At 53.1% G+C, this 108,881-nt stretch overlaps 5 protein-coding genes and 2 long non-coding RNA genes across 14 annotated transcripts; 3 read left to right on the forward strand and 4 right to left on the reverse strand.

Annotated features, from left to right (window-relative positions):
• Nucleotides 1–1,091: 1,091 nt before the first annotated feature.
• Nucleotides 1,092–42,250, reverse strand: FRMPD3 (FERM and PDZ domain containing 3). Of its 5 annotated transcripts, XM_084534598.1 has the most exons (18): nucleotides 41,960–42,250; nucleotides 27,241–27,343; nucleotides 26,487–26,636; nucleotides 24,642–24,769; nucleotides 22,368–22,522; nucleotides 22,040–22,142; nucleotides 21,873–21,918; nucleotides 21,630–21,734; nucleotides 20,864–20,971; nucleotides 20,420–20,551; nucleotides 20,202–20,321; nucleotides 19,987–20,123; nucleotides 19,318–19,441; nucleotides 19,130–19,219; nucleotides 17,892–18,071; nucleotides 10,883–11,027; nucleotides 6,472–7,290; nucleotides 1,092–6,002 (listed from the first exon to the last, which is right to left on the reverse strand). In XM_084534598.1, exons 4-18 carry the CDS (start codon nucleotides 24,710–24,712, stop codon nucleotides 3,145–3,147), a joined length of 5,193 nt encoding a protein of 1,730 aa, XP_084390724.1. In that variant the 5' UTR covers nucleotides 24,713–24,769; nucleotides 26,487–26,636; nucleotides 27,241–27,343; nucleotides 41,960–42,250; the 3' UTR covers nucleotides 1,092–3,144. The 5 variants fall into 5 exon arrangements, with proteins under 5 accessions (XP_084390724.1, XP_084390726.1, XP_084390725.1 ...); XM_084534600.1 differs by lacking the exon at nucleotides 24,642–24,769; XM_084534599.1 differs by lacking the exons at nucleotides 26,487–26,636; nucleotides 27,241–27,343; nucleotides 41,960–42,250 and having other exon boundaries at nucleotides 24,642–26,452.
• Nucleotides 42,251–46,099: 3,849 nt separating this feature from the next.
• LOC311443942 lies at nucleotides 46,100–48,726 on the reverse strand. Its single transcript, XR_014697576.1, has 2 exons — nucleotides 48,649–48,726; nucleotides 46,100–46,473 (listed from the first exon to the last, which is right to left on the reverse strand). It is a non-coding gene; the product is annotated as an uncharacterized lncRNA (long non-coding RNA).
• A 3,285-nt stretch (nucleotides 48,727–52,011) lies between these two features.
• LOC311443925 lies at nucleotides 52,012–64,191 on the reverse strand. The gene is made up of 2 exons (XR_014697565.1): nucleotides 62,533–64,191; nucleotides 52,012–52,907 (listed from the first exon to the last, which is right to left on the reverse strand). It is a non-coding gene; the product is annotated as an uncharacterized lncRNA (long non-coding RNA).
• A 3,288-nt stretch (nucleotides 64,192–67,479) lies between these two features.
• On the reverse strand, nucleotides 67,480–77,227 carry DNAAF6 (dynein axonemal assembly factor 6). 2 transcript variants are annotated; one of them, XM_084534091.1, is made up of 7 exons: nucleotides 77,092–77,227; nucleotides 76,781–76,887; nucleotides 75,021–75,084; nucleotides 73,453–73,558; nucleotides 71,456–71,552; nucleotides 70,600–70,685; nucleotides 67,480–68,259 (listed from the first exon to the last, which is right to left on the reverse strand). In XM_084534091.1, the coding sequence occupies exons 2-7, from the start codon at nucleotides 76,877–76,879 to the stop codon at nucleotides 68,130–68,132; spliced, it is 582 nt and encodes a 193-aa protein (XP_084390217.1). In that variant the 5' UTR covers nucleotides 76,880–76,887; nucleotides 77,092–77,227; the 3' UTR covers nucleotides 67,480–68,129. The 2 variants fall into 2 exon arrangements, with proteins under 2 accessions (XP_084390217.1, XP_084390218.1); XM_084534092.1 differs by having other exon boundaries at nucleotides 77,098–77,217.
• A 192-nt stretch (nucleotides 77,228–77,419) lies between these two features.
• NUP62CL (nucleoporin 62 C-terminal like) lies at nucleotides 77,420–88,400 on the forward strand. The gene is made up of 12 exons (XM_084534603.1): nucleotides 77,420–77,796; nucleotides 78,472–78,881; nucleotides 79,949–80,059; nucleotides 80,498–80,626; nucleotides 81,668–81,763; nucleotides 82,862–82,964; nucleotides 83,104–83,248; nucleotides 83,577–83,626; nucleotides 83,756–83,890; nucleotides 84,592–84,703; nucleotides 85,460–85,526; nucleotides 88,182–88,400. Exons 1-12 carry the CDS (start codon nucleotides 77,519–77,521, stop codon nucleotides 88,271–88,273), a joined length of 1,728 nt encoding a protein of 575 aa, XP_084390729.1. The 5' UTR covers nucleotides 77,420–77,518; the 3' UTR covers nucleotides 88,274–88,400.
• A 919-nt stretch (nucleotides 88,401–89,319) lies between these two features.
• Nucleotides 89,320–94,473, forward strand: RBM41 (RNA binding motif protein 41). Its single transcript, XM_084534196.1, has 7 exons — nucleotides 89,320–89,365; nucleotides 89,474–89,590; nucleotides 89,688–89,880; nucleotides 91,280–91,484; nucleotides 92,580–92,953; nucleotides 93,399–93,546; nucleotides 93,874–94,473. The coding sequence occupies exons 1-7, from the start codon at nucleotides 89,358–89,360 to the stop codon at nucleotides 94,029–94,031; spliced, it is 1,203 nt and encodes a 400-aa protein (XP_084390322.1). The 5' UTR covers nucleotides 89,320–89,357; the 3' UTR covers nucleotides 94,032–94,473.
• A 211-nt stretch (nucleotides 94,474–94,684) lies between these two features.
• Nucleotides 94,685–108,070, forward strand: MORC4 (MORC family CW-type zinc finger 4). 3 transcript variants are annotated; one of them, XM_084534604.1, is made up of 16 exons: nucleotides 94,685–94,799; nucleotides 95,166–95,298; nucleotides 96,275–96,492; nucleotides 96,640–96,787; nucleotides 97,258–97,411; nucleotides 97,579–97,707; nucleotides 99,167–99,286; nucleotides 99,862–99,953; nucleotides 100,720–100,818; nucleotides 101,180–101,308; nucleotides 102,880–102,954; nucleotides 103,174–103,237; nucleotides 104,678–104,859; nucleotides 106,252–106,948; nucleotides 107,154–107,437; nucleotides 107,863–108,070. In XM_084534604.1, exons 1-16 carry the CDS (start codon nucleotides 94,718–94,720, stop codon nucleotides 108,014–108,016), a joined length of 2,760 nt encoding a protein of 919 aa, XP_084390730.1. In that variant the 5' UTR covers nucleotides 94,685–94,717; the 3' UTR covers nucleotides 108,017–108,070. The 3 variants fall into 3 exon arrangements, with proteins under 3 accessions (XP_084390730.1, XP_084390731.1, XP_084390732.1); XM_084534605.1 differs by having other exon boundaries at nucleotides 102,883–102,954; XM_084534606.1 differs by lacking the exon at nucleotides 102,880–102,954.
• Nucleotides 108,071–108,881: the final 811 nt, after the last annotated feature.

The following is a 108,881-nucleotide window of genomic DNA, read 5'->3' on the forward strand; positions in this document are numbered from 1 at the left end:
GTGAAGAGCTAATTCCCTTCCACTGGGAGGCCGATTGCCCACTAGATGGTACTAAGCGAACTCAGCATCAGCTCCAAAATTGTTGATTAAAGTGCCTGCTGTCAATAACGTTTTCGGGCTCTGCGTGTTGTTAAAAAACCTCTTGGCTTTCCCAGTTTTTTGAGCCATGCCCAGCTTTATAAATAGGTGTTTTGTCCCAGGCAGCGTCAAGCATCATTGGTTATTTCAGCATGGGAAATGGTGTGATGCAGATTAAAATAACCAGCCTGGAGGCACAGAGAAAGTGCGTGAGCCGAGACTGCTGCTATCTTTGCTTTAGACAACACATTCAACCCCCGTACAGAAAATGGCCCAGTTCCTAATGTTTTGTATGTTGGATCTTTATCAGACTTGGCTTTTATAGCTCCTGGAGGCTTTGGAGTATACAGAGGGCACACATCAACGCCTTCCTCCCTGATAAACAGAGAGCGTTTCATTGTGCCAGGCGAACCACATCCCCAGAGGAAACGGGGTATTGGAAACATCACCTGTAGCTAGGAAACTGTTTGCACAGCTCGGACTTCCCCCTGCCACCTCTTCCCAGGCAGAGCAGTAGATGCCAGACAGAGGTTGAATCTGGGCTGAAAACACGTCCTTTAGGGGCACGAGGGTGTCCTGGGGGCAGTGGCAGCACCCTGCTTCCTCCAGCACGACCGCAGCGCCCAGAGCCGGTGATGAGGGGTCGGTGCTGCTGGATGCATGCCCCTCCTGGAGGGGAATTAATCAAATTAATGGCATGAAACAGTGCCTAGTGAAACAGCTCGATTCAAACCTGCTGCTTCGTGGCTTCCTTCAGAGGCTGGTACTTCACTGCTGTGCGGTCCAGTGACGTTGCGGAGCCCTTAACCCTTCCTGTGTGCAGACGCGTGTATTTCTATAGCAACAAAAATAAGGGGTTTGCTTGTGAGCAGTGCTCACACGGCTAGGAACAGCCACATCTCCAAGTTCTTAAAAAAAAAAAAGACACAAAGTGCTAGTTTGGATATTAAGATTAATATATTTAATCTTTCTTGTTTGTAAAACAAGACATAAATTTGTGTATATATATAATTTATATATTTTTATATATACTATATACAGACAATAAAAAAATTTTCCTCTGTATTAGACTGAGAGATTTATGGAGAAATGATCTAGGCATAACAGGGAGCTTGAGGAAACTCAGAGTTTCATAACAGATAATTCACGGGGAACAGAAAAACACAGCTCCCAGTCGGCCTTCAGCATTACAACAGGCTTTGCCCACCATGGGCTGAAATCCAAATTGGCTCTTCCACCGAATATTTGCTACATGGTTCTTGAAAGCAGGGGGCAGGAGGGTGCTCTGTCCACACAGCAGGATCCTCTCTGCCTTGCTGACAGCAACAGCCAAAGTCCGGGACAGCCGCGGGCCGGGGGACGTTATTGCACTCAGTAGAGGATGCGCGTGTTAAAAGCACGTTGTGCGTTTCCATAACTCTTATGGAAGAACAAGAGATTTCAAATGTGCGTACTTATAAAAAAAAATAATAAAATAATTATAGAGATGGGAAGTGATTGATCGCACGGAGATCCCTGATCAGCCCCACGCGCTCAGGCAGCGATGGGGCAAAGCTTGCGGGGTCTGCCAACCCCCCTCCCTCCCGCCGTGATCTCCCCTTCCAGCTGGAGATGGTGCAGGGGGGAGGCGCGGGGAGCCCCGCAGCCCTGGCCCCCCCGTGTGCGTGAAGTGCAGGGGGTGGCACTGTCAGGGCAACGCAACCTTGCGGAACCTTGCATTTTCTCTTCGGAGGGAGGCGAGGGCGCTGAAGCACCGGTTAAGGCGGTCTGATTGATGATGTCTAGGAGCGAGACTGGGAGGAGGAACAGGAACCTTGGGGCGTGGAGGGAAACAATTAGGAATCGTTTTACCATTCACCTGGAAGAAAAAAAAAACAAACAAACCCAAACCAACCAACCAAACCAAACCAAACAACAAAAAAAAAATAAAACAAACCAAAAACTAACCCAACTCCAAATAAATAACCACCACGTACGAAATAACGCTTCTCATGGCAGTCAGTCAGTCCAGTGGAGACAGAAAAAGGATCCCGGCCCCCTGGCAAGGAGGGCAGCTCCTTTGGCAGACGGCAGTAGCACTGCCTGGCTCAGGAGGAAGCCTCGGTTCAGACCAACCTGAGCTGGGGCTCCTCTCTTACGGGCACTGTGAACGGAAGCAGGAGAGGGTTTGGGCTGAGCCTCTGAGGCGTGGACCTGACCTCTGGAGAATGGCGTGGAAGAGGCCTCCTCTGAGCTGCCAGCCCAGCTTCTGGCTTGCAGTGGTCACAGGTCAATCCGGGTCTCTGCGGGCTTTCTAATGTGGCCGTGGCCACCCAGCAGGGGACGGTGAACGGCTCCCTGCTCCCACGCGCTGAGCTGTGGCCTTCTGCGCAGGCAGTGCCTGTGCTCAGGACAGGGGCATCGCTGCGTGAGCTGTGAGAGGAGAGCCCGTGAGGGGGACCGAGCCCTGTCCCAGGATCGTTGCATCCTCCCCGTGCTAGGGCTTCCCAAGCCCTAGCACAGCAGCAGGGTGTTGCATCCCAGAGATGCCTTCTGCTGCTCACAACATTGCATTTGGGGGCCAGGAAGACCCCGGAGGCAGAAGATCTGTTTACGTGGCAAGACACTGGTTTGGCTCCAGCTGGACCCCTGCCCGAGTGAAGCCGGGAGATCTCCCCTCAGTTCCTGCTGGCCAGCATGCCCCGTGGCAAAGGGAGACGGTGTCGGGGCTTTGCACGAGGGAGGCCCAGAACCACACGGAACCAGACTAGCGTGGGGACGGGGTGACCGTGCCTCCGTCCCAGCCAAGCCAGTCACTGCCAAGCCAGCATGGGAGAGCAAGCAGAGCAGCTGCTTGAGACCCCCGGCAAGCTGGCTGCGCAGCTTGCATCAGGGCACGACTTCACCTTTCACCACACCACCACCACAACCATCCCTTCTGCAGAGAAATAAAGCGATGTCCTTTCTGCTGCAAACCCCATCGGGCGGGGGCTTTCCCTGCAGATACACGTCCTGGCCGGACTCAGGCGACGCGAGAACCACCGACACGGCCCGGCACACGCTGGCTTGCTGGCTTTGGGAGCTGGTTTACTTATTGATCAGCGTCTTCAGGGAGCGCGTGAGCGTGCTCATGACGGTGGCCACCGTGGCCGACTGGCGGGCGAGCTGCTCCACTGTCTGCTGGTGGCTCAGCGTTCTGGCCGTGGACTCCTCGGCAGCCCGCAGGAGGAACGTGTAGTTTCTCACCACCTCCTCCACCTTGGCCAGCAGCTCTTGCCGCTGGGACTCGGAGCGCACGACATACACCAGCCTCACAAACGTCTCGATGAGGCTGCTTAGCACCTGGAAGCTGCTCGTGATGGCGGAGAGCATGTGGGTAGGGCTCTTGTCAACGGCTGCCACCCGGCGGCACGACGCCCGGAACTCCTTGAACTTGAGGGCGAGCTCTTGCTTGTACTCGGCCAGCTGGGAGATGTAGGGCTTGCAGTCCCGGACATCGGGGCTCACCATGCACTGCCGCAGGATAGTCAGGAGCTCGTTGGTGTCCAGCTGCACCTGCAGAAAGCCATTGGGCAAGCTGTAGGCATGGCCTCGGAGGGTGTTGATCTTTGCCAGGCTCCCCTCAAAAGTGGAGGTCCTTAAATCTATTTCCTGGGTTTGGCTGTCATTGGGACTGCTGCAGGCTGTAGCATCGAGGACCTGAAGGGTCCTGCTCATGACCGGGACCATCTGATTGTCCAGCTTCATTCCCGGCAGTATCTGCATGGGGATGGAGTAGGACAGCTCATCTTTCTCGCTCCCGTCGTCTGCGACATCGCATTTCCTGTAGTAGAAGCAGTACCGGATGGAGCAGCACTTCTCGTCCTCCATGTCTTCATCCCGCAGCTCTGCGGGACTGGGATACAGCTCCTCCTGGACAGAGAACACCGCCGAGCCTTTCTGGTTCTTTTTCTCCTGTGCTATTTGGACGTAGGACGGATCGGCCGCTCCTGAGGCTTCCTGGATTTTGCTCTTCAAAACGGGACAAAGGATGCTGGGCTCAGGTTCTTTCTGAGGGCCTTTCTGCTTGGCCGGATAGATGTTTTGGTAGATGTCAGAGGACAGGGACGTCCTATCAGTCTTATCCAATTCACTAACGCTGTAGCGGCGCAAGAGCTTCTTATAGTGTGGAGCACCCATGCATTCCCCTCGGGAAGCACAGGTTGTCAAACACGACATGCTGTTCTCTGGATCTGACCGGTAGTCCCTGGACTCTAAACTCGTCGATCGTATCCGCTTGCCTTTGGAAGGGCTGCTCATGCTTGTCAGCCTAATGGCTTCTGCCTGCTTCTGGTCATCGGCAACTTTATCCCTCCCTTGCCTCTCCAGTTCTGGCATCACTATGGGTGGCCTCACCCCCCTACAGATCCGCTTGCAGTCACAGCTGCGCCTCTGCTCCCTGGACATCCCGGGGACTTTTTGGACAGGACTGCTCCTGAGCTGGCAGCTGCAGCGTCCAGGAGCGGGAGGGTGTAGGTACTCCTGTGGTGGGAGGTCCCCTTTGCTCTTTGGCTTGAGCAGCTCTTCCAGGAACTCCAGCTCGTACTGCTTCACTTTCTGCAGCTGGGCTTGCCGCTCGTCCGTCTCCTTCTTCAGCCGGGTAGGAAACGTTGCAGAGAACAGGTTCCTGAACCTGAAGGGAGCTTTGGGAGCTTTGGGTTTAGCTGGGACATCAATATCAGGTTGGGTCACCTCCAGGACCTTTTCTACTTTTTTGGAAGGCACGGTGCTGATCTGCAGGCTCTCGGACCTGGGCACTAGCTGGATCGGCCCCTTGGAATCCTCGCTGGCGCTCCTGAAAGTGCTAAGAGGTGACGGAGAGTGCAGATTGCTACTCTCGACTTTTAAGCTTTTGGCTGAACTTTCCTGTTGCGTTTTCTCTGCTTGGTTTGAAGGAGCCGCGTGTTTCTGAAAAATGAGGTTCATGGTTTCCCCACCTGCCTTCTGACCTGTTTCTCCACACGCTGCTTTTCCTGGGGCATCTCGACTCACTTTTTGCTGGTAGCTTTTAGAGGCAAAAGTCTTACCGGGCATCACCTCCTCACCTGCTGAGGTGAGGTGGAAAGCTTCAGCCTTACTGCTGTGAGCTTCTGTAGGACTTGAGGAAACCTCACTATGCTGCTGCTGAGAGAGTTGCTGCTGCTGCTGCTGGCAGTTGCATAATGGCTCTGAAGTTTGTTGACTTCCTTTAAGTTTCAAGGGCTTGTTGCTGGCTGATGCACAGCTGCTGGTCCCATTCACGTTCTTGTCTTCTTTTGAGGCTGCTGCTGCCTGGAGAGCCGAGCCTTGTGCATTTGCCACTTGCTGCAGAGCAGCTGAAATGATGGCTGTGGTCACGCCGCTCTTTTGATCTGGGAGGAGCTTGGGGCTCGGCTTGACCTCTCTGGGCATCTTCTCTTGTAGATCCTGCGCCTGCTCCCTGCTCGGGGCTGCTGTGGCATGCAGAGATACCTCAAAGGCAGCTTTCATGTGGCCTGCGCCTTTGCATTCAGAGCCTGGCGCTGGAGCCCCCCTGTTCTGCTCACTCAGCTGGGGGGTCAGCAGCGGCTGAACAGCCGAGCCGTAGCTCCGCTCAGCGTTCTGCTGCTCCTGTTTGCTCTTGCAGTTGGTAAGGTTGGGGCTTTGGTGAGAGAAAGCTGGCTTCAACGCAGAGTTTGGCTCCTGGCGGTTGAGGGCGTATGGCGTGGTGAGAACAGCCTGGGCAGCGCAGCTCTGGATTCGGAAAGGCAAGTCCTTTCTGGCCAGGAGGTTTTCTTTGTTGATGTGCTGAGCGAGGAAGTAGGCTGCGTTCTGATGCTGCTTCATAGCGGAGACCATCTCCGAGACGTCAGTCAGCTCTGAGGAGTTGGTCTCGTGGCCAGAATCCAAGGATGACTCAGGTGTGATGGCGGCCAGGACAATGAGACCTACGGAGAAACACAAAGAAAACCCCACAATCATGCTCGTGCCACACCACTATGGGGAGGAGAGAGGAACCCAGTGCAACAGAAAGGACCTAGGAAGGCAGGACACAGCATCACACTGGAGAAAATTCAGTGACTCTTCTCCCAGCTAAGAGTTAACACATTTAAGAGATCGGTTGTCAGCACCGAGCTGGCTTGCTAGCTCAATTCAGCTCTTGGCCCAGGAAGAGGTCCTGGGAAGTGTTCCAGTGTCAGCGAGAGCAGGGCTGCAGGGAGTTCTCTGGAGCAAGAAGGGAAAAATGGCAAGAGCTGCTCCGCCACAGCGAGCAGGGCGACCGAGGCCAGGGAGAGGGGCCTCAGGGCTGTCCTGCAGCAGGCTGCAGCCAAGGACGGGAGGAGGAGAATAAAGGGGAGGATGCACATAGGGGAAGAAAGGCTGCGGGGAAAAAGAAAGGCACGGCCGCTCCCCTACCTGCTGTCTGCTGTGGCGGGGGATGCGGACAATCCTCTGAAGCAGCCAGGGCTTCCAGCGCCTGCAGGGTGGACACCAGGGCATCGTCCAGCTCTTGGGCATGGTCCCGCACCGTCCGCGTCTGCACGCTGTCTATCAGCGTGACGGGGATCTCGTCGTAGAGGATGCCGCAGAGGTGCCGGCCCTGCTCCTGGCCCTGGGCGGCCGCCGCCCGGCGCTTGGGGTCGTCCTCGTCCGAGCTGTTGTCGCGGAAGCCGGGCGGGGGGGCGGCGATGGCGGGGAGCAGGGCCGTCGTCTCGTCCTCTTCCTCATCGCTGCCGGGAGGGGGAAGAGACATCAGGTCCACCATGTTGTCGCGGGCCCCGCCGGGCTTGCCCGCCTTGCGCAGGGCCAGCCGGCTCTTGATTTTGGCCTGGCAGGACTCGCAGTAGAAGTGGGCGGCGTCGCCCCGCGGGTGGGTGTCGATGGTGTGCGCCCGCGCCCGGCTGGCGTGCCGCTCTCGGTCGAGGCCGTCCGGGTCACGCTCGTTGGCAGCCCCGTCGTAGCCTTGGCCGGAGCTCTTGGAGGTGGGGTCGGATTTGGTCCTGGGGCGAGTTTCCTCGAAAAAGATCAGGTTTTCGTTGATGTCCGTCCTGCTCTCCCTCTCCTTTCTCTGCTCTCGCATGTGCAGGTAGCAAAAGCTGACGAGCTCCGAGTCCGAGGCCCTGGCCGCTCGAGCCCGGCCCTCGGCGGGGCTGGCGGCGGGGCCACCCACGAACCCGCTCTCCTTCTTCCCCGTGTGCCCCGCGGGCCGGTGGAGGTTGTGTGCGTTGATGTAATCTAAACCGAAAGCACAACACAGCGTCACGAGCAGCGCCGGGGAGAGGGGAGAAGAGGATGGGAAAGCCGCTGCCCGCCCTGCAGGAACGTCCACGTGCTCTCTGCCCTCAGCCCTGCACAAACACGGCGCTGATGGAGGCTTTGCATGCCCAGCACCTGCCTTGGCTTCCTCGCTGAGGAAAGGCTCATGGCCTGAGGGGCACCACACCAAGCCTCCTGGGGTTGCCCCCCAGCCTCCTGCCGCGAGCTCCTTGCTCTGCAGCTCGAGGAGAGCCCGCGCGGGTCGAAGGAGCAAACGTGCCTTTTCTCCAGAATCAATAAAGAACGGATTCCCACTCACAAAGAGCTGTTGGAAGCGGTTTAGTGAGGCCTTTACGTGATGCTGGGGCAATGTGATGGCTGCGGCCAGAAGAGCCTGCGGGGTGGCTCCCTGCGGTGTGGGAGCAGCCGAGCTGCAGCCAGCAGCAGCCCCACAGCGCGCTGACTGAGCACACTGCCTCCCTTGTCTCCAAAATGATAACGTGTTACAGAGCTCAATCATATAAATTTTATACAGTTAAATATTATGACATTTATAAGCATTGACTCTGACTTTTTATTTTTTCCCCATCTTCTTTTTTTTTTTTGGCTAGGAATTAGATCATTAACAGCCTGCACCTGCAGCACAACCAGTCGCTGCCCTTTTATCAACAGCCTTTAGACACCAGCAAGATCATGTTGTTCCTCCCTCTCCCTCTCCCTACCCACCTCGGTTTTAGACTAGACGCAGCAAATTCCTTTAACCTTTCCTGACAGGTCTGTTTCCTAACTGCATCAGCTTGCTTTCTGCTCCCAGCTGGACTCCATCCAGGCTGGCTACCTAAGCAAACATCTTGTTTCGGTGCTGCACAGCAGCAACAGAGAGCGGGAGCGAGATCCCTTGCTGGGAGGCAGGAGAAGGGCTGCCCAGCACAGCCAGTCCCCAAACCTGGGCATGCAGGTGCTGCCTCGCAAGCGACTGGTGAGACTCAGAGGGTAACGGGAGCAGCACGGCTGCACGCATGTACGAGGACCTTCAGCCTCAGCCTGCCATTTAACGGCAGTGACATGGCAAGAAGGAATGACTGTCACCATTTGTGCATAACATTGGCCATACCAAGCCGTTTTACTCAGCCTTTTCTTCAGCGAGTCCAGAGAAGGCTGCTAAGCACGGTGCACTAATGCTCTGCTCCTTGTTAAGCATTTCCCTGGGATAGCCTCCTCTTGGCACTCCCTGAGCAAGGCAAGCAGCTGAAATATCGCTTGAGCTTCTGGCCAGTGGTCCGGCCCTCCAGAGGGGTGTCTGTCTGCATTACAGGCTGAATTGTGCAGCTGTGCCGAGAACGGGTGCCAGGGGGATGCAGGCTCCATCTTACAAAGTGTAAATTAAATCAAATAAATCCTAATTAAATTCATTAGCTCAACAAATTGGACAATTTGTCTCCCAAAACACACGTTTGTATTATACTGTTCATCACCTGCAATGCTAAAAACCTAATCTAAACAATCTCTCTCTCGTTTATGGACGTACTGGTGCTCAGGAACACCAGCTGGGTGACCGAGTGCTGGGAAGACACCTTCGGCAACGGGCTGCACGGGCCAGAGTAGAGGAGAAAGGATCATCCGTGTAGACCTGCAGCTGGCCAGAGCTCATGTACGCCAGCCTCCGCCAACGCTGGCATTTGTTGGCTGCCCATGTCGAATCAGGGCCTGCTTCTGAATGCGGCCAAAACCATAAAATGGGTAATCCAGCTGCTTTCTCTGGAAGAGAAAGTCCTGGCAAAGAGCTGAGACAGCGACCTGGGCGCTGCTCTGCTAATGGTGCTTGCAGGGTGCGGGGGAAGAAGGGGCAAGGAAGGCCGATCGTCCGTGCAGCTGTGGCAGGGGTCTGGCATGCGGCTCCGCAGGGAAACGCCGAGAGAGGGATTTGAGGGACTTAACTGACAGCATCTGGACGGAGCGTGCATTTCTAAACAGGACTGCAGCTCGGCAGCAGGGTTTAATGGGCCTCCAGGCAGATGGATGTACTCCGCTTCTAGACAGAAAGCGCAGGCCAGGGCTTGATGGCATGTTTAAGATTCTGGCACGGCCTGCCTGCAGCCTGGGAAGTCAAAGGCTGGGGGAACTTGATTCATCCCAGTGGGGCTTTCTTATCGTTCCTGCAGAGATGTGCTAACGACCAGCAGCCCCAGCTCCTGGTGATCTGCTCAGCTCCTGACAGCTCAGCCTGCAGCCATGGCACGACCACAACTATGGGCAGGCTTTGTTTTCTCAACACTAATTAAATTCACCCCTCCTGGACAATGCCTGAGCAGCTGGGCTGAGTGTACTGGGTCTGCTTCACTCTGCTGGCCAGAGGGGTTTTTACTGTGCCCCTGAGGACAGCCCAGGCCACCCAGAGAGGGGCCAGCTCTTCAGTATGGAGAGCACGGATCCAGTGCTCCATCACCGTGCTACCGCACTGTCACTCCCCTTCACGCTCATTACAGCCCCCACGCAGAGTGACACTGGTTTTGTGGGACTGTCAAGAAAAGGGCAAGAGCTACGACACGCTGTGGTTCAGGCCATGCCTTGTAGTGTGAGGGGAGGGAGGGCACTGATGACACCACTTGGTTTGGAGGCGCCCTTCACTCACACCAAACGGGGCTGGGTTTGTGCAGGACACGCAGAGCAGAGAGCACAGTGGCAGCTGTCCGTGAGATGCGCGGGTGAAGACGCACAGGGAACCATGCTCATATACTCACAGCAACATCACCTGCCAGGTCTTTCCCTGGGCGTGCTGAGGGTGCTGGAGGTGCCTTCCTGATTCCTCCCGAGCGCGTCCTCCCGCTGGTGCCAGCTCCATGTCCGGGTGCCCTCCTCACATCTCAGAGACACCGGGTCCTTTCCCCAGGGGCCCTGCTAGCTCTTGGCACCTCCTGACTACACCCATCTCCAGGGGACAGTTTTAGCACCCCACCAGCTAAACTGAAGGCCCCTCACAGCTCGTGGCTAAGCAGGGAGAGCATCTCCGGCCTCCGCACACTGTGCAGCAGGAAGCACCTCCAGCCACTGAGCCTGTACTTGCTATTTCCCTGTACCAAACGTACTCAATATGCACACCCTGCACGGAGTAATGGCACATAACTCAGGCTTGGCTCCTCTCTGAAATCCCTCTCGATGATAACTGATCATTTTGAAGGTGACTGACAGCCAAAATCTGTCCTTGAGGAACAGAGCATCAGTGCCTGGTGGGACACAACCTGTCCTTAGCTGCTGTGCCTGGAGCCTGGAAAGCCCACACACCCAAATTGCCCCCTGATGTAGGACATTAGCACAGTAGCCACACTTTCAGAGCTGGCAGAAACGGCCAATGTACAGGCAGGGACTGTGTCTGCAAGCTCATGCCGGTTTAAGTGAGAGCTTCTGCAAAGCCAGGCCTCGTTCTGCTGCTCAGAGGGGCTGCTGGTGCCGCAGGGGGACAGGACAGAGGGGAGATCCCACAGGAACCACCTCCTTCCTACCACAGCAGGGCCCTAGGCGGAGGGAGGTGGCTGGGAGGGGGCTCGCAGGGAAAGCAGAGGCTGAACCGTACCTGCCTTGATAATCTGAGGCAGTGGGGGCTGGCTCTGGGGCCTGGAGAATATCATCTTCTTGGAGTCCACCAGGAGACGGCAGTAGCCTGCGATCAGGCAGGCGAAGTTGGTGGCTTCAGGCCACTCCATCAGCAACACCAGCGGCTGGAAGGCAAGAGAGGCACAGCGCGTGAGGGCGAGGCAGCTCGCCTGGTGCCGACCAGTGCTCTGAAGGGCTCGCACTGGGGGGAACTGGTGAGCTGGCTGGAGGTTTAGCTCCCACACAGGAAGAAAGAGCCACGTGCACGTCCTTGCTGCAGATTACCCGACAGATCTCCGGGCCTCGCTGCAGCTGTGACTCCCCGCCTGCCGACTCCTCTAAGGAAGATGAAAGAGGGGAAAGCCACCATGCGCTCCCTGCAGGGTCCAGATAATTTGTGAGCATCCCGGTGTTCTACGCCTACCTACAAGGTCCAGGATTAAACATCAGGCCCTGGGGAGCTCGGGGAGTCTGTGTAGCCTCCAGCTGCCAGAGCCCCTGTGTCACTGCAGGCACCACATTGCCCTCCCATACACCGAGGCATCTGCTTACAGCGAGCTGCAGAAGGGGCGAAAACCCATTACGGGCCCCCTCAGCCACTGCTCTGAGCCCGTGGATCTTATTTAAACCTAACCCTTTGGAAAATTCAATTTGTGCCTAGGAGCAGATGGCATCTTCTGTTTTAGGAGAGCATTTATTCGCACGCTAAAAAAGGTCTTTGCTTTAAAGAGAGGAAAAAAACCAGCCACGAAGTGAGCACCGCATACAACCTCACCGCACAGGCCAGCGACAGGCACGGGGACTGCCCCATGCCTTGTTCCTCCTAGAGAGCTGTCAGCTTCACACCTCGGGCTCCTCGTGGAAAGGACGAGCCCAGCAGCACAAACTCCGGCTCCTGCATCCCTGTGGGTGTTCTCCAGGAGTGCCCAGCCCCGGGGGAAGAGGCAGCCACCTCCAGACAGAGCACTCGTCCCTTTCCCAGTGCCCCCGTGCCTGCTGCTCCTGCCATGGCCCCTCCAGGGCTCACAACTCATTTACCACATCCAGGGCCAACCGAGCCCATTTTAAAACCACTTCAGCCCACGCAGTGTGAGAAGCATTAAAGCCATTTTCATTTGCTTGTTTTCTAACCGCGGGAGATTCCCGGCACCCGCTGGTTGGCTCTGGGCTCTGCTCAATGCTTGTTTTCCTAAGTCACTGAGCAAACTCTGCCCCATCCTGGCACCGGCAGACCCGGCCTTGCAGCATGTCACGCTCTGTCTGACCCAACACAATAAATCTGGGTGTGAGGCCACCAGCCCTGAACTACCCCAGCCCCTGCCGGGGGCTGCTTCCTCCTTGGGCAACCACAAAAAAGTTCCCTCCCCGGATGTGGCATGGCACAAGGACAAGAAATAACCTGAGACACAAACAAGCGCTGCTGAGAGGTTTTCTGCATCACGGAGAACAGACTCGAGGTGACACGGAGCAGAGGGAAAGCATCGGGAAGGAGAGGAGGGACGGAGGAGGCTCTCCACGCAGCTCGCAGGAGGCAGGCATCCAGCGGTGGGGAGGGGGGTGCCAGCTCCTAGCCCAGCCTCAAGCTTGACAGAAGTGATGAAAGGTAACCATGTGTTCCAGCTCTGCCATATGAAGCATCCTTAAAACAAGGGCTAAGCCTTCTTCTTTTTTTTTTTTTTTTTTTTTTTTCAAGCCATCTGTTGAATAAAGAGACATTTGCACATTTTTCCCCCTCTGTTATGCAGCAGTGAGGGTTTGAGTGCGAGCAACAAGAAAGGAAGCAAACACCAAGGTGAGAGCGGCAATGCCTGGTGATTATCCACTGCTGCGTAATTAAAATGATCCTTGAGCTGCAGGATGCTCCTGCTCACCCAGGAATGGGCTGTCAGGGAGACCAGACCATGGCAGAACAGCCCCGACCGGCACTTCTTGCCCACAAATAAAACACAAAGCGTGCCAAAACACTGCGAGGTCCCTGCCAGGTCTCCGAGCAAGCCCAGCCTCCAGGCTGGCCCCAGCAATCAGCGCCTTGCATGCCGGAGTTAATTGTAGCACGCTGCTCTGGAAGGGATAAATCTCAGCGCTGATTAACACTGCAGCTTAGCGAGGGGTCCCTGATAAGATTACTCTCGCTCCATGCCAAGCGAGTGGTGTGAGAGCTCCTCGGGAATTGTCAGGCATTAAAATACTGCTGTTAGGGAAGCCGCTCATCGGCTGGGCAGTGCCAGCATGAAGCCTTCCACCCTCGCCTCTCCGCTGCCTTTGGGACTTCTGCCCCAGCGACAAAGCGCACTGGAAGTGGCCAGCAGGGCTGGGAACCACTTGTGGGGTGGAGAGGCAGAGAGGTGAGGCAATGGCAGAAGCCTTGTTTCCTTTGGAAATCAGGCTACAGCGAGGAGGTGTGATGAGCGGCAGCTAACAGAGACGTTATTTTAAGGCTCCAGCAATCGTGGTCACCCTGTTCCAAGCAGGCAAGGAAAATGAGATCTTGCAGAGACAGCCAGGCACAAGCGAGCTAAGCAAACATTTACACTCCGAACAGTTGCCTGAAAAATTTCCAGCTAACGTTGCTAAGGCTTTTACATCGTAAATTGGGGGCAGCTTTGCAGGGAGCTGCTCTAGGAAATAACCCTGCGGGACTGTACTCTGGGCTTTGGGCTTTACTTGGATACCAATGTCCTGTGGCAAACGGGATTGACCTTTCCCTTGAAAACCTGCGAGGGAGAGGGGACGCTGGTGGGCAGCTCCATGGGGCTGGGGCTCACACAACGTCCCTGCTCCCACGGCGATGTTTTAACTCCCTGGCTGAGCTCCAGGAGGTCCGACAGCAAGGCAGCAGGCTGAACACGCGTGGCTTTTCACAGGTTTTCTAATTGCAAAATGCAGTGCCTCTGTCCCATCTCAGGGGCTGGGAACACTGCAGGGAAGAGGGAAGGGAGCTGAGGACAGGTGGAAACCAGCGCCTGGTGCAGGGAGGGCTGAAATGGAGCAGAAATCGAGAGGCAAGGTGAGCGCTGCTGGGATGCTGAATGAAGCCAGGGGAACCAGGCTTCAGCAGTCCCACTGCTGACAAAGCAACGTGCCTTGCCAGGAATTATGTGCTAAAAAGAGAAAAAAACCCACAGGTATTCGTGCACGACAACAAAGTTTTGGAACATTTCGCCTACACACCGGCAGCCCTCCTCCTGCTCCTTCCCGCAGCAGGTCTGTGCTGCGGCAGCCCCTGGGGTCTGCTCCCGCGGGGGCTGGAGATTTGTGGCAGGGCAGTGGTGCTGAGGATGAAAGCTAGCCTTACACAGAAACTCACCGGGATAACTTTAAAAAAAACACCACCAGACGCACAGTGGGATGTACAGGTAAGGGCTCTTCTCAGACCTACAACAGGCCAACGTGAAAAGAAGCAAATATTAAAGAAAAAGCTCTTTCTGCCTCCAAATCCGCAACACCAGCCTGAAATTGTTCATGTTTTGATCTTCCACTCATACCGCTTTTCTGGATTTTCTACTCCTAATGAGCAAAGGGCATTTTTTTCACTTGAAGCTTCCTGCTTAGCAACCAATCTCTCCGGAAAGTAAAATAAAATACATTTATACTGGATAGGAGAGACGAGTTTTGCATTAGCTCATTACGGATATAATGCTTTTTCTCTTATGCACTGCCTTTAAATCAAACCTCGCTGTCCTTCTGGAGGGTATTCTGCTGTTCAGACAAAGGTGAAGGTTTCGTAGAAGAACATCTGGATGAAATTTTATGGCCGGGGTTATGTGAGAGGATGTTAGCAGTCCTGATATTTAAATTAATTTATGACCTGATCTATGCATGCTCTAACCCCTAAGTTTATGTGTAGTTCCTTTTAATCTCCTCTCTTTATCATGCACTTTGGGTCTTACACTGCTTCCCTTCATGCCGCGCAGGAGGAAGTTGGGACATGAATTTCCATAATTTATGTTCCCTGGCTTACCTGAGGTGTTCTGCCAAGTTTATATTTAATAATACGGGCACCGGGGCCTAACAAGACAGCAGTCAATTTTTCACGTGCACCCGACCTTCCCTTCCCTTCCCTCCCTCTAAGCATTATTAACTCGGCTCTATCGACACCGGGCTTGTTGTGATTAGGGCCATTATTTCTCCTTTGCTGATCAATACAGCTCCTGCCTTGGTTTGCAGCACCTCTGCAGGTTTCGCAGGGGTGCTCTCATTTGTTGGGATTTCAGCCTTCTGCGGGATGATGTCCCTGCTCCCTGCATGCTCCAGAAAACCAGGGGGCTGCTTTTGGCACCCTCTGCACCTCCCGTTTGCTGAATCCAGCCCTCGGGGTGCGCGAGCTCGCAGCTCCGTTGTGCTGTGCTCATCCCCGCGGCACCGGCTGCCTGAGGTCTGTGTGGCTGTTCTTTTTTCCTTCTCAATAAACGAATCAAATTTGGCTGTGCCGGCTGGGTAAGTCGTCCCCTCCGCATGCTGCCTGCATCTCGTGCTGCTGGCCGGCTCCCAGCTCCTCACTGGGTGCCTGGGGCTGGCGCTGCTGCGTGCCCTGCATCAATCCCGCCCCGTGCAGGAGACAAAGAAAATCTCGCTCTCACGGTGTTTCAGAAAGGCTCAGCGCAAGGAAAACTAACACGATTAATTCGGCTCCAGGAAACAGCTTCTGGCATCAATCTAGAGCCGTGGAAGAGATCTGACGGCTCCAGTCACTGCTTGCACCGTGCTGGCCTCGCCTGCCCAGCGTGGTGCCACTCCCCGGGGCTTTCACCCCATCCACGCACACCAGCAAACGCCCGTCCACCACCTGCCCTGGCACCCACCCTGCATCCCCCTGCACCCCCTATTTCTGGGGAGAGAGGGGGCCGGGCGAGGTGAGCAGGCTGCAGCTGGCCACGCGCGGTGCTTTTATCTCTGGCACCGCCTGGAAGCGTGCCCGGGGCCCCCGGGATGCTGCAATCGATAGCCAGATTCCAGGCGCGGCAGCAGCCGGGGACCTTTCTGAATTAATTTCCCCTTTGTTTTCCCGTGCCCAGCCTCTATCTGGGCTAAACTGCCGGCTGGCGGCAGGTCCTGCTGGGACACACGGAGCCAATTACCCTCGTGCCCGTGATTAAACGGCGTGGGCTGGCAGCCAGCCCCGGACAGCTGCTCCCTGCAGGCACCCGATGCTTCCCGCTGCGGGCGCTCCTCTGGGAGGATCGGCTGCCCCCAAGCTCCTTTTCCAGCCCTTTTTTGGGGGTTTCAGACGCTTCTTGCCAATATTAATTCTGTCGTAATGAAAAGCGTAGCGGCGTGTAGCTGTGTAGAGGAAAAAGGAAGGATGCTTCATCTGAAAAGGGTTTTCAGCGAGAGCGCAACCTCTGCATCTGCGGGAACCGCCAGAGCCACGTGGGCAGGGACGCAGCTGGGTATGGGGGCGGCTCTGATGTCCCCAGCTGCCACCGTGTCCCAACGCAGGACCTGGGAGGAGCGCAGGAAGCCTCCGAGCTCCAGAACCAAGGCTCAAGTCAGAACAAAAACCCTTCCCGGACCAAGCAGCAGAGACCTCGAGGCTTTTGGTCCCTGCTCCAGCTTTCTGTCAGCACCTGGTCCCCCCCAACCCCTCTGCCACTGTCGCAGTGGCAGCGAGAGAGGAAAGCAGAGGCTGTGCCTGGGGTTTGTACCAGAACAGGCTGTCTGAAACACCAGCTGAAACCCAGGATGGAAAAGCTCCAAAACAAAGCTATTACTGCCCGGTGAATAATTTATAAGACAACCACCACTTCTTTTCCTCCCGAACTAAACACGAGTGGTTTGTGATCTGCTCAGGCTCGCTTGTTACCTGGAAATCTTCCCCAGCTCACTGCAGGCGAGGGTGTTTGTGTGGCTGAGGGCTGCTCCTCGTCCCCATCCCCATCCCCTTTTTAACCCTTAGCATCAGCAATAAACCTGGCACGCAGAAATCCAGCCGATCCCATACCCATTACTCAACATCTGCCATTTCCACAGCAACCCAGCAAGCAGCCGCAGCAGGCACGGCACAGGTTTGGGCTGCCTCGCCTCTGCCCCAGCCTTCGGAGGTGCCCCCAGGATGGCACCCCCGGTACAACCCCATCCCGGGGACCCTCACAGCCTCTCCCTGCCCCAACGGGCTTGGGCATTTGACCAGAGGTCCCCAGAGGGGTAGGACATGGCTCACAGCACAGCCCCCTGTCGGGCAGCAGATCCCGGAGGGATTTATTTGGCACCCCGTGTTTGAGCCAGCGACTTGTTCCACACAGCGCAGTGACTGCAGGAAGCAGATCAGCGCTTCGAGGTAATGGTCTTGTTGCCAGCTTTTCTTAGCCAGCCTCATCCATCCCTGTCCTGTGTAGGATTAGCATACGGCTCGTTTTGGAGCAGACATCCTGCCTTCAAAGCCCAGCCCTTCGGAGAGCAGTTAAATGCAGACAGCCAGCAGCAGCCTGTGCCCTGCCGGGGTGCTGCTGAGCCTCACCCACGGGATGCTCTCCCCTCTCCAGAGGCACAGGGGGATTTTGGAGGCTGGAGGCAGCCGTCTGCAGTTTCTCAGGGAGATAAAGCCACTGTGTGTGCGTGCCCACGGGAAGCTGCACGGGAGGACTGCCTTTTCTCAAGCAACCAGGAGGTGGATGGAGGGGACGTGGAAAAAGGCTGCTCCTCCAGCAGGCAGGGACCTCCCGGCCCCGTGCTAAGGTCTGCCAGGAGAGGAGGCAGCAGGAGAATCCTACACAAATCCCCCAGCACTACACCTGCGGGGCTGCAGCTGAAACAGGGACCACAAGTCAAGGCTGCAGAGAGGCTGAGACACCCCACGGGAGATGTGGAAACGCAGAGGCAGCCCGAGAAGGAGCTCAGCTTCACCGAAGGTCCCAGCATTTCCAGTCCCAACAACCCCGCGTGTCTTGGCGAGCTCCACCTTGTGCTAAAGACAAAACCTCACCGGTGCCCTGCAGTGCCTGCGCCCACCCCAGCCACCCCTGTCCCGGTGCCGTCCCCTGGGTGCCTACCTTGGCATCCAGGATGCTCGTCTCCACGCGGGCCACCCCCTGGTTCTCCCTGAAGAGCTGGATCTTGCTGACCTTGCTGAACTCGGACAGCACGGTGGTCAGGTTGGTCTTGAGGTCGATGACGTGGCTGATGCCGTGCCGGGGGCCCACCAGCAGCGTGGTGGCCGGCTGCTTCTCGTCCTGGCCGCACGGAGAAAGGGAGACAGACAGACAGACGGACAGACGTCAATAAACGCATCCACAGACAAGGGAGCGATGTCAGGAGCTCGGCTGGGAGCTGGGGGCAGAGGTGGCTGGCGGGGAGCAGCGGGTGAAGCTGGTGCCAGGCCCCCTCCCCGAGCCTCTGTGCAGAGCCGGCAGCAGCGTGCACGGCGTGCCGAGGCTGCTTAAGTCTCCAGCCCCGAGCTGACCGTCCCCATGAAATATTCAGGCCTGCTGGTGTCACTACAGCAAAGTGAGAGCGTTGTTACAAATCTGCCTGATCTGACACCGCCGTGGAGGGAGGGAAGCAGAGGAGGGAGCGAGGGAGCGAATGCGTTTTAGATGAGAAGACTGAAGCCTTGGCTAGAAATAGAGATCTTCCTTGTCCTGGTCTGCCCAGCGCGGATGCTCCAAGCCAGACCTGGGGGTGAAGAGGAGCTGGGCAGGCCAGCACAGAAGAGAATAAGGGAATATTTTTTGCTGCTCAAGTCCATGGCTCGTATGGTTGAATACCTGGTTCAGCTCCTAGCCTGGCTTGCTCAGCTGGCTCACAGGCACAGCTGTGGTCTCAGAGATGAAACCACTCGTGGAGATGGCAAGGCCAGCTGGGCTACTCTCTGTGTGCCCTTGCCAAGGGTCACCCTCCTCGGAGAGGGACGGCAGGATGCGGCCAGCCTCCCTGGCGCTGGAGGAGGAGAGCAGAGCGCTGTGAAGAGTGTCCCGGCTGGATGGTGTGGATGGGGAGCCCGGGGGATGTGAGCACGTGCCTGGCGCTACCGCAGCTTCACCGAGCAGATCACCTCATCGCCCAAAAGGCTGCGAGAAAGGAGCAGAGCCCTGGCCCTGCAGACCCAGCCCGCTGTCGGCAGAGGCTCTGGGGGGGGCTTTCCAGACAGGGCCCAGGAGCACAGAACAGATCGGGGAGGCGCACACAGAGCAGACACCCCTGCAGGAGCCACGGACACCTCTCCCCAGCTCTCACCCCGGCCACATGCTCAGGACCAGAGCCAAAAACCTCCCCTTCCAAGCTCCCTTACCAGTCCCACGGTGCTGAAGAGGACCCCGGCGAAGGTGGGCAGCTCGTTCAGGATCCTCAGGTACTGCAGCTTGGCCTGGGCAGCGGAGACCTGAGCAAAGACACGGCCGGGGCCATCACCACCAGCGGGACACCCGCGGTGTCACCCCACCGGCACCGAGGTGGGGCTGGGCGGGCTGCTGGGCTCACCTTGGTGCCACCGGGCTGGTTCTGGTGGGCTTTGAGCTGCTGCGAGAGGGATTTGCGCAGGCTCTTCTCCTTGACCAGCTGCAGCAGCGAGGGGGGCAGGAAGGGCTCCAGACCCCACTCCTTCCTGCGGGAGGGAGCAGCCTCAGATGGGGCACCCCAAGGGCTGGGCACCACCACCAGGGAGCCCTACCTGGGGTCTGGGGGGATAAGTGTGGGGACAGGAGGGCAGAGAGGGCCAGCCTGCTGCCGGAGAGCATCCTCTAGCCGTGAGAGGGAGCCAGAGCTGCAGCTCGGTGTCACCACCGCAGGGACAGCCCTGGCGTGGGTCCCGTGGGGATGGGGTGCGCGGCGGTGAGGCGGCCTCGCCACCACGCACGGGTTTTGCTGGGCAAATCCCCAAAGCTTTTTTTTTTTGAGGTTCCCCCCCAACACGCCAGCTCCCTCCCTGCACACCCTGGAGAGGCCACCCTGCTCTTCTCATGGATTTAAGGCCCTGGAGGAGCCGCAGCAGGGCTGGTGTCACAGCCACGGCAGCTTCTCCTCGCCTGGGACGCCAGGAGGGAAATCAGCCCGGCTTCCCAGGGGACGCTCCTGGGCTCCCAGCACACGTCCCCAGCCCCAGGGAGGCTGCCACAGGTGGGCCTGGCGGTGCCGGGGAGGGGGACTCACTCCACGTTCTTGAGGGACACCTTCTGGCTGGGCCGCGTGGCTGCCACGGTGATGTAGATGTGGAGGGCAGCCAGCCCCAGCAGCATCTCGGGCTTGGGGTCCACGCCGAAGCGCTCCCTGATCACGTCGTTGCGGCTCTGCGGGGAGCAGAGAGGTGTCCTCAGGGGTCCGCGGGCACCCGGCTCCCTCCTCCTGGGGGGCTGCCCCGTCCCTACCTGGATGTAGAGGTACTCGAAGGCCGCGGGGTCGCGGCGCAGCAGCTCCACGGGGTCTTTGGGGAAGAAGCTGACGCGGAAGAGGCACCTCATGCCGTGGTAGTGCATCCGCTGCACGACCTGGGGCCGGAGCAGATGGGGTTGGTGAGCCCACGGCACGAGCCCCGCACCCCGCTCCTGGATTTCGGGGCAGGAGCTGACCCCACGCGGGGGCTTACGTGGGCCAGCGGCTGCTTGTCCTGGAGCAGCAGGAAGCGGTGGCTCTGCTCCGGGCTCGAGTACTCCAGGACCAGGGCGAAGTGCTCAATGTGCCGCAGGGACAGGCGGTCCTGCAACGTCACCATCACGTCCTGCAAACGCCACAGACGGCCTTGGGTGCGGGGCAGCAGCTCCCTGCTTTCCAGGGCTTGTGAGGGGGGGCAGCACCCGACCGAGAGCTGCCTCCTCCCAGCACCCGGGGCCAAGCTGGTGCAGGATGCGGCCCCGCAGATGGCAGCCAGGAGGTGCTGGGTGCAGCACGCAGCGCCCGGGGATGCCAAAGGGCCTCGCTGTTACGTGGTGGCAGTTCACAAGTGCTCGTGCAAGGAAGCGAGAGGCAGGGAAAAAATGGAGAAGGGAGCACCGCTGTGGTGCCGGGGAGGGGAGGAGCAGGGGGGGCCCACCTTCACAGTGGTTCGGCCATCGAACGTGAAGGATTTGATCTGCCCGTTCTCCAGGAAAACCTTCAGCACGTTGGGGATGAGGAGGAGAGCTTCCTTCTTCAGCATGTCCTGCAAGGGAAGCGGGAGGGGGGGAGGCAGAGAGAAGGGCTGTGTGATGGAGTGGTGACAGCATCCCTCGCTTCCCGGTGGCTGTGTGCTCGGAGGCACATTTCCCTTGAAATCCCAGCCTCTCCGCGGAGCATTCAGAAGCTCAGAGCCTGAGTGATTCAGGGCTGCCTGATGGAGTCACCTGCCCAGCTGCCAGCAGTGGGAACGAGCATCCCACTTGGTCAGGCGCATCCCAGAGGGGTGCCTGGAGCCTGCCCAGCTGAGGGGAGCTGCTGGGGGTCTCAGAGCCGACCCCCTCTTTCTGGCCCCCAGCCCAAATTTAGCCCACTTCAGGCTTGGGCAGGCAGTGGGGTGACAGCTGATTTTATTTAGCGAGCAGCGCTTCGATCAGATAATTACCTAATTGATTTTGCTTAAAAATAGAACTTGCTAGAAGTGCTTTGAGCGTCTTTTTTTTTTTTTTTTTTTTTTTTTTTTTTTTTTGGACCAAAGCTGCTTAATAAAACCCTCCTGCAATTAACAAATGATGCCACTGAGCTGGAACATCACTGCAGCACAGCAGCTTCCCGCAGCAACGCCCCGGCCAGCCCAGCCCACCCCTCTCATGGGGGCTCCTTCGAAGCCCTTTAGCCACGGGGACGCAGCAGGCGGCACTCACTGGGTCTGTCTCGCCGACCGTCACCTGCTCGGAAAAGCGGACCTTCGCCGGGTTGGACCTCAGCTTCGCCTTCTTGGCTGCGCTGATGAAAGCGGATTTGGGGGACTGGGAAGAGAGTGCTGAGTAAATCACCTGGGAACCCCGAAACCCCACCTCGGGCTCCCGAAGGGCTGCCAACCCCCGTCCCAGCTCCCTCAGTTGGTTCCCCTGGGGCTGGCCGTGGTGCCCGCTGCCCGCTCTCACCTGGTGGGTGTGCAGGACCGTGAGGATGATGAAGTCTTTGGCCTTCCTACGACAGAAAGGAGAAGGGAAGGAGGACAGGTTTGCTCAACACACGGCCCCGTGAGCGCTCAGCCGGCACGGTCCCGCACCCCTCCTGGTGCGGACGATGGACAGGCTGCTGCCCTCACCTGACGAGCTCGATGAACCTCTCTCTGGGGGCTTCGCTCACATCCTCATCGTTGATGGCCAAAATCTGGTCTCCTGGCAGGAGTTTGTCCTCAGAGGGGCCACCTGCCAGGACACAGGGTCAGCACTGGGCTGGCCAGGGGTGGTGGTGACATTCCCAGCCAGGAATGAGCGTCCCAACCACCCCCAAAGCATTCACCCCTGTACACGACCACGGAGGGGACCCCATGAGCCCACCGGAGGGGACAGGAGCCCAGGGAAGGGCCGACAAGGGGGAAGGTGTTCCCGGAGCCACGAGGCAATGCCCCGGGACCCCATCATGCGCCTTACCTGCTGCCACCGAGCGCACCACCACGGGCCTCTCGCTGCCGGCCACGAAGCCGAATCCGTAGCGGGGGTGGCGCAGGACCGTCACCTGTCGGAGCGTGTCCGCAGCCAGCTGCCCACATTCCATATCATCGCCGCGCTCCTCCGGCATCACATGGCTGCGCCGCGCAGCGAGGGGGGCGCGATGTAACGCAGCACCCCGCTGCAAAGGCAGCTCCCCCCCCCCCGGCCCCAAATCCCCCCCAGAACCCGGCGGACAGCCCGCTGATGGCAGCTTGGCGGGGGGCACCCCAAGGGGAAATCGTCCTGACCCAGCGTTTCACCACCCCCATCCCTGTCCCCGCGATTCAATCTGTCCCTACGTGCCCCACGCGGACCCTTGGCACGTTTGGCCCAGCTGGAATCAAACCTAGCCTAAAAAATCAGGATTAGGACAAACCGAGCTCAATGTGATGAGTCCCCAGCACCACCCCAGGGGCCTCCTGCAGCCGGGGAGAGCCAGCCCGGCACGAGGTGATGCTGAACCTGCCCGGGGCATCCCACAGCGATGCCAGCAGGGCCGGGCTGCCCGCCGGTTAGCAGGGAGCAGCCGCTGCTTCTGTGCCGCTCGTTGCTTGCTCCTGTCCAGGCTATTTAGCCTGCTTAACAAAGATCCTTCCCAGCCTTTTTGGCAACACATCGATTGTTCTGTCTCTTATCAGTTTAGGGTTTGACGCATCGCCCATCTAGTCCGAGCTGTCTGCATTCCCCATGCCCCCCTCCCGCTGGCGCAGGGAGGTGAGGAACAACTGCGGGATGAGAGGGGCTGAATCCCCTGGCAGCTCGACTCCAGCCCATGCTCCAGGGGCCACCTGTCCCGAGAGGCTTTAAGGGAGCTGGGTCTGGCTTCAGCCCGGGGAAGGAACCTTTTGGGGGGTGGAAGAGAGTGGGCAATTCCTGGGGGACACACAGCACACCCGCGGGCACGGGGGGCTCCATCTCCCACAGGACACAGCCGCAGGGAGTGCCCTCGGTGCCGGCTCCCCTGCTGCTTGCTCTGCGCTGCCTCATTATCTGCCCTGCTGCTCCCGTGAGCATTTAAAAAAAAAAAAAAAAAAAAAAACCTGCACAATTCAAACAATTTTCTTAAATGGACATTATCCAAGGACATTGTCTGCTGCTGAAAAGGCGACTGAACGTAACGCCGCATCTCCGGCACGCCTGGCACGGCCAGGGAGAACGCCTGCTGCTTGCAGAGAGGGAGCTGGCTGCAAGAGGCAGCACAGCCACCGAGCCAACCTCCCCCCCTGCCACAGCAGCCTTTATTCCCCCAGGCTGCCCCCAGCAGCCGCAGCCCCCAGCCTCTCACAGCTGACGAGCCCCAGCAGCCTGCAAGCATGAGGATGATGGCACAGCTGCAGGCTGGAAGCACCTGGATGCTCAACACCACTGCTCTGGGGAAACTGAGGCAGGGGTTGCAAAGTCACCAACAAGCCCTGGAGCCCCAGCTGTCCCACTGAAGCTGTCAGGCCCCCAGATCTGTCCCGCAGCACGCTCCCTGTCTGCAAAATGGGAGCTCTGCAGAGCCCATAGGAGCCACAAGCAGCCCCACCGAGCCTGTGGCTCCTGGAGGACCGGCAGCTGAATGACCGTCTGCAAAAGGTTGGCAGGGAAACCTTTGCATCTCAAAGGGAGAAAAGCAGAAAAGCACACCTCGTTTCAGCCATAACCAGGTCTGCCGTCCAGCGTTAAAGGGAAGAGGGGAATAAAACGCTGCATGCTGACAATAAAACTCCTTTACCAGGCTCTTAAGCTGCTCCTCTCCTGATAAGACTTTGATGCTGCAGAAGCATTACCAGGAAATTAAATAAAAGAGGAGCAGTGTCCTCGTAAGCATGACTTATCCACTCCTGGCGAAGCATAATGTGCTCGCCAGCAGGTACGACATGCCTCTGGGGCTGAGGCTCTGAGCATCCTTCCCACGGCAGCTCTCCCGCACCAGCCCTGGGGCTCGGCACTCGCTCACCTTGCTCCAAACCTGGTCAGCCCCCAGCCCTCGAGCAGCAGCAGCAGCTCTCCCCCTAAACGCTCCGTAACTTGGCTGTTCTTGCCCGTGTCCCTGCTGCCACCCCAGGAAGCCGTGGCAGAGCCCTCATTTTCCCCACCCGGGTGCAGGCAGAGCAAGGCTCACTCCACAAGGCAACGTGTGCATTTTTAATTTCCTACTGCAATAAATCTCCGCTCCCCCTAAGGACCAGCTTTCTGCCTCTGCTTTTAGTGCTGACCGACCATCTTTACCGGCAGGAAAGCCGCCAGAACAAACCAGTGCCAGGCCCGAACTGGGAGCAAGGGGCTGCATCTGCACCCATGCTGCCTTCAAACAGCACGGCACCACGGCTCAAGAAGGGTTTAGTTTGAGACAGCTCCTACTCAACAAAAAGGGGAAAAAAATATAAACAAAACCCTTAAAACAGGCTGGGGCATGCAGATAGATGTTCAAGTATTCTCAGGGAAGGTTACACCGAACAAACACCGAGGTGTTGGGCAGGCTGCAGGCCCGGAGCTGGAGGAGCAGTGCCCGAGGGCTGGGTGGGTGCAGCGCCTGCAGACGGAGCTCCAGGCCTGGGTGCCAGCTCTCCTCCCGCTTCCTCTGCTGCCGCAAACAGCCGGGAACAAACAGAGCCTTTGGATCCCCGTCCCTCCTGCTGCGGAGCTCTGCCCGGCTCCTCCATCTGCCGGGCTGCAGTTGGCGAGCGGCTCGCAAGGCGTGTGGGATCCTGCGCACGTGTGGCAGAGGCAGGGAACGCCGGGGAGCAGGCCAGGAGCTGCTGTTTGGGCAGCATATGGCAGCTCCGGCCCCGTGTGCTGCTCTCCAGCCCCGAGGGAGCCTGGTGGGCTCCTGGGACCAGCAGCAGGGCGTGCAGGAGCAGCGGGGTGCCCCATAGCTCCGCCAGCCTGGCACGGCTGTGCCTGGTGAGGATGGAAGATGCAGCTTGCGTGGTCCCAATGACACAGCCCGTGTTTGCAAGGGCAAATAGATGCTGTGCTTCCAGAGCTGCTCAGCCACACGCTGCGCCTTTGGAGGCCCGGCAGCAGCTGTCCTGGCCGTGGCAGCAGCAGTTAATGGCTGGCTCTGGCGGAGCGTGGGATGCCAGCTTGGCCGAGGCTGAAGGGACAGCATACAAGGCAGGACAACCCAGCCCGTCACGTCTGACATCCTGCACGGACACAGCCTGGGGAACTGCGTGTGGCCCTGCCTAGGTGCCAGATGGTGGCCAGCTGAGGGCCGAAATGCTCGGGGTTTTCAGACAGGAGCAGGCAGACTTTGAGCTGCGGGAGGAGCCGGTGAGGTGGCCAAAGGCAGCTGTAAATAAGGAGGCAGCAGGCACAGCTCTGCTGCTCGGGGCAGGTTTGGCAGGTGGGAACCCCAGGACCAGGGGTGGTGGAGGGGGATGGAGAGGGGTTCGCCCCTCCTAGGAGCGAGGTTTTGCCTGCCTGTGTGAAAGGGAGAGAAGCTGCTCCCAGAGGAATGCTGGTAATTAACAGAAAACACAGCGTGAGCACGACTGGCAGAGATGGCTGCGCCCAGCCTCCGGAGAGGCACAGGTCAACAGAAAAAAACAGCTTCTGTGCGGGAAGAGGCTGCACCAAAACAAGCCCCGTGGAGTCCTTTGAGACGCGTACGGAAGCATCGCTGAAAATCTGGAGTGCAGCCCCCACGGCACCCTGCAAAGGCAAACGCTCCCAGGCGGCATTTCCCTCACGTAAGGCGAGGGCTGGGAAAGGAGATCAGGGAGAGGAAAGAGGAGGCAGCCTGCAAAACCAGGCTGGCACAGGGGAAGGGCGCCAGGACCGTCAGAGAACGGGAAGGCATCGGCACAACAGGGTATGAAACGTGCAGAAGGAAGGACCCCGCCACCCGGCAGCCAATTCATGCCAGGAGCGTGCTGCCACGGGCTGCTGGGGAGGCTGGAAATTCAAGTGGGTGTGCGAGCAATTTCCAGCTACCAACGCCAGAGGCTCAACATCTGCCTCTGGAGCTGCGGGGCTCTCTCTTGCCAAAACCTGGGGGAATTTCCACCGGGATGAGCCTGACAGGGACGATCCCCACCCCCCGAGCTTGCCCGCGAGGCGCGCACCCACCTGCGCGTATCCGGCCACTGCGGGGGGCTCCCCGGGGTGTCTGTGAGCGTGGCAGGCGTGCGGCCCCACGGGCACGTGTCCCGGCACCCTCACTGCGTGGCTGGGCTCCAGGGCAGGCGCTGGCCAGAGGCACCGCGGGGCATCCAATCCCTGCAGGGGCGAAGGAGGCACGTTTTGGGTGACAAAGATCCCCCCGCGACAGCCCCGTGCACGGGGACAAGGCAGCACCCCCTGCAACCCGTCTGAATGCCTCCCGTAGGCAGCGGGCTGCCTCAGCCGTGTGGGTTTCCACGCTGCTGCAGACATCTTTTTTTTTTGTAGAAATGCAAATGGGTTTTACCTGGGGGCTCCCAGCTTTTTCTCTCCCAATTTTCCCTGCGATTTTTGGCCATTTAAGGAATTTTGTTCTCCCCAGCTGCAGACGTACAGAAGCGCCTTGCCGAGAAGAGGATCAAAGCAAAATCCTTCAGAAACACCGGCAGAAGGCAGGCGAGCTGCTGCCACGAGGCTGCCAACAAAACTCTGCTGAGCAGACCTGGGGCAGGGATGACCCCAGCTGGGGGAGAGACACCGTGATGGCCCCGGGGATGGAGGCAGCGCTCCTCTTCTCCCTGCCAGGCTCTGCCCTCGCTGTCCCCATTGCTGTCACAGTTTCCAGACTCCCACCTGCAGGCTGGGTGTCCCACACATCACCTCGCTGCTTTTCCCTCTCCCTGTCCCCCCACACCCCTGTCCAGACGTCTCATCCACTTACAAGCTGGTGGCCGTGCACAGCACTCGGTGTCTGCTCCGGGGGCTGCAGCGGGTGGCAGGGGGCTCCGAGGCGGCCCCTCTCTTAGCAGCTCAGGCAGCAGCGTCTGCAGAGAAGGGAAATGGCCCCAGTGTCACAAGCAGCACCGCCAGCACCCGTCTCCAAGCGGTGGAGGCCAGCAGCTCTCCATCGGACCCGCGGGCTGCCTGCTGCAAGCCACAGCCATGAGCAACTCTGTGTGTGCCTGAAACACTTGATGGAGCAACGTGGGGCAAGTTTTGCAGGGTAATTTTCTTTCCCTTCCACAAATGGAAGGGAGAAGCTGGTTTCCAGCCCCTTCTCTGCTGTTGCCCAGCGCGGTGACCACGAGCACAGTGCTTGTTCCTCTCCGCCACCATCAGTGGCAGGACCCCCCCTCGCCCGGCCGGGGCTGCTAAAGGCACTCCAGGCTCGGAGGCATCTTCATCCCCGCGAGGACTGCAGGAAGACAGCAAACAGGCAACACCGGGCCGAAACGAGATGAACACATAAGAGGATTAATCAGAGATAAGGAGCAACGATGCAAAATTTGCAGCACTTTTCTCCCTTACTCCCTTGATGCTCCGTGTGTGTGACGTGTGCTTTGGGTACAATATATTCCACCCGTGCCCGGCCGCTCAGTGCCACTCGGTTAACGCTGCTCTTTGAGCCTCTCAGCTCCTCTGCCTCCCAGCACCACTGGTTTTAACCTTGTGCTCATTTCCAGGTCCCTCGCTCCCCCCACGCCTGCTGGACGTGAAGAGAGACCTGCGGAGGAGCTGGCCTGGAGAAGGATTTGCAAGAGGAGGAATTTATTACTGCGTATGAAGTCCGGAGGGGAGTTAAATAAAGGGAGGAGAGTTATAGATCGCTTATATCCCATTATCGAGAGGGCGCAATCTGTCTGCACCCGCTCCCAAATGGCAGCCGGGAAGATTCAGGGAGGCTGTCAGCCTGTCTCTCCTGGCACAGCGGAAAGCAGCTTGAAAAAATCCAATCAAACGCTTTCCTTTGGGCCCTCCCGAATCCCAGGACTTTCACTCGGGATTTACGGAGAGCAATTTGCTCGGTTGATGGCTTGCCAGGGGTTTTGGGGACCGCTATTTCCATGCGGCGTGGCGCAGAGCGGGGAGGGAGGGCTGCAGGACCGCAGAGCGAGCGGTGTCCCCAGCCGAGATCGCAGTGTGATGGCCCCAGAGGGATAACGAGGCAGCGTGTCCTGGCTTGGTGTCAGCATGGGCTGGACCCCGGAGCTCACCCAGCATGGGCCAGCCACCCAGGACTGAACACAGAAGCCCCTGAGCTATGGCCACCTCTCCACATGCCTCACCACCATGCCTGGAAAGGAGAAATCTGCTTCCCACAGAGCCAACCCCTGCTTCCCTGTGTGGGAACAAATGGGGACCACTGCCCACGTGTCCCATCTGGGAGCAGGGCTGCAGGGATGGCTTTTCCTTGAGCAGCTCCGAGCTCCTGCCACAGCCACGGAGGTGACCGTCCCCAGCCTTGACCAACGCTGGCTTTGGGAGGTGACAAACAGCATCGTAAGGTCCCCTGTCCCATCCTGCCCCTCCGGGAGCCCTTCTGGTGCTCTGAGGCTCGGTACAGCCCTTGAGCTGATAGCAGATAAAGGCAACATCACTGAAAAGGAAAAAAATAAAATAAAAAAGGGATGAGAAGGAGCTTTGAGTGCGATGTTTTCCGCCTGGGGCTGCCGGCGTTTCTAGCAGAGAGGCTTAATGTATACTGGGTTATAATCTCTTTACAACCTGCACCGGAGCTGTCCTCGGAGCAGGCGTGCGAGCAGCCCAGGTAGCCAGCTCTATATTTAGCGGCCCGCCCACCCACGCACACTCTGTTTTCCACACGTGTGTACAAATGTGGCACCGAACCGCCAGCCTCGGGAGACGGCGTCTCTCTGTTTGTCGACAGGAGACGCGCACGGCGCCCCAGCTGCACGCCTCCTCGCCCACCACTCACCCGAAGGCGCTCGCCTGGGGGGAAACAGTGCAGGCACGGGGACGCGGAGCTGCTCCTGCGGTGGCACACGTGCTCGGGGTCCCCGAGGGATGCGTACACACGTGGTCTCCCAGAGGGATGCAGGCAGCCGGGGTCCCCGAGGGATGTGCACGCACACAGCCTGCACATGGGACACGTGTCTGTGCTGCCCGTGGGATGCAGGCGCCGTCCCCCGAGGGACACGCACGCCCACGGCTGCGTAACACCCTCTCCCGGCAAAGTCTGCTCCCCACCAGGCAGCACGGCTGCTCCGACGCCAGCCGGGGAGACCCGGAGGCAGGAGCAGGGGATGGGAAACGCAGCCCTGCTTCCACAACCGGGCAGCCTGCTGACCGCCCAGGAGCACGCGTCCCCGACCGAGTGACCAGAAAGAGCCAAAACTTGGCCCCGGGGGTGTCTCGGCTCTGCCTGTGCCATTCTGTGGCTCCTTCTCTGCCCGGAGCTTGGGAGCAGGTGGAGCTGTGGCTCCTGCTGAAGGCACCGCAATGCCCAGGGCATTCTCGTGCGCCCAGCCCCGCAGCGGCAGAGCGCTGCCTCCTCCTGCACGGGAACCTGACGGCTTTCCGAGTTCCTGCAGACACCGGAGTAATTAGCCTGATCAGCCCATGCAAATCAGTTCCTATTTGAAACAGCCTTATTTAACCTGACACGGGTGGTATTTGCCTCATGAAGTTTTCACACAGATCAGTCTCCCCGGTTTCAGGTGTGAAAGGGGACGGGGGACGGGCTCCCTGCACGCACCCCGACCGCCTCGGCTGCGCCGGCGGGCGAGGGCAATTCCTCATCGGCGCTCCTCCCGCGCGAGGTGACGTCGCTTCCAGAAACAAAGGGGCTCGGGCTCTGAAAAACCATCTCCTGTGGCGATGGATTATGTAATTAGATCATTCCAGTCATTTAGAGGAGTGTTTGGATAACTGAATTTACACAATTTAGCCCTTGGTATCGCCCAGTTCAAAAGGAGAGCCCTCCCAGGCAGCCTGTTCTGAATATGCAAATCAACCGTGCACGAGCATATTCATTTTGTAAAGTGCAAGCCGTGAAAGCAATGCCAGTTCTCATCCGTTTCTGGCTGACATTTTATTTAATAGGCGATTAATTTGCCCCAGCATCCCCAGCAGCAGCAACAACTGCCTCCCTGACCTCCCGCGGCGCGGTGCAAGCACCGTCCCCCAGAGCCTCGGTGGGATGGAGCCCAAATCCCCGTCCTGCAGCCAACAAGCTCCCTGGGACGCTCCTGATGGAGGTGTTCTTCCAGGGACAGCATCAGGGGTGCCTGAACCCTCCTTGAACGGGCAGGACAGAGGCACCCTGAGCACCCTGGGGAGCCTGGGTGGAAGGAGAGGGTGCCCGAAGCACCAGCCGCCCTGGGAGAGCCCAGCCCGCACCGCTCTCCTCTCCAACCGCGCCGCTCGCCTCAGTTTTTTTTCCCTCTCCTTCTCTCCAATTTATCTTTTTGACACGTTCAATGATGCTCCTGCAGACTGCAAACAATAGAGACAGAGTTTCAGCCAAGGCAATTTCTAAGCTGAATCAAAGCTAAAATCACCTAGGCACAGAGCAGCCGAGGACATGCAGCTCAGCGAGGGGGGGAGCGGCGAGGTGCCCAGGTGCCCCCGGCCCCCCAACACCGTATCCAGCACAGGGGGATCGGTGCCCTGAGACCCCCTCTCACCCCACGATGCTCTCCCGACACCGGTGGCATTATTTCTCCCCCTGGGTGCAGACCCCCACCCCGCAGCCAGGCAGGGTGCCGCGGTGCTGCGGCCCCTGGCAGCTGCAGCCCTAAGTCCCTGCCGCCAGCTCCGTGCTCCGCATACCAAGCGCCAGCTTTCGCTTCCCCGACCTCACAGCCCGGAGGAGCAACCCAAATCTTCCAGGCGGAGATTTTTTTATTTATTTATTTCATTTTTTTTTTTCCCCTTCAGACGCTACGCAGAGGAGCTGGGATGGATGGACAGCCAGGTGGGGAGAGGCAGATGATGAGCTGATTTCTGCCAAGCGCGCCTCATCTCTGGACTCGTAACAACAGGCAGGATCCTCAGCATGACTCAGCCTGTGCACACGTGCTGCTTCCCCTCCCCACGTCCCCGCGCTCGGCCACCAGCCCACAAGGAGCAGACAACGCCTGCCGCCCCGGTGCCCACCCCCAGAGCCCACCCCAGGGCAGGGAGAGCCGAGAGACGCCTGTGCCAAAAAGCAGAGAGCAAAGCAGGGGGGTTGGAGCTGTGCGTGCTGACACCTCGCTCGCCTCGTAACCCGCGTGGAAGCAGCTGTCAGAGCCCGTCTCGTTCCAGCTCCCTGCCCCGGTAATGCCGCTTACCGCCCGTGCTGCCGGTCTGTGTCTCTCCAGTGGGCTCTGAGCAGCCGGAGCCTCGCTGCAGGAGCAAAGCAGCGCCCGGCTGGGCAGAGCAGGAGGAGATGTGGAACCGAAAGCATCAGTGGTCCCTCGCGCCCCCCCATCCGGGGAGCTGCACAGGACACCGCTCACATCCCAGCTCAGGCTCTGTCCTGTCCCCCAGCCGGTTCCATCCCTCTCCAGAACACCGACCCGGGGCTGAGCACCTCCCTGGGAGCACACCCACGGATCCAGAGCCCTTCCTGCCCCTGGGAGCGAGTTCCCCACGCCGCCTGCTTACGATCAACACCGTGGCATGGGAGCTGAGGACTGACAGCCCTGAAGATGGCATGGCAGCTCTGGCTGTCCCGGGAGGACCCGTCAAGCTGTCACACAGCATTAGCTGCAACACGTCCCCGCACTGCGCGCTGCAGCCTGCTCCGCGGGGCTGCCCTGTCCCAGCCACGTCCCCTGGGATGGCTCCGGTCCAATGGCTCTGCTGCCGTTTGTGCCCTGAGCCCCGCAGAGTGAGGTACACGGCTCTGCTCACAGCATCACCATCGGGGTTTCACCCTGAAGCAAGCCCGTGGCAGTGCCTTGGAGGAGCGGTGGCACAGCCTGGCAGCTCCCCAGGCACCGTGCCCGTTCGCAGCACCCGTGTTAGCACCCTGGGAGCATCCAAAGACATCTGCAAGCAGAGCCACTGCCCGTGGCCCTCTCAGCTGTCACCTTGGCACTTTGGGGGAATGACAATTCGCTGCAAAATCCTATCAGATGACTTCGTGTGCCCTGTGTCATACACGGGAGCCAGAAACTAAGTGTGGCCTCGGGAGCTCGCCGCCCCGCTGCCTGCCTGCTCACATCAGCTCTCTGAGGCAGGGATGGGATCTGGGCAGCTGTGGGAGCAGGGTTAAGCATCGCTGGCTGCGTGGGCACCAGCTGGGCAGGGGACAGCACGGGGACAGCTACAACCCTGCGAGGCCAGGCACATCTCTCCCCACTGCTCCCAGTTTGGCCGAGAGCACCAAAATCACCCCCCAGAGCTCCAGACCCACGGGAGGAGCCATGGGCGCAGCAGGATGTGTGCAGAGCCTCTCCTGATTCTTTGCTGCCCAGACTAAAACCCTCCTGCTAGCCTATAAAAAAAGGGAATCAAAACAACAACAAAAATCGAGTTTCTTTCACGACTCCCTGCCAGCCCGCGGGGACACACTGTGTGTGGCACTGACAGGAGGTGCCACAAATTCCGGGGACGGACAGGAGGTGCTCCCAGGCCCTCCTCCTGACTTTCTGGGTGACTCCAGCAGCAGAAGCTGATGCACGAGCAGGGTGACAAGGTCAGGCAGCCAGCCTGCCAAAGGCGACCATGAAAAACGCCTGGGAGATCAGAGCCCCGTCTGGAGCAGATCCCTCAGTCACAAACAGGGCTGCTCCGAGCCAGCCCTCCCTCACACGCCACCCGGGCTCCGGCTGGATGCTGGCGTAACGCCCGCAAATCGCAAGCCCCGGCACCGCTTTGTTGGTTTTGTAAAAATCCACACGCAGCAACTCACGCTCGCCAGCATCCCTGCTGACACCTCATTTGCAAGAATATTGCTGGGGGCAGGTAAACACAGCCGAGTTATTAGAATCAGCCTTATCAGAGAGTATCAAACCGGGACCTCATCCTGCGTGAGCAGGTAGGAAGGGAAGGCACTGCCATAAAGACATCATCCCCTAAAGAGCAGAGACAAGGCAAACACCGGCATCCTCCTCTGACAAGCCTGGCCCTGGAGCTGACACCAAAGCACCCAGCTTCTGCCCTGCGACTGCGAGGTCTTCTTGCCTCCCTCCGTGTCCCCAGCCCAGGCACAGCCAGGCCCCTCTGTGCTTCTTGGGAACGTTGGTCTCATCAGTTTGCTTACACCGGGAGCAGACCCAACAGCTCCCTGCACAGCACGTGATTTCCATCACACACCAAAACAAAACCCCAAACCAAGCACCAAACCCCTTATCCTCAAAGTGCCTGAGCACCCGTGCAAGCAGAGCACTTCTGCAGGGAGCAGGAGCAGAGCGGCAGGGGAGGAGCTGCAGGGGTCATTAGCAGTGCGTCCTGCTAACGGGAAGGGAATTAAGTGCTTCCCCAAGAGCTCAGCATCGGGATTGGGATTTAGCAGCATCATCCTTTAGGGATTGCAAAAAAACAATGTAAACTCCAGGGGGATTAAAGCTGAAGAGGATATCGGGTAGGGAGGAGAGGCCAGCACCACAGGAGGGACACGATTACAAAATTACCTGCCGGGATTTAGGAAGATAAATGACGTGAGATTTCATACGGATAAATCGAGACTTAATACAGCCGGGGAGACGGCCGGTGCCGAGACAGGTGCAGCCTTGGTAGCACAGAGCGAGGCTGGAGACGAGAGCCCGTAGCGAACAGACGCTGAGTTTGCACAGCAAAGGCATTTTGTGAGCGATGCCAGCGCAGGGCAGGAGCACAAACTGCTGCTGCTGGGAGGGGACAGGGGGGCGGCAGGGCTCCAGGACCCTCAGCCCCTGCTCAGCAGCCAGGTCGTGCTCTTTTCCCTTGTGGTCACAAAGCATGGGGACAGTTTAACCTCTGCACCACGGCCAGGCTAGCCTCTGCCCTGCTGCCTGTCCCCTTCACACAGGCATCGCAGGATCTGCTGGCAGCACGCAGGGGAGCAAGAAGCAGAAATAAATCAGGGCCAGAACAAGCTGCACACCCCCATGCCTCATGGGCAGCAAACCCAGCAGGCAGCTCAGGAGGGCTGCCTGCCCCTGAGCTAGCTCCATGGCCATGGCCAGGCACCCCCAGGTACCTCCAGGTACCGCAGGACCCACGGGGATGCTGCTGTTCTGGAAACCCGGCCGTGTGGGAGCTGCCTCGGGGCTGAGTCACGCTGCCGGTGGCTTGCAGGCACACCGGGTGGCTACCACCGTGCTGGGGCAACCTGCTGGAGAGCCTGGGTGCCACAGAGCCTGGGGAAACTGAGGCACGGGTGAGGGAGGGACGCGGTTATGGAGCTCACAGGCAGTGCAGAAGCCCGTGCCCCGTGCCTGCCCAGGGTGGAAATGTTGAACAGAGGGCTAAAGGCTGCCTCGAGGCACCTCGCCCCATGGGAGGCGTCACCCTCGCCTTCTAACATGGTCCCAAAGATAGAACAAGCCCCCCCAAACCCAAAGGATGATTAGCACCTCTTCAGAAAGGGAGCAATTACCACAAAACCACAGATTATGCAAATACCTTGGTTACCACAAGGATGCTCGCTGAATGCTGAGCAGGGAAAAAAAAAATAAAAAAGTGCCACAGCGAACGAAAATTTGTTTAGCCAAGAGCGGTGTGACGTCTCTTCAGAGCGCTGAGATGGGAGACGGGCAGGCGGGCTGTACGAGGACATCCCAATGCACCTGAGAGGACAACAGGGCGAGGAGACGGTGCCTGGCTTGTCGTTCTCCTCCCAAAGCACTTCGGGGAGGTGAGCATCGCTCCTGCTTGAAGGCTGAGGAAACAGAGGCACGGACACAGAGCCAGCCGCTGCTTCCTACCCCCACCGAGCTGAGAAGCCGTAAGCAGCGGGAAGGCTCCTCACACCACCCCCAGGCTGCTGCCGCACGCGCCGGTGAAGGCAGATTTACGATGGAGGCCTGGCCTCACCTCCTGCAGGAGCAGCGAACGCCTCGGCACGCAGCACTGGCAGCCCCTTCCCACCAGAGATCACGAACACTCGGTGGATTTTGCCCAGCCTGCGCTCCCACCCACCCCTAGAAGGTGCTCCGGCTTCCAAGCCAAAGCTCTGCTGCGGAAAACGTGAGGGTGAAAGCCTGCCTGAGAAGCAGGGCTGTGCCCGCTTGGACCGTGACGGCAGCTGCCTCCACAAATCCGTCCCTGGCTTTGAAGTACCCTAAGAGTATTTCCAGGAAAAAAAATGCTTCTCTGCACCTCCCCGACAGGCTGGTGCTGGGGAGAGGCGGCTCTCAGCCCTGGCTGCACAGCACAGGGTGCTGAGGTGAGGCCCAACAGCCCTGCCCAGGGAGCCTGGTTTTCCCCCCCCGGCACTCCTGCAAGGCCAGCGCTTCCTTACGGCAACACTTGTAATGGATTTTCTCCAGACCAGCAAAGAACAACCTCTTCCTCACCCCTCCCGCCCTGTCCTGAGCTCACACGGACTCAGGGGAGGCAGAAAGCTAAACTCACGGACAAGGTGAAAAAAGCACGATGCCTCCAGCTAGGCATAAACACAGCAAAGAACATGGGCACTTACAGCCCCCCCGCAGCACCAGCAACCCCATCTGCTCCTGATACAGCTCCTGTTCCCTTTAGCCGTCCCGGAGGGCCTTTCTCCACCACCTCCAGCTCTTTTCTCTCTGCCTTTCCCCGAATCAGGCACGCTGTGCCCTGCTGCTGGGGTGCTGGAGGCACCCGGTCGCCCCGCAGCCCTAACTTGGGCTCGTACCACCGTGGCTACAGCCAGCCCAGCCCTGACCACCACACAGCTCAGGCCTTCCCGGCACCACCACGGCCCTCTGGAGGCACTGGGGGATTTCTTGCTGGTCCCTGGGCCGAGGGAGGCTTGTCCTTACAGCACGCATGACAGCAGGCGGATATCAGCTCCACCACACCAGCTGCCCTTCCCGCATCCTTCTTAGCACCGTTTCCATTTAATAATTCCACTTAATATTAACGTGCCTTTACCAAGAGCCCTTTTAGACTGGCAGCCGCCGAGTTGCTTGGAAACTGCTCGCTGCAGCGACGGCAGCCCTCTGGCAGAGGGCTGGGAGCCAGCACACCCCAGGAACCTGGCTGAGCGACCGCACGCCTCTCCTGCTGGGCGCAGCTGTGGGACGGCTCCGTCGCACCCCGAGCAGCTCCTGCACAGCACTCGAGCAAAATCTTATTGGCCTTGATGGATATTTCACCAAATCTGGAAGCCGAATTCATTAGGAGAGAGGGTTTTGCTGCACACGCAAGTCTCAGGGCAGCCTTAATGGTGAAGTCATTTACCGACACCTCCGTAATACCCTATGAATAATTAGGTATCTCTTCCAATTTACAGCTTACCATAAAACGCTGCCACAGTTTTGAAGATAGTACTTTTTTAAAAATACTGTAGCAATGACAAAAACCATAGTTTATCGCAGGAATGGCAATGGAAGTGTATATATATCCGTTGGCCAGGATTCTCTGGTGTACTTCCCTTGCTAATGGCTGCACAAGCATATATCCATCCCAGATTTATACCGTAGGATTTTCTATGCTTTGCTTTCGAATTTACATAATATGCGAAACTTTCTATATAAAATGGAGAAAGCAGGGAGCCGTTCCCACCAACCCACCCGCACGGATCGGGAGCTCCCCCGTCTTGCACCGCTCCCACTTCCCAGCGGTGCCGGCGCTCCGGGGATCCCACAGCTGCGTGTGGGACCCAGCCCTTGGGTTCAGCGCCGCCAGCGTGGCCCGAGACAGGCACACAGGATGAAGGAAGGGCTCCTCATCCCATCCCCTGTGTCCCTGCCCGTTGTGTTGCAGGATCTCAGCCTCCCAGATGAGCTCAGCCTCCAGGGCCGGGGTGAAGCTCTGCCCGCAGCCTGCTAGGGCAGCACCGATGGAGAACTGGGCTCCTCTCGGCTGCTTCTGGCAAAGCAAAGCAAAGATAACGCTTCCCAGATGCTGGGATGCAAAAGGTGTCAGAGGAGCACGCGGAGAGCTCAGGGCAGGAGGGCCAGAGGGCAGAGACGTGAGCAGAACAAGCTCTGCCAACACTGCGATGCACATCAAACACCAGCCTGCCTCACACCTTCCCCCACCGCCCCTGTGAAACGCTGCCTTTTTTTTTTTTTAATATTGTGGAATTAGAAGTCTGATTGATATGAATATGTAACAACACCGCTTTATTAATAGCAGCTGCATTATCAGTGAGCTCCCTGCTATTGGCAGGAGATCTGGGACAATCTGTGGTTTGAAAACTAAAGAGAAACGCAACCCGCAAAGGCAGCAGCAGCGAGATAATTTCATTCCTTTTCACGGTGAGCTGGCCAGGACATCACGAGCGCAGTGCTCGCCGAGACATTGCAATAGCTCTGCCTGCCCAGCTGCGGGAGCAGGCGCTGGAGCTGCTCCACAGCGCGCGCCTCGAGCCCCCCGCAGCAGGGGCTGCGGCCCCAGCCCGGGCAGGAGAAGCCCCTGGGGGCCGGGAGCCCCCCAGCCAGCCGCAACCCCTGCAAATTGAGGTCTCTCCGGACGGAGCACCGCGCAAATCTCCCTGACACGGGTAATAAACTCCCTTCGCAGTTTGCTTCCCTGCCTCCCCCCCTCCATCAGCCTGGAGGCTTAAATGAAAACAAGATTACAAAGGAGATTGGATTGGACATATTTCTGGTGTGCTATTTTAGCTGTAAATTATGCCAGCTTCATAAAACCCCAACTGTTCTTCCCCAAGATCCCTGCGTAGATTGGCTTGCCGAGATCAGGCGGACTGGGCGCTCGCTGCGGGCAGACATTGTCTGGAAAAACGCTGAAGGGGTCCAAGCGTTACCGAGATGCCATGGTGCTACGTGTGTGTATGGCAATACACACATGCACAAAGGCACGGCAGCACCCAAGAACTTCCCATGGCTGCTGATTAACTGAACAGTGACAAGCACACGCAGGTTTTCCCAGACCCAAGCCATTGGTGATCCGGCCTCTACAGATCCCCCGTGGCAGCTCAGCTGATGCTCGTCCCAGCCTCTGCTGCCACTGCGAGGCTGGGCGTGAGGTTTGGGGCCAGGAGCCCCGTGCACGGTGGCGCACACGTGTCGAGGGTAGCCAGGCTCGCTGCGGGCAGGGCTCGGCAGCAGGCTCTGCAGCACCAAGGCAAAACGGCCACAGCATGAAGTTTGCTACAGCAAAACTGGCGAGAGCTTTTGCAATTCGTCTCACGAGCAGCACTGCACCTTGGCTGTGCTCCACGACCCTGGAGGACAGCGGCGCTGCCCGAGCACACGGTGCTGCTTTGGGGCGAGCCTAGAGGCGCTGCCCGGAGCTAAAAGGACAACAGCTTGTGCCACGAGACGGCCCCTGGCCCTGCCCCTGCCAGCACCAGCCTCCCCCGGGTGCTGCAGCCACACCGCCAGGAGCAGGAGATGCCAAGGTCCCAGACCCACCCCGGCTGCTGAACCAGAGAAGCGGGGCTCTCAGGTGGGGCCGTAGGGGCGCACGCAGGGCCAGGAGCACCCAAAACACCCCCACATGGTGGGACTGCCCACGGCCAGTCCTTCCCAACACCAAGCCCTGCTGGGGACAACCCAGCTCTGCACCCCCTGCTCCTGCCCCTTCTCCTGTGGCACAGCGACAGCACCCGGTGCAGGCAGCCAGGCAATGGGACCCGGAGGCAGTGCCACCGCTCTGCGGCTGGAAGCGCTCTGCCACCTCCCAGGGACAAGAGGCACAGGGAAGCCCAGGGAGATGCCACTGCTGAAGCCCCCACAGCTCGGTTCCCGTTACCTGGAGGCTCAGGAGCACCGGCACGGCACGCTTTGCCTTTCCCAGCAGCAGACGGGCAGCGAGCTGTCTCCCCGCGATACTCCCACGGCTCCACCTGCTCGGAGCCCAGCCAGGTCCCACGGCGCTTCCTGCACGTGTCGGCTCACAGCCCCAGCCGAGGGCCCTGGGAGCAGCCCAAATTGACCCCTCTCTGGGGGTCAGGTGCACCCCACCTCGCTTATCCCCCTCTGGGCGATGCTCCAGCACAGGCTTAGCTTTGCACATCTGTCCCAGTGTCCCCACACAGAGACCCCTGCAGGGTCAGGAACCTTTCAGGACCCCTTCATAGGGAGGGAGACAGCACTGGAAGAGCAGGAAAAAGGCTCAAGACTGGGCAAGACAGTGGATGGATGCGGAAGGGTTTGTATCCAAAGACCCTGGGGCCCCACTCTGCTATCTGGCAGGGAGCTGCGTCTCCATCGGGCGGGCACACGTGTGACCCCAGCTGTGAGGAGCAGCCTCGCGCAGCCCGCTCCGTGCCTTTCCCCACCAGGACCTGGCACGGGGCTTGTCTGCACGTGTACATATCTATCAATACAAAACCAGGCTTCCCGAGCAATCAATAATGCTATTTAAGAGATAAATCTCGCTATTGACTGGCTGCTGAGGCCAGCTCCTGATTAATTTAAAAGAGACAGAGAACAGCGAGCAGCTCAGAAATGTTCCCAGCCTCGCTGGGCACTGATCCTGCAGCTCTCCTGCCCTCCTGCTGCTGCAGGCTCCGAGCCACCACCCGCACGAGCTCCTCCTGGGGTGTCCCAGCACCCCTCTTCATTCCCAGTCCCCCACCCCGTCCCCACAGCCAGCTGCTGAGCCCCAGGGCTCCGCGCCCTGCTCCACGCAGGCTGGAGGCTCTGCGAGGCAGCAACCTACTTTGTTCTGACAAAAACGCTTGTTCACCACAGAAACGCGGCGCCCGTGGGTTGGAGCTGCCCTGGCGAACAACACTTAACTCACAGGTCCGAATCCGGAGCGCTCTGCTGCCGATTGCCGCGGGCGCAGGGAAGGACCAGCGTTGGCGGCGCGCTGCGAGCACGAGGCAGGACTGAGGGCTCGAGGCTTTGTCCCTCGGTGCCAGCGAGCAGCTGCTGAGCACGCAGCAAAAGCGTCCTCCAGGTACCACGGGGCCGGGATGTGAGGCAGGAGCAGAGCCGTGAGCGGGTCCCACAGCCCAGCTCGCCCCTCCCCGGCACGCAGGTGGGCTGGCAGCGTGGCAGGGGATGGAGCAACACGCTGAAAACGTGTGTGCAGACCGTGCCCTGCCTCTAGGCTGCCTGCTGCTCTGGGATTTCTCCCATGCTAGGCTGGACCTGATGCTTTGAGGCTTCAGTTCGAGCACGCCGCTGTTCACTGCAGGGATAAAGCCTCCCTCCTGCCATACCAAAGGCCGTGTTTTGCACCTGCTCCACAGCCCCTTCCTTCACAAACCACCTCAATTCCCCCTCGCAGGCAGTCGCCTGCTCGTCTCGAAGTGGCAGCCCGCGGGCAGAGCTCCTGGCGAGGCAGAGCCGGCTGCTGGCAGCCAGCAGCACCTGCCCACAGCAGCGGGGGGACCGGGAGGCTTGGCCCCGGTGCCAATACCCCAGGGAGAGGCAGACCCACACCGAGCAGCGCCTGGACCTGCAAATGACACCCTGGAGGGCACGAGGCAGTGGTGCTGCCTGGGCAGGGGGTGGCCTGGGGCACCAGACCCTGCCAGTACGGTGACGGGGGCATTCCCACTCCCTTCTTTAGGGATAAAAACGTAAAGCACAGGGTTTTGGTGGCTGCTCAGGCGCAGTGTGGAACTCCTTGCCGCAGGATGGCAGCTAGCACTCGGTGTCCCTTGGGCCCGATCCAGCACCGCTCTTGGCCTCAGAGCAGACTCGTGCCCAGCGAGGCTCTCACACATGACAAGCCACATCTCAGCCCCTCTGGTGAGAAGCAGCTTCTCTCTCCTCCACCCTTCTCTTGCAGACCTGGGGAAACTGAAGCACGGGGAGGTGAAAGGCAGCACAGGGCTCGCTGCTTGTCATGCGAGAGGAGAAAGATGCAAAGATTTTCCCATTGCTCTTGCCCTGCAGCCCCCTTTGGAGGAAGCCACGTCTCTCCGCCAGTCCTGCTGCCGACAAAGAGGAAAACTCATCCCATCCCAATTGCTCTGGAGCTGGGAAACGAGGAAAAAAACACAAACAAGCCCCGAGCCAGGAGCCAAGCGCTTCCCCTCCCTTCTTTCAGCTCGGTGGGGTGCAACTCATTACAACCACGTCCACAACACCAGAATAACACAGAGGGCACCGGCACCCAGGGGCGCACCAAGGTGACCCAGCAGCAGTGGCACAGCTCCTGCCGTGCACCCCACTCCATCCTGCCTTGCCTGGGGTGGGCAAAGCCATCTCAGCAGGGCTGGGCGAGAGCGGTGCTCAGCAGCACAGCCCCATCCAGCCCCCACAGCCCCAATTCCTCATCCCACAGCATCGGCCGGGCGGGTGCCACCTGCAGAGCCACCACCCGGGGCCACCGTAGCTGCAGCGGGGGGGACAAACCCTGGCTGCTCCTCCGGGTGCCGCGGGACACCACGGTGTTCCCGTGCCCGGTCTCCCACCCGGGGGGGGGCAGAGCCTTGCTCCAGCAGCTCGGCGGCTTTCGGGCACCCAGCGCGGGGGCTGCGCACCCTGCAGGAGCGGGCGGCCTCCCCGCCGTGCGCCCGGAGCGGTGCAGAGGAGCGGGGCGCAGCTCGCCCCCGACGGCTGCTCCCGACGGCAGCGCCCCGGGAAGGGGGAGCCCCGGGCACGGCCCCGGCGCTCCCCGACCACCAACCGCGCTTCCACCCCCTCGGGGCTCACCTGGGCTCCGGCCGCTCTCCCTCCGTTACCAGCGGGGCCTGAGGCGGGCGGCGCGGCGGGCGGGCAGGGCCGGGTCCCCGCTGGCCGCCGCCGCCGCCGCCGCCCCCCCCATGGCTCCTGGCCGCCGCCCGGTGCCCGGTTGCCGCAGCGCCCAGCCCGCCGGCTCAGCAGCGGCCGAGCAGCCCCGGCTCAGCGAGCAGCCGGGACCGGCCGCCCCCGGCCCGCCATAGCCGCCGGGGCTCCCCGCTCCCTCCGGCCGGCGGCGGCGGTCCCGGTCCCGGTCCCGGTGCCGGAGCCGGTCCCGGTGCCAGGTGCGGCGGCGGCACCGGGCGCTGTGCGCGGCTCTGCGGGGCGAGCGGCGGCGGCGCGGAGCGGGGCGGAGCCGGGGGCGGGGGCGCGGAGCCCCGCCGGGACCGCTCCCCCCCCGCCGGGGCCGCTGCCCCGACGGCTGAGCACGGGGAGGGGGTGGCCCGGGGAGCCCCGGGGCTGTCGGGCTGCGTCCCCCCCTCCTCGCCGGCGGAGATCCCCGAGGGCAGCCTCTCCCCGTGCCCCACGGTGCCGGGCACGCCGCGTCCCCCTTCCCTGCCCTCTGTCCTCCCCCGCGGGCAGCACAGCCCCTGGGGACCCCTCTGCAGCCCCTCAGCCTTCTCCTCGGTCACTATTTTTTATTCTGGGTGCCTTCCCAGGCGATGCACGGCACGCTGATGCCGTCACCTTGCTGCTCCCCAGCCTCCTCTCGGAGCGCTCTGGGTTTCCTGCGCTCCCATCCATAGGTAACTCCATGGTAACCTCCCTCTGCTCTGCCAAAGAAAACCAAACTAACAAAAGCTCTTAAGGAAACTGTGTTATCTAAGCACGAGAGGAGGTTTGTGTGTGTTTCTTATTAAAAGACTGGGAAACGAGGGCTGGGTTACCATGGATTTGGGGAACTCGAGTACACTATTAGCTGGTTAACAGCCACAAGAAATAATGCTAACAGATCTGCAAACCACAAATCCTCCCTTGAAAAGCCGACTTACTCCCATTCGAGCATTTCCCAGTCTCCTACTTGTAGTCTTTGTCAGGGCCTCATGTGATTTACTTGCTCTGTTCAGAAGTTGAACCTGCCTGTGGCTCCTTGGCTCTCACCTCTCACAAAAGCTGCGAGCACTCTTGCTGCCTGCCATTTGTGTGCTACACGTGCTCACAGAAGCAGCAAGTCACCCACCCTGTCAGTAGCCCACCGGCTCCTTGCTGTGCTTCAGAGCCCTCGGATAAATCCTGCCCGCTCCTGGCAACTCGGTGCTCTCCATTTTTATCAACACTTCCCAAAGGTCTCTTTGGACGTTTCATCTCTTTGGATGTACCTGCTGTAGGACAGGGGGCAGTCTGAATTTTCCTACGTGCTTCATGGCAAGCTCTGATGTAAACAGATTCATTTTGTTTTTATGCAATGCCGTGGTTTTTTTTTCCAGCCACAGAATCACAAGAAGCCAGCAGAGCACTGGCTAGCTTTCCTCTAGCAATGTTGGAATAGCTTTCTTTACAAGCTTCTCTGCTTTCCATATGTACCACCTTAAAGCTTGTCTGTCCCAGGGGGCTGCATTTACCTCACTGAAATCCATGTCTTCTCCTCCCTGCCTTGCTTGAACACAACTCGCACCTTGGGAAGGCTCTGCTCTGCCTTTACCCAGCTATTTTAAACCTGTTGCAATTTTTGGCTCTAAAGAGATACAACTGCGAAAAGAACTTGAAAAATATTTTCAGAATGAAGATCGAAAAGATACAGCAAAGCCTAAACCTTTTCCTTGATTGAACATCAGGATCTACTCCATAAGAACACATGCAGCTCCCTGCGCGTGCAGGCAGCCCTCTCACAGCACCAGCTCCCCGCTGCAGAGCATTAGGACGCATGCTTCCACACCCCTTTCACCTGTTTTTCATTCTTCCAGCTCTGGATGCTGCTATAAAGCCTGCTAAAAGCACTAGCTGAGTGCCCTGGAGATCAGCGCTGAGAGTTTTACTCTTTCGGCTGCTGCTTAGGCTCAGTTGCCTTGTTTTTGCACGGCTTATTTTCTGGGAGGCTGCTCTGCAGGCACCCCTCCTGCAGAAGAGGTGGAAAACTTCCTCTGGTGCCTCTGGTCGGTTGCTCCGGGGCAATGTTCTCTGCCCCCCTCATACGTTTTGAGGCACGTGGCCGGATGCTGCTAATTCACAGCCCCTCTCCTGATGTGACGCTGAGAACAACGCACACGCCGCCAGCCTGCAAGTTCTTCCCCCAGGCCTCCCCATGTCTGTGGCTCGCTGGCAGTGCTGGCACGACACCCACGTGGCTGCCACGTTAGCTCCTGATGCTCACCGTTCTTCCTTCCAGCCTCCTGCCCCGTGCTGGATTAGCCGCTGGTTAATTAGCTGCTTTATCTCCCTCCTGCTGGGGACTCTCCCTGCCCCGCAGCAGGAGGGACACGCTCCTTTCCCACTTTGTGAGCAGCAGGTGGGAATGCAGGGAGATGCAGGACAGCCCAGGGCTGGCTTTCTGGCAGCAGCTGGCTCCAGGTTGCCCAGCAGGACGTGCCTGGTGGCCACTGGCACCAGCTCCCCACGTGCCAGCAGGCACGGTACCCTGAAGATGATGCCAGCACGTGGCAGGGATGCGTCAGGGATCCGACATGCACAAACACCGCCCAGACAGCTGGTGCTGCAAGAGCACAGGCCCTAAATGGCCCTGGTACAGCCTCACTGCCCCGGGAGCAGATGAGGACAGGAGGTGGGGAGAACAGCAAGCATCACCCTTGTGCAAGGGGGACGGAGCTGCGCTCACCTGGGCTTTCTCTCTCCAAGAGAAGCAGAGCAGCCCCCTCCTACTCCGTCCCTCCAGATGGATCCAAGCCAGAGCGAGTAGGAGAAATCACGACTACCTGATGGCTGCTTGGCAGTTGTCATGAAACAAGCCTGGCGCTCGTCAAGCCAAATCCTCGTCGCCTGGGTAGAGCCGCGCTGTCACGACATGGCAGGGCTCGGTGCACATCCCAGCCCCAGACACGCTGCCCTGGGGCCACCTCGCGCTGCAGGACAGAAGCGTGGCCGCAGGGCAGCACCTGCGAGCTGCACCCACCCGCTCTGCTCCCTGTCCCAGGAGATGCAGGTGACACTTGTGGTGGCTCCCTAGATCCGTGCCAAAACTGCGTGGCAGCCACTGGTGGTGATGCTCTGCCTGCTGCAGAGCCTCAGACCCCACACAAGTGAGCGGGGTGCTTCTCCCTGAGCTGGGCTCGCTCTGCAGAGACCCAGCCGAGCCCCCTGGGATGGATTTGGGGGGCAGCGCTCGGCCCCACAGCACGGGGAGGGCTCAGCAGGAAGGCAGAGCGCTGTTGGGGTGAGGGCTTGCAGCCCCTCCCGCCGGGCGTCGTGGGAAGGCTGTTGTGGAATAAACATCCCATTAAGGCAGGGAAAAAATAAAATTAGCTTGCCGAGCCCAGTGGGGTGGGAAGCAAACAGCTCCATCAGCGCCTGGGAGCGAGCAGTTTATGTAAGCAACAGGCTCACCAGCCGCGGGGAGGGCAGAGCGCAGGGGAGACCAGCACCTCTTCCTGAGGGCTGTCCCCTGCCAGCAGGGCACCCCAGTGCCTGCAGTGATTTTGGGGGACCTTTAGGGATGCTCCTCCATGGGGGATGCCAAGGGGAGCTGCAGGTGCAGCCGGGTGGCACAGCAGCACCAATTTCAAGGCTTCTGCCTGTGCCTCCTCCCTGTGATCTGCCTGGGGACACCCCAGGCAGTGAGGGTGGGAGGCTTTCAAGTCCCCCGCCTTTGGGGACCTGGGACATGTACAGGGACGAGCTGCAGGGACTCATGGGGCAGGGTGGCTGCTGCAGGGTCAGGGGGTGCCTGGTAGCAGCTTCTGCCCCGCTCAGAGGAGTGGGGTCCTGGGGAGGAACATCCACCAGCAGCCACGGCACAGGGCCACCAGCCTCCCTGCCTGCCTAAAGCCCCTCTGCTGTAACGCCTCCCTCAGCCCAGCCTGTTCCTCCTCGGGTCCCCAAAGGCCTCAATTAACCACGTAATTAGGAATGCATTGCAATTACAGCAAAACAAGCCTTCAAGCTGCAAAAAGAGCGTTCCTCACACGGCAAGATCAGCACAAGTTTGCACGCCCGCAGGAGCTCGCCGGAGGCAAAGCCCCACGTTAGCAGCAGAAGTTGGGTGATCTTGCCCATACAGAGTTATCCTCCTTTCACCCAGGGCTGTAGCTCATCCAGGGGAGAGCTGCTGCCTCATTGCACATTGCACCTGGCCTCACGTTGTTCCTCATGGGGAGCCTGCTGCAGGGCTCTGAGGACAGGGCAGTGGGTGCTCCTGGCCATAACAGCAGCATGGGTGATTCTGGCAGGGTGTATGCAGGAGATGTAAGCCTGGTGCTCTTCTCTGGGAGCTGTTCTGGGCCAGGCAGCCTGGGACAGCTCTGGATCCACACCTTGCACTCTGCCCAGTGCAGGGATGCTCCGTACCAGGGATGCTGCAGTCACTCAGGTCTGGGCTAAAGGAAGAGCAGAAACCCAGCAGTTTGGCAGGTACCAAGGACTCACAGAGTCTGATGGACTCACCTCTCAGTCCTGAGATAAACCTCCCTTAAAGGTACTGGTCTCAAGGGAAGACCCTTTGGGAGGGAACACTCATCTGGGGTCATTAAACTTACAGAACAGTTTTTTTTTTTTCTCCCTTCCATGCAGCTGCCAACTTCCAGACTTCCAAGGAACCCGTCGGATGTTATCCTTGGGGGTCTCACATTCAAGCCCAGCCCCTGCAGGGACACAGCACCTGGGGACCGGCACCTCCACGGTGCTCCCATGGGTGCTGTCCCAGCAGGAGGATCAGTGAGGGATGGTGGCCACGAGCAGCAGCAGGGACACGGCAGAGCTCTGCGGCTCCCTGCCTGGCTGGATTGGTCCATCTGCACAGAGCAGTCATCCCGCTCGGCCCCTCTCAGAGCCAGCAGCATAACGCCTTTGCTAATTGGACCTGTTGCCATGGCTTTTTCCCCCCGCCCCTTTTTTTTTTCTTTTACTTCCAGGCTGCAGTAGGAGCATGCTGGGGTTATCAGAGCCCTGCCAGGTGCCAGGATGGCAGGACCTCGGAGCAGCTTGAAGAGCAATTTCCTTGAGCCATCCCTTTCCCCGTGCTGCTCACGTGTGGCTGTAGCAGAGGGTCTGGTGGCCACAGTCCCAGGGCAGGAGCCCGAGCAGGGCTCACGGCAGGCCAGGCTCTCCCTTGGCCAGGAGGGTAAGTGGCATTTGATACCACCAAAAGGAGCTGGCTGCTCCCAGCTGGGGCACTGAACAGAGACTCAGTGCCCTCAGGCATCCCAGACAGGAGGTGTGTGGCCGTGCAAGGGCAGCTTGAAACACTGAGATGTGGCTGCACCAGTCAACAAGTGCAGGAGCAGCCCCTGAGCATCCCCATCACACACCTCCCCAGGGAGCAGAGCCCACCATGGCCCCATCCCTGCTCTTCCCAGCCTTGCCCCCTCCTCGCTTCTCCTTTTTTTCCGCCCCCCCTTTCTCCCCGCTGTTCAACTAGTGGCGGAGCAGAAGCAGCTGGATCTGGAAGAGCGAATACACAAGGATTTGGCCAGGGAAAGGAGATGGAGGCATTTGCTAGAGAGCAGCTGACAGCTTGCGGAGAGCAGGCAGAGCTGGCTCCGGCGGAGCTGTGGTAATTAGAGTCTGTTTGCACTCACTCTCTCCATTTAGCACCAGAGGTTTCCATACTCGAAAGCAACCCTGCTACCACTACTGCCAGCCTGCGGGTCCCCGCAGCTCCCCAGCTTGCAGCTCTGCCACCTCCCTGCTGCCCCCAGGGCACCCGTGGGGCCGGGCTGCATCCCCCCAGCACCCACCATGGTCCAACCATGAGCAGGGCAGCATGGGGCTGGACAAATGCTGCCCAAATGCTCGCTCAGCAGCAGTTTCTCTCTGTGAGGCTGGCTGGGAGCATCACCTGCTCCTGCGCCCTGTGGCTGGGGGAGCTGGCAGTGCCATTGCACCTCCTGCTCTGCATCCCCAGCTCCCCGTACAAACCCCGCTGCCTGTGGATATTTTTAGCTCCTGGGAACTCTGATCTTTTCCTTAATGGCACACGTGTGCCCTGAAACATGCACAGGCAGCTCTGCCAGCTGTGGTGCCACGCAGGGAGCTGCTGGGCAATGCCTCCTTCAGGGCACGGGGTCCTGGCACAGTGAGCACCCCCAGGCAGGGACCCCACGGGCCACAGAGGCATCATTTTGCCCCCCCCTTTACATGGGCTACAGCCCTGCTGGGTCTCTGCTGCTGGCTGTCCCCAGCGCACTCCTGCTGCAGGGGGCATCTCCCCTGGGATGGAGGGGTCAGACCGCTCCTGTGCCCCCCCCAGCCTGGGGACATCCTAGAGGGGCTCTGATGTGGGGTAACAGCAACACCCCAGGGCGCAGCAGGGTGAGGTGCCTCCACCAGTATACCCTGGGGGTGCAAAGCCTTCGTAACATCCATTAACGGGTGCTGCAGGAGCAGAGGGCAGGAGGCAGCATCACGCTATGGCCCCCAGCATCCCACCTACATCTCCACCTGCCATCCCTCAGCAAGCAGGAGCCCCCACCCTGCAGCTCCTCCTTCCCCAGCACGATACCTCAGGGATTCGGGAGGATTTGGGAACCTCACACCCAGTGGTTTTAACGTACCTGAGCACAGGGCACCTCCCTGGGGGCCTCTGGCTGCTCAGCAGCACCAGGGAGGAGAAGGGAAGAAGGGAAAAAAGCAGCCTTTTTATTTGAAGCACCTAAATTAGGAGGTGGGAGTCTAATTTTAGGCACCTGGCGTTGCCTTTCAGAGTGATGAATTAAGCTCTGCGAGGGCTTGGGTGTGTGTTGCTCTTGTCTTAATGCTATGGGAGGGAGAGCTTGCGTTTGGGGCTGGCTCCAGCATCCCTCGTGCCCCAGGACAAGCACCCCATGGGGATCAGCCCCGGCTGTTATCAGGGCCACCAGAACCGCTCACGTGTGCTGTGCAGAACCACCAGCCCCGAATATGAAGTTTACAGCCTGTCGTGTGGCTGAGCACTGAGGGCTGTGCCACCCTGTGCCTGCAGCGTGTCACCTCTGTCCAGCAAAACCTGGGCTGGTGACACCCCCAGAGCTCCTCACAGGGCTTGGAAGGGGCCGGGGGCTCTGCTGTGACCCCCAGGAGCAGCTCTGCTGCCCGTCATGGTAAAGAGGACCCTGGTATTGCCCGTGGCCACCCCGGGCAGGACAAGGAGCTTGAAATCATCTCGTGGTTCAGCTGAAAGATAAATCGAGAGCAAAGCACCGGGCTGGCAGATTGCTGCTGGGCAATTGCCCCTCGGAGGACACCTCTGCAGCTCTGCCGGCTCGCCGGTCTCGTTTGAGATCTTTCAGGCATCGTAATAAAGTGAAACCTTATTTACCGCCCTCAGCCTGCCTTGCTAAAGTGGCCGTGGGCACACAGCAGACCTCTTTCCTTCGGTACTAACAAGAACGTCTCAACGCAGCACAAATCAACCCCAAATAAACGCAGGCACCGGGGGAAGCCAGGGCAGGGATGGGGCTGGGCAGGGGGCACAGCAGGGGCTGGGGCTCAGGATGGAGAAGGGCTGGGGGGGCTGCAGGTGTCAGATGCTGCTGGGGGCGATGGCACACGTAGCTGTGCTTTAAAAGGCCCCAGGAACACGGGGTGAAGGGCAGTCGTTGGCAGTGGATGGGTCTGGATGCTGCAAAGCCCCGGCTGGATGCTGTGCACCCAGGCGCTGGGCTCTGGCCGGGGGCAGAGCTCCATAAAGATGAAATACGTCCTGCGGAGGGCCGTGGTATTGACTAGAAGGCACTGAAGCAGAGCAAGAACCACAAACTTCAATTTTCCTCCCCCAGGCTCTGCCCTGGGCTCGCGGGAACAGAGCTGGGGCAGGAGCTGGGGGCTGCCAGAGCTCTGCCAGGGGGGGCACGGGGCGCCCTGAGGTGTTGGGGGGGCACCCACCCTGCTGGAGCTGCCAAGGCTCCGGGGCAGGAGTGCTGCCTCCTGCTACAGCGCCTCGAGCCCTTGGACGTGTCTTTGCCCTCGGGGTGGGTGTTGATGTTTCTGTGTGGGGTTTCTGGCTCGGTGCCCGCCTGCCAGGCTCTGCTGGGTGCTCTGCTCCCAGTGAGGGCCCCGTGTGAGCGGCCGGGGTGATGTCGCCCTGCAGAACCACATGGCACTGCTGTCTTGAGAAGAAAAATGAGCAAAAAACGTTCAGGATCCGAAGAACGCTCCCAGACTACGCTGGAAACGCTTCCATGATAGTTGGAGATTTGATGCAAACCAGGCCCTACAGGCTTCTGTAGCACCGAGGAGATTCGCTCTGAAAGCCAGAGCTGATTCACAGCAGCAGGGATGGCCATTTGGTTAGGAAAGCTTAAAAACCTCCGGAACTTCCAGCTCCTGTTGCATCTAACGAGGTTACGAGCTCTGCAGCAACCCGCCTGTCCGGGAGAAACCGTGTATTTATGACGCTGCCTCTCTAGTACTGCTGTCCAAACAACCACAAATCCACGGCCAGGGGAAGCGCGGTGGCAAAATGAAATACGATTTCGCCAGGCCCCGGCTTTGCAGTCGGCTTGGAGGGGAGGAGCAGCAGGCACTGTCCAGCTCCCGACGCGGGCAGCGCAGCCACCAAATTCCCCCAGAGCGAGCCGAGCGCCTGTCTGCGGCCCTCCTCGCTTTAATCTATGTTGCAATGAATTAAACATGTTTTAATATCAAAAATGAAAGATCAAGGATCAGCAGTAATAAATCCTCCACACTCATTTTCCGTATTAAGCCGGTGTGTACCCAGGCAAGCACAATAATTAGAGTCAGGCTGTGATTTATTTGGGGGAAGGAACCGACGGCATTCGGATATTGAATTCTCATTCCTGGCGCGTGCTCGCACTCCAGTTCCCTGCCTGTGCTGTAAATCCCTCCACAGCGGGGACGCCACAGGAGTGGAAGTGCTGGTGGCAGCTGGACGTGTGGGACACGGCTGGGGACAGGGGTGGCCTTTGCCTGCCCCAGGAGGATGGCTTCCACATTGCATAGCTGGAGCCCAAGAGAGGCTCTGGATGGAGCCCACAGCTCGGGGCTGGGGTCATTCATGCCCTGGTGCTTTCATAAGGAGCACCTCCATCCCTGCTCTTGGCACAGGGGCTGTCCCCTGGGCTGAGGACACCGTCTGGGCCACGCCAGCCCTGTCCCCAGGCTGAGCATCGCCCCCAGCCCCAGGACCAGAGCGGTTTCCTCAGGCTCCAGCTCCGCCAGCAGAGCCAGTGGCAGGCATCTGCATGTCAGCAGGCACTGCGGAGCCGAAGCCATGGTTACACACCTCTTTCTATTCTAAGCAGTCATTTTTGGAGTTGTTTATAACTTTTCCCTGTCTTTTCACCTTTTTGGTGTTTTTTGTTTTTTTTTTTCCTCTTCACGGGTGTGAATTTTTGCTGGCGGCTGGAGCCAATCTGCAAGCTGGAGGAGCTGGCTCTGGCTGGGGTGGTGCAGCTGCAGCTCGTTCTCCCAAACCTCTCCAGCACAGCAGCATCGGGGCCGTGTAACAGCTGATCCTCGGGCAGCAGGTGCGCTCTCGGGCAGGCTGCTGGAAATCAGCTCGTTCCCCAGCATGGATGAGGCAGTGGGCTTGAAAATGTATGGAGAGGAAGGGACCTTCAGCTACGCCTTCAAACATCTGGGGGCTTCGAGCCAGAGATGCTGTGGCTCGGGGGCTGCCCCATCCCTCAGCAGCTAGAACAGCACTTGAGGAAATTTGTAGATGCCTTTGAATTTTCCCCAGGAGGCACAAACCCTGAAGGTTGTGCAGGCTTTTTCCTCTTTAAATGAGGCAAAAAGGGGGAAATGGGCGGCTATCCAAAGGCTGTGAAAGCACAAGGGCAGTCACTTTCCCAAATGGATCAGGGCTCCTACCACAACAATCCCACCTGTGTGAAATGCTGTGGGTCTTCCCCGTCTCACCACGTGTGTCTCGTGATGTTTGTTCCTTCCTTCAGAATTCAGCCCCTGAAACCAGAGACCAGCATGAAAAACTGTATTTTTAACATGTTCTTTACGGATTAAATTTCAAGATCTCATAAATACCCGGGGAGGCTCGGGGATGGACACCTAGAAGCGGAGGATAGGAATCCAAGAGCTGGTATTTAAAAATGAACAAGCTGTGGTTTTCACGTCGGTCCCGTGGTATTTAGCAGTTCCTGGAGCAGGGCCGCCTGCTGCCGCAGCGGGCAGCGCCTGGCACCGTGGGCGCGCTGGCACCGCTGCCAAAACCCTGCTCAGGCACAGGGAGAAACCTCCTGGGGCTGTCCAAGGAAAGAGTCTTGCTCAGGGGTTAAAAATTCTCAGTAATTCCCGTGACTCTAGGAGCTGGGGTTTATTCTGCGGCTCGACAACACAAGATGCCTCCAGTGCTGGCAAAGGTGTGCATAACTCTTAAATGTCCTGCCACGAAGCCACAGCCTCCTTCGGTTCGTCCTGGTAGAGCCAGGGCACTGCTAGGAGCCCGAAACAGCAGGAGAGCAGTGTGGAGAAGGAAGAGGAGCGCATTATTTTTAGCTGCGACGCATTTGTGCTTTCCTCTTTTACGGAGCCGGGCTGAAAGGAGTGAGAACAGACTGTGGCATTGAATTCCTGATCTGACACTTCAGAATGATTGCCATCAGAATAGCAGCTCGCTGCAGACCTTACACAACCCACGGGTGGGGGTCTCTCAGGCAGGGAGGAGGAGAAGTCCTGGCCAGGAGCTGGCCGGGGCTGCCCCGTTCAGAGCAGCCGCGGTGCTGTGCTGGGAGCAGCTCCGAGCCTGGTGCTCTCCGTGCTGACAGGGATGGAAATGCCTTTTGATGTTCCCTTTGAATCACTCCTCTCTCTTCCTTCTCGTCCCCAGGGTATTTCGTTGGGCTTCTTAATAAAGCTGGAGGGGGGTGAAGGGGGAAAACTTCTTTGAGCATGTTGTAAATGAGCAGAATCTTATCATCTGCCTGCTTCCTTTTTAGATGTACACCCTAATCTTATTTACGGGCTGAATACCGAGAGCTAATCAGTAGGTGATCGATAGCTGAGAGGCACCATTTCAGATCAATCTGCTCACAGGCATGTGCGCATGAAGGCTGCTTTTTGGCTGGAAAGGTGCTGGGGGAGAGCCCAGCACAGCCCCTCCATGCGCAGGGAGCCAGCTGGGGGTGGGACGCAGCCAAAGCACACCCAAAGGGTCCCCTTCCCTCAAAGCCACCCCACCAGGTCACCTCCTCTCCTCCGGCCAGACCAGGAGCAGCGCTCCCCAAGCACCATGTGCTGCTGTGGAGCCAGGAGCAGGCACTGGATTCCCCCTTGCAGCTTGGGCACATTCTCGGGAAGGTGCCAGCCCTTGCCTGCTGCTAATTAGCACGGCCACTGTCTCCTGGGACTGCCAGTCTGATTGTTTCTTGCTGCTCTTTCCTTCTCGTTCAGCTTTGCCTTTAATTTACCTGAGAATGCTGGCAGCCCCCAGGGCACTTTTAATTAAAAAAACAAAAAACTAATTTTTAAGAAGGGAGGGGTGGGGAGAGGACTTGTCATCTATCTGCTAACCCTTTGTTTTGCCAGGCCTGGCAAAACCAGGTGGCAAAATTCCACCAAAATTCATGGACAGGCTGCTCTGGGCTGCCTCTGCCCGCTCCCTTCTCCCTGTCCCTCCGTCCCCTCTGTCCCCATCCCTCCCGCCCGCTGCCTTCTCCTTACTCAGCAGCAGCATCCCCCCAGCCCATCCATCATCCCGGATTAGCCATTAGTAAAGCCACCCATTTGCGGGGCTGCAGCTCAAATGAATTGTGTTAGTATTCCAGCCACCGCAATGAATGGCCTGACATCGAAACCATTTTGGATCACGGGGAGAAAGCAATCAATTATTCCCTTCCCCTGCCAGCTGCCAGCGCCCAGCCACCGGGGCCGGAGCACACGCTGCTCCCTTCACGCCATTTGGAAACCCCCAGCCTGGAGAAGGGAGCATTTCATCTCCCTCCACGCCTGGCAAGCACCGAGGGGTGTTGTGATAACGCCTGCCCTCCTCCACAGCCCGTGGCTTTGCTGTGGATGGGGTAACAGCGTGGAGGCAGAGGGTTCCTGGCAGGAGGGAGCGGGGCCGCTTCCCTGCCTGCTCCCTGCTCTCTGCAGGGCTGCCGGGAGCACAGCTCTTGCTGGCAAAGCCCGTGTTTGCCGAGGACGACTTGTTGCTGTGCTCGCTGCTCCCGAGGCTGCGTGTAAATAGAAACAACAGGCTGGGCCCGCCAGGGCTGCTCCCGCTCCCTTCAGCTGCTGCTAAATGCAGGGAATAATGATTTCGCTGCAAACAAGCCTGCTTCCTGGCTGGTGTTTCCAGAAGTTTCCTGCTCCCTGGGTGTCCTGAGATGACGTTGCCCCCTTGCTGGGCTCCCGGGGAGGAGGGAATGGGGCTCTTTTCACACGTGTGGAGGGAAGGTGACCCCCAGCCAGCTCCTTCTGCCGCTGCCTCTGCCTCAGGACTTCCACTTCCCTCCAAGGGCGCCTTAGGCACCCTGATTAACATTGCAACGGAGCTGCACAAGTGCTGGGGTTTTATGGATGCTCCCCCCCTGGGATTTATGCTGCAGCCATGCTCCGTGTCACGACAGGGCCAGGAACACCAGCCCTGGCTCCTTTGCCTTACCTGGATGAGCAGCACCCCTCTTCCAAAGCCAGCATTTGGGGAGCAGCCCATACGGTCCCCTCCAGCCCTGGGTACGAGCTGCCTCTGCCATGCCCACTTCACGCACATGGAGACATTTTCTCTCTCTAACAAAGACATTTTCACTCTAACAAAGACATTTTCTCTCTGCAAGGATGCACAAAGCGAAGGAAGCCTCCCAACAGCACACCACAAGACAAAGCCAGCAGCCACGGCGTCCTCCTCAGTGTCCATCCCAAAGCAGCGCGCAGTGGCACTGCTGGAGAGCAGCTTTCAAACCCTTGTGTGGATGACATGATCGCACGGCTTTTCTCTGTGCAGGCGCGGAGAAGCAGACCGAATGCAAGGCGCCGGCTAAATATTAGCTCTGATTTAAAAGAGAAGTGACAGCGAGTGCTTTCATTGTTTGGGAGCAAGGACTTCCAAACTGACCGCCGAAAGAGGCACAACCAGCCCCAGCAGAGGCAGTAATTAAAGGTAGCTGCAGCGCGAAGCAGTTACAGCACTAATAAAGCAATGAATGGAGATTACGCTCCCCCTGCCGCGGCTCTAACACCAGTGCTCTTCGGTGGCTGGGCGTCCGAGGGAGCAGCCGGCTGCAGTCACATGAAAAGCGCTAATTGGAGAGGAAGATTTGTTCCCATCTCGCTCAGCACACAGCACATGCAGCCTGCAGGAGGGGCAGCAGCGAGGCACGAGGGAGAGAGTGCTGAGGCCAGAAATGCTGTGCCGGCAGCCTGACCCCCAGCTGGGAGCGGTGTTTGTGCCCCAAAGGGTGAGGAAGGCTCACGTCAGAGTCAGCAGAGGGGCACAGCAGCCTTCGAAGCACCCCCATACCCTGTGGGGTCACTGGGGACCGTCCCCATGCCCTCAGCTGATGGGGCAGCCGTGCTGGCTAGGCACTGGTGAGCACGGGGGGATGCTGTGCACTTCTGCCACATGCCGGAGGGCCTCCTGCAGCCTGGGGTGAGCGAAGGTGTCCACCTATGGTTTGAGCCTCCTCCTGCTGATCCTGCAGCCCACCCGTGGGTCGGGAGGCCGCGAGCTCATAAAACAGGAGAGCGAAGAGGAGCGGCAAGGGACGGCCCTCCTGCCAGCCCTGCGGTGCCCTCTCCTTGACAATTCGTCGGCTGCCACAAAGGGATGGCTCCTTAGTGTGGGGTGAGACAGTGAGACAGCTCGGGGCTTGTGTGGTACATGTGCCAGATCCCTGCCAGGCCTGTTCTGCAGGAGGCAGCGGTTTTAGCCCCGCTCTGGAGGGATTCAGCCCCTGGACAATTCGGAACTGCCTCCTCTCCCGTCCCCTCCCAGTGCTTGTGGAGGCTCTGCCCTGACATCAGCAGAAGGAAGCGCCTGTCCGCGAGAGGGGAAGATTGATCAGGCTGCGGACGCTGCCAAACGCATTGAGTCAACACATGGAGAGATGAGGAAAGCAATTTTATCCCACTTGCTTTGGTAACGGTGACGTTACGTGTTACTTGATACAAAAGAAGAGCCAATATTTCCAAACTGAAGGGCAATTATTTTAACCGGTGTCTGTAGAGGATCTGGAAGTGCTTCTGAACAGGATCATCGGGCTCAGGAGCACACTTATCGAGGGCCCACACGTTTCTTGATGGTTTTACCCCAGTCCAGACTTCCATTTAAAGAAAACCTCAGGCAAGGTTTTCAAACGCAGCGCTGTCCTAACTCCTGCCTGAAATCTGTATCCACCAGCTGGACTGGAGCTCGGAGCCAGCTCCGAGAGCTTTTGCAGACGCTGTGTTTCCAGCGAGAGGGAAGGAACAGTCCTGTTCTCCTCGCCGAGTGTGAGCTCTGGAGCCCCATCGTAATAATGTAAATGTCAATTGCTGAACCTCCAGCCGGCCTCTGTGGGTGTCTCTGGCACAGCAGCGCCTTGCCAAGATTGTGAAATATTAAATGAGGAGTCAGAGCCTAAAGAACAAAATTACGCATCTGAAGGCCACTTTCCAATACCCTTAGGGTTTGGCTCCGAACGCCCGTGACGTAAATGGGCATGGATTTATGGCAAACCCACCCTGGCACAGGCAGGGGACGGGAGGTGGCTCCTCCTTGGTACACGTGTGCCCCTGCCTTGTGCTCCTGGCGGTGAGAGCACATCCACAAACCCCACCAGCACGGGGCTGGCTGTGTGCAGCTTGCAGGATCCAGGACCCCGGTGACATTTGGAGCCCCCCTTATCCCTCCAGTTTCAAGCAGGAGGTAGGGCTCCCAGGGCTACCCAGAGCCTGAGGCAGAGGATGATGCTGGATGAAGGCTCCCCCGTGCCAAGCTATTGCTTTCCCCATGGATCCATTCCATTTTGCCACGGGAACAGGCAGCAAGCTGCAGCACAGGGATGCTGTAGGTGCATCTGAAAAGCCCCAGCTGACGCCTTGGTGCACCCACTGGCACTGAAGCGGCTTTGAAAGCTTGAGCTTCACAGACCGGATCTGCCTGAAATGAAATAAGGAGGCACTGCCAGAATGGCAGAGACATCCTGGAGAGCGGGCAGGAAAACAGAGAGGGTGCGGAGAGGAGAGATGCCGAGATACTGCGGGCTGCAGAAATCCAATTCCCTGTTAAATTGGAAAGAGGCAGTGCTTTGGAGATAATGCTGATAGGGTAACATCTCAAACAGAGATGAGGCTGCGGGTTGGAGATGCAGAAAGGCACTCATGTGTATACACAAGGGCATGTAGATGGAGATGATGGAGAAAGCCTGTAAGAGTAATGTTGGAGAATATGGAAATTAACACAAAAATCAGCCTGGGAAATTCAAACAACCAGCACGACGCAATGGACCGGGTGCGCCTGGAGCAGCGAGCTACCCAGTGCTCTGCAGATACACCAGGGGGGTGCAAAGCCTGAGACATGGGGAGCAGCCATCAGGATCACTCATCTCTGGAGGCTTTTTAGGAGCTGTTTTTGCAATTCTGCGCAGTTATTCTGCAGGATGTGCACCCCCATCCCCCAGTGACGTCCACCCTTTAGGGGACAGCACCTTTAGCACAGCGCAGATGCTAAACACGTTTACTGAGTGCAGTGCAGGCATCAAGCACCAAGCCCAGGGCTGTCTGTGCTAGTCCTGGGCTGCTGCAGAGCACAAGTGTTAGCGGGACTTGGGCTGTAAGAGGGTGAAGAGGTCCTGCTGGGATGGATGGGGTTATCTCCACTGCTGTCAGAGCTCTAAACGGATGCTGCTGTTCTTACAAGGAGCCAAGGAGGCTTTCGTGGTTGAATGGACGGGTAAGGAGATTTTTAAGTACCCTTCTTAGTCATGACGTGACCCACGAGTCAAGGGCTCCTGATGATCTTTTTCTTGAGAAAAAGCAAAAACAGCAACATGACTGCAGGGTATTGGGATGTGAGATCAGCGCTGCCCGGGGCAGAGGCAGCGGTTGCCCTTGCCTCAAGGAGGCAGGAAAGCAGCTTCCAGTGCACTGCGTGCCTATGCCTTGGGCCCACCAAAGGGGTTAAGGGCTGACAGGTCCTTGTTAATCCCAGCTCTTCCCACCCTGCTTCTCCTGGAGCAGCTCAGGAAAAAATGTGGCCCATGAGCAGCCCTTCGAAACTGCATTGCTGGACGTATGAACTTCACTACGTGCTCGTGTTGTGCTGCTAGCCCTGCTGGCTTCTGCCACATAGCTCTTCTCAGGAAGAATTGCTTCACTCAAAAATCCCTGACAAGTATTTTTGACACCAGCTCTCCAGCAAAATTATTTCTGCGTAAACAGCCACTGTTCTCTGCTTGCAAATATTTCTGTGCCTGGAAACTCATTGAGTCAAGAGGGTCCCTGCAGCCTCAACACCTGTCCCTGAACTTGAGAGCATCATTTCTGAGCGGCGCCAGACTTTCCCCAGCCTAATTAGGGCTGTCTGAAGCCGAGCAGAAGCCGCCCGTCCCCGAATGGCCAGATGCTGCATTGTGCCGCTAGCCCGGAGAGAAAGCGAGCAACTTCGGCTGCACTGACAGAATTCCTAATGGAATAATTAAACTCAAATAATTCAATTAACATTGCAATTGAATAACTGTGTTTGGAGCATTGCTCTAATTGAGCGATATTTGTATTGTCCCGGCCGTGAGGATAGGCACGGTAGCCTTTTAGCAGGCAAAGGGAGACAGATGGTGCTAATGAAGGGCAGGAGATAAATGCGAGGCCACTGAATTAAGTGCTCTTTCTTATTTGGCCAGAGAAGAAAGTCAAGCCATTGTGATCCTGTTGCCTTTAGAAGCCTGACTTGGTAACAGAAATAGAAGGGGCTCTGCAGGATTGCCGGAGTCTGCTCTACCATTAATTACTTTTTATTGAAAGCTCGCAGCCTGCCTGGCGTTGCGTCGAGGCGGCAGCCCTGGTCTCTGCCCAGCGAGTCGTTATCTTAATCCAGCGCTGCTTCAGAGCTCAGACGGCAGCAGCGAATGGGCAGCTAAGGCTTCTGGAGGAATTTCTGCCTCCCTTAGCAACCTGAAGGAGCCTGCAGCAAGTGTCAGGCCAGAATTCGGGAGCCCAGATCTCAGGAACGTAAAACAGGGACAAAAATAAAACACCATGCTTTAGGATGCCACATTTGTAGTACTAGGTGTAGCTGCACCTTGGGAGGCTGCAGGCACAGCAGAATCGCCCTGCCAGCACAGCTCTGGGGAAGAACATCCAAGGTAGCTGCCTCAAGCTTGGTCCAAGCCATCCCACTAACCTCCCTTCCCCCAAAACAAGGGGTACTGCTGAGAGCATAAAAGCCAGAATTTCCCATTGTTGCCCCAGCTGCTGGCTGTGTGTCCATCCCTCGAGGCTCAGGCAGGTGGTTAGCCATGGGAGAGCAGGGAGTAACCAAACAAAAACTACAGCTTACATTGTGTTCGCAGACAATTTAGAGATATAGGTGCCCAACTTCATCACACAGCCTGTGGTGCTGGGAATGGGAGGGCTGACATGTTTTTTTGTAGCAGTGCCTTCAGGTCTGCTAAGTCACTGTGAGCATCACGCACATCACCTCCAGCTACCCTGACCTGGGTCCACAGCTCTGTTCTTGTGCCACGGATCTGCCCATCTCCTCTCCCCAAGCAATTTCTATCTTGTTTCCCCACTCCCAGAGCTCTCTAAGCAATTTAATTTGTTTTGGCAGAATTTCTTAAAAAAAGGCAGCTGATACGATTATGCTGTTTGCAGCTCCTTTCCCCTCCCACTCTCGGTAACTTCTGAGCTTGGTGGTTAATTACTATGAGACCTCTACGCCTCTATCAGCATTAGCTGGATTTATGTTTTTACACCCTGCATGTCAAGAAGCAACTAGATGGAAAAGAAACCCACTTGTGCTCCTACATCAGGGGAAGGCAGGGCACGGGTTCTGGCTCTATAATGGATCAAGATCAGCAGGGACTACAGCCGCAGCCTGCTTCTGCAGGAGAGCTCTGGCCACCAAGGTCTGCATTAGGTTCTCCTGCATCTAAGTATCTGTATCGAAGGGCTGGAGATCTAAAACCAAACTGGTATGAGGCAGAAAGAGAAAGCAGAAGGTGGTCTGCTCCTTTGGATAGTGAAGGTCTTGCTGCAGAGTAAGTCACGGAGCCGAGTTCAGGCTCCTCTTCCTTCAAGAGCCACAGCAGTGTAAGCGTGAGAGAGGACAAACACGTCCTTGTGACTGGAAAGCCACATGACGGTGACGAGTCTGCTTCTGACTCACAGCAGAAGCAGCGCTGTAATACGCCACCGCTGGCCTGCTCCGACCACCCCAGTGCCCAGGCAGAACCTCAGCGTTTGCTCCCTCCAGGATCCCATTTTCCCACCAGGAGAGCACCTCCAAAGCACACACTGGCTGGTGGAAAATCAGGCGCTGCTGGCTTCAGGATTGCGGTCTTAAATTCCCTTGTTTTTTCTTGAAGAAACTCCAGACAAGTTGATTTTGCCTCAGACTGAATGATGGATTGCAAGTAGAGAGAAGCAACAGAAAGTTTCTCTGGGCAAGGAAAGGACTCGGAGTCTTTACCTCCTCTCTTTGATCCAAGCTGAATTTTACAGTTGTGCTGCTGGTCCGGAAGGGGTGAAAAGAATCAATTTATTTGCAAAGCCCAATTTACTGTTGGGCAGCTATTCAGTGGCTGATATGAAACAAGCCCATTTGCACTTGGAAAGGCTTCCGCAGCCCAGAAGGCACACCGACCATCAGCTGTCAGCCCTGCTGCCAGCAGCTGACTGCAGGACAAGGAACAAGCTGCTTTCCCGGAGCCCCCCTGCCAGCGGGCTGCTGCCCGGTCTCCTGGGCCAGGTGCTGAGAGAGGAGGCAAAGGGCTGGCTTCAGCTGCTGGCTTTGGGGGGGGCTGAACAGCCCCAAGCCTCACCAACTCGAGCAGCAACACTTTGTCCACTCAAGCATCCTTTTTTTTCCTTCTTCTCTATTTTAACAGGCATGTAACTAGCAAGTAGGTTCTCTCTTTTGAGAGCTTTCCTCCATTTTTGCCACAATGCTGGACACTGGCTGTTACACAGAGCACATCTTTGGAAGAAGGAAAACTATAATAAACTCATACATAAGTGGTATTTAAGCTGGTCCACAATGCTTCAAGGGAGAACAATGCCAACAGAAAGAAATCTAGCTTGGTAAATGCTGCCCAGGAACATCCCCGACCATCCTTCCGCTGCACTGCACAGCCTTCATTAACTTACAAATGAATTCCTCCTGCGTCTCATGGCTTTCTTCAGCTGTTATTATTCCAGCCTCCAAGGACATAAACAGTTCTCTTGATTTAAGGAACTAGCCTGAGATGCTGCTTGACTATGGTCTGGGGAGGGGCAACAGCATCGGAGAAGATGTTTTATTCAAGAAAACAAAAAAAAAAACTACTTCCAAATAGAAGCAGAGGTCTTATTTAAACCCACGGAGCATAAGCTGGGGAATTCACAGTTCCAGAGAACAGCAGAGACAGGGTGTTCTCATTCAGGACCCACAGCACAGCAAACAGTTGATCAACTTCATCTCTCTCTTATCTGAGTGCTGCTCCAGACAACCTTCTGGATGATGAAACCCTGGCTCTTCATCCAGGAGACATCCTGGCCTGGAGACAGCACCTTGCTGCAGGATAAGAGCAACCCTAGTCTCATCATTTATCTTAGATTATTATTATTTATTTATTTTTAATTAAGTACAACTAAAACATGCTCTAAATGGGGAAAAGAACAGAGGCAAGAAGGCACACACACGTGGTCCTTGCAGCAGAGGTGGCACTCAGCGTTGCAGCGTGGCGGCTGGCACCACACACTTCACGCACTAACTCTGCCTACCCTGAAACAGCCGCAGCAAGGACGGCACAAAGTCAGGCTGCATCTGCGAGGGTTTGTGGTCTGCAGCCACGTTTCCCCCTCCTCCCGCACCGCTTCTCCTTTCTTCTCATGCTGATGAAAGTAATTGCTGTGTGCCACCTTGGGCTGACCCTGGAGCGAGGCAGGGTTCCCGGCTCAATAGATCTGTGCAACCTTAGCTCTCAGCTCCTCTTGGAGACCTCATAGCTATTCCAAGCACACTTCCCTTTCCACAGCTTCTCTTGGCCCAGTATTTCTAGGGCTGGTGACACTCTAACAGAGGTACTTAATCTGTCCTGAGCTCTGTCTGCTCCGACCTTTCCCTTCAGCCTAGTGATTTTAAGGAACCTCAGTAGTTTCCCTTTCCTCCCTACCATGCTTTTGCCCAGCATCCAGGCCAGGTGGTGAGGTACTAAAGGCAAATCACAACGAGGGTGGTGCTTGGTGGCACACTCAGTGTTTTCTTGGGACCACCAGAAGCCACACAGCCTGCTAAATCACACTGACACTCAAACCTTCTCGCAATGCCCATGACCCAGAACAAAACCAGAAACATTTCTCACCTTGTCAGAGCTTCCCACATCGGCCATCACCCAATTACTTCTTGAATCACCCGGGCACAATGCAGACAGCCCCAAAACCAAGACAAATCACGTATCTTCCAGCCACCTTACTGCTCCTTGCACAGCAGTCATACCCCCTTTGTTTTTTCCCCCCATGAACACAGCATGGGCTCTCCCTGCTCACTCTGCACTCATTTAACCCCCCAGCTGGGGCCTTCAGACTCCCAGGTACCTGAAATCAGCTCAGGTGAGACCAGGCAGAGCTGACTGTTCCAGGTGAAGACAACCCCTGCCTCCCCTTTATGTATTTGCCTGCTTGTCTCAACACCTGGGGCTCTGCCTGAGGGATAAAGCTGCAGGAACCTGAGTCCTTGGGGAAGAAAGTTGCTGTTCAGGAGAACCCATCACCTGCACTCCCAGCCTGAGAAAAAGGCGTCATCTCCTTAAAATTTAACAAAATCCGCTGTTATCCATCCCCATTCCTACCCCACCCCTTTTTATGCAGCTTTCCAATGGGTAAAGAACTTTCCAGAAGAATTTTCTTCTCTGCCTTGCAGCTGCAGGAGACAGGCGGCCCAATGCAAGTGAGCTGCCTTAGCAACCTTTGCTGGGTTGTGATACCACCAAGTTAAAATAACTTGGATTAAAAAAAAATACTGATCAACATCAGAAGCGAGCTGACAGGCTGCTGGGATCCACAAAGGAGGCTAATAATTAAAGAGAGATGGTCTCTGAGGATTGTAGGTGGACAGCATCAGCGAGCGTACTGGTAAATTCCTATGATCTTCTCTTCAGAAACGAGTGCATGAAGACAGGAAAGAGATGAAAAGGAGACCTTGAGTTGAGAAAGGCCAAAGTGGTCAAAGATTTCATTGGATTGAGAGAAATATTCCAAAACCAAAGGCGTTCCTGTGTTGTCTGTGTCACTGTTGCCGTGGGCTGGATCTCAAAAACTTCTTTAAGTACCCTGCTGGGACACACAGAGACGTATCAGGAAGCACAAAGAAACTTTCAGGCCTTGGGAAAGGCTGAAATGCTGAACGATTCTGGCTGTTTCTGGATGGGCTCGCTGTTTGCACCAGGGCGGTGTGGGGCTGGCTGTGCTGGAGGAACAGACCCACACTAGGTTTGTCTGTTAGACGGGCCCCTTCCCACTTTGCCCAGGCTCCTTGCACAGCTCTGCCTTGACCTGCAGCCTCAGACCTTCAATATAACTTCCCGATACACTTTGGGTTCTGCCCCTAGTGCCCTTCCATGCACGTGGAGCAGACACAGAGCAAAGCTTCAGCCCTGCATTAGGCTGGGCGAGGAGAGGTGGGTCAGGCACTTCGCCAACATCTGGCACGTCCAGCCAGGGTCTGATGTGCCGAGTGCCACCCATGAGGAGATGGGTGAGACATGTCTGAATGTGGGACAAACTGGGGGAAGTGAGAGGAAGCACTCAGGGGAGATCAGTCCCCTGAAATGAGACTGGAACAAATAACTGGGAGGGAAAGGGGAAAATGGGGCTGCTTGGCATCACGATCTGAATGCAAAATCTGCCTGAAGGAGAAGATAGAATGAGTGAAGAGGGACAAACAGAGAAGTTGTCCCCTGTTCGTACAGATTACAGGACAGAAACAAGCCACCCACAGCAGGTTCCAGGCACCTTTCCTGGGACCAAGAAGCAGCAGGCCCAAAAGCACCCTCTGATGTGAGACGGTGCATGGTCAATGGTTGTATGGGCACCCAGCGAGCCCACTGCCCACACTTGAGCCACTGCCTTGGTGCTGCTGCGTGCTCCTGCCATCAGACTGCCTTGCTGTATACCCAGCAGCTCAAGCTGCCAAATATCTGCAGTAGGTACTGCTAAAAGCAGTCCCCTGCTGCCTGAGCGAGACAATCTGGGATGTCCTGGGGACAGTACTTCACTGAGGGATTCCTTTGTGTATTCGCATCCCTCCTGCGAGGGGTGCTGGGAAGCTCGTTCTGCCCCCAGGAGCCCCGGCACACACACAGCACTGGGGGCCAAGGCTAGATGGGAAAGACAGAAGTGATACCGATCTTGTTGCCTTACTTTCTCCATATGCTGTAGGGGAGTGAGAGATCTGTCTGTATACCGAGTTAGTTATTAGATCCAGCTTGGCTGTTTCAGATAACCTTTATCTGGTGGGAAGCAGATACTGATAAAAGTGTTTCACACAATGGAAGACGTACGTAGAAAATCTGGATACAAACTTAATGCTGAACAGCAAAAATATGAAGGAGTTCTCCTTTTGAAACAAATACAAGGCCTATAGCGTGCTGCTACCTGGAGAATGATAGGAATGAGAACAGTCCAGAAGCGAGTCTGCACGTTTCAGGGAAAAATCTAAATTTAAGTTGTTGTTCTGTCTCAGGCATTTATATGGAACAACTCTTCCAGTTTTTCTGTGTAGCATGAAGAAAGTAGCTTTGCCTCAGAAGCTCAACATGTAGGCAAAAGGGAATGTGAGGAGAAGAGAAACAGAGCAAGCCGGGCATTGTGCTTTAGCACAACACCGTGGTTCAGGTGGAAGGCAGGAACAAGTCAAAGTGGGAGCAGTGACTCTGCCACCACAACTGGAGGACGCAATGCGTGACCGAGGCAATCCAACAACCTGCAGTTTATCGGAATGCTACTGTAAACAGCCTCTATCTCATTTCCACAGCTACAGTACCCTCTAGTTAACTGCAATGCATTTAATCAAGATGTTTCTTAGGGAACCAAATAAAGCTTGATGATGCTTAATGGCTGGGGCTTAATGGCTGGGTTGTTTAACTGGGCTCATAATTTTGATTAATTAAGATGCCTGCAGGTGTTGGAGTGGTACTTAGGCAATAGCTTTGATGTTCAGAGGCAAAGGGGGTTTTGTATCCCCTTCAAAAGCATTTCTACCAGAGCTAGTTCAGCAAAGCAAAATTGCCTTCTAGCACTTGCAAAAAAGTTAACTCTCTTGTAGCCAGCTTCACCTCCCAATTTTCTGGGAAAGTTAGCTTGCATGTCCCCTTGACCACCTTCCTCTTGGGATGATCTGCAGAATTTTATTTTTTTTCCGAGGGTAGCCTCCACCTCCTTGATGAAAAGAAAGTAAGAACACAAGAGGATCTCCAGGTGGTGATGGAAGTTGACTTGATCAGAACAGCAACCTGCACATCTCTGGGCAGATGTTTCTACTGTCTTGAAAGCACAATAGTTTGTCCTTTTGAACACTGGAAAATATGAAGCCTGGCTTCTCATGAGCTTTTCCCCTGTGTTTGGATACCCTAACACTAGTTTTAGCCTTCCCCTCTAGCATGCCTTGCCCTGTAATATTGTCCTTATCTAGCTATGTCACCAACTCACCCCCTTCCTCCCATGGACTGGTGAGGATGATCTATTGTAGCCTGGAATATGGATGTAGAGTGACTCGCCAGCAGACAAAAAAAAAATACAAACCACAAAATACCCAAGAACTTCCCTTTAGGCAGAACTAAATTGTATTTCCCTCCCTTGTATTTGTATTCAGCAGCCAACTTTCTTATAAAACATATGTACCTTTGAGAATTTTGTCTCCTGAATGCAGATGAAATGTACCCAGGTTAAAAAAAGATATGGGGGAAAAACAGGACGTGAATACCAGTGTGGCACATTCTCATTTCCTATTAGAAGGACTGGAAAGAGGCACAATGAACCAATCTCACCTTTATAGTCAGTATCAAGCACTAACATTAAATTATGCAGAACTTATGATTGAAAACTTAGGTAATTACTACATCCAGCCATAAGGGGAATATTGCCTTGTGGATGGAGGACTGGAACGGGGCTCAGAAGAGCAGAGCTGTACTCTCTGCTTTGCCATGGACTTACTGAATGACCTTTGGCAAATGTTATGTTCACCTGTGTATAAATACGGCGTCAACCTTCCATTTTGTAATGTACATAAAAAATGCAACAGCATAACAGCATATTGTCTAGGGACCTCAAGGCAACCTTTTTTTCCAAGAAACAGCTTTACTGTAACTTCTTGGCAACCACACGCAGTACAAACTGAGTCAGGAGGAATGATCTCAGCCTCTTCGTACATCTGCATTGTTCCCCTCCACCATGGCTTCATGGAGCATGAATAAGAGACATTCAAATGCAATTTATGGAAACTTTAGCAAATACAAACTGGAGTAGCCCCTTAGCAGCATATCCAACTGCTTGTAATGAATCATAGCAACTGAGGTACCCATTTTCCATGCAATCCAGTGCATTAACACTAAAGCAGAGGTTGAGCAGTATTATTCTGACCCAAGGAATGGGTCCACTTTAAGGGAAGTGGTTGAAGCATGCAAACATCAGCTAAGTTTATCCTAGAGTTGTAAGGAAGTATATTACAAACAAATGCTGAAAATTCTAATTGACCAGGAACATGGCTGAAAAAATCACCATCAGTATCTTTCATCCATCATGGAAAATTCATCCTCTCAGTTGTCTCAGTTCTCAGTCACAAATTTCCTGTCACAAATATAGCTGCATAGATACTATCCACAACCTAGCTAGTCTTTTTATTATTATTATTATTATTATTATTATTATTATTATTATTATTATTATTATTATTTTATGCCAGGCAAATGCAGGACCCAAGCTATTTTGTTTTTAAAGCGATTACAAGATTTTAGTTAAGCATACTTAAAATCCATCAAAGTGTAAGTCCTCACCTCTTTGATCATTGAGCATCTTTGCTTGCTGCATGACTAACAATGTTAAGTGAATGTATTTGCCCAGAAGCTGGTAACATCATGGTTACCCGTCTCTGTTGCTCTAGATTAGACCTGAAGGGCAAAAGAAAAGCTCCTGTGCACTTCTGCCCTTTAAGAAAGTGGTACTTTGTTATGCAAAGTTCCTCTCATTCCATGTTTAGGAAGTCTCTCAGGACACAATGCAGAGAAGGCAGAGTGAAAGGTAACTGGAACAGTTCATTAGAGCACATTCTTTTATTAATAGAAATCAGAAGAACAGCTGGAGGGGCAGCAGGCGAATAGATGACATCGAACCATACATTGTCAAAAATTGTTCAAAAGAGCCAAGTTGTTCAGCAATACAGTTGTAGTTGGTTACCTTGTTCTGCCAGGGTAAAGAAGCCTCGGAGGTGTGGATGTGGATCCCTGAAGAGCTTTGATTTTCTCACCAAATATCTAAGAGGGGGTTCTGAACTGGTCCCACTGCCAGTACTGGAGGCCAAACAAATTTCACTTGCAAGTCTTCTAACAGTAACTAAGAACCAGAGTCATTGGCCAGAGCATCCTTGTGCTACCAGCCATAACAAAAAAAATACTTTCCCTGGCTTACAGAATTTGTAATCTCCTATCTTCTAATTCACAGAGCCTGTAACAGACCGAAGGAAGCAGGGTACTAACCAGATCAGTGCAAGAGCCAGACAGCCCCAGCTTACAGAACCTATGGGTGCTATAAATAAGTCTTTTTTCCTTCTGACCTACTGAATTTATCCAAGGATGTTCCCCTTGGACTGTTCACGGGGAACAATCTCCTATTTCAGGACCACTTAGATTTTGAGAAGACTTCAAATGTAGAGATTACTGTTTGAAAACTTTCTCCACTTCTCTATCCGTCAGGCAAAATTGATGAAATCAAACTCTCTTGTCATCCTCAAGGTGACTTCCAAGATCTCCTCCTCAGACAAGAAACGAGCTTTACCATTCTTGCTGTCTACGGGGCAAGGGAGATGCAGCAGCAGCTTCCTGTAAAAGAGGACACTGAGTTTTAATGTTCCAAACTATGTGAGCAATTAAGATGACATTGAAAGTTCCTCTTGCAATTCACCAATCAGTATACCAAGGAAAGTCCATTCAGTATATCCTTCTCATGATAGATTGTGGAGTACCTGCAATACTTGATGCACAGCTATACAGGCCCTGGAATATTTCCAACACTTCCTTTCTTTTCTCTGTGGCTACGACAACAGCTTCCAATGATGGATTGTGAGCTCTCTCCACTGTTCTTGCTTATACATGATGCTGCATTTTAAATACAGACAAAGAGCTGCATTGATTATGCTCTCCTGGTGGTAAAAATCTGAATAATGCCTAAAGCCTGAAAGCGTCTTTAGGAGCTTGTCTTATAAGAAATAACTAGCACAGCTGGAGATTCTGGACAGTCCGGTTCCACAAAAGATATATCCACACTGCAAAACACATTTACAAGAGTGAACTTACAGTTGTAAACCTGCCGAAATTCTTTTTTGTAACCTACATTGAAGATTAATTCGGTGATCCCCTACCTTTGGCTCAGGCCCGTACTACACAAAGCTTAGATATTTGACTCAGGAGCTATTTGACATTCCCTCGCTATGGCAGACATTCCTGGAACGTCAGACAATACTTCTGGTTTATCTCCCCGTGAGGATGTCTAGGTCTGGACTCCTTCAACTCTAATAATAATTCAAGCTTACTTGCTCACGCAGAATCTGGACTCTTTCCTCTTTATCACAGGCTTATCAATTAATGGTATGAATGACTGGCCAGTCTTGGACCTCCACTGATTTGACAGTGCAAAGAGAACCAAGGAGACTTCAGAATAAAGACATTTGCCCAGCCAAACACTATGAAGCCCCGCAAGGCAACACGGTAGTGTGGATAGGGGTTACTTCAAACTGGGGTTTAAAATCATGTTGACTCTTCCAGACCTTTTCGTCTGTGTAATAGCAGCCACAGATGAAAGCAGCACATTCCAAACATCTTTGCATCCCACCTACTGAAGGCAACAAGTTGTTATAATTTGGAAAAGTCCTTAAAATCAGCTGGGCTTAGAATCAACCCCAGGACTACAGAGTTGGAAACAATTCCTTTGAGCTTTTCCATACATCTGTGAGATCACAATGTTTTTTGGTATGGAGAACTTGAAATCTTATTTGTTTCTTTCATACTGAGAAGATTTGCACTTAAATTTACAAAAGCAGCACTGGCTCAGGCTGTACCCAAGCAACCATTAGATTTACAACAAACTTTGTTTTGCTAGGCTTGTGACAGCTGGATACTAAGATAATGGCAGATCTGACTCACCAAAAAGACAGAACTGCAAAAGAAAACGGAAGCTGAAGCTTTCCTACATCTGCAGTATTGCATTACGCTACCTCTTTTAGTACCTACAGGTCATGCTAGTTATTAGCTGGACAATTATTCCTCCTGCTTTACCTGTTTCAGAGCCAGAACTTTCAAACATTCTTTTAGTACTGTTTCATCTTCAGGTTAAATTCATGCAAGGGGTAACTGATTCAGGCTGGTTTTGTCTGTGAGAAAAGTGACTTTTCTGAAGTTAGTTCACTAGGGAGAGAAGTTATTTTGGCCTTAATCTATGGTGCACACCTTGAATTGATTTGCAGGACACTATTCACATTTGAATCTTCCCACATCCCATTCAGTGCTGAAAGGTGCAGGTAGAGGGTCAAGCTTTCTTACGAAAACACTTTATTGTGAAGAACTTAGAGCATAACAGACATGGCAATTACCTGTGCACCTCAGGCAGAGCAATTGCACGGAGGGAGATATGGAGGAAGATTGTGAGAAACCTGAGTATAAGTCAGTCAGTTCGTTATCTTCATAGTTTTGAAATAGCTAGCCCTGTAACAAACTCAAAGGGAATCTCTTCAGGGAAACCTCGTACCATTTCCATGTCTGCATCCATACCTAGTTATCTGCAGAGTTTCAACACCTGAAAGTGTCTGTACATTTTTGAGCTCCTTCAGTTGTTCATTTGTACAAATTAGTATTTAAAAAGAGAATTTCCAATAAGTCCTTAAAGACTGGGCAGTTTTTTTTTGCCAGACATTTTGGGCCCTTGAAGCCCTAGTGCTTAGATAACCAAAAATCTGTTTTAAAACTATTTTTGCTTGAATAGTATCACAGATTTAAAGCTAGCAAACTATAGACATAAGGGTGAAATATAGTTGTTTATTTCTTCTGTGTAATTAATAATCCCATCATTGTCTTTAACTTTGATTTCCAGCATTCTCTTGGAGGCTTGGTTAAACTTTCTTTGAAATAATATATTGCTTGTACTTCCATCAATTACGTTTCACTTACTTTTGGGGAGTTCGAAGGTCAAGAACCTTGTCCTGGATATCTAATGTGATGTCTGAGACCTTTGTCTCTGGCAGCTTGATTTTAATCTGAAATGACAGGCAGAGGTAAAACTGTGATTAGAAATATAGACCTACAAGCCATAAAATACACCATCTCCACAAACATTTTGATACTAGTGTCAGAGCAACATTGTGAGTAGGTAATATGTATTAGAGAAAATATGACAAAGCGATAATTGTTTTCAATAGCTTAGTGATGTGTGCTGATACCTTAATTTTCTACAAAATCCTGGGCTGATAGTATACCCGGCAGGTATTCTATACCCACCAAAAGCCCCTGGATTTGTGTATTCCAAGGACAGCTTGCTTCAGCTAGAAAAATTGCACAGCAGTTATACCTGTCATGAGGTTTAGAAAGCAGGGAAGTCTTTGATCATATAATAATGGGACAGAATCTGTTCCCTATAACTTTAAAAACTGTCATTACTATAGCATTGTGCTAACTCACACACGGTAATAAATGCAGACAGATGAAAACTCTCAGTCCCTCTCCACCCCAAAATTGTGTCCATGATGAAAACTCATTTTAGAGTTACTTTCATTTCCCTCAAGTTTGTGTGGCACACATTTTAGCACAGATTCTCTTGGATACACTAGGTCCTTGAGGAGATATACACAAGTTCCTCAGGTTAGCAAATGTAAATATCTACAGATGCTTAGATAACTAAGAAAATCCTACAGGAAGCCAAAGACAGCCATACAGCTTGGTGTTTACATACTCTCTCTCCAGAAGGACAGATTGACAGTCTTCAGAGAAAGGGCACAAGGAAAGGATGGGAGATACAGGTTTAACTCACCACCATATCTTCACAGCAGGCTGTGGAAGGGTCTTTCCTGCTCATCCCAAAGAAGACATCTTCTGTTCCCACCTGCTGTTTGAATAAAATCTCATACCTGAAAAAGAGAAGTAATAATTGCCTAATACCAGAGAAGAGGCAGGAAACCAAAGGAGACTGTATTTCTCAGGGGACTATAAACCTTTGTATGAGTGCTGATATCCATATCACATTCCCTCCTACTTTTCTGTCTCCCTTCAAGTCTTCAAGCCAACTGTACTGGAATTCTTTCCAGAGTCATGACTGAGTTAGCTACAAGACACGTGAAGAACATTCACTCCATCTTTCAAGGTAGTCACTTTACTGTCTCTGTTTAACTAACTAGCCTTTGCAGGATCATGGAAGAGAAAATGCATTCCAAGTGAAAATGATACTTATCAACTAGTCAAAAACCAAAAACTCTTGAGAAAAGGCTTTGAAAAGGATGCTGTCACAATTACACGTGTTCTGTTCTGTCATTCAGCCTATTCTTGCAGCCCGAGAACACCACTGTTATCTTGTATAATTTTAATTGCTTTGCATTTGGCCAACATCGATTTTCTTCCCCTCAAAATCAATTTGTTTAATTTAGAACCCTACAAAATCTAGAATCACATGTTCCCTTCCACTTGATATTTAATGAATGAGGAAATGCAAACTAAAAGAATGTATTTAGAACATATTACTCCTGCTAAATTGAGCAAAATAAATGGAGACACTGCTCAAAGCTGTTGGAAAAAAGTGTATGGAAAGTCTTTTTCACATCTCCAGTGTTCATGTGCATATGTAATAATTCCTAAGTCAATGAGAAATCTGTCTAACCACTCTGGATGCACCTCTAACCATCTGTTTTCCTTTTGGGCCTTTTTCCATGATTTAATTTGATGAACTATTACAAAGATTTATATTCTCTTCTCATCTGTGCAATGCAGGACAATTACTTGAGGCTAGCGAAAGACCACACTTCACCCAGCAGGGAGGGGAAGGTCAAAAATAGCACGAGAAAAGCCTCTGTTGTGTCCCCACACAAAGAAAACATGTTCTGTACCTCACAGGTGATAGTCTCAAGAACAAGCACACAACAGTATGTAAGGATGCAGCTGAATGCCAAACCATTTTTGGAAATGCTGAGCCTAACTTCAGACTGGGCTCAGTCCAGTTTTTATATCAGGAAATTGAAAAAATAATGGCATGACTTATGTGCAGAGAAAAGTGATGATTCTGGACTACGATCTGGTGTACAATATGCAGCTTCACAGATTTTGGTGCATCTGTTCTGACATCTCAAACTCCAGCATAGTGCATCAGAACACAATGATTATAAATTCAAAGTCTTCTTTGTGAATTACTTGACCCTGAAGGCTTTTTGACCTCTACAAACTACAGCATATCTTGCCTCATGATCTATTTCAAAAACATTGTATTTCTATGACCAAAGGAAAAGACTGGTTTTAGGCTGTCCCTTGACAGACTATGATTGAATAACGAGATTTTTAAAAGTTTAAAACTGCCTGCATGTAGCCTTCCTTCCTACTGTAGTATTTGTCTCTGAAGAGTTTAATTATTTGAAATATAAACATGAGTTTGAGTACTTTTTGAATTTGAGAATGAAAAATGAACATATTTCAGTTGCAGCAGGAAGAGCCAGGTATTTCACACAAATTTGGCGTGTTTCAAAGCTAGTAAATCACTTTGCTGGTCTCCTTCCCCTCCTAATCCCATTTGGTACAAGTATCTGACACTGCAAATAATCTTATGACAGCAAAAACCAACTCTACATTTCTGTTATGCGATCAGAAGGCTTCCAAGGGAGAAGTTAAAATCCCTCCTCCCTTGTTGCTTTAGTTGAAACATTGATATCATTCCCTTGCCCTTTCATGACTAGCTTTTCAGACTGCTATTTTTCACTCACATTGAAGTTAACTCATATTTCCAATAAAACTATGTAAAACCCATGCAGGCAGCCTCAACTGACTTACTCTGGCTGTTCTCTTGGATCCCAGATATCACCAAATTCGGATCCTTCTGGGACCTCCTCCGTATTCCAAATAGTTTTCTTGTTTTCAGATTTCACTTCAGAAGTACCTGTAAGTGATGAGAAAAATCACACTGTCATGTTTTATAGAATGTCTGTTTCTCTAGGTTTTCAGCAAACTTTCATTTTTCTAGACTTAAGAAAAATCTTTGTATCAAAAAAAAACACATTATAATTAATGATTACAATCTCCTTCCCCTCGATATGATATGAATCAGAATTTGCAGAGGGAGGATGTTTTCTATTCTATTCCCTTAAATCTCCTTTACTCAACCTCTATGTCAAGGAAATTGTCCTATCAGGCATGAAATATCTAGTCCTTCAAAACGTGTAGAAGTATGAAGTATTAATCTTTCCCCATGTCCCTGACGTGAGATTTTAAGTGAGCAGAGTCATTTACAAAAGGATCTCTTCCTCACATATAAATCCAGTTCTTCCCATTAACGACTGAGCACAGCACAGATAAGGTACTGAAGACTCATGAAAGTCCATGGGAAGAATAGCATGGTTTATACCTATTCTACAATGAAAAACACATTTTCTAGTTAGCTGGTAGATCTGCAATCTGGAGGTTTTTATAGTAAAATCTCTGGTTATTTCTAGATTCCAGGCAAAAACAGTCTGTTGTATTTACAACAGTTCCTTTCCTGTTAATTTCATCCTGGTCCTTCTTACTGTCTTACAGGTTTAAGCTGTCCAGTTATATGACACTGTAAGCTTCAGGAAGAACTTCACATTAACTTTGATAAGACTGGACTTGATTTCTTTTCTCTTCTGAGTACATTTCAAGGTGTTGACACAAATTTATGAACCCTCAAGGTATTTGTTCTCATTGTCTGAGGGTCCGTCTTTCTATAGGATGCCAGAACACCTGGAGTCAGATAGTGAATTTAGTTGAACTGGGTTTCAGGGTAAAGAACAAGGTGCAGTGAGGAAAAAAAATGAAAAACAGCTTTTGGTTTGTTGAGGGCGGCCCTGAACAAAGCTTATTTTTCATCTCACATTTTGTCTAAATAGGGTTGTGAAACTTTTGGGGGTAACAACATGTCTGTGTTTCATGGTATATTTCATAACTCTTTAATACTACAAGCACAGACTCAGTTCCATGCAGTTTGCTCCATGAAGATCCTTTAGGATGAGTACTAAAAGTCCATCTTCTGTGTTTGCTGTAAGTAAGCAATAACAATTCTGTGAGAGTACTTATTTGGAGCCTTTTGCTGCTCCGTTATGACTCCCCCCTCCCAGCCCATGACCAGGCTGCGTTCTCTACTCGGTTTGTTATCACCCCTTGAGGCTGGTACCCTCCAGAGTTACCCTTTCTGCTGCTCTTTGTATGCTTTGTGGTTAAGTTTTCAGGAAAATGAGAATTTTAGTGCAATCAAAATGTGGTGCTATTTCCATCTTAAAGGTCCACCCACTTATTGAAGCAAACTATTTGTGGTAATTTACTGCAGCTGTTACAGTCTGCTAACACACAACTGAACGCTAAGGCATACAAACACTCCTCCTTACCACAGGTCTCTTTCTTTGCTGGTCCAATGCAACCAGGAGTCATAGCACTAACAGAACAACGTGGCTGCAAAAAGAGCCAGATTAAACCCCAATTAATTTTCATAGACAGCAGCCCCGCAACAATGAGTATCTATGTCAGTAAGTATAACATTATCTGAGGTCAAGTAAATCACTGCTAGAACAAAAAGAATTCTCCCAGTTATTCTCCCAGAATAACTGAACATGCTTGCTTACATGATCTCTCTTTGCAGAGAGGAGCTTTGATAACTAACTGGGTTTAGACAGGACTCCCAAAAGTAGCATTAAAGCCAGATGTGCTTCTGGAGCATTTGTTTCTATGGCATTTTGACAAAATTGTCTTGCTTTGCCTGCCATGAAAATATTGAGTGAAAGCAAGGGGGCTACATGCAAATCCCATCATAGCATTTAGATTCCTTTTAACAGTAGAGATCATATGAGGCAACAACATTTTCCTCTAATTATGAATCAATTTAGTGTTAATAGGCCAATGTGAGGCATTTCTATATATAGAGAAGTTCTTCGGTTTGATAAAAAGTGCCTCATATGCACAGAACATTAAATTAAATCAAAATAAAGATTTCAAATTACCCAGATTGACTCAGACTTAATTGACATCACTTGTGGCAATTTTCCATTTCTGCCTCTGAAGTGTCATTCATTTTATTAATAAGATGTAAACAAATTCTTTTAAAATCAGGATGTTTACTGCAAAGATGAACAGCAGTAATGCTGGCTTTAGAAATCAAGCATTAAAGAGAAATGTAGCTAGAGTATGATGGACCACATCTATCATGTACTGAAAGAAACTTCAAGAGATTCATCTCTTTTCCCCCAGATAGTCCCATTGCCACTACTAGCACACAACTGCTGGGTCAGCCAGCTGGCTCCTGGAAGAACTGATGCCACAGAGGAGCACAAAGACTTTTGCCAATTTTTGTTAGCCATGTCGCTATGCAACTTGTTGAAAATCCTCAGACTTGCCAAAGTTTTGAGCTTTCCCTGAGGCCTTGCACATTGTGATTGGTGGTACCTGTGGTCTTCCCTGAGCATGACAGACCTAGGTACTTCTCCCCAGCACACCTACATGCCTAGATAAAAGCAGCAGTTGTATATTGCAGGAGAAAGAGACATTTTTCCAAAATATGTTATTTTATTCTATTCCTGAGGTGAACTAATAAAAAAGAATAGAGAGATATTTCTCTCGTTAACCATTCAGATCTTTCATCTTAGCATGGCTCACTCTACCTTATTCTATCATCTCCAACATACCTACTGTGCTTCAGTGATCAGTTATCTCTACAGTTCTTGGATGTCTGGTACAGATTTAATGTATTCAGTTGCCTCTGGATGTTTTACTCTTTATGCAGAAGTTGAGCAGCAACTTCTTCTTTTCTGCATATGAAATCCTGACTGTAATTGCCTTCACCTCTAACAGACTTCAGGGAAAAGTAGGTGGAAATCGAAGTATCTATAGCTCTCTTAACTATGTGTTCTCATTTCCTTTAGGATGAAAAAAGTGAATATCCCATTCTCTGGTCACAGTCTCTCCTCATACTCCTGGGACAGCATCTTCCTTCAAGAGCTTATTACATTAAAAATATCTCCTGTTTGCTTCAGTTGCTCTAAAGCCTTATAAGGTTTTAATTTGTTTTTACTCACACTGGAAAAAAAAAAAAAAAAAAAAAAGAAAAAAGATTTGCACCTCCCTTGCTAACAAGGAGTTCTTATGCCGGACTCACCCCTTGCTCGTCGTCATCATCATCATCACCAGGCGCATCGCTGAGCAGTTTGGCGAGGGCCTGCAGGGACGAGACTGAGGAGATGCTGTCCAAGTCCATAGCCGCTGCTGTAGGCAGAGAAAAACAAGGGGCAGGGACAGAACGGGCAGCGCTTTATTCTCACTCCTTTTATTTATTATGTTTATTATGTAATATTTATTTATTATTTATTATTTATTATTTATATGACTATTTATTGTCACTCCTCAGGGGTGTATGTTCTAGGGGTATCACTCTTGATTTAAGTATTGCGTGTGTCAGTGCATGCTTACAGGGACCTGATTTTTTTTATAAGGGACCCAAACTGCAGGTTTTTGCCCCCAAAGGCTCTCTGGCTGCAGAGCGCAGGGACCGGGCCGAGCTCTGGGCCTGCACAGCGCCCCGGGGCCCGCGTCCCCGTTGCCATAGCAACCGCGCTCCGCTCCCCTTCCGCCTCTTCCAGCCAGCCAATCCGGCGTGGCGATTGAGGAGCGACGGCGAGTTTAGCCAATAGACAATAAAGGCGGTGAAAAGTTGGGCGGCGATTGGGAGGCTGGGCGAGGGGGCGGGAGCAGGGACTTGAACGCCACCGGGCGCATGCGCGGAGCGCGTCATCAGTGCGCGCGGCGCGGCCTGGCCGCCGGTGGGTGCTGCGGGCGGGCTCCGTGACGGGGCCGGGGGAGGCCGCGGGGCCCTCAGGGGCCTCCAGGCCGCTCCGCCATGAACCAGTTCAGCTTCGGCTCGGCCTCGGCCGGCGGCGGCGGCGGCTTCACGTTCGGCACGCCGAAGACCGCCACCACCACGACGGCCGCCGGCTTCTCCTTCACGCCCGCCCCGGCGGGGGGCTTCAGCTTCGGCAGCGCGGCGCAGACGCCCGCCAGCAGCCAGCCCGCGGCGCTCTTCTCCTTCAGCACGCCCGCCACCACCGCGCAGCCCGCCGGCTTCAGCTTCGGGACGCCTGCCGCCGCCACGCCGGCAGCCAGCGTGTTCCCGCTGGGGTGAGCCACCCTCCCTGCGGGCCCCCTGTCCTGCTCCGGGCTCTGCCGTGCTTACCGCGAGCCTGCTGCTTGTCGGTGCCGGTGCCCGGAGGAGGCTTGAAGAGCTGCTCGTTCTGTAATAAACCCTGCCACTTGGTCCTTGGTGGTCGTGGGAAAAACGGCTTCAGCTCTTACTATAAAACACCTGAGAGCCCCCCCTTGCTCAGGTGGGGCTGTTTTCTCCGTAGAAATTATTGCCAAACTTTGAAATATTTCTATATATTTATTGTTTTGGAAGCCCGCTATGTCGCAGCAGTGGGCAGGGAGCTCAAATGAGGGTTAGTTGTGATGCGTAATTAAAAGAACAGGCTTGTGTGGAGGAAGTGGAAAGGATGCTTATAAGCTGAGAGAATAAACAGCTTTATTACACAGCTGTAAATGTCTTACATCATACTGATAGGCAGAAGTAATTAAGGGGGTGTCAATATAAGGAGATTAATAGTACTGCAGATGACAGGACTTATAATGCAGTCTTTGTCAAAACAGAAATACGATCCTGGTGGAGTGCCTGTCGTTTTCAAAGATGCTTTCTGTTGTTTTGTCAGCAAATGGTCCGTAAGAAAGCTGACTCAGTATTTGCTGGATGTATGTCTTAAACAGGCTGACTCACTACTCTTCTTTTTTTTTCTTTTGTAGGGGAAATGCACCCAAATTAAACTTTGGAAGCAGCAGCACAACTCAGGCTACTGGAATCACAGGGGGGTTTGGGTTTGGTAGCTCTGCACCAACCAGCACGCCCTCGAGTCAAGCAGCAGCCCCTGCTGGCTTCGTGTTCGGAGCTGCTGCTGCCGCCACCACTGCCACCACCACGACAACCACCACCACTCAGTCTGGGACGACTGGAGGCTTTACTTTTGCTAGCGGTACCACGACCCAGGCGGGAACAACCGGCTTCAACATCGGTGCCACAAGCACCACAACTCTTCAAGCAGCACCCACAGGGTTGACCTTCGGAGCAGCGCCTGCTGCTGCGGCCACCACTGCGGCCACCTTAGGAACCACAGCCCAGCCTGCAGCCCCCTTCAGCCTAGGGACGCAGTCCTCAGGTGAGTGCCTGGGCTTGAAACATGAGCTGTTTTTGGCAGAATTTGTATGTATAAGTGAGCTAATGAGCTTGCCATTTGGCTAACAGTGTGGCTAGCAAAGTGTCTGTATGGAGGAGTTGCTCAGAATGGCACCTTGGTGTGGCTTTGACAATATGTCAGGGCTGTCATGGGTAGGGCTTGAGTGCCATGGATTCAGGCTTCTAAGCTGAGTGGTGTTTTACAGGTATTGCTCATGTGATGGGTTTGAAAGGTTGTTGCAGGAAGAACAGCTGAAAACACGACAGACACTAGTATGGTCAGATCATGCTGCTGCCTTTATTACCCGAATAGCCTGACTTTTGTAGTAAACTTAACAGGGGCGGATAGTGTCTCACACAAGATTATTGGTCAAAAGCACTCAGACAAACAACTGCAAGAAAACAACCCCCTTGTGATTAGCAGTCACGTAGACTTTGTCCTTGAAGCCAGCTGCTGGCAACAATATTTTTCTAAATTCCTCAGTTGGGTGATGTGGGAACACTGTCATGGGAACTTCTCAGAGTTGTCCTGGTAACTTGGTTTGCTCAGCTGCAGCACGCCATGGGATCTTTGCTGTTTCAAAAGTCCCTCCACAAAAGGTGAGGCTGAAATAATATTAAAAGGGTGTGTAGAGGTGCCAGCCTTTAAAAAAAAAAAAAAAAAAAATGTTTTGGTGGCTTTCCTAATGCAAGGGGAAAGGGCTTGAAGCAGTGGGGAAGGAGAGCTGCAGGGTGTGTGCATGAGCCTGTTTGCTTCTGTAGAATTGGCAGAAATTCAATCTGCAGCTTTTGATTTACTTGGTGATAGTTCAGGCCTCTGAAGGAAGATGTGGGTGAGGATGACGTTCATCTGCATTAAATCATTTTTTAAAAGGCTTTTAAGTAATCTTTGTAGCTCTACTTCATTTGCTGGATAATGCAGAGTATTTGTTACATTAAATATTAACATTTTACTTCAACTGCTCCTTCTGCTGCCTTGAATACTGCGATCAGTTCCTCTGTAGTAAAGATTCATCTTTCCTTTTCTATGTATCCTGTGTTTTGTTCCAGGTCTAAGCTTCGGATCATTGACTTCAACAGCAGCCACTAGTGCGCCCACGGCAACACTGACCGCTACGACCAGCCAGGGACCCACTCTGCCCTTTGGAAACAAACTGGGAGGTAGGAATAGATTTTAGGGAATGATTACTCAAACTCAGTGAATCTGTTGCCCTTCTGGGTATAGTTTTCTAAACTGGAGTCTGGAGGTGGGCTGGGACTGTTCGTGAGTTTGCAGTGGCATCAGTGCTCTGTGAAAGCTCATTAAGTGTAGTTATAAAACTTGATTAGTGCGATGTATTCTGTATTATGTCACATGCAACATTCTGTTCTGCACATCTTTCTGGAGCGTAATGGAAGGGAACCACAAGTTTAAAGGGTACATTGGAAAAGAGTTGAAGCAGAATACAGGAAAAATAATTTCAAGTTCTCTTGTACCCATGAAAAAGATGGTCTAATTAGGCAGATTTGTGTCCCATTCATCATTTGGTTGTTCTTCTGAAATGTGTGAAACCCCAAAGGGCTCTGCTTGTACAAGATCTCCACTTTTTCTGTTTGTAGTAACATCCACAGCTTCTACAACAGCGGCTACCACCACAGCTTCCCTTCTTGGTTCAACGGGCCCTACTTTGTTTGCATCTATAGCGAGTTCTTCAGCACCAACCTCATCTACCACCACAGGCCTCTCACGTGAGTCACAATATGCAGATCTGGTGTGTTGGGGGAGTAAATGAGTAGCATGGTTGGTGCTGTCTGTAGTGAAGCATCAGGTGCTGAGATAATATGGGACAAAGCTCTTCTTGCTGCTTGGTGCCTTCCCTCTGAATTGTAGCAAAATTTCTTCAGTAGCAAGGCACAGAAAACTTTGTACGAAATAAAGCACTCTTTAGATTCAGTGGGCAAAGCAGCAAGTGGGAATTTTGTCTGTATGTGAATTCTTGTCAGCATAACATCACCACAGCTGAGCTTTCTGGTGATGCTGCTGTTTTCCCAGACCAGTGCCTTGAATCTGGTTACATCTGCCTTTGACTCTTGTATGAGGTGTTCAAACTTAAAGAACACTGTGACAGTGGAGGTGCAGTGTGGTAAAAACACACTGTATTCATACAGCTGTACATGTACAAGTTCCTCTGGTAATAATTGACTTGTTTCCTCTTGCAAAATTATTTTTGGCAGGAAATAATGTCAGTTTTATGACAGCTTCAAGGCAGTAGCTGAAGTTGAAAATGAGTCCTAACAGCTTCCTTTCTCAGCCTGCAAAGACATGTTAACACTTCAGTTTCCTTTGATTATGGAGACTAGCTACAGCAAATGTTAATGTTTACCAGAGTTAACACAACTTTTCCATATAATAATACTGCCTTACACCCATCTCTGAAAACTTAGTAGATGCTCCCAGGGAGCTTCGGAAGTTTTGTTAGTCATTATTTTTAATTAATCACTTGTAGTTTGAGTTAAATGTCAGATAATTCGAAATAAGAGAAGGAGTTGTAGTTTGACAGCTGAGCTAGTCGTTTTCTATATCATCAGAACAACAAAGCCACTGGTTATTTTTTGACTTTGGCCTGCCTCTTTTCACATGGTGTCTGTATGAGCCTCCACGTAAACAGTGATCATGGCTAATGCAAACAGAAGACCCAGTGAGGGTGGGTGGGCAGGCAGGGTGGTTTTTCAAAAGGGAGCTGTATTTAATGGGATGTGCAAACTCTTAATTTTGTCTTCTGTTTACAGTTGGTGCCCCTTCCACTGGTACAGCTGGTCTTGGAACTTCTGGATTTGGCTTAAAAGCTCCTGGAACAACAGCTGCAGCAACAAGCACAGCCACAAGTAAGTAGATGCTGGTAAAAGATTAAGGGAAAGAAGCCTGACTTCCTCCTAGGAGTAGCCTAAAGGCTAGTGTAGCAGCACAGCAGTGCTAATTTGTAGTGTCCAGTGACTGAAAGTAATACGGTATTTTTCTGTGATCCCCCTTTTCCATCTCCACAAGTCCACAGTTACTTATGGCTTCTTGAGAGTCTGTCCACAGCACGGTGTGAGTGAATGCCTTTAGGGCTTTGTTCTAGTCTGGAGTAAGTAGATTAGCTGCTATTCCTATAGCCTGTCTGCGTAGATGCAAAGTTGGTTTAGATTTCCCTATTTGGGATAGAAGGGAAGGGAGAGGCCACAGATCTGTGGGGAAGGTTAGGGAGAAATGTTTTATGTTTTGATTCCGCCCTCTTAAGCCGTTTTTTCTGCATTTTAAGTTTAGAAGCACAGGATTTCACTAGCTTTTCTTCCCAAAAATGTGGTGCTAAGTGCTGCATCTGAATGTTGACACTCATGTGAAGATCTGCAGTGCTGCGCAGTGTTGGGATTCAGGACTGAGCATCCTTTTTGGGATGCAGTTACCTGTCAGTGTTCACTGTAACAATATGGATGCTGCTCAGCTCATGGCATTTCCAAAGCTTGTTTCTGGAGTGACTGAAGAGTCTAGATCAATATCTAAAGTGTTGTATGACTGCATGACAGCATCATCTGATAGATGCTCCTTTTCTTTGTAAAAACAGAAATCAATCTTCTGCAAAGCGCACTGTAGCAGCAGTGGTTCAGGGCAGCAATTGGATGTGCTGACAGATCTTAGATCTAATGTTGAAACACAGATTGAGAGGGGTGTTGGCTATGCCGTGTTTCTTTGAATAATGCACAGGTTAAGTGCAGATTGTCAGCTCCTCATTTTTGACTAGATCTAGCAGTCAGGTATTTACAGTCCACTACTGTTAATTGTGTCAAGATGTGCTTCACTTCCTTCTTGACACACCCAGGATTTGCTTTTTGTTAAAGGGACATTTTAGCTCATAAAGCACTGCATTAGAATTGTGAATTGGGTCTGTTCTCAGTTCGTTACATACCCAATGTCTTCTGTTTGACCTGAATCTCTTCTTTCAGGCACTTCTGCTTCTAGTTTTGCTTTGAATCTTAAGCCATTAACTACAACGGGTGCCATTGGAGCTGTGACTTCTACAACTGCTATAACCACCACCACAACCAGGTGAGTTTTATTACAACTATTCCCTGACTGGGGCAAGAGTCAGTATTAATGCTGGTAGCTGGTGGATGAAGGGGAAATGGGCACGATCACACTTGAACTCTTTTGATCTTATATTCTGTACTGTCTCACGCTTCCTCAGTGCACCTCCAGTGATGACTTATGCCCAGCTTGAGAGTTTGATAAATAAGTGGAGTCTAGAACTGGAAGATCAAGAGAAACACTTTCTTCACCAAGCTACACAAGTTAATGCCTGGGATCGGACACTGATAGAGAACGGAGAGAAGGTAAGGTGATAGCCAGTGTGAACTCATTTTGCTTGCTTAGATTTTTAAAGGCATTGTGCCACAGATGCAGCAAGCCCTCTGGTAAGACTTCCTGCTTTTAAAAATATACATGTAAATTATATCTGGGTGGTTTTGAAAAACTCTCCATGTCTATTCTTGTCTTCTTTATAGCCAAAACTCCATTAGTAAATTTTTGTCTGTAAACATCTGTGCAACTGTTTTGCTTTTCTAGTAGATGGTTTTTGTAATGGCTTTCTCACTTCCACTCGTTTTCTTTTTATGAGATTACTTTTTGAGTATTCCTGGTAAAATTGTCTTCTGCTTACAGATTACTTCATTACACAGAGAAGTAGAGAAAGTGAAGCTTGATCAGAAGAGGTGAGAAACTGAACCCTTGAGATGATTTTTCTTTTTTTTTTTTTTTTGCATCATTTTGCATTGTGTGGAAGTTCTAGAATGTACATAGCCTCTAAGCCTGTTTTAAATTGTAGGTCTTTCTCTTTTCAGATTGGATCAGGAGCTAGACTTCATTCTGTCTCAGCAGAAAGAGCTTGAAGACTTGTTGACCCCTCTGGAGGAGTCTGTGAAGGAACAGAGTGGGACTATCTATTTGCAGCACGCAGATGAAGAACGGGAGAGGACGTAAGACAAAAATCTGTTTGAACATGTGCTGAAACAGACTAATATGATGATGATCAATCAGAAGGATAATTGGGATGCATGATAATACATAACTATCAATGGCCTTTTTCAAATATGTAATCCAGTTTTATGCATGGCAACTTACATTTTACGCATTAGAAATACGAGAATTGCAATTGGAAGTCTCTTAATGAGCATGAAAAGAGCTTTGTTGGATGTTGTTCTAATCAGCTGTCTGGGGAAAGGTTTCTAATTTAGGCATAATCTCTAAAAATTAATGATCACTCAGTGATAAAAGTGATGAGAACAGAATGCACTATGTGCAGCTCGAGCTTTCTTCTAAACATAAGTGTTGAATTTTAGCAGGGTAATTAAAGAAGTGTTTTGTTCAAGAGATAAGAATCTCAAAAAAAAATCTGGACAGGTGGTTCAATTCTGACTGAACCTTCCAGAAAGAGCTCAGCAGTCTTGCCTGTCTGTCTCCATATGTCTTATAGAGTGAAAGACGTTAGGAGTTACTTCATCTGTGTAATAAAATGCCTATTGTGGTGCTCTTCCCATATCTGTCATGCCCTGGTTAAGAGGCACGAATGCTAGTTCTGATTGACTGAAGTTAGTGTGATCGGTCGTAGCTCTGCTGAAGTACACTTTAAATGAGTACACTTTAAATGTTCTGACCTTGGTTCCCATGCATTTTGCAGCTATAAGTTGGCTGAGAACATAGATGCTCAGTTGAAGCGTATGGCACAAGATCTCAAGGACATCATTGAGCACTTGAATACATCAGGAGGCCCAGCAGACACCAGCGATCCGGTAAATCCAGGCTTTATTTTTTTTATGCTGGAAAAGAGTCACAGGATACTTAAAGAGTGCTAACTCTTCGTTTGCTTGCTCATGGATACTCTTCTTTTAGTTTTGAGCTAGGAAAAGTATTTTTGTTTTATCTTGCAATTCATTCACTTCTGGTAAGACTTGCATTATAACATAATGCAAGCCAGAGTGGCTTGCACACTTAGTCTGCAACTATGTTAGTAGCTTTCAAAGTGTCTCACTCTGGTGTGAATTTTTTTCCTCTTCTGATGTAATTATTGCCTAGATAACTAGTTTCTGAGACCTTTCCTGACTTCTATTTTTGCTACCTGCTCCACAATTTTGTATGAGATGCAGCAGTTGTTGAACTCTTCCTGTACTACTTTTGTACAAGATTGAAATTGCTAGCTTCCTGATATGTATTAAATTGATATTGTTACTCCTTGCATCTCTTTACTACGAAACCTTTTTCAGTAAAAATTTCCATTTGGTGGTTCAGACTGAATTTTTTTTTTTTTTTTACTTCATCCATCTCAAGACAAAGATTAATGTTGTGTCTGAATTTGGCTAAAACTAAGCCACAGGCATATACTCTAAATCTGTTTTCTTGATGTCAAAAATGACTGCTGTATTAGTGGAATTGCATGTATGAGAAATACTACTTCAGTACTCCGAAGATGGGGACAGGAAGGCTGTCTTTTACTGCTGTTAGTTTTAATGTACTGTAACAAATAGCTCTCACCTTCTCTTTCTGTTCAGCTTCAGCAGATCTGTAAAATTTTGAATGCACACATGGATTCACTGCAGTGGATTGACCAGAACTCAGGTGAGAGTCCATTTTGCAGCTTTTGGGAAATGTAAATACAAAGTGTGTAGTGTGTATGCAAGTGTACCTTGGATATAAGTGAGTTCCTGAAGATCACTGAGGAATCTTCTCTTCCTTGGCTTCAATTACATTGTCCTTTCTCTGCTTGAATTCTCTTGATGTGCCTTGAGGGCCTCTGCTGAAAAGTAATTTGTGATAACAGCTGGTATTTTATAAAAGTGCTATTGGAAATGCATCAATGCAAAGCAGAGGACTTGAAATACCATATCCTTTGTTCCACCAAAATGAGGTTAAATATTTCAACTTCTGAAATGTTCCTGGATTCCCCCTAGGAATAAGAAAATGCTTGTTTTGAGGGCGGTGGAGATAGGGGAGGTTAGTGTTAGTAGCATTCCCCTCTGAACTCTGGAAAAGCCAAATCAAGGCAGGACTGATCTGCATGTGTTTATCTGCAGGCATGGTAACTGGAGTAATAGTGTAGAAATGTCAAAACATCAATCGCTTGAGAATTAACGTAGAGCAGAAAATGCGCTCTCAAGTGAAAACTTGATAGCATAGCTACTGTTTCTTGTTTTGGATTCACTCAACTAATATAATATGGTGCTTTCAGGGCTCAACACTGAAAACAAACAAAAAACAAAGGAACTTTTCTAATGGGGACTGTGTCCTTGTGAGGGATTCAAGAATTCTGTGGCTTTGCTTTTAACAGATGTTAGCAGCCACAGGAGGGCATTGCAGAATAAAGCAGTGCAGCTCTCACCAGTACCAAATTGTGGCTGTCTGACTGCAGTGCTGTTCACATCTGCTGTAATTCTTGGGTGAAAGGAGGCATGCTAGTAGCTAATTTCTTTTTAAATAGTGCTACTGGCTTGCTTAGGTCTGGATTAAATTTGCCTTTCTTCTAGAAGACAAATGCTAGCTTTCACATTCCCGACGTGCCTTTATCATGAAATCTGGTATAGCTCCTCTGGCACCAGAACGCTGACTCTACAGAATGTTTGAAAAAAGCAATCTGTTTCATTTCAACTTTACTAGAAAGGAGATAATTTTTTCAGTCATTCTATACTAAAGTAATTGTCTTGTCAGTTAATCATAATTCATTATCTTTACTGATAAACGTGCATTTTCTAAAGAAACAGTTCAGCTTCAGTTTATCTTCAAACAAGAAGCAAAAAGCCTAAGAAAATGCAGTTAAATTAATATATCTGTTTCTGTGGAGTTCTTGGCCAGGAGAAGAGTTCCTGAAATGGTACATTGTGGGGGAGGGGGGGAAGGTGCAATTCTGAACTTAACCCTCCAAGCAGCTCTTGCAATTAGTAACTTAGATCCTTCCCAGGCCTACTCTTATGTCATAATTCTTTTTAAAATCAAAAATGAACAGACAAAACTCCGTAAAAATAAGACATCTGTGCTGTAGGTAATGTCATCAGTTTTATCAGTTTTATTTCCCATGAAACGCCTTCAGGGCTGTCTCACAACAGCCAGTGATCTTTTCTAGGCATATGTGTACACAGCAGCTATTAACTTGTCTGACGTGTTCAAGAATTATGTGGAGCTGGGGTGCTTTAATCAAACTAATGTTAACTTGTTACTGCAACAGAAGCTGAACATGAATGGGCTTGCTGAACACAGATCCAGGGTGATGTGCCTTCCATAAGGTGGCCTCAGTGAAAAGAGGATTTGGACAAAACCCTGGTCTGAGATTTCCTTTTTCTGAGAGGAACAGGAATTCTTTTCTTAGTTACAACTGAGTTCTGAGTTGAAATGGTGAAGCAGACTGTCATTTCATGCCATGATCATTTTTGCATAGTGAATTTTTGAAAACTGACAAACTGCAATGTGTTGTTTAATATGTTGCTGGAAGATTCTGGGTTTGGCAGGCTCCAAAATTAAAACTTAAACTGGAATATCTCCAAGCCACAGACTGACATAATGCCATAGCCCTGTTGAATAACTTCTGATAAGCTTTCATGAAATTAAATTAAACATTGCTCTAACTTGTGCCAAGAATTTTTGTATATTGCAATGCCTCCTGCATTTGAAGTTGATAGTCAATCAGTAGCTTATTTGCAGATCACTGATTTGGAAATATATAACAGGTTATCTGTACTGCGACTGCAAGTGATCGCAGCTCTTCTGTATGATTGCACTCTTTCCTATATTTACAGTTAAAAGCTTGTTACAGCTCTGTGATATCCTGCGGGAAAATATGTATATACTTCAAACAGATTACTTCTGAATTATGCAAATTACAGGTTAGTCAGTTTAGCGTGAGGTGGGCAGGGGAAGTTCCTTTATGCAGCAATTACTTCCTTTCAAGCTGCAGACCAGCTTGCCTCCTGTTCAGGAGGGGTTTGCTCTGCTCTCTGGTGTTGTGCCCTAAAACTACAAGCTGGCTCAGCAAGAAGTGGCAACAACATCATAGTTTTTTTCAGATTCTGCTTGCTAGTCCCTGAATGCCACAATACCTTTTGGACGATCTTTAAAGGCCTTGGAAGGTTAGCAGTGCTTTGTGTTTTCCTGTTTCACTGGGCACTGTCAAATCTGAGTGAATGAATGTTAAAATTGAATGTGTTTTTCTTTCTACAGGCTTAACTGTGCAGCGTTATGTTTTAGGATGATTGTGGAACTGATCACTTTTTCTTCTTCCCCCAGCCTTGTTGCAGAGAAAGGTGGAAGAAGTGACAAAAGTTTGTGAGAGCCGCCGCAAGGAGCAGGAGCGCAGTTTTCGGATCACATTTGATTGAAAGTCTCAAACGTTGTTAATATTAACCTAATATCCGCATAGGAAATAGGTTGGTGAGGACCTAAGCTTAAACTTGTGATCTGCTTTTCTTTTTGTTGCAATAAAGTTTTTTTTTATTTCAAAGCTAATCTTTGCGGTGTCTTCCTGGAATTCACCAACTCCGCTCTGAGAGCCTGCATGAAGTTTGTGCTCCAAGCATATGCTGTTCTCTATAGCAGTGTGCAGACTGCTAGATATGAAAATGCTGTGCTTGAGGGATTTGAGCACTGTGTGACTTCACAACTGATCTCTCCAACTCTGCACTTAATTGTAACTTGAATATTTTCCACCAGAACTTCATGAAATTTATTCAGAACCTTAGAGATGGCTTAATGAACTGCCATGTTCTCATAAGAAGCTGTAGGAGTCTCATAGATTTTTATCTTCCCAAAACACAAACTGGAGTTCGCTCCCATTTCTGAAAGTGGGCCTCCTTTCCTATAGCTTATGCATTAACTGCTTTTTCTCTTTGTGCCTTCAACTGTTCCCAGAGTAAGCAAGATTTTTAGCTGAAACATACTAGGTGTGCAAGTGCAAAAATGGTACCACATTTAGTAGTGGAGTGTGGAGGAGTAGTGGAGAACATGTTGAAAACTCTGAAGACTTACAGTGAATGGTATTTAATAACAATGCAGCTGCACATTCTGTAGTGTATTTACTAATGCAGTAACTGAGTAATTATTAATTTAGCAGACCAGCCCCAATTCTCATTTGCCCCTCATGCTGCCTGCATGCAATTGGTGTGCTTCATATTTACTTTTTCTCCCCTCCCCCTAGTCTTCCGTACATAATTATTCCCCGGAATAAAAGGGAAGAGCCACCTGACCATAATACTTCGCAGGTTTTATTAGAATCTGCGCTTTTGTCCCGTTCTGGGCCGGGGCTCCTCGACTCTGCCATCGCTCCGCGGCGCCAGGCGGTGCTCGGCCCTCCCGCACTACGATTCCCAGCAACCCCCGCGCGGGCCCGCCCTCCGCCGGCCGCCACGGCCGCTCGCGGGGGCTGCCGGGAGTTGTAGTCCCGGGCGGGACGCGAGAGCCGCGGCCATGAGGAGGTGAGCGGGCCGGGCAGGGCGACAGCGGGTCCTGGAGGGGGGGGGGGCAGCGTTTTGGGATCCCTGGCGCTGTGCGGGTGTCCCCTGAGCGCTGCCTCTGCTCCACAGGGTCAACAGCAGCCTGGGCAGCGATGAGGTGCTCCTGGAGGACTTGGAGACGGAAGGAGAGAGGCAGCTGAAGAGCCTGCTGCAGCAGCAGCTGGACACCTCCGCCTCCATCGAGCAGTGAGTCCCCACCCGGGCAGGAGGTCCTGGGGGGGGGCAGAGCAGCGGGGTCGCCTCATCGGGGTCCCTAAGGTGCTTCTGCCTCTTGGGGTTGCAGGTGCAAGTCGAAGCGGCGATGCTTCGCCCCCGCTGCTTTCTACAAGCCTTTTGGGGAGGAGGCGGCGGGAGCCTTGACCCTGTCACAGTTCCAGGCGTTGCAGGAGAGCGACCGGGAGACGGCGGCGCTCCGCGAGCTGGGGCTGTCGGACACGGAGATCCTGCTCTGGAAGAACCGGGCTTCGGCGGGGAAGGTGAGGCACGCTCAGACACAGAATCACAGAATCATCCAGGCTGGAAGAGCTCTGCTCCGTCCAAACGTGGCCACACCTCGCTGACCCCGTAAAAAACCCTTTTCTACATCCGTGTAGAAAGCTCAGGTTCTTTGTAAGTCCTTCGGCCGCTCCCTGCATCTCTCGCCTGCAGCCACCACCATCACACGTTTTTTCTGGCCTGTTGTCTGTGGGTAAAGGCTCTGTGCTAGATGCTGTGGTGGAAAGACGGGTTGGTTCTTTGCACCGCAGCAAGAGCTGGCTGTGTGCCTGTCACAGGCCACTCTGATGGCCTTGAGCAAATCATTTCAGCTGTTCGTATGCCTGAAAGAAGGATGTAAAGGCTGGACCAAAGCAGGTCGCCTCCTTCCCCTGCCTTTGCCTCTTTCACATTCCAGAGACAATGTGCTTTTGGGGTCATTCTGCCAAGTGTACTGGAGTGTCTTGCTCTTAATTTGGTAAAATAAAAGGTGCAAAGCAGGCTGATCCTTGGCTTCTACCCATCTCCTCCTCCTCCTGATCAGTAGCTGTGTGCAGCAGGAAGCTGCATGCAGTAATCGTGGGTTTGCCTCTCTTCAGCTGAAGCCATTTCTTGCTTTGCTGTTGAAATGCAAACCCAGCCATGGTGGAGCCTGCATTTAAACCTGGGTAATTTAAGAGTGAAAATAAATACCAATGCTACAAGTTTGTTGTATTTGGTATAAAATTGGTTCTGGGGTGTTTAGAAATAAAGAATAGAATGGCAAACAGTACTCCAACAGCACGAACCAGTGACATTAGAGTACGTTCTCTACAGCTCGTGAGAGGAGAAGAAAATGTAGAGAGCTCAAGTCCAGTAGAGATGTGCAACTTTGTATGTGGAGGCCCCGAGTGAAAAGATTCCACCAAGGAGGAATCAGCTGAGACAGAGGACTCCAGATTGCCTGTGGAGCTCTCAGCAAGGTATCAAGTGTAGGCTTCTGTTATTTTCAGCTGCTAAATTGCAGCTTTTTTTTAAAACAAAGTGCTACAAATGATTTCCCAGAATTGCCGTTCCATATAAATAGCCTTTTGAGCCCCAAAGAAGCCGTGAAATGGTGAATGGAAGTAGGGCAGGTACAGGCCCAGGCAAAGAGGGAGAGATACCCATGGGAAGGTCTTTTAGGCTGTGAGCAGTGTGAGGGAAAAGCCTGATTTCTTACCTTAAACGGAAGCATCTGCCACTAATTCTTGAACTGAATTTGAGAAAAGAAAATCCAGCTACAGCCTCAGAAAAATGTATCCTTGGGATTCTGATAGAGATGGATATGGGGGTAGAAATGCCCCTCCAGGCTTCGGGGTATGTCACTGGGCTCTGGCAGTGCAAGTGTGGTGCCTGAGCAAAGCTGTGCCTGTCTTCCAGGGCTCTGGGCTGGGAGCGGCCCCGGAGGCCACGCAGGACCGGCTCCATGCCATCCAGGAGAAGATGGAAGAGCGTCAGCGCATCCTCGCGCTGCCCCAGAGGTTTGCTGGCAGCAAGCAGTTGAGCCGGAGGGAGATGGAGATCGAGAACGCCCTCTTTCAGGGCACGGACCGCCACTCCTTCCTCCGGGCACTCTACCACCAAGGTCTGTGTGCCTCTGGCTGTTCCTGTCTCTGCTGCAGCAGGGAGAGATGGATGTGTGGGGGTCTGACACATTTCTGTCTGGCTTTCTGTCCCTGAAGGTGTTCTGTTTTGGCACCGTGTGGGTGGGGGTATTTTCAATGGCAGAAGGGAAGCAAAGGCACAGAGCAGGGAAAATAAGTGACTTGTTAAAGGCCCTTCCTGGTAGCCCAGTAGCAGAGGTGGAAATGGAGACCAGCAGCTGGTTCCCAGTGCCCTGACCATTGCATGACACTTCTCACCTCAGCGGTGTTGTCCCCGAGCCAGAGGTTTCTTCTGGCTTTCTGGATGGAGAGTCTGGTGTTGTTTAGAGTTGGTAAAAGCTGCTCCAGTCTGCTTTAGCTGGAGAAATGTACAGGCATGAACCTGCTGGGATTTGTTTTTAAGACAATATCAAATAACAAACGAGATGAGGAGGAACTCCTAAAACAACTTCTCCTATCTCCTGAAACACCACTTTGGTCAGTGTTCGGTCTATAAGGTACAGCTGACCCAGCATTCTCTGTCCCCTTCTCCCTGCTTTGGTGTCAGTGTTGTGGAAGTTAGCAAAACCGAGAGGCAGCAGAGCTGAGGCTGGTAGGCTGGGAGATGTCCCCCTCATTTCCATGCACTAAGTCTGTGGGATGGACTTTCTTTAAGCCCGGGAGTTGAACATGATGTTGTCCCTAGAAACCAAATATTTATATTCCAAGTATCAGTGCAGAAAGGTAGCATGGCACATCCTGGCTGTGCATGCAGGAGGAGCGAGGGTGTGGTGAAGGAATCACGAGAATGTGCTGGAGTGTGGCTGCAGATAAGCTGCTGGGGTCAGCTCTGGGAGAAACGAACACTGCACACAGCACCAGTGATGGTTCTGCTCCTGTCTGTAGGTTTGTCCTAAGCTGAGACACCAGCACCTGCTGCCTGCTAGGGCTGCCCTTCCTATTTAATTAACCTGCATGGAGGCTGGTTCAGAACGTGTTTTTTCCTGTTTTGGGGTCCTGTCCGTGTCTCTTTTGCAGTCTGCGTTTTACAGGTGATGGGGGTAGTCACACTGCCATGTTTCTCTGTTGTGGATTAGATGACACTCGGAGGATAACAGATGAAAAGGACCCCATGGTTCACCTGGACAGTGTTTACCAAGAGCTGCTGAGCAAGCAGCTACCTGAAGAAGTCCGGCCAACCAAGAGCGACCCATGCTTGCTCCCTTCCCCAGCCCCACGGCATCCAGTGGTGGAGGAGTCATCGCTTCCAGACCAGGAAGAGCAGACAGACCAGGAAAAAAGTCCCAGCCTTCCTGCAACAAAGCCCCATCAGTCCCCTCCAAGACCTGTGACTATAAAAGAGCCTGTAGAGTTCCTCCCGGAGGAGGAGATTCGCAAGAACCGTCTGTCAGAGGAAGAACTCCGAAACATACCCAGGTTTGCTTCCTACCATCCTGGAGAGCCCAACAAGGTATTTGGAGATGAGCCATGAGTTATTCGCCTTCCCAGCCAGCATGTCTTAATGCTGCTTCTGCAAACAAAAACTCCTCTGCTACTGTATGGCTGCTGCCTGGAGGGTGCTTGCTTGATCCTGCCTGCCAAGGGGTGGCTCTGGGAGGTTACACAGCTGGCAAACAGCTGTGCTGCAGCCCCTAGCCCCTCCTGGCTCTGGCGTGTCCCTAGACAAAATGTCCTCTCCCTCTCTGAGCCCTTCGGAGACTGGCAGTGACTTTATTTAAACTCTGCTTAACTGCTAGCTGGTGCTTGTGTCGTTTTATGAATATGGCAGATGGTTTATAAATACGGGATGGCAGAGTGGCTGAAAATTCATATGTCTGAGGTGTACAGACTGGGGATGGGTTAAAAAGCATCTGTTGGCATGCTGCAGGCCAGCTGACCCTGTCTCTGTGTTACAGGTGCTGTATTTGAAGAACCTGGGCCCTCGGGTGACGATGAAGGACCTTGTGTCGTTGTTTGCTCGGTTCCAGAAGGAGAACAGCCCACTGATCCAGTTCCGCCTGCTGAGTGGCCGGATGCGGGGTCAGGCTTTTATCACCTTCCCTGGTGAGTCGCTGCCTCCTGCCTCGGTTCTTCCCTGACTCCTGAAGGTGCCACATCTTCCCACAGGGCCCTCGACTGGCGCAAACTCCTCTCTCCATGAAGCAGGAGGGGACTTTGCTCCCTTTCCTTTGTATCATGTCACAGTCTTTGCTCTGGACTGGGGAAGGATTCATCAAAACAGAGGGGATACATTTTGCTGCTGCAGTTATTCAGCTGGAGAACCCCAGAACTGCACGGGGTCACGGTGCAGACTGACGATGTGTGAGCATTGTGGGTGTCTGTGTCAGAACCTGCTGTGTCATCTCAGCCCATTTTGCTCTTTTCTTGCAGATATTCAGTCGGCCCAGGATGCGATGCTGTTGGTGAATGGGTACGTCTTGCAGGGGAAGCCGCTTGTGATTGAATTTGGGAAAAGCAAGGGGCAGCTGACAGAGCCAGATGCTGCCGCCCCCTGCCCCTCTGCTGGAGAGACCCCCCCTGCCAAGTAAGGGATGGAGGAGCAGGAACCTGGTAGACTTGCATGGACCATGGGAGCTTCTTGGTGATAACTGGGACAGCGAAGGACTATTGGGAGATAACGTGGCCGTCTGTAAATCCCAGAGTGGGGAAGGGAGAGAGCTGGGGATTTAGGATTCTGGAGGGGAGGAGCAGCTCAGTCCCAGCCCCAGGCAGCAGGGATGGCTTGGGGTGTTGGGGCTGGACGTGGCCTCTCGGAATGGTGCTGTGGCAGCACAGCGTGCCTCTGCCCTGGTGGCACACGAGGATCTGCGTGAGGGCACGGGCTGTGTGGGGCCTCCTGCGTACAACCTTGTCACCGTCCGTACACACTTGGGCTGTGCGGGATTATTCCTCCCATTCTACATCTGTGTTCTGCCTTTTGTGGCAAGGAAGGGGAGGGGAAGCCATGTAAATAAATGCATTTATAAGGTATTATTCGGAGTGCTCATTTACAAGGGCAGATGAACGTTCCCCTGCCCCGTGCTGCCTCAGCTGTGGCTCCGCGCCGGCCGCCGCCATCTTGTTGTACGGCGCTAGGCGCCGCCATGTCGCCCTACCGTTAGGAGGAGGGACTTAACGCTGGGAGCCGCCCGCCCGTTTGGGAGCCGCCATCTTGCCGTACGGCGGCGCCGCGCGGGGGCTGCCATCTTGTGGCGGGCGGTGAGGGAGCGGCGCCATGGCCGCCCCTGCCCGCTGCCAGCCGAGGGGCTGCGGCTCCAGACGCACGGGGCCCTTCAGCGCCGTGGCCGAGCTGCTCGGTAAGCACCGGGAGAGGAGCCCGGTGCCTGCCAGCCGTGACTTTTGGGCTCGTTTTGTGTCGCCCACCCGCTGTATCCTTGCGGTGGGGGCACATCTGTTGGAGCCCAGCCGCCCACCGGTGTCGCAGTGTCCCCCCTGTGCTCCTGCCCTGTGGCTCTGGAGCTGCTCGGCCTCAGGGCTGGAGGAGATGTCCCCTGGCAGCAGCAGGGCGAGCTGCTGTGCCGCCCCATGGCCCTGGTGTCTGGGGGAGATGGGGTCAGAAACTGACTCGATGGAATTGACCGGAGGCAGGCAGGGTTGGGGAGGGAGGAAGGGCAACGAACCCGCTGCTTCCAGGCTGCTGCCCGTGGTTCTTCCTTCCCCAGACAGCGCCTCAGAGCCCGGTGGGACAGCTAAGCTCCTCTGCATTGATGTTGTGAAGCTCAAGGGTCACCTTTGTTTAACTTTCACGGATAACGGGGCAGGAATGACTCCTCACAAGCTCCGCCACATGCTCAGGTAACGAGATACAAGCACTCCTCACATCCAGTATAACGTGCACAAGCAGGGAGGACATGACGTGCTACTTGTGGTGAGGAAAAACTGACAGAATGAGTGTTCTGAAGTCAGCCACAGGACAGCAGAAACCTGTTTTTTCCCGTAACTGCCTCTTTCACGTCTTTAAGAGGCTGCTGTGTTGCTGGCAGGTACCCAGCCTGCACCTGAGGTCTCCTTTCTTGCTCTTCTGTCAGCCCCGCTTCCCTGTTCCAGGTGTCATCTGCATCTGCAGCATCTCCTTCCTCTCCTGTGCTTGTAAGAAATGCCCATGTGGACAGGGCTGTGTCCTGGTGGGGGGTGATCCTCACACCAACCATGGTTGTCTCCTGTCCCAGAATTGCTGCTGCTACAAAATGGCCTGGCTTTGATTTTCCTTCACGAGTTGCTCCTTTCCTAGCTTGCTCTGTAAAGCACGGTCATTTCAGGGCTGGAAGCGTAGGGGTTAGGACCTGGTTCTTTTTTTCTCTAACAACTTGATTTAATATAAACAAAACGTGAGGGAGCAAAGCAGAGAAACTAACGGTTCTTGAAATGCAGCACACGCAAAGTCCACAGCTCTTCAGAAAAGCAAATGGGTTTCAGGAAATAAAAACAAACAAACAAAAAAAATCAGGCCATGTCCCCTTCCCGCCCTGTATTGTGTGGGAAGGAGGAAAGAAATGCCCTGGGCTTGGTAATTTTTTCTGTACTTGCCTGTGAATCAAGGTGGGGGAGGGTGACAGAAAGCTTCAGGAAACCTGAATGAGATACAGCAATAGCAGATGGAAGCTCCTTGCAAAATCTTTCGTCTGTGGTAAGAGAGCAGAAAGCTGGTGATAGTAAGAAGGCGGAGGGGGAAGCAAAGCTTTAAAAGCTGCTCTGGGGCAAACATGTAGTGGTCTAGGTTGAGATGTGGCAGATCCACACAATAACAGTCCGCTCCTTCCTATGCTTTCAGCTTCGGTTTCACGGAGAAGACTGAGAAGAGAGACCTCCCAACCTGTGGATCGAACGGCAATGGCTTCCAGTCTGGCTCCATGCGGCTGGGGAAGGATGCCATTGTGTTCACCAAGAACGGAGGGGCCCTCAGCGTGGGGCTCTTTTCCCAGACCTACCTGGAAGGTGTACAGGCTGAGGAAGTCATCGTCCCGCTGGTGCCGTTCAGCCAACAGAACAGTATCCTTCCTCCCAGTGGCTGAGCTGCTACTCTCATCCAAAGGGGCACGGGGTAGCTGATTTTTTATTTTATTTTTTGTCCCCCTGGGGCAAAAGGGAGATAAGTGGAGCGGGCAGCTCTGTTCTCCTTGACCGTGTGGCTTCTAGAGAAAATAATTGTTACTGAAGACTCTGTGCTCAGCCTGAAGGCCATCCTGGAGCATACCCTGTTCAACACTCAGGAGGAGCTGCTGGCACAGTTCGATGACATCCCAGGCAAAAAGGGCACCCGTGTCCTCATCTGGAACATCCACAGGTACGGGGCCGGGGTGCCCAGGGAGGCAGCAGTGCCCCCAAGCATGGGAAGGAACTGATAGCAGAGGCAGCTTCTGGACAGTTCTTGGCCTGGGTGGTCTTGGGCTGCTTTTATCCAGTCTGGGTGCTGGAGGAACAGCTGCAGGGGTTTCCCCCTCCTCCGTCGGGATGACTGAGTGCTTGGGATGCCCTGCTGTGAGTTAGAGATGGGTCTAGTTGTCTGTCACGCCTGTGCAATGGAAAACCTTCATTGTCTGTGTACCGAAACTGTTCTGAAGTGTTCTGCTGCTTTGGTGTTCTGTGCTGAAACGTCTAATTAAACAATTGACTAATGAGATCCGTGGGGCGTGTGAGATAGGCTGGTTTATCAGCTCCTCAGGAGATTCCCTCGGGACCCTGATGCGGAAGAGCAGACTGGGGAGCTGATGACTGGAGGAGATTGTCCTTATTTTTGCGTCTGGTGTTTTTCAGAAATAAAGATGGGAAGCCAGAGCTGGATTTTGATACAGATAAGCACGATATTCGGTTAGCTGGCTTCCTTGCAGAGATTCCAAGGAGAACGGGGCTGCGCTGTCGGGAAAAGGTTCAAGAGTGTGCTGCCCCAGAGATGGAGTACTCGCTACGGGTAAGTTGATGAGGGCTGGAAGGGAGCAGAGTGGCCTTTCCCTGAGCCTGCCATGCACATGAATTGCAAAAAACACGAAATCCAAACCAGATTTTGGGTTCATCTGGAAAAGATTACACGAGACTAGACTTCTGCTTCCTGTCCCGTTGTGCCGTCCCTTCTCCTAGGCATACTGCAGTGTCTTGTACCTGAAGCCTTGTGTGCAGATCGTCCTGCGACAGAAGAAGGTGAACACTCAGCTGATCACCAAAAGCTTGGCGAACACTGAACACGATTTGTACAAGCCGAGATTCTCTGTATCCTTCCTGACGCCTTTTGGCATGGCTCAGGCCTTGTCTAGTGCAGAGAGGAACTCAAGAGTTAAATGAATAGGGAGGCTGAATTATTTTCTTCTTCCCATCTCCTGGTCACCTTTGAGAAGCCAAGTCCTGATGTGAAGCTTAGAAGGGAGCTTTCAAAGCTGCTTCCACTGGAGCAGTGGATAACAGGGATGAGGGGTCAGGCTGCATGTCAGCCAGTTCCTGCCGTACCCCAAAGGTAACGTCCTGTGGTAGGGCAGGATGACACGGGGAAGGGCTTGAGGCTTTTCCTGCCTGGTCAGTTTTGCTTTGAAAATACCTTCTAAAAGGTTGATGTGCTTTTGGAGAACAGTGCCCACAGAGCACAGACTATTTGTTATCCCCAAGTCAAAGCCAAGTGCAGAGAAAAATTTTCCCTTCAAATCTCTCCCAGAAAGAACTTTGCATATATTTTTTTTCTTTTCACTTTGTTTTGAATTACGTCTGAGCATCTTTTACCCCCCTTCCTCCCACGTGCTTAACTGGTGGGTTGGGGTCCTGAATTTCTGTGCTTACATTAATATAAAAACATTGATCAAATATGAAGAATTTATTTGCAAGTAATTAGATACTTGCTTCAAAGGTGCTGTGTCCTTGCATAACCAATGTGCATGAAATAACAGCTCCTTACGATTTGGAGTTTAAGGTCTGCTGTGTATGTATGAAGTGGCATTGTATCGAGAAGCACACGATGACTATGAACATTGCAAAGACATGAACTCCGACTTTAAGAAATAAGCAAATAAGAATGTATTTAGACAAAAAAAAATAATAAAATAGCTAAATATTTTAATCCTAATACCACAGTTCCCTATCTGAGAGCAGTCTGTCTGGAACTGAGTTCATGTACCTGTAGTCTGCTGAAGGTGAGCTCTTCCTCCTTTGATGGACTTTAGTGTCATTATTAGTTGTTAAGATTTCTGCAGCCCTGACTGAATGGGCTTGTTTCGTTTTGTAAACACTGCTGGCTTATCTTTTAATCACAATTAAAATTACTAGTCATTAGTTATCGTGTTTGTGATATACTCAGAGGCAGCTTCCTTGCACAGATCTGCCTCTTCTATTATCAGGGCGATGTGAATGACTATCAGAGGTTTTATTAAAGCTATAACCAAAGCACATTTTGACTTGGCAGGAGCAAAGTGACTCCACTCAGTACTGCTGGATCCAGCTCACCTTCAGTCAGTTATGTGTTCTTATCTGATTGCTGGCTGCGTGCACGAGGTGGTTGTTAGTAGGCCGAGTGCTGTTTTCTTCTCAAGGAAAGGAGGTGGCGTGCTGAGGAATGCAGCGTGGGCTGCTCCATCCTGCAGCCTCTCTGGTGTGCTTCGCTTCTTCCTGTGGAACTCATGTGCGTCTCCCCTACTCCTCCTCTAGGGCTTGTTGTTTCTTTCTTCCTTGACGTGTTTTCCCTCAGAGCGAAAGGGTGAAGATCACCTTTGGATTCAACTGCAAGAACAAACACCACTATGGGATCATGATGTACCACAAGAACCGGCTCATCAGACCTTACGAGAAGGTGGGCTGCCAAAAGAAGGTGAGTGGCTGGGCTTGTCTTTTAACCCTTTTTATATGGGAGAGGGGAGGATGGGGCTTTGCAGAAAGCAGCCTGGTACCTACATTGCGCAGTCTTCAGGGGTGAACTGAGGGACCTGATGTCAGAGGCCATGTCCCTAGGATCAGATCAGTGTGTGTGTGTCTGGACAGGGCGGCTGTCCAGCTTTTAGTTAGCTAGGAACATCCAGCTGCTCTTTAGTATTGCTGTGGCAATAGCAATAGTTCCAGCTGTGGCCTTGCAGCAGTAGCTCAGAGCTATGGCACACCTTGGTGATGGCCATCTTAGCCTTGACGGTTCTGGTCTGTCAGTTTAGCCAGCATGTGCTTTGCTTTCTGGAACAAAAAGCTTCAGTATGTGCTCAAAATACCCTTATGGCATGGGGTTTGTACCTCATACATGCTGCTGGCCTGCAAGATGCGGGCCCTGGTGTTGCCGTCAACCTTTGTATCACAGGATTTGGGGCATCTGCACTCCTCAAAGGGCTGCTTTCTTTTTTGTTGTGAGCACAACTGGCTAAAGCAGCTCTTCCCCTTGGTTTCTGACCCCCAACGCAGGGAGAAGGTGTGGGTGTGATTGGGGTAATTGAATGCAACTTCTTGAAACCAGCGCACAACAAACAGGACTTTGAAGAGAGCAAGGAGTACCGGTAAGACAGACCTTTGCCCCGGGGATGCTGCTTGGAGAGGGCTCTTCTGAGGGCTTTTCAGGCCTTTGTTCTGAGCACGGCACATATTCTCAGGTCTGTTTATTCTGAAGTAGCTCCAAATTAGACCATTTTTACTTTCTCTGTTATGCCTAGAGATCATGGAGAATTTTGCCATGGATGCCTGGTGCAAACGTAGAGCCCTGGGTTGAGGAAAGGACACGGTGTCTGTGTTCCCTCAGGCCTGGCATCCATGCTTGTTCCCCCACAAGAGTCCAGCCTTGCAGTTGGACTCTATTAGGAACAAAATAGAGTTGAGTGGAGCCTGTGATCACGTGCACTTTAGCAGAGCTGCCCAATCTGGGAACAGACCTCTAAAGCCAAAAAAAAATAAAGTTGGATGCTTTCAGGGAGCCTCCAATAAAGGGGTGCAACAGAAGGAGGCGACACCCTCCCTCCGGGCACCAGCCCCTGCTCTCCTGGGGTTGCAGCACTTTGGGAAATGCTGCGCCTGGGGAAGGAGACTTGTGACAACTTTAAACTTGTGACAACTTTAAGCGAGACGGGGGCAGAACAGGCCAAAGCAGGTTTGTGCAGAACTAATCGGGGTGGGTCCATTTTTGGCAAGCGTGGGGTGGGTGACAAAGTAGGGTCAACCTAAAACCTGGAATTGCAAGTCTGAATCAAGATCTTGGGGAAGGGGGTTGTGTTTGCCCTGGCTGTTCGTTGTTCTGCCCATTCCCACTTCTTATGGAGTTCTTCCTTTCAGACGGATGATCTGTGTGCTGGGACAGAAACTCAACAACTACTGGAAAGCAAAGATGCAACAGATAAACTTGGGAAGCATGGATGCAGCTCGCGTAATAGCGTAAGGACCAGCTTGCCACTGCTCTGATCTTGTCCAGCATTAAAAGCCCTGTGTTTTCCTCAGCCAGTGCAGGATGGGGATATGCCACCGGGAGGGACAGAGGCTGTGAGGGGGTGACTGGACCTCTCCTTCCTATAGGGAACTGAAATGTGAGCCTGGGGAGTTAGGCCCTGTGGTTGCTGGGGGGATACCACACCACGGGCAGGGTGTTCATGGGAGAGCAGAGGCGTGCTGGCTGCCCCAGACCATTCCATGGGCGTGCTGGGATTGCCTTGGGATCAGGTAAATGCTCGTTCGGAGCAGCCTTTCCCAGTGTTCTTTCTGCACGTGAGATACTCAGGCTGAGTGCTGGTTCTTGCAGAGACAGACCAGACCAGATATGGGTACAGTGTGAGGAGTGTCTGAAGTGGAGGAGGCTCCCTGACAGAACTGACCTTACATCATTTCCAGAGCAGTGGTTTTGTCATCTCCATCCCCTCCACAAATACAGGTAAGGGACTGGCAGGTTGAATCCTGAGTGACTTTTCTCCATGCCGTCACACATCTTTGAAATACAGATGTTTTTGTATTTTTGAAATACAAATGAAATGCATGAGTTCCTGCTTTCCCTCCACATACCTGTGAATATATTTCTTAAAACAGACAGTGTTAAAATAGGAACCTGTTTCAGTACATGCTTGCTATGGTCACTGTAACAATCTCTTTTTCCTGATGCATTTAAAATGAGACTGAGCAGCGGAAGCTGGGCCATTTAAATTAAAAGCACTTCTGTAGGAATGGGTGGGTTTTAGTTAAATGTACTGATTGAATTACAGCCAAATGTTAACCCCGCTAATAACAAAATATGGTTTCTCGTTGAGATCTGCTGATCTATTGGAAGATAAAAAAAGCTTCGCCTCCTTGCTAAGGGTATCAGCTAAAGTGCTAAGCAGAAAGAACTGATAGACTGGGGACTGAGAGCAACTGTCTAGATTTTGCTGAAGGAAAATCCTTTCCTCTGATGAGCAAATTCCGGAGTGCAGCCAGTTTAAATGGCTGGACTGCCTTTATCCATTGAAATTTGGCATTCCACAAAGATAAATAAGATAGCCTTCGTAATACTGTTATGGAAATCATCTGGCTTTGGAGGGAGAGGGTAAGTATTTATGGCATAGAAAGTAGATGATAAAGCCACTTTTCAACAGAGAAAGCTAATAAAGGAGTGGCTCCATTTAAAGCTGCTTGATACGTTAAAAGTCTGTGATCTGGGAGAGGAAGCAGCATAGATTACAGATGGCAGACAGCTCTTTGTCAAACCACACAAATGGACTGTGGGATTTGTGAGTACCTTCAGAACAACCTGGTTCAAGCGAGCAATCACACAGCAAGGTAGTAGCAGAGCAGAGCAGGCAGCGAAGTTACTGTGGAAGGAGTAATTAGGATGGCCTAGGAGTACAGATCATTTCTAAATTAGGGTTACCGTCTGAGGAGGGAGACCTAAGGATGTGTTTAACAGTTCAGTGAAAGCATCTGTGCACTGCTTGTGACTGTCAGAAAAGTGCTGCTTCCATTTATTTTTACTGGTTTTGAAGATCCGTGTATGCAGAATTTGTGCCTTGTGCTTCAGGACATCCCCGCGAGTGTACAGTGGGGCACAGGGGGAGCTTTCCTGCAGACTGCTGTCACGTGGCTTGTGACTGTGACAGTTTCTCTCCTTTGAAGCAGCTGCTATTAGTGGTCTACGCTGCCCACACTGGCTATGATGCATTCCTCTGTCAGCTCAAAACAAGCAGAACTGGCTGGCATACTGTATAGTGGGCTGAGCTCCATCTCGTAGTCTGCACTTTATTGCTCTTCATCTATGTTATTTTGTGATTCAAGTGGCTCTTTTCCATTTAGTGTTTCAGCACAGAAGCATTTAACTTCTTCAGTTATTCTCTCGATCCTCTTTTATCTGAAATCCTAAAGGATCAGTGATGTTGCTTCGCTGTCCAAACAGTGGAGATTTTTGGTGGGTGAGGGGAGTCAACCCCTTCTTTCACACACTCAGTATGGTTGGCTGGTTGACTGCTCTTGTTGTAGAAGCTGTTTGGTGCCCGAGGAACTGGAACACAGTGATGAGAACAGCCCCAGATACAGACTGAAATGCATGAAGCAGTGAGTATATCCAGTTCTCCTTTGCAGCTCAGCTACATGGAGCAAGAAGTGGGGAAAGGGAGGCATTGGGTGTCCCTGATGCAGCAGTGGCACATGGTTCTAATGCAGGAGATGTCTGCTGCATTCCTCCTTTATCCCATTCTTCTCCTGGCAAAAGAACATTTTACTCCTCAGTATGACAGCAAGAAGAAACTTGCTTTTGTCCCTTCTGTGTTCTAGGGAGCAGAGTGGAGGGAAAAAGAGGAGAAGTTCATCCTTGTCTGAGGAGAGTGTGGAACAGCAGGTGAGGCAGGTGGGAGAAGGCTGCAGGAAGCAGCACAGGGAAAGCCTTTGTGTTTGATGCTCTAGAGCTTGGCAGGTTCTTACCCCTGCCTCGCTGTTGTTCTCATTCCCCCAACAGGAGAGACACCAACACATGATGTTGGAGCATGGTATAAAACGAGACCTTAATTTTTATCTGCCTACAGCTCAGAAGTGCTTCAGACTCTTAACAGGAACAGGGACCGAGGCAGTTCCTGACCCTGTCCTGCCACTCCTGCCTAGAAGAGGAGAAAGAAAGCAGAAAGCTTCCTGCTGATTTTTCTGGGGTTGCAGGACAGGTTCTGTGTGGCCGCCTCTCCTGTTTTCAGGTTAACTGGTTACATAAAGACTCTGATGTTTTGAATTTTCAGGAGAACTGTCTTTCGGACACGGCTGCCCAGAATGGGTTCTCCGGGCAGCTCTGGACACTGCAGCATGCCATCAGGTTGGCCATCCTGTAGGGACAGCTCCCCCCCAGCACTCACTGTAGCGTTCAGATGTCTTCCTGTAGCCCTGCAGCTCCAGCCTAGTCCCTCTGTGTGCCTTCTTCCCAAAGATACCTTCATGTCGCATGCCTTCATGTCTTTTTCTCAGTTCATTGGAAGGGACAAACCTGGTAAGGACAGGGGATTTCTCACCCTCCTTCCCACAAACCATTTTTCTGCTGTGTCCCATCTCTAATAAACTTGCCTGGTGCAGACCATGTAGGCAAATGAGACTCACTGTCAGAGTCTGCCCCAATTTGAGCCTTGGAGGGTTTCTGGGAGTACCTCTGTGCTCACTCAGGTTTGTCATCTCTTCCATCTTGCAGCATCATGTTCTTCTTTCTCTGCTTTGCTCACGTTTCCTCCACGACACAGTCATTTCATGTTACTCCAGGTGCATGGATGTAGAGGCAGCGTGTCTGCTGCATGTTTGTCTGTAAGAAGCATGAAGGCTCTCACTGCACAGCAGCAGGCGCTTTGTCAAAGCACAGAAGAACTGACACGCTGTTCCCAAATCAAGGAGAAACGCTTCTGCATCCTGAAACACCGCCTGTGCTTCTGTGGTACAGGGTGGTGGGGTGGCAAGGGAGCATCTTACTTTGTGGACAGTGACTGCACAGATTTGTCACGAGTCAGATAACTGCAAGGAGGCTGGGTCGCAGCTGGCAGCTCCTTGGAGTGGTGTCTGTTGGGAACGAGACCGGCCCCTCGTTGCCAAATGGATATTAGAGGGACTGGAAACTGAGCCTTCCTGGTTGAGCCCCAAGGATCACTGTTGCTGGGGTGTGCTGATTCTAGCGCCTGTCTGGTGGAACCTGCTCAGAAGGGGCTTGGTTGTCCTGCTGTCTTTCCTCTTGGCTAAGCTTTGGTTTCCCCCAGTGCAGCTGATGTATTGAGGGCTGTTGGTTTACACTTCTCAAAGTTCATTTCTTCCCCAGGTGTCACCCCCTGCGTCCGTGTCATTGCCTGCTAAAACCAGCAGTTACACCTGCCCTGGGAAGCTGGAGCCTGAGGAAAAGTACGCTCCCGGGACTGGTGCCTTTTCCCTTCCTCTCAAAAAGATGGCTGCAGTCCAGGGAGGAGATGGACCTTGGGAGCAAGACAGCTGCTTAACAGCAGGGTAAGTGGTCATAGGGTGCGTGCTTCTGCCCCACCCGCGTTCTTTCTTCTGCCCACGTGTTGGGATCCATTCTGAGGTCAGCGTGGAAGCTCTCGGTGAGGTGCAGTTTGTTGGAAGTCGTGTGCTGGCCAGAGCCAGTGGATCTGTCTCCCTGGCTGGGAGAGTGGCTTGCAGGGCTCAGACTCTCCTTCACGCTCCTGTGTCCTGACGGAGAAGGTGAGCAGGGAGGAACTGAGGGAGGATCAAATTAATGGTTTTAAATCCTCCAAGTTTCAGCTCAGCCAACAGCCTGTCCATGTCGGTGTTAACACCTTCACACCCCTTGGACTTAAATGAATTTCCATGTTGACAGTTCTCCAGCACCATGGTCAGTCTGAATGGCAGCTGATGTGGCTGCCTTTCCACTGCCAGAGCCGGAGAATTCAGCTCTAGAGGTTGCTCTGTACAGAGGGTATTCCATCCAAGGGAAGCTGAAGACCACGTGGCTTCCAGTACGAAAGCAGGTTTCTGGGGAGAATAATGTTTCTAAGTCTCACATTGTCTTAAAGTCTTTTTTTGAGATATAATGTATTTATTTGTATATTTTCGAATTATCTTCCTTCCCCCCTTCTCTGCTGTTTGTAATTCTGCCTGCAAGTGCTGAAACTGTGCATTTCAGGAGGGAGCAATGTGGCTTTTCTCCCACACGGTGGCACTGCCAGCCTGTCTCTGCCCCAGGTGGCAGCCTGGCCGAGGGGCAGCCCTTCCACGTCTCCCCTGTACGGCCTCTGGGCTGCATCAGGGCAGTGCCTTTCCCTTCCTCAGTTTGGTTGTGTTACAAACAGGTCAGGCATCCGGGGCTCCGACAGGTGCAAGATCTGGTTGAGTTTGTGACCAGACATGCTCCAAATGATTTTTTAGCTGAAGAAACTTAGAGTGGCAGCCCGCTGGGAACAGACCTGCCTGGCATGTGAAATGAAATGCATTTGGCAAACGAATTTCAGATGGGACATTTAGCACATTTCTGAGTTGTTTTTTCCAGGGACCACAGTTCAGCCCCACTGCTGTCTCAGACGGGGGACAGGCAGTGGGGTTGGGTAGAAGGGAGCCAGAATCTTTCATCTTTTCAGCTCTGTAGGCCCGATGTGTCCCCTGCATGAAATGGGCATGGTAGCTACTAGTTGTAAGGGAGAGAGGGAGTGTGAGGAGCAGAGTGGTGTGAAAGACAGATAGCACGAGTTGTCCTGAGCAGCGATGCCTCGTACTGGGCAGCAAACACCTGGCCAGGAGGAGGATTGATCCCCACAGTCAGAGCTTGCTAGTTTGCTACAGGTGCAGCAGCTACCGAGGTCAGCTGTGCTACGAATGGGAGAGGCTCCTGCCTGCTCTCACCCCCATTTTTTTGTTTTCCAGCAAGCCCAAGTTGACCAAAAAAGAAGAAATACCGGAGAAGGCTGAGAACATAGTGGTGGTTTCACCCCCAGTCCTGGAATCTCCTAGCCCCTACTATTTCTCTCTTCCAAAGAGCTTTGTGTTACCTTACCAAGACGGGGAAAACTTTTTGTGTAGAAAACAGGAGGATCTGAATGTAGGTGGCAGCTCGCACACTCGTGTGCTTGAAGAGCAGCCGGGCACCAGCCTTGCTGACGGTGTGCCACGCTGGGAGCGATGCTGCCTTGAGGCATTGCCCAGTGGCTCAGCAGAAGATCAGAAGACTGGTGTGATCCAAGGCGGGCAGAAAGAGCAAATGCCAAAATTGAAACCAAAAAGATGGCCTGCAGACGTGAGTGTTTGTGTAAATGCGTGCAGGAGCTCAAAGGACATGGAAAATAAACCTTTTTTGCCAGTTGTCAGTGTTTTGAAGGCTGCTACAGGTGGTGAAGCTCCCATTCAGCTCTGCCCCTTTGGATGGCAGCAGAGACTTCACAAATTAAAGGTGGAGAAAGCCCCAGACCTTGGTGGTGGAGACAGAGGAGGAAAAGAACTGCAGGTCCTCAACAAACAGGAGCAGGAGGGCATGACAGAGCAGGAGGATGTGAGAAGAGAAGCAGAGAACATCTCTGTGGAACTGAAGAACATTTCTGTAGAGAGGGATTTGCTTCGGTGCAAGGTAGCGAATATGCAGCTGTGTATCCCTGCTGGCTGGGAGGGTGTCAGAGAAGGTGGGTCAGGGAGGAATAAGGAGACAGGACGGCTGCATAAAGAATGCATTGGGCTTTTTCCTTGGTCTGCTGACTCTTAACTCTTCCTTCAGGCCTGGCAAAACTCATTTTATCTTGCTGGTTGATACCATTCCTGTGCATTTCACATTTCAGGTGGAGGAAATTGAGCGTGAGAAGTGTTGCCTGAAAACAGAATTATTGGAAAGCCAACAGGAACTGGCGACGCTCAGACCTCAGAAGGTGGAAGGCTTGTACTGGAGTGAAAAACACACGGGTTACTGCCAAGCTGAGCTGCAGGAGCTGAAAGCAAAGCTGGCGAGGTCTGCAGAGGAGAAGGCAGAACTGATGGAGAGACTCAAGGATACAAAGACGCAGTTAGAGGCGCTCAGGGAGGCACAGGTTTCCTGCAGGGGCCCAGAAGAAGACGACGTGAAGAGGTGAGAACAGCGGGCTGGCCGTTTGGCAGTCCCCATCATCCCTAACGTGGGGGGAGAGGGCAGGAGTAACCGTGGGCTGCCATTTCCATGGGACACTGCTGCCCTGCTACCTGTCAGGCTGTGCAGGTAACGGGGTCAGAGCCGAGGATCCTGCTGGCGTGAGGGGGTGGAATCAGCAGGTGAATCCAGATCATTTGATGAGGCTTCAAAGATGCCTTACAGAAGAGTGCTTTGTCCGTGCAGTGTCAGTGCCGCACTGTGGCACATTGTTGTTGGATCCCTCGCACACTGTTGGGTCTGTAATGGAGATCATTATGGGATGGAGCTGGAAACCCCAGTGCACGTGGTACTCCTAGCAGGGGAGGCGGCAGCTGTGTCTGATGGGAGGTGTCTGACTCCTCTCCTGGCTTTTCTCTTGCCCGCAGCCTCATGGAGAAACTGAAGAAGCTGCGTGTGAACGTCAGCTGGCTTCTCTCGCTCATCGTTCCCCTCGTGGAGCTCCAGGATATTGACTTTGAGTCCGATCAGGTGGACGAGATCCTGCAGAACGTACTGGAGGCAAACCGCACGCAGCAGTAGTCATCTCCGCTGCCGCTGGGCCTTCTGTACATCAATAAACCCCTGGGTTCTTCACTCCTGCTCTCGGTGGTCATTCTGTGGGGCAGGAGGCTCTCTTCCGTGCCCTCCCCTGCTCTGACAGGCCCTGCTTTCTGCTCCCTGTTGCTGGAGGCTGGGTTTCCCTGGGGCTGGGAGCCTGGAGGTGGTGTGAGCCCTGGGGATGGCACAGGCACGGCTCGGACACGGCCGGGGGCAGCGTGACGGCGAGGATCTGAGCCCTTGCTCTCGGCCTTGAGTCCGTGGTCTTGATCGGCCCACGCAGCAGCTAAACTGGGTCCCTGCCTGCCTTTTTCCTCCGGAGTGCATCTGTTTGTTTGTTAAATAATGTAGCAACACAAGGTTCCTTGAGCTAAATTTATCTCTGCGTGTAGCTATGGGAACAGTTGGTGGCATGGTGACGCTGGGGCGTGCAGTCAGAGCTGCGAGGCTCTGGGCTAGTGTGGCTGAGGCAGCTTCTTTCAGCAGTAGCTGTCCTGTGGGGGAGCTTCTCCTTTAAACTTCCTTTTCAGGCCTGCTTGGCTCTTTTTTAGCCAGCAGCACGACCACCCTTTTGGCTCAGGGAACTCAGAGAACATGGGGCAGACGTCGGTTTTGGGAGCAGCCAGGTATGATGCAGAAGGGCCACACGGACCAAAGGATGCTGTAGCTGCCCGTCCTGCCTCCAGCAGGCTTCAGAGACAGAAAATAAAGGCAAGGGCAAGTGGTAGTCTGTCAATATTGCTTAAACCTGTATTTATCTCCAGCTCACAAGCTTCCCAAATCAAATGTGGTTTCCTGCAGGTACAAAATGCCTGGCTTAAAGGAGCTGAGGAGAACCCCTCTCAAA

Source organism: Aythya ferina, assembly GCF_964211825.1.
Source record: "Aythya ferina genome assembly, chromosome: 13".
Lineage (NCBI taxonomy): Eukaryota > Metazoa > Chordata > Aves > Anseriformes > Anatidae > Aythya > Aythya ferina.

Coding starts and splice junctions, on each gene's coding strand:
- FRMPD3 (XM_084534598.1), bottom strand. CDS start 24,712: ATGGGTGCAGATGCAGCCCCTTGCTCCCAGTTCGGGCCTGGCACTGGT. Junction 20,972..21,629: donor CGGTCGGCGAGACAGACCCA/GTGAGTGCCGCC, acceptor CTTCCCTTGCAG/GACATGCTGAAGAAGGAAGC. Junction 20,124..20,201: donor TCGAGTACCTCTACATCCAG/GTAGGGACGGGG, acceptor TGCTCCCCGCAG/AGCCGCAACGACGTGATCAG.
- NUP62CL (XM_084534603.1), top strand. CDS start 77,519: ATGAACCAGTTCAGCTTCGGCTCGGCCTCGGCCGGCGGCGGCGGCGGC. Junction 77,797..78,471: donor GCCAGCGTGTTCCCGCTGGG/GTGAGCCACCCT, acceptor TTTCTTTTGTAG/GGGAAATGCACCCAAATTAA. Junction 78,882..79,948: donor CCTAGGGACGCAGTCCTCAG/GTGAGTGCCTGG, acceptor GTTTTGTTCCAG/GTCTAAGCTTCGGATCATTG.
- RBM41 (XM_084534196.1), top strand. Junction 89,881..91,279: donor ACCGGGCTTCGGCGGGGAAG/GTGAGGCACGCT, acceptor CCTGTCTTCCAG/GGCTCTGGGCTGGGAGCGGC. Junction 93,547..93,873: donor GGCTTTTATCACCTTCCCTG/GTGAGTCGCTGC, acceptor CTTTTCTTGCAG/ATATTCAGTCGGCCCAGGAT.
- DNAAF6 (XM_084534091.1), bottom strand. CDS start 76,879: ATGGACTTGGACAGCATCTCCTCAGTCTCGTCCCTGCAGGCCCTCGCC. Junction 75,085..76,780: donor ATGATGACGACGAGCAAGGG/GTGAGTCCGGCA, acceptor CTCTTTTTGCAG/CCACGTTGTTCTGTTAGTGC. Junction 73,559..75,020: donor AGCAAAGAAAGAGACCTGTG/GTAAGGAGGAGT, acceptor CATCACTTACAG/GTACTTCTGAAGTGAAATCT.
- MORC4 (XM_084534604.1), top strand. CDS start 94,718: ATGGCCGCCCCTGCCCGCTGCCAGCCGAGGGGCTGCGGCTCCAGACGC. Junction 95,299..96,274: donor AAGCTCCGCCACATGCTCAG/GTAACGAGATAC, acceptor CTATGCTTTCAG/CTTCGGTTTCACGGAGAAGA. Junction 97,412..97,578: donor AGATGGAGTACTCGCTACGG/GTAAGTTGATGA, acceptor CCCTTCTCCTAG/GCATACTGCAGTGTCTTGTA.